Source organism: Chelon labrosus (assembly GCF_963514085.1).
Source record: "Chelon labrosus genome assembly, chromosome: 11".
NCBI classification, from domain to species: Eukaryota; Metazoa; Chordata; class Actinopteri; order Mugiliformes; family Mugilidae; genus Chelon; species Chelon labrosus.
In genome coordinates, this window is record NC_140344.1 from 11,682,475 (window position 1) to 11,826,653 (window position 144,179).

The 144,179-nt window shown below is 42.2% G+C and overlaps 8 protein-coding genes across 11 annotated transcripts; 5 read left to right on the forward strand and 3 right to left on the reverse strand.

Moving 5' to 3' along the window:
* Nucleotides 1-628: 628 nt before the first annotated feature.
* On the forward strand, nucleotides 629-30,450 carry LOC311495842 (A-type voltage-gated potassium channel KCND2-like; the record flags this gene model as incomplete). Its single annotated transcript, XM_084555472.1, has 6 exons — nucleotides 629-1,740; nucleotides 25,851-26,013; nucleotides 26,458-26,556; nucleotides 27,522-27,620; nucleotides 28,598-28,818; nucleotides 30,273-30,450. 6 exons carry the CDS (start codon nucleotides 629-631, stop codon nucleotides 30,445-30,447), a joined length of 1,869 nt encoding a protein of 622 aa, XP_084411598.1. The 3' UTR covers nucleotides 30,448-30,450.
* A 1,929-nt stretch (nucleotides 30,451-32,379) lies between these two features.
* On the reverse strand, nucleotides 32,380-34,196 carry LOC311496188 (uncharacterized protein; the record flags this gene model as incomplete). Its single annotated transcript, XM_084555950.1, has 2 exons — nucleotides 32,380-32,547; nucleotides 32,697-34,196. The coding sequence occupies 2 exons, from the start codon at nucleotides 34,194-34,196 to the stop codon at nucleotides 32,380-32,382; spliced, it is 1,668 nt and encodes a 555-aa protein (XP_084412076.1).
* Nucleotides 34,197-34,745: 549 nt separating this feature from the next.
* Nucleotides 34,746-39,440, reverse strand: LOC311495375 (parapinopsin-like). Of its 2 annotated transcripts, XR_014699324.1 has the most exons (5): nucleotides 38,761-39,440; nucleotides 38,051-38,379; nucleotides 37,642-37,887; nucleotides 37,238-37,546; nucleotides 34,746-35,799 (listed from the first exon to the last, which is right to left on the reverse strand). XR_014699324.1 is itself a non-coding variant. In XM_084554797.1 (4 exons), exons 1-4 carry the CDS (start codon nucleotides 39,212-39,214, stop codon nucleotides 37,391-37,393), a joined length of 1,185 nt encoding a protein of 394 aa, XP_084410923.1. In that variant the 5' UTR covers nucleotides 39,215-39,440; the 3' UTR covers nucleotides 34,746-37,390. The 2 variants fall into 2 exon arrangements, 1 of the variants encoding a protein (XP_084410923.1); XM_084554797.1 differs by having other exon boundaries at nucleotides 34,746-37,546.
* Nucleotides 39,441-39,585: 145 nt separating this feature from the next.
* nt5dc3 (5'-nucleotidase domain containing 3) lies at nucleotides 39,586-48,973 on the reverse strand. Its single transcript, XM_084554796.1, has 14 exons — nucleotides 48,461-48,973; nucleotides 47,217-47,389; nucleotides 47,039-47,113; nucleotides 46,896-46,951; nucleotides 46,641-46,731; nucleotides 46,412-46,549; nucleotides 45,564-45,624; nucleotides 45,283-45,385; nucleotides 44,599-44,700; nucleotides 44,331-44,412; nucleotides 44,155-44,241; nucleotides 40,934-41,074; nucleotides 40,770-40,834; nucleotides 39,586-40,671 (listed from the first exon to the last, which is right to left on the reverse strand). The coding sequence occupies exons 1-14, from the start codon at nucleotides 48,735-48,737 to the stop codon at nucleotides 40,410-40,412; spliced, it is 1,713 nt and encodes a 570-aa protein (XP_084410922.1). The 5' UTR covers nucleotides 48,738-48,973; the 3' UTR covers nucleotides 39,586-40,409.
* A 2,944-nt stretch (nucleotides 48,974-51,917) lies between these two features.
* hsp90b1 (heat shock protein 90, beta (grp94), member 1) lies at nucleotides 51,918-57,556 on the forward strand. Its single transcript, XM_084555676.1, has 18 exons — nucleotides 51,918-52,076; nucleotides 52,600-52,702; nucleotides 53,029-53,170; nucleotides 53,278-53,394; nucleotides 53,506-53,837; nucleotides 53,992-54,103; nucleotides 54,231-54,359; nucleotides 54,464-54,580; nucleotides 54,663-54,800; nucleotides 54,915-54,992; nucleotides 55,102-55,167; nucleotides 55,426-55,695; nucleotides 55,801-56,046; nucleotides 56,166-56,302; nucleotides 56,395-56,473; nucleotides 56,660-56,815; nucleotides 57,074-57,169; nucleotides 57,279-57,556. Exons 1-18 carry the CDS (start codon nucleotides 52,028-52,030, stop codon nucleotides 57,303-57,305), a joined length of 2,394 nt encoding a protein of 797 aa, XP_084411802.1. The 5' UTR covers nucleotides 51,918-52,027; the 3' UTR covers nucleotides 57,306-57,556.
* Nucleotides 57,557-61,773: 4,217 nt separating this feature from the next.
* Nucleotides 61,774-68,904, forward strand: prkar2b (protein kinase cAMP-dependent type II regulatory subunit beta). Its single transcript, XM_084555049.1, has 11 exons — nucleotides 61,774-62,053; nucleotides 63,129-63,164; nucleotides 64,563-64,615; nucleotides 64,785-64,868; nucleotides 65,019-65,125; nucleotides 65,736-65,889; nucleotides 67,380-67,481; nucleotides 67,573-67,647; nucleotides 67,746-67,814; nucleotides 67,908-68,043; nucleotides 68,170-68,904. Exons 1-11 carry the CDS (start codon nucleotides 61,789-61,791, stop codon nucleotides 68,301-68,303), a joined length of 1,215 nt encoding a protein of 404 aa, XP_084411175.1. The 5' UTR covers nucleotides 61,774-61,788; the 3' UTR covers nucleotides 68,304-68,904.
* Nucleotides 68,905-70,707: 1,803 nt separating this feature from the next.
* Nucleotides 70,708-81,459, forward strand: hbp1 (HMG-box transcription factor 1). 3 transcript variants are annotated; one of them, XM_084554514.1, is made up of 11 exons: nucleotides 70,708-70,768; nucleotides 72,055-72,214; nucleotides 72,308-72,485; nucleotides 72,890-73,010; nucleotides 73,134-73,248; nucleotides 74,470-74,588; nucleotides 74,838-74,994; nucleotides 75,266-75,410; nucleotides 76,605-76,892; nucleotides 78,932-79,073; nucleotides 79,199-81,459. In XM_084554514.1, exons 2-11 carry the CDS (start codon nucleotides 72,142-72,144, stop codon nucleotides 79,214-79,216), a joined length of 1,356 nt encoding a protein of 451 aa, XP_084410640.1. In that variant the 5' UTR covers nucleotides 70,708-70,768; nucleotides 72,055-72,141; the 3' UTR covers nucleotides 79,217-81,459. The 3 variants fall into 3 exon arrangements, with proteins under 3 accessions (XP_084410640.1, XP_084410642.1, XP_084410641.1); XM_084554516.1 differs by lacking the exon at nucleotides 70,708-70,768 and adding an exon at nucleotides 71,311-71,331; XM_084554515.1 differs by lacking the exon at nucleotides 70,708-70,768 and having other exon boundaries at nucleotides 71,867-72,214.
* Nucleotides 81,460-138,247: 56,788 nt separating this feature from the next.
* Nucleotides 138,248-139,593, forward strand: LOC311495243 (G-protein coupled receptor 22-like; the record flags this gene model as incomplete). Its single annotated transcript, XM_084554633.1, has 1 exon — nucleotides 138,248-139,593. The coding sequence occupies one exon, from the start codon at nucleotides 138,248-138,250 to the stop codon at nucleotides 139,562-139,564; it is 1,317 nt and encodes a 438-aa protein (XP_084410759.1). The 3' UTR covers nucleotides 139,565-139,593.
* Nucleotides 139,594-144,179: the final 4,586 nt, after the last annotated feature.

Here is a 144,179-nt window from a genome sequence, read left to right on the forward strand (position 1 = left end):
TGCAACGGGAGCAAAAACCAATGCATATGAGCTTTGCGGACGGACAGGGGAGAGAAAGAGAAAGCATCGCGCTTGGACAAATGGCCACTCACTGCTGAGAAACTGCCGCTCGAATTGTTTAACTTGTTGATGCAACGTTATTGTAGTGTTTTCCTCCATCGCCTGGCTGCAGTGACAAATAGATGGGTGGCGGAATCGCAAGTATTCTCTTCCGAGGATTGGTATTTTATTGAACTCGCCGTGGATGCAGTTTAAAGAGCAACCTTCCCTAAGGTGGGTGTTTTTATTTTACTTGGATTTTCACTGAGAGTAGAAAACACATTCCTGGTTATTGATGGGTGACATTTCTAAACCCAATTTATATTCTGCCGCAAAGTAGGCTTTCATAACTGAACAGTTACACTGAAGATAAAGCCGGAGAGTGATACTATCACTATTGCTATGCGCAATGTCAGTAGAAGTAAATGAGCTTGTGCGTTTTCTTATCATATTCCGTTGAGCAGAGGTGCCTCGAGAGCCTTTAACCATCAGTGTCCCTATCTGGTGTTCTTCCTGCAGATGCAATTCATCTCTGAGCCATAGCACTGTGATAACCGGAGCAGGGTCGTATTAAACACTATAGGTCAGCATGGCAGCAGGTGTAGCGGCATGGCTTCCCTTCGCCCGAGCGGCGGCCATAGGATGGATGCCCGTGGCGAGCACCCCGATGCCCATCCCTCCCCAAGACAAGAGGAAAGCCCAGGACGGTCTCATCATCCTCAACGTCAGTGGCACCAAGTTTCAGACGTGGCGAACCACTTTGGAGAGGTACCCGGACACTTTGCTGGGGAGCACGGAGAGAGACTTCTTTTTCCACGAGGAGACGAACGAGTACTTTTTCGACCGCGACCCTGACATCTTCAGGCACATCCTCAATTTCTACCGCACGGGGAAACTACACTATCCGCGTCAAGAGTGCATATCGGCGTACGACGAGGAGCTGGCTTTCTTTGGCATAATCCCTGAGATCATCGGGGACTGCTGCTACGAGGAGTACAAAGACCGGAGGCGCGAAAATGCGGAGAGGCTCCAAGACGACGAGGAGATGGACATGAGCAATGACGTCACGCCGGTGAACCTGACGTACCGGGAGTACCTGTGGCGGGCTTTTGAAAACCCCCACACCAGCACCTTAGCTCTGGTCTTCTACTATGTCACTGGATTCTTCATCGCCATATCAGTGATGGCCAACGTGGTGGAGACGGTCCCCTGTGGGACTTTGCCCAACAGGTCAAAGGAGCTTTCCTGTGGGGACCGTTACGCACTGGCCTTCTTTTGTTTGGACACTGCGTGTGTCATGATATTCACTGTCGAGTATCTCCTCCGACTGATCGCAGCGCCGAGCCGGTACAAGTTCATGAAAAGCGTGATGAGCGTCATTGACGTGGTCGCCATCATGCCTTACTACATCGGCCTGGTCATGACCGACAACGACCAGGTGAGCGGCGCCTTCGTCACGCTGAGGGTCTTCCGGGTGTTTCGGATTTTCAAGTTCTCCCGGCACTCCGCTGGGCTGCGCATCCTGGGCTACACCTTGAAGAGCTGCGCCTCCGAGCTGGGCTTCCTTCTCTTCTCCCTCACCATGGCCATCATTATCTTTGCCACGGTCATGTTTTATGCAGAGAAAGGCTCCACAGCCAGCAAGTTCACCAGTATCCCCGCAGCGTTTTGGTACACCATTGTCACCATGACAACACTGGGGTAGGTGGCTGCACAAGTCTATAAAATCCTAAAAACCCTTTTAACATCCCATAAATCACAGCCTCGGCTAGGCTGGTGCCTCAGAGAAGCGTCCACATTTATACTCTATTTTTTAATTACAATAACACCACACATTAATGAGTTACCGAGGAGCAGGTACAATAAGCTTGTAAATTCTAATTTGCACAATTTGTTTGGCCACTGTTTAAACTAATTGCGGCGTGGCCACAGGTGCGCATTTATTAAACGGCCTCGAGCTCTGCTCAGCCAATCAGAGGCCAGGAATGATCCGCTTCACAGGAGCCTCTGTGCGCAATTTACCGCCGTGCGAAGAGCGTCACAAGCACCCCCTTACCACGTTGAAGGTTAGCCATTGCCATTGTCTGTTTTTCAAGGATCATTATTGGATGAGCTGGTTTCGAGAGGTTGCCGCAATGACAATGCCGAGGTCTGAAAAAAATATAAATAAAAATAAACAAAAAAACCAGGAGAGCTCTTATAACCAAACAAGGGGAGGCTCATAACTGGCCAACATCCCGCATACCGCATTTGCAGGCCAACCTGAGGCAAGTGCAGTGATTCAATTAAAGGCAAAGTAGTTTACAAAATGTATGGGCTACACACTCACACACACACACACGCTCACCCACACACACCTTTCCTATCCCTGCACCGCCAGCCCTCTCCCTCATTCATCCTCCCTCAGCTCCTGTCTCTTCCTGTCATCGAGGTACTGTAAATATTTGAATGCTAATTTCATGCCCGTGAACAACGCCTGCCGTACTGTGTGCTGATGTAGCATAAAATAATTAAACACCGTTAAGACGATTACATCAAATTAATTCGTATTGATGAGCTCACTCAACCGCTCAGCTTCTTTGTGTGGGTTATTATTATAGTTATTATTACCATTATTCACTCCAGCGCAGCCCTCTGGTACGATCTGCTTTCCAAGGTGCAGGAAACTTTTGTCCGTGAGACGGTCTGGGTGCCATTTGGTTTTTTATCTCTTCAAATAAATCAGCAGAATGCGGAGTTTATGGAGTTGTATCGCAGTGGGGAATCATAATCAGACCAGATATAATCAGGAAAAAAAAAAATAATAATTATAATTTAAAAAAAAATATACACTGGTTGCTTCTTTGCTCACTGCTGCACCGTGAGGTTGAGCACATCCACTCAGGCAGTGCTAGTCCTCACGTCCTCTTCACTGATGACACAGAAATGAGGTCTTGTTGAAATAATGCCGTGTTTTAATTTCATAATATCACAGATCAAACACTGCAAAACAAATTGCCACGGGCTGTGTGTGCTTGTGTGTGTGCCTCTGCCTGCCTGTGTGTATCTGCAAGTGTGTGGGAGCCAATAGAAAATATGTGCAGTGTGTGTGTGTGTATGCGCTTGGGATGCATCAGGCGCTGTGAATATAAAGTTTAATTGTGTTATTTTCTGCATTATGTTTGGTTTAGCTCATAGAGGGATCTTCAAAATGCAGACAAGCTGATCCTTCTTTTTTTTTTTTTGTTCTGTTCTCACATCTGCATTGATGCAGCCTCTCAGCACCTTGGGTATGCATGCAGCCTGCAGGCAACATATGTTTTTATCATTACTGTTGTAATTATTATCCTTTAAAATATCGACTGCTAACTTCTCTCTCTCTCTCTATCTGCTCTCATCCTGCGGGTGACAGTGAGTTAGTGGGTTTCCTTTCTTCCTAATGGCGTACAAAGCTTCCCCTGCACTCATTCAATACCAGTCGAACTACCACTCACCCACAAAACGACCAATGAAAGCATAATTAGCAATAAGCACGATCTGGTGATTGAAGCTGCCATCTCAGACTCAATACTACATAGCCCATGCTTTCCATTTAGATTCAAAGCCCAGATGAAAGATGAGTTGTGTAAGAGGGTACATTATTTATCTTTGGGGAGCAACAACGATATTGCTGCATTCAGCTTGGAGTCCCCTTTGTGTTGCTCAAGATGGATTTAACAAAAAGATGTTTTGCGGCGCAAGAACAAAACTGAAATGTCCTTGGTAATGGGGACATCTCTGTCACTCCATTGTGAAGCATGACAGCCTGGCTGACAGATTTGCAACCTGAACTGAAGCCTTACGGTGGCGCAGAATGCTGCATAGTGGACCACCGGTGGAGAGGCTGAATACCCATCACTGAAAGACAAAGTCGTCCCTTTCTCGTGATCCGTCATTGTCTCGAGGTGGGCTTTTAAAAAACACATCTCTTACAAGCCCGTGGAGCTGGATCACGGTTGTCGTTGTCTACCGATACACTGGAGTGAAGAAAATATCTGTTGTACTCTCCTCCAGTAACCTCCAAGTGCTTATCTGATCAGGGGAAATGAGCTATTGTGATGGTTTGTTTCAGAACCCAGCATGCAGGAAAATTGATCCATGTCTAACAAACCGTTATTTAGACAGATGCGAATGGGTTGTCTTTTCATTCGGTGGCAAATAAGCTCTTTAAAGACTAGCAGGGGTGCTCCTGGCTAGAGCCTCCATTTGAGGCCTTTGAAAGCATTTGATTTCATTCTGGTAGTCAATGATGCTTTATGCCTGCATGCTATCATGATGCCTTTCCACTACATATATTTTCAATTTCCCTGACTCACACCCTGTGGAAGTAAAGACAGTGGCGTGCATTCTCTCCCCTGCTGATGGCCCATTGATTGTGCTTAAGCAGACGTGCAGACATTGGGAGAGCAGGGGCTCCTGTTCAGAGGCACTTGGCAGGCAGCCTGAGTGAAAGGGAAGGGTGCCTGGAGACCAGCGGAGAATCAATAGCACTGTGCAGCTGCGTGTCATGCCTCTGTGTGTCTACTGCTCTGTGCCACCAAACACAGGACAAGACCCACTTATCCCTCCTTATTTATTGAGCCTAATCTCTGTGGCTGCTTTCGGATACCCAACAAAAAAGGAATCTGCCTCCATCTGAATGTTCCTTCCGAGAACCTGAAGAATTCGACGGCCGTATAAAATGGGAGATTTATATCTGTGTGATTGTGCTTCGTAGTATCTTTGAAAACTGTACTAAAGTCAGAGGGTATAATAATGTGAGTTGTGTGTTTTATATTGTCTACTTAAGGAAGCAATAGAATCCAATTTAAAGATAGCACTGCACTTTATTAGGCTGGAATCAGATGTTGCAGTGTTTTCGTGCTCTTATTTTCTCTAGATGATCCGCATGGTCAGGGTGAATTAGCTGCAGAGGGACTTTTTGGTGCTTCAGATCTTTTAAGTGATTTAAGGTGTAATGGAGTGCACTGCTGAGAGCAGCTGTGAAAACGGTGGAAGTCAAGCGCAACCCACAAGGGAAGAGGAGCGGGGAGGACAGGGTTTAGTCTGGCAGAGAGACACACACGTTCCCCTGGACACAGACAGATATTACCTTTGATAGACATGATAGGCCTCAGCCCTTTTCCAGCACTCCTTCCCCATCTCAACATCCATTTGGAAAGTATCTGGAGATAACGCAGAGAGGAGCGATCAATCTAATTACTGATTTGTTGTGACGTTTACGCTACGTGAATTGTCCTATGGTGCAGCCAACACACCTGCACATTGTGGTCTCTCAACAGATGCAGAATTTATCACCATGCCGTTTGTCTGTGCTGCAGCCCCACCCACCAAATACTACTGGAAAGGCCTGACAAGTCAGACCTATAAACCTCTCAGGGTAGGATTTATAAGACAGAGGAAGCAAGGTTAACAGACATGAGGGTCACTGTAGGGCCCATAAACCAGCAGAAGTATAACCATTATCATGCTTGCCAGTTTTGACACCTCAGCGCCGTGGCAAGCAAAGCCCACAATGCGAAGTATTAACTTCATGCTTTAGTGTGGTGCAGAGCAAAGCTTTTTGAAGTCCAAACCCTTCCCTGCATGTCAAATGTAATTGAAATGTACAGGGACAATCTGGAGGGGCTTTATCTGCGCGCGAGAGATAACAAATGCATCCTTGATGATATAGTACTCATGTGGTTGGATAAGTTGCCGTGCCCCTGGCAGGCAATGCAGAGAATCTTCACTCTTTTTTTTTTTTCTTTTTTTTTTCCGTCTGAGCACGACAGTCAGCGAGAACATTTGGTGTGTTTCATTATGTAGTGCAACGGGTGTAATTTTTTTTTGTGTTCAGTAGAATACATTAAGACCACTTGGCGCTGTGTATGTTACGCAAATTATGAAAATCAGCAATCCATTATGAGCGATGTGATGTGATGCATTACTGTGTAAAACAGAAGTGGGTAATGTGAGACGTGTAGGCTGCCATTAGCTCGTAGGCTCCCACTGCCCCTCCAGGTGCTTTATTGGGGAGGAGAGGTGATGCTAATAAGAGGCTGGTATAATGGTCCTGAAGTGACAGGTGACTTAATGAGAGGAACCTGGCGCTGAAGTGTGTTCTGTACGAGCTCCTTTCTGCCCATGGAAACGGCTGCGAAATGGAGGAGTGCGAGCGAGGCGCAGTAACAGGCAGCCTTCTTCAAAGGAGATTAAGATCATTGTGAAAGACGGAATCTGTAAAAAAAAAAAAAAAAAAAAAAGAACGAGCGAGATCCAATGTTTTTCTGCTGAATTGAAAATACGCAAGCCCCTGCATGTTCTTCATCCTCTTTGTTTGCTGAAACTGTTTCACGCTGGCAGTCAGAGCTCTAAAGGGGGGTTGTGGAGGTGTGAGATGAATGATTGATTAACATTTTACAGGCATTCGTGTGTTACAGATTTATTACGTCATATTCCTGTACTTTTATAGGTAATAAGTTTTAATAATGTTCAAAGATTTTTACGTAGCAGCTTAAATTAAATTGAAAAGATATTTTATGTGTATTTACTAAAAAATGCAATGTGAGAAAGAATATTTGTGGTCAGTCATCCCTGAACTGAAAAACAGATTATGGCCAGCTGGTAGGTTGATGTGAGGTTACTGTTTATGTGAACTGACTCTAAAAGCAGGCATGCATCACTGCGGATGGTCAAATTGATAAATAATCTATATGGCAAGGACAAAATGGCTGTCCTCCCATTTGATTCGATTTCTTTGACAACCCGTCTTCGAGGCCACACCAATAACACTCATTCCACACGGGGGATTTTCCTTAATTCACTTTGAATGTGCCGCATTAGGCAGGGAACTAGACTAGCATGTCCTGCACGTGGGCCTCGGGTAACGCAGTGTGCGGATATAAAATATGGCATCAGTGTTTTCCCCACTGCTCAGCATTTTTTATCTTCTTCCTTTGTATTGCAAGCAACGTCGAAGATTAATGGAATTTTCCGGAACAAGATTAAAGTTAGTGCGAATGAATGCAGCATCACTGCATTAGGAAATAAGGAGATATGTGAGAAAACACATCACCTCGATTTCATTGTTGTTAGAAAGCATTTGCTCTGCCTGACTCCACTTCCATCCAATCTAACAGCCCAGAAACTCTGACCTAGCGCGAATGAATGAATGAATGAAATGAGGAAATATTGCACATTCTGTGACTGTGTCCTATCTCGAATGTTGATGTGTTGTAAAAGATATAAGATGTAAAGTGTATGCCACAAGATCAGTGGATCAAATAGTGTGCAAGTGATAAACCCAAGCCCAACAGCTATCTCCTCCTCTAGTGCTGCATGGCTTATTTACATACTCAGCATTAACATACAGATGGAAATGGCTTGTCTGGTCATGGATATTGGTATGCAGACACACATTATGCCTCCTCATCACTTTGTAGAAATGTACAACAGTATTGTCTAAATGGGTTCTCTTTTGGTTTAGTCCTCCAGTTTACACCGTGCTTAGCATTAGATTAATTCAGTTATCATGTCAGAATCAATGTTCCACAAAAAAAGATGTATTCAAAAGACGCACTAAAGGTATGCAGCACCACACAATTTGGTTTTACTCCGACACAGTTTATGATACCGGGACCCGAATCACCGATATCAAGACCTTTCATTACGAACGTGGTGAAATCCAAAGAGGTAATGTGAAAAGTAGCAGGGGGCCACGGGATGATTTATGAGGTGAATATATTTCTGAATATCGTTTCATCATTACGGACATGACGCGTTTCTTTTTGCTACGTTTTCCTTAAAACCTTGGCTGCGCGCGTGTTCTGACGCAAGAGGTTTTAATGATAAATAACAGAAATAAAATGCGCATTCTCTGAACTAATGATGCGTGCACACAGCAGCAGCAGCAAAAAGCAAAGAGCACCTGCATTAGAGAGACTATTCCATTTTCTCTTTGTATTGACCCCACGGGTGCACCCAAAACTAAACATAGTGTCAGTAGTATCAGTCCATTAGGTATCATTTTTCTGTGTCACTTAAAGGGGACCTATTAGACTTTTATCATGCAACGTTATGTTCTACTTTGAGCTGACGTCATCTCGACACAGATTTCTTTGTATGGTAATCTGGACACCTACAAAGTCAGACCATATTCTTCTTATGAAATGTGTCTGACAAAACTGTCTAATTGAGTTCTATTATAGGCATTTAATGTACTCATACAAATAACCTCTGTTACTGCAGGCATCACAACACAAAGGTAATAGGCGTGTTGCTGCAGATGTTCAAGCTATCCACTGTCATATTTCAGATCGGACTTAAACATATATGGATGGAAACTTGAGAAATTGCCCTTCCCAAAAGAAAATGAGAAAGTATGTTATTCTGTAGGTTTATAGTTTGCCAGTGTTACGCATCTCTGAATTCCTATAATAACTGATGTCCATCATCCAAAGGCAAAGTTTTCCACAAAGTCTGGCAATCAGAAGAATGTGGACCTTAATGGCCCGACGTAGCCAGACTCAACACACCACTGGTATTTCATTATGTGGTATGTTTCAAACGATACATAGAAAAAAGTACCTCTGCACCCAACTCAACAGTACTACAACCAATCAGAATCATTTTGTTGTAAACAAATTCAGCTCCACGGCGCTCAGATAACACGCGTCACTACGTCACTGTTACTCTTCTGTCCGTCACCGCGTACATCTCCTCCAAACGATTTGATTGTCTCTGCAATAAGCAGTTCCCAATGGAGCAGCTTCCAGACGTACTGCCGGGACATCCAGCTGGCTTCCGGGCTAGGGCTTTTAGGGAGGGCGGCCTTAAAGAGACAGGAGCTGCTTGTTTCAGACAGTGGATGAACCAGCGGCCTGTGTAAAGGGTCAGTGTGAGATTTAAGGATTATTTTAAAACCGTAGTAGAGTTATAATCGGCCCCTTTAAGTGTTGTCATATTGGTCAGTGTGTTTCTTAATTTTGATTGGGTCCTGTTTATTTGACAGAAGTCTTTCCTTCACTTTCTTGTGCTTTGCATTTTGTCTCTGTGTCTAGTTCTCATATGTTTTTATACGAAGCTAAGCCAACTTGCTCCCCGGTTGTATCAGTCTTCTCATCTCATCCCAAGAATAAGGACAACACCTGCCGTTTCAGCAACAACAAAGTGAGCTAGTACATGACTGTCATCATGTAAAAAAAAAAAAAAAAACTGCAACAAGAATTACGTTTTTTACCTAAAGCACACTGCTGCCTTAATATTATCTAAGTACGCATTTGAACAAAAAATCTTGGATCTTTTCCTATACCCAATCAAGTAGTTCCTGTCCCTTAAACTGACCAAACCTTAATTGATGTTAATTGTATTGTAACATCACACCATGAAGCAGATACACTTGAAGACACACTTAGCAAATACACTCAAATAACGTTTATATCGTTCTTGAGCTCATGGACAAATTAGTTTTTGTCTCATCTACATTTTCAAAAACAAACAAGCATATTTTATCAAACTGCTGCAGTACTCCTTTAAACTGAAGTGCACTGAGAACTCACGGGCACAATGCCGCCCTCAGTATTATGAAGTGTTTTTCTAATACTCCATGTTGCGTACTTGTGTCCTTTTATCAGAGCAAATTCCACAACATTTGTGCTTTTTCGCACAAACCATTTTTTTACAAGTTCAAGAACAGCCTCTAAAGGTTTCTTTGGAGAAAAACAGTGACTACCACTCAGTTGTTTAAAATTTCATGTTTCACTGTAAGGTCGGCAAACTAATTATCTGCTTGGTACTGTGTTGAAACACGAAAGGAATTAATTGATATGAGCCACATTAGCATCGTGAAAAAAGGATGCAAGTCAATGGCCTTGCACTTATTACTTATGTGGCTAATCAGCATACAAAGTACAACCTGGGTTTGCTTTCACAGTGAACATTTTTAATGTTTGCCATAGCTATGTGAACATTACACTGCTCCCCACACTGGCATGTACAGTAATCAGTGCCGGTCGAGAGAGAAGCAGTTGTTCTTTTATTTTTAGATGCCACTGTCACTATGGCAAAAATTGAACTAGCATTCATTATCCCGCATCTCCTGAACAGAAGCAGCCTTGCCCCCTCCTTGACCTCAAAATCCAGCTTTGCAGCACAGATGTAGGATGATAACGTTGCGCGGAAGGCGGTGATAGTCCCACCCATCACTGTGAGGAGTTTGGAATGGGAGTGTTGCGCCGATTATTTCTCTCAGGCGCATGGGACAGCATAGCAAACACAATATCTTGAGATGGTGCCAGCTTTCATAATGCCAGAGTGTGAGTATCCCTCCCCCTGACATTTGTCTCTTTATCAAAAACACCCCTCAGCCAACAAGCCAACATCTGTGATCAGCAGAGATTCAGAGATTACAGCTAACAGCAATCGTCAGTCTGCTGTGTGAACGAAACAGAAACAAAAGAATTCAAAGGCTGATGTAACTTTCGCCTCTCTGCCACCTCATTTAAAGAGTGATGGGGCTTTATCAGGGTTTTAAAAAGAAAGCTATGCAGATTTTAAAGCCTCTCAGCAAAAACATTAACCCGGGTGAAATGAGAGAAATCCATTACCCTGACAGTCACACCAGTTTTTAAAGTACCTACTCCTAAATGCTGTGTAGCATACATTCATTTTGGAGACAGGCTTTCATCGCATGACAGTCGGTTATGTTCACACCGGTTACTGTCTTGTTCCCTTGCGAAAGCGCTGAAATCAATACGGACTTTCATGTTCTGGAGACGAACACGAGGCATAGCTCGTCGTCGGTTTCAGAGAGAACAATGAAACTTTGATGCCAGCACATTAATTGAAACTTTGTTTACAGCCGTTCATAATACCTGAACACGAGCAGATTCATGAATATTGATTCACATCGTTTGTTTGCTAAAGCCCTTGTTTCACTGTTCACGAACCATCAGAGGAATCTTGAGCCAGTTGCAGCGCCAGGATGCAAAAAAAACGGAAGAATGATCAATACCGATCGCACTTGAATGAAATCCACCAGTGTTTCAATTGTGGCTCTGAACCGAGCTGCCCATACTTGCCACTGTTAACCCAGTTTCATTGTTGAGACTTTGCCACGGGCTCCGTAGATTATTAGTTTCTGTATGCTGTATGAATGATAAGAGGCTATGTCCCATTTCAGTTTAGGCATAAAGAGCTTCCTCCTGTCTGCCTGGCAGGGAGGTCCTGCTGAGATGAGGGATGTCAGCCTGTCACCCTGACGCATGGCAGCTGTTTCCTGCCTGCCCCAGCTACTATAAATAGCTAAATATATCACCTAATGTAGGCCATTTGGTCAAACAGAAACTAAACAGGGCATGTGCTTCAGGGCTATATTTTTCTCTTTCACTTCAAACTATTTTCTCGTGTACAGGAGTGTACAGCCACGGCCTGAGTGTTTCCTTCTTCTTTAACTGTCTCACATGGATTGATGACATATTAAGCGGTGATCCTATGGTGCCATCATTTCATGTCAAGTTCAGACTTCAGCTATCAACTTCAGCTGATTTCAATCAATCCAGTGCAAGTGTAAGACTCCTTAAAGATAAATAATATAAATTCTATTTAGCATTTAATAAAGTCAAAACCTATCTGCCAGCTTCTATCTAACAGTTTATATTAAGCAAATGCACCATATATTGGTGGTGGACACTAGGTAAATTATATATTACACTCTGTATTCCACTATAATAGCTCTAACAGCTTGTGAAAATTGTATTATTTGTCAGTCGCTGTGTGTGTCAGAAAGTTGATAGTTCCTCTTATCAAATTTTTAACCACACATCACAGTGCGATGCAATTAAAAGACTGCATCCGATGGTCTTGCCGCAGTGTTAAATCAACTCTTTACTGCCACACTCTCGAGAATTGAGCACTGAATCTTCACAAAGGGAAACCGCGATGATGGTTTTACTGTGGCCACCCACTGTAAATTAAGAATCATTACATGACAGGTGGAAGGCAGCACATATCAGCGTCTTTCTCTTGTCTGTATTTTTCTACACAATTTACTATCCGCCTGTGATAAACTACAGTATTTTCTGCCGGATTTATGCATACACATCTAGCAGCAGTCAGTCAGTTAGTCAGTAAACCACTACGGCAAAATATCGCTACTATGGATGGATCACCATGAATCTTTATGCGGATATTTGTGCTACCCAGGGGATGATGTGTAATACGTTTGATGGCTGTCTAATTTAAATTTAATCAACATATCAGAGTGGCTGTAGACTGTCCATATCTTTGTATTTGTGCAGTGAAATGACTCTGAATGATGTTTTTTTTTTTTTTTTTTTTTAAATATAACCACACAGCTAGTATTAAATGTTGAGAGCTCTTATTCCATTTCTTATATCACACTGACTGACTCTTACATTTGATTTCACTATCACAGACTGTTTTGACTTAACTGCTAAAACACATTGCATTAGGGAAGTGTGTTCCTCTGTGTTTTTCTCAGGCTATCATGCTGATTAATTCACATTTTACTGAAGCATTAATCATTCTGCTGAGCTTTATTCAAAGTACGCATGCAGGACGCTGGTGTTCCCCTTCTAATGTGTCACCTCTGACACCCACCATGGTGCCTGCAGGGGCACTGTGGCAGGTCAGGATATTGTGCTGTGACCATGTTGTAGCTTTCCAGTGTATGAGACACTTGCATACAGCATATCTCATGTAACCGGACTAAAATACAATATCACGGTACTTTAGTGTTTCCACTGTAGGCTGCTTTCAGGAGGACATTATTTGGCAACTATCATTTGGATTTGTCTAACATTGCATAAAATATAGATAGATTAAATCACTCAGGAGTTTATGAAATAGATTGAAACTGCTTTCAGATAAATGCATCAATGATAAGAAAAAAAATCCACCATTACTCTGAGGAATTACAGTGGGTCTCACTTCCTGACCGAATTCATGCAAGCCATAGTTGTCAAAATGTCAAGATAAAATAAGCAAAAAAAAACCCAAAAAAACTTCAGCTATATTTTCATAGGTGCAGTTAAATTAATCTTTTCAAAGTACATATGCAAGTATAAAATACACGCCCCAGGGGGTGATCTAGGCTTACAACTAACAAGGTCACACCAGGTAAGCACATTAAAGTTGAAAGTTGAAAAAAAAAAACACGATGACAAATCCTAATCCTGTCTCGTCAGTGGCTGACACACCACACTGAATCAAACTAAAGGACTTAGAAGTGGCAACCATTTCAGAGCTTAATTTTAGAGGGAATGGATGATAGCTACTGTAGATTGCTCATCTTGGTGTTAGTGCGGCGCAAGTTCAGCTCCCATCTAGAGGATTTCCTAGCTGCATGTCTCACTGCAGGTGTCCTACACAGGAGTATCTCAACTGCTTAAGGATTTTATTTCCATGCGGGGATTTTCTCTTCGTTTTTTTTTTTTTTGGGAGGGGTATTAAAGGAAAACCGTAAACGGCTGATTATTATTTGTATTTTTCCTCTTAGCCAATTGTCCATAATCCCTGTGGAGGAGCTTAAGAGTTAGATTTCTGGCATACACGGGAATATTCTCACACAATGCCCACAGACGAACGGATGCGTCTCGTTGTGACTGAGGCCAAAAGACAACGACAAGCAAGTGAAGAAGAAAGCCACCTTGACAGTTCACATTAATAAGGCCAGACACTGCAATCAATTTCAGATGCAGCTTGGTCTCATTTACTTGCACATACAGACTCAATCTTACATGCATGGAAACACACGTAGCATTTGTATTCCTCGTGTATCTTCTGGTAGCAGATGTACTGATGTTAGATGCTCAGGGTCTTGCTGTCCTCTGGAGGTCGCAGGGGAAACATGCCTGAGCATGAGCCAACATCAACCTCTCTAATGTGACATTCAGTTACCTCTAAAGGTGAAGTGGTCTCGTTCGCCTCCGAACATCAATTTTGCATGGACTTTCCTCCAGTTTGCTTTTCCCCCCACGATTTTGTGTACACATGTCTGTGACAGAAAACAAGCTGCGCTGCCGTTGTTCCAACTCCCATCGTCTTTTCTATGAAATGGCATCCATCAAAGTTAATGGGCTGTAATCATCACCACAAATACACTGTCACACGTCCCACTGCTCGCTCCTGAGTATTCAACTCCCAGTCAATGGGATGTAAAGAGTGACAAGCGTGAGGAACACAATTTGCCATATCATTAACAGCTCCAAGTTAGACTTGGGAAAGAATCCAGAAAGTTTGCCATTTTTCAGAGTTTGATTCTGTTTGCTCAACATCTTTGGGGACTGCAGGGGAGAAACATCTATTAGATGAGCATGTGACATACAGTCAATACTACTGACGCTGTGTTTCGGGCACCCATCAACGTTGTCATCTTGTGAAATAATTCTTATTAAAGTATGTCAGTCTCCACAGGCAGATCTGCTGTGTGGTAGATAGATTAATTTCCCAAGCAGCCGATTCTGCCAGCTTCAAATCAGAGTTAAGCGTATGCTGTATATCTACTTATCTCCAGGCTGTATGCTGCTGGACTTCTGATTATGCATCACACAGGTGCACACCCAGACACAAAAACACACACACACACAGCCTACTCTTTCAGTCCCTGGCATGGCAGAGCTCCAAGAAGAGTGTCCCTGATGCATTTGTGTGTTTGATAGGATGTTTTAGCTGTAGCATCCCCAGAAGACAATTTGTAGACCTCAACAGATGGAGAAGCCCAATTAGAAAGCGGGCAAATGAATGGGAAAAATGGGAGATGAATGTTCCAACTCTGTCTGCCTCCCCCAGGACAGACGGCTAATCCTACAGTGAAAGTACAAAACCAACATTACATGTTTTAGAGGGGAAACATTTAACAAAGACAGGAATGAAGGCTAAAAAGGAGGGCAGCTGTGATTTGATGTCTAAACACCGCACAGTCAAAGAAGAACGACTGAATCCGATACAGTTCGCTCACATCACATCTACAGTATGTATAAATATCTCCTTCTGTTGTCTGATTCTTCAAGGGCAGACGTCCCACAAAGCAATTGCCTTGCCATCAGCCAAGACCAAAAAAAGGAGAAGAAATGAAAAAGTGCTTAAATATAGCAACCCCTGTGGGACAGTGGAAAGAAGGGCGTGCTGTGGTGTGATTAAAATGAATAACCTTCATTCAGTCACGATTGTTAACGGTACATTTGAATGCGGCGTCAGTGGTGGGGGCCAAAGCTGTGCCTTTACTCCGCCTGTCCTCAGAGTTTAAACCTCATTATTCATCAGGAGGCATGTCCTCCGCAGTGACATGGATGCTGAAGTTATAAATAATGGGAGTTGTGTCATTAAGTACACGGTGGCCCAGGGTCAGTATAATTCAGGCTTTTGCCCCCCTGCTGTGAAAGAAGACATAGCAATAAAGTCATTGATGACTGATACACTGTGTGGATGCAAGTCCAATTTCCACTGGTAAAATGACCTTTTGGTTTTTCTGCTGTTGTTGTTCTGAGTTATTATTTCCCGTGTCATTTTTTGATTTGACAGGAGGAATCTGGCGGAGTGAAATGGGAAAGGTAATGATGTCCCCACGCTCACAAAGTAGCACGGTGCAGGTGGGGTGATGGTCGCGGCTAGTGGTTCTGCTCTGCCCCAGGGGCCAGTCAGCAGCTGTTAGCGACGATGCAGCACTTCCCAACACTTCCCCACAGGTTCTCGCTGGTTCCTGATCCTCGCTGCTATCTGGGCTCGCTGCTGTCGCCAGTTTGGCTGCCGTCCACACTCTCTGTGCGAGCGCTCGGTACATTTTTACGCTTCGCGGCCCTTTCACAGTCTCATCACAACCTTTTCTATACCCCTCAGCTTCACTGTGAGATTTTGAAGTGTCCCTTTGAACGTGGGGCTGTTTTATTTATTTTTTTAAACGACTGGAAATCGTACCTTGATGTTTGTTTCAAAGGCACCCTCTGAGGAATTAAAAATACTTCACTGGTGTGACAAATATTCTGAGGCCATTTCTGTATTGAGTTCAGCACACACAGCATCAACCATCCTGATTGTGTAGCTTTGTATGTACAGGAAGCAAACCTGAATATGAGGGACTGCAGCTGTTTGGTGCAAAAAGCTGATATAGACAATTTAAATTTGCAGCTCAAACAGAATCTAGAAGTTTTCTGGTGATGAGCATGAAAATAGTCGGACCTTTCCCCCCATGTTCTATTATCCTGAGACTTTCCTTTCAAAGTTTTGATTTAAAAATACTGTTTTGTAACATTAACCTTCCCCATATACTTCCCTCTTTTAGGCTTTATATGGGGCCATTATTGTAGCAAAACTATCTGCAAATGTGTATTTCAATCAGTGTGTGTGTAACTGGATTTGCAAATGTGTAAAAAAAATCCGTGTGTGTAACCAGATTTGCAAATGTGTAAAAAAAATCCGTGTGTGTAACCAGATTTGCAAATGTGTAAAAAAAATCCGTGTGTGTGTAACTGGATTTGCAAATGTGTAAAAAACATCTGTGTCTATAACTAGATTTGCAAATGTGTAAAAAAAATCCGCAAATGCGTACATCGATCTGTATGCGTAGATAAATCTGTGAATGTGTGATCTGTAAATATCTGGCCTCTCCATTGGATGTGTTCTTACACGTGACTTTTGCTACACTTCTGCCGTGGCAGATCCGCAAATGCACGCAGCGATTTGCAAATGCGTGTGGAGATTTGTCTGTGTGCCTCCGTAGCTATACAGCTACATACCACCAGTGGTCGCTAGGCTAGCACCCAATGATATTAGCTCCCGTCTGTCTGGGCTGGCTGGTACCACAGACTGTATGGCTGGGCGTGCTGTAACTACATAACAGGGCTCTCATGCATTAAAATAAGTTCATCCTCCTGGGCTTCCACTTCCAGCTCTTCTTTGACGTGTGCACGCATTTACGGCGCTACTATTTCACCTGGCGACTAGAAATAATATTCTGTCCCATCGATTTGCTGATAGGTCGCTGATTCAAGTAGAGGAGTCTGCTTTCGCCTCATCCATTCGTAGATTACTCATTTTAAACAGTCTATGTTAATAATGTGCGGCGAATTTTATCACTTCTCAGCGTGGCGTGTGAGCGTGTGAACTTATTGAATGTGTGTGTCTCATTCGAGAGCCCTGTTATGTAGTTACAGCACGCCATCCAGCCTCCATTGCATCGGGTTCGGGACCACTGTTCGTCCCAGCCATACAGTCTGTGGTACCAGCCAGCCCAGATAGCCGGTAGCTAATATCATTGGGTGCTAGCCTAGCGCCCACTGGTGGTATGTAGCTGTATAGCTACGGAGGCACACAGACAAATCTCCACACGCATTTGCAAATCGCTGCGTGCATTTGCGGATCTGCCGCGGCAGAAGTGTAGCAAAAGTCACGTGTAAGAACACATCCAATGGAGAGGCCAGATATTTACAGATCACACATTTACAGGTTTATCTACACATACAGATCGATGTACGCATTTGCGGATTTTTTTTACACATTTGCAAATCTAGTTATAGACACAGATGTTTTTTACACATTTGCAAATCCAGTTACACACGCACAGATTTTTTTTACACATTTGCAAATCTGGTTACACACACGGATTTTTTTTACACATTTGCAAATCCAGTTACACACACACGGATTGAAATACACATTTGCAGATAGTTTTGCCACAATAATGGCCCCATAGCTTTAGGCTGCTTGTTTTTAGTTCTCATGAAGATGGATCAGTTGACATGCTAGATTGGTATGTGTTCATCAAAACATTGCAGATTTCAGCATCTCCAATGCTGTGCCATTCTTTGTCGCCTGTTATTGGGAATTAAGAAACCTTTGGGTTTTGAAAAATTGGTCCAGACTTCTGCCACAGCTCTGCTAAATGGTGATGGGCATTTTCAATTATTTTTTGACATTTAAATTTAATAGTTTAAACAGTTGATTTATTAATCGGCTGCTCCATTTCATTTTCATATGGTTGGGAGACGGACAGATTATCAAAACTGATTACAGTTGATTTACGGCTCCAAAAATGCTTCTTGATAGGATTTCTCCAGGACCCCTCCCCCGGCCGGTAAATTTCTGGTTCTTATGAAACTCGTTATGAATCTGAGGCCTCCAACTTGATAACACAGATGACACTACTGTGACGTAATCACAGATTACATTCAGTAAATCCCCTCAAGATTCACACGAGGCAACTATTTTATAAACTGCATCCTCACGATGAATCTGATCTTCAACTGTCAAGTGCCACTTTAGTAAGAAAACACTCAACATGCTAATTGATACTGAAAATAATAGCTGAATGGCAAATTGGCTGCTAACCAAAAGTGGAAGTCTTAATTTAAAAACCATGAGGATATTTCTTCACCGAGAGCACAAATTACCGTGTCCAAAATCTGACACTTTAGTCGGCCATTTAAAAAGCAGATTTTTAGATACTGTAGCTCGTGAATGCACGCGCTGCAGACTCGCAGTTAAGGGGCCATTTGGTGGAGGAAGCTGATATCCAGCGGCTGCTCTGTGTGGAATCGCACATCAAAGTTAATCTTGCACCGTCTGCTCTGGCGCCGCGGAGCACTAATCTGCTGTCAGTGTGATGAGGCTCCTGGACCAGTTCCCCTTTCCAACACAGAGGCACTAATCCACAAGACCTTTCACGTTTTTTTCTCTTCTCTATCACCTGATCGGACAACAAAGGTCACCGGGGTCGCTTTGAAATTACATCTGGTCAATACTAGCTGAGCATCAGCACCGGTTCTTCCATACATAAGGCCAGTTTGATGCATTCTGCAGCATCCTGATTGTGCTTTGTCAACTACTTTTTTTCCAGAAAAGGGAACAAAACAACCAACGCTATTACTAAAGCTAGCTAGCTAATTGCGCTGATAATAATTTATGATGTGTAAAATTCTGAGTTTTCACCTTAAACCTTGTTTCATGCCTTTACATTCCAGAGGTGGGGCAACGTGCTCCCCTGCTCGATCAAAGCTTTCTGTGTTCAAGAAAATGCCACCGCTCTCTCGCCTTCATGTCGATTAACCTATGATGAATACAGAATGAGTTCATTAGCATAATCGCTTGAGTGTCTGATGATTTCATTTTTATTATCACGTTTTCTTATAATCCATAGCTATGGCGCCCCTTCGTGCCTCCAACCCCTCTTTCATGTTCCTTTGCCCACCCCATTCAGCCACGAAGCAGTGTAATTGTATTATCAAAGCATTACACTAACACTGTGGGAATGTATTTTTAGCCTCTGGCCTTCTGAAGTAATGTAAGCAGGATGGGCAGAAATCTAAACATGGAATGACAAATGAGACTCTGAGCAACACTTGAATCTGCTTACCTTGGTTTCATCGCGGCCTGTCTGATTGAAGGTTTGCATCCACCAGAGCTCCTTCTGACCCAAACTATTATTTTAACATTTGCGTGTTTGTAGGGTTACTATATTATGGGTCCATGCCGACACTCAACCCTCGTAAAACCTCTATTAATGCAGAACAGCCATTCACCTAGTAATTAAAAGAAAGTGCCACGAGGGATTGGTTGCAATCATGACGATGAGTAGGTGAAGTAAAGATGAGTTGGCACTTAATAGCAGTGGAATAGGGGTGCCTTTTTTTTTTTTTTGCATAGGACAGCAGTTGTTTCTCAAGTGTCAGCAGGTGTAGACTGAGCGACTGGTGAGGAGCAGAAGAAAAGGAAAATGTCAAAGCGGGGCTGTGCTAGCACTGCATGATAATAGAAAAGGAGGAGGAAAAAGAAAGAGAATGAAGCGTTTCATCTCCAACTTATAGTTAGAGGCAGGCAGGTCCAGGCAGAGGAAGGGTGACTCAAAGTCAGGAACGGAAGAGCGGTAGAGAGGAAAGCTTTTTATCATCCCTGACTCTTAAGAAGATCTCCCAAATGAGAGAGGGCGTGCATGCTAATGTCAAAGCCGCGGTGATAACTAGCCGCCTAGTTTGGCGGGGTGAGGGTTAAGCTGGGATTTGGAGGGCTGAGGGAATACATGTTTGATATGTGAGCGAGAGCGAGCTGAGGTGCCTTTGCCAGAACTATACGTGAGGGATTATTCTATATGATTTATCTGTGTCGGCATGGCTAAAAGAGAGGAATCTTGCTGGTCTGTATTGGCTCTGTGTAGCTCCTGAGACTCCTGGGTGAACGTTCAGCAGCAGGATCAAAGCTACATTGACATTGCTGCCACAAAGTCTTCAATTACAGCGGGCTGGCATGTAGGCACGCTTTCTGTTTCCGTGAACTTCACATGGCAACCTTGAGCTCCACCCATCGCCTTTCACAATCCTGCAGAGGCTGGATCTCAGCTGGAATGTGGAAAGCATAAAGAAGAAAAAAAAAGATCTCACACATCTGCGCCACGCTTCATTTTACTGCAACATCCAGTCAGAACAATGTAGTCTGTGCGTGTGTGTGCGCTTTAGTCCTTAGAGTCGGCAACGTTCACCTATCTCAAAGTTGTCCTTCCCTGTAGCTATTGTTCACAGCTACTCATACTCTGGCGCTGTGTTTTTCCTACCACACGCGTTACACGAGGCAGTGCGGTCCTCTGGCTCCCCCCTATCTCCGCTTTTCCATCTCCCCATTATGTTGTGTAGTTCTGCCAGCATCCCCTTCTCTCCCTTATCACCTGCAGAGAAAATCTAGCGGGTTAATCCCAGCGCCTGTGGGATTCCCCTCTCTATAATGATGTATATCTGAAGGATAGCATCAGAGCAGAGTCCTATCAGCCCACACACTCTTAATCCCATCAGTCTTTGGTGTCCAAACCCAAGAGAGGCAACAATTTGGATGTTGTGCTCCCAGCCCGTAGCCAGAGATGCAGTGCAGAACATCAGCAATGATACTTAGGGATCATGTTGGAGATCATGTTCATTTATTGTGTTTCAGCTTCTTGAACGCTTGTAGTATATCATCCTGCCTTGCACACACTGCAGCCGTGCCACTGCACTGAAAATTTCACCTTGCAAGCCCCTGGTGATGCTTCCAGTCTATCTGGCATTCCAAAGATTTTTTATTTGTACTTTTTCGCAGTGTGTTCTTGGTGGAGATAGATAAATACAGAATGTGCTCAATATTTTAACAGGCTGACCAAGACACAAGTACGCTTGATTCATTAATAATATAAACATAAATTACACCGGAGAGCTTTCCTTCATTCCATTACTTTTATTTGCCCATGCTTACCTGTAAATGCAGCATCCTATTTTACATTTCTCTTCTCTTACTCTATGGTCAGATTTACCGCACAAAAAACGGCCGTCACGTAGCCTTTTTTTTGTGTGTGTGTCCCTGTTTTTACGAACTACTACTATTTTTTACGAGGTCTCTTAATGTGACATAACCGCCCTCACGACCTCTCCTGTACTTCTCCATAAATCTTGTGGTCTTCGTAAACCCAATTCCAGATAATTTATATCTTCTTGTCACTCATGTTAGTGTGCCTTTATGACATGCAGACAGTACAATCCATTTTCTTCAAATTCTGAATTCATAGTTCATAGCATGATGGAGTTCAGGGGGAAAATTACATTTTTTTTTGGTACATCTATTATTTAACTGTCAGCAGGGATGAATATTGTGCTCTTTCAGCCTTGTGGAGAAGGTACAGAGAACCGTATTGTTGTGCGGCTTTGCTCCATTTGCTCCTTGTCATGACTTGTAAAATATGGAGCCTTTCTCGGCTGGTCAGAGCAATATTTGGCAGAGTGTATGTTACAGTACGTCCTCAGGAAAAAAAAAAAAATAATTCAACATTATGTCCACTCTGAAACCCTTTGATCCTCTGCAGCAGCTTTACATTTCACATCACGCCCGCAGGAGATGTCATCCCTTTAAGGGTATCTAATACTTCCCGACCTTGCCACCATCCCGTCGTCCCTGCACAATTCTAATGCCTCTTCCTGTCATTATCAACTTTTGATTGGTACAGTCAGTGACAGTATCAGAGTTCCAGAGCAGGAGACAGGGTTTGGTCTCACAGGTTTGGAGGGCCTGTCCGTGCAGCAGAAGCCATTGAACTGTGAAACTAAGCTAGTGAATTACCTCAGGAAGCACTGATAGGGGAGTCGGCGTGCAATGGGATGTTTGGTGAAGGTCAAATAGAAAATCACAGAATCATTAAAGACGCAGAGGACACGCAAGGCAGACTGCACGTAAGGAATTTGCTCATATTTTTCTGAAAAAATATCAATGTCATATCGAATTATTAATAGTCGACCTATATATTCTTGATAAGTGCTCTTACAAATGAATGTCTTGTTTGAATAGGTTCGCTGTGACCTAACAATGACTGCAATACAAGACAAATGCTGACGCAAAGTTAAATCAGTCTCATGGAAGAAGGTGAGCCTGAAATTAATTTGAGATTCAGATCATCAGATTGCAGTCCTCTCGGTAATTATTGCCATGAAACAACATGCATAGATGGTGCACGAGATAGGACAGCGTGCTTAATTCATTTTCATTCTAATCAGCTGATGAATCTAAATGGTTAATGTATTAATCAAATTTGTTTCATTCCACTGCCTCTCAGTGAAATATTAAAGTGAAGCAGATCAAAGAGTGGTTTGATGAAAGAGAGGTTTAATGTTCTCACCGTGAAGGATTTAATGGGATGTCACCTCACAGTCGGGCAGCTTCAGTATCTTCATCATAGGATTTTTCTCCGTTTGAACACCTTGACCTTGATCACTTGTCAATGGAATCGAACACTGTGAGGGCTTTTCGATGTTAGCCATTCCCTTTGCTTTTATTAACGCGCTTTACCACAGGCTCTTCTGCAGGAGCTAGTTTCACGGTCAAACGCAGGAAATGGAAGCTACGAGTACCATGACAGAGGTGAAGGTGGATGATTGGATTTTAATGCTGTTGACAAAGGCCCCTGAGCTGCAAGATCTGCCACAATCCTTCTTAGATCCTAATTGTCAGCAATGCTAAGCTTTGGCAACTGGAGTGTGAGTTGGTGGGACAGAGGGACTTACCTTAGCCCACTGAGCACAGACATTTTTAAGTGTCTCCTTTCTCCTACCAACCACCTGAAAAGATTTCATTTTGTTTGATTTTACACAAAAGAACCTGCGCCATCTCTGAGTAGAGAAATAAACAAATGACGTGTCTGTAAAGTCATCCAGATATCCTTTTTTTCTCACTTCCCACTAACCAGATGGCAGTCAGATTTCAGACACAGGGTTCTGGAAGACAATCAAGGAACAAGATTGCTTTTTTAGGAAGGGGGATTGGTTTAACTAGATGTCAAATTAAAGGCCTGTTCACACAAACACAAACGAGCGAATGTTGCTCGTGACCGCCCCCGTGTGTGTTTGTTCCTGTGTGTCCAGGATGTCCATGTTTTTGGGTGTCGGCGCTCGCTGTGAGGCGATGAGGTCATGTACAGAAATCTGTCTCAGAGCCCTCCTGATGGAATACCTCACCGCCTTTAGGGTCAACCGCACAAACTCTGCCACGCAGGTTGATACAGGGACTCATGAATGTTTGATTGGCCTATTATCCAAGCCAGGCGGGCACATTCATCCACCCGGTTCTGGAATTCAAATATTCCTTTTAGTCTGACATTTCCCCTACACCATCTGAGGCAAACCCCAGGATTTGCTCTCTCATCGCGCCGGGTTTCATCTGCAATGCTGTCATCTCACCGCAGGACAGTTCGATAGACTGCGCCGTTTTTAAGACGGGGTAAAAGTGCGAGCACAGTATGGTTTCAGGTGGGTGGAACTGGGGAATTGATACTCAGTCATTCCGACGTACCTCTTCCTCCTCTGCAGTGAGGATAAGGATCTGGTCATCCATCTTCGTGTCTCACCCATGTCAGCTTGGGGTAGCGAACGTGGGTACCTGGTAGTCGGAGACAACAAGAACAAAGCAGGAACATTACTTTAATCTGTCGCTGCTGTTAATTCCTACCTCTGCCGTCATCCAGGAGGCAGAGCTTTGTGTATCTCAGCTTCCCCCTTATGAACAATCCATCACTGTTAGTGCCTCTCTCCAGAGTGTGCTAGCTCTCCTTTCTTTTTTCACCTATTCACTACTACGGTTTGCTTACAAGAGGCGACACCAGCAGAAACTGCAATACATTGCACTGCACAACTGATGTGGCGCCCTCTTGCCATTCCCCTCCAGCTCATTGGAATATAACATATGTGAGCCATCACATTCATATGAGGGAGTGCTCCCCCGCATTTCTATATGGATCTCTTAATAGGCTTTAAGCAGTACATCCAGAATCCATAAATGACACTTGCCGTCAGTCTCTGTCTGTGATTACACAGGAAAACGACTTGACCTGTAATGAACTGTAAAACTAATGACATCTGTGTGAGATTAGTCAACTTGAAAGCAAACTGTTGTAACATGAAGTCCCATCAAGCGTGATATTAAAATGTCCACTTGTACATCTTTCCACCCAAGCTCGGTAAAATCCCAGGCTGTTGGGCCCAACGTGTTGGAAACCTGAAGCTAATGAGTCAAGCAGACGGCTGTGGACATTAGACAACTTCATTTATGAAATAGTCAACCTCCCGTGTAGCGATACATTCACATTACCCTGCCTCACTTGAGAGACGCACTGCTGTCACAGCCGCTGAGCACTGCTGATGTCCCTTCCTACCTGCATTCATCTTGCTCTCTGGAGGTAATGGTCTTCTCAGGTCATTTGCGCATTAGGGTCTCGATCATTCAACTCACCCACCGGCAAACCTGTGAACCGCCGGTCCTCCGCAGTACGTGGAGGGATGTTTAGACAAGACAAGGAAAACACACATGCCCCGGATCCTTCGTCTTTAACTGGTTTTAAATCCTCAGCAGAAGGATATTTGTGGATACGGAGTGCATGTTCAAATGATTGGTGTGAAGAATTTGCAGGTTTTGTGCTTGCTTTAATTAATTGCCTTGGAGAAATCAATCACTTTCCCTGTAATTATGTGACGATGATGTTGAATGATAATCACACCTCTGTGCGGCAACAGAATATCACTGTTTTTATTCAAAACATTCGGCACAGCAAGTGTCGGCTGTAAAGAAGTGACGTCAGGATGACAGTTTGATTTTAGCTTCATCTTGACTTCTGACATGTCTGACTTTCTAATAGAAGACGGGTACATTAATCTGACGGGGGACAATTCACTTCTATCCAATTTAAAAATTGGATAGATTTAAAAAATGACATACTATTACTTGTGCTTAGGTATACCAACCGATTAATGTTGTGCATGATTTTCGAAGAGCAGTTTGTCTCATTCTTTATTCAACGCCCCATTTTGATGAGGGAAGAAGAACAAAACACAGTAGTGGCTGCCGCTGAGGCCCACAGACTTAAACGATCTCCCCAGGGTTTCGGCCCCACACTGTTCCCTTTTGCTTTTACTCGATGTGATACTTCTCCCTGTATCTTTCACAAGCTGTTTTGGCTAGCAGAGGTCACAGAGGATGTGTAGCGCATTTGGTCACGACGTGAAAGCATTAGCCGGTGCCAGCAGGTGTGTAATTATATATGAAACAGGTTTAGAGAGAGGAACATCACGATGTCATGTAGAAAGTAGGCCAAGAAGAAAGGACTTCAGAGAAGTCCTATTTATTCCTCACGCACTTCAAATGTGTGACTTCTCATCTGAAGTTGTGACACATTCCAAGGTCATTGTAACTAATTCAAGACTACTAAAAATAACATTAAAGACACAAAAACTAAAACAAGCCTCGTAGGCAGAGGTTTTCGGAGGAATATATTGCCTCACTGCTCACTGTTTTCTGTCTTTCAGGTACGGTGACATGGTGCCAAAAACAATCGTGGGGAAGGTGTTTGGGTCCATATGCTCTCTGAGCGGGGTGCTGGTCATCGCCTTGCCTGTCCCTGTCATAGTGTCAAACTTCAGCCGTATCTACCACCAAAGCCAGCGGGCAGAGAAACGACGAGCGCAGAGGGTACTGATTCTCCCCGTTCCTATTTCTCTATCTCTCCTTATTGTGCTTCTATCTGCCCTTTTTTTCTCTGTCCCTGTCTTATCCGCACGTAACAGAATGACAGGGCAAACACTATCTTCCAGAATATTAATCTTTTATTGTGCTTCTGTGTATGTGTGTATTGGGTGGGCTGAACTTGCTTGAGTATATCTCAGTGGGAGAGAGAAATAAGAGAGGGAATAACAATGACTGAACAAATGATCTTCAGAGTATTGTGTCAGCAGCTTTTCAATAGCAATATGTGCATTTCTTCCCAAAAGTGTTTACTAAGGCAGAATTTCCTAATCGTAGATTTAAGCATAACCTCTCCCTGCTAAATAGTGCATCTGCCAGAGGGAGACAGAGCCAATTAGTCTGACAGACAAAACGTCAAAGGCTAAAACAGAGGTCTGTTTGTTCAAACAGAAAACTCGCCTTGCTAGAATCCGTGCTGTGAAGATTCGAGGCACTAATGCCTATATGCGCTACAAACAAAATGGGCTCCTGATCGACTCACTGGAGGAGGTAAAGGGGCCAAGCAGCAGCTTGGAACTGACTGACCGGGGCCACGTTGACTTGCATGCTGCTCTGCTCGGGGGCCATGCCACCACACACACGGGATGTTGGGTGGGGGTGGGCTTCTCATCCCACAACACAGGGGCTGCTGTCATTCCAGTGCTTCAATGTGATCGTCCTCTCTCTTACATCAATCACACCTCTCAGCTGCAGCATTGACATGCTTCGTCGACACTCTCTCTCTGTCCATACAGCAGGGGGGCCAGGCAGGCACACTTGCCTTCTGGTGGAGTACAGCCATTACAGTCACACTGACTCATGACCAAGCTCTGCATGTTTGTCCAACAGGGTTTGGAGGGGAGGGAGGGAACCAAAGGCTTACTGGACAGTAGGTCGCCTATGGAGGCTGTCTGCTCAGCCTGCATCTCCTCTAAACTCTGTTTTTGATCTGCTGGGTGTTTTGTTTTATGTGTTATTTCTAGAGCATCCAGGTTGTAGTGCAGACTAATACAACATACCTTCCATCCCAGAGCAGTGCAGAGCTTCATCAACTGTGTGTCAAGTGTGTAGTGTTGTTACGTCTGGAATCTGTGCTGTGTTTTGGTACAATCTGTTCGATCTGTGTCTAGGTGTGCCACTGCTGTTGCACTGTAATGAGCTCAGTTTGAATTGGACGTTTCTGGTCCTTCTCACCAAATCAGTGAAAGAATGGCAAGACCAGTCCTATCAGTGAAACATGTTGTAATCAGCCACTGTCTCTATGCACAGCCAAAACACCACCATCTCACTAGGTCCAGTAGATTGGCTGCCGTGCTACAGATCAGCATTTCAACTCTCAAGTGCTTTGCGTACTCTCCACTACATCAACCGAGCTACTAGCTGTTGCCTGAGACTATTTCCGTGCCGAGTCTGAACCTGCTCATCTACACTGCTGCTTTTCTTTTCTTTTCTTTCCCAACCCTGTGTCTTCCAAGGCCTCCAAGGAGGCAGGAAAAGCCCTGGTGGCGAAGGCCGCCAGCCCTCCTTTTGAGAGCCAACATCATCATCTGCTGCACTGCCTGGAGAAGACCACGGTAAGAAGAAATAAAAAAAAAAAAAAAAAAAATCCCTTAAGATTTAAAGTGTGTTTAGTAGAAAACAATCATTCTGGCTTCTTTAATTTTTATTCTCTTGATAACAAACTTTACACTGCTTAAAATAGCTTTCTGTTAAAAAAAGAAGTTCCTTTTATGTGAAATTGCATCACTCCCGCAGTTCCTTCTGTTCTGTATATTTAGTAGTGCCAACCTGTTACAGTGAGATGCAAATAGAAACAGAGCGAGGTTTTTTTATTTTTTTTCATCCATGCTCAAACAGTAGAATCTATTTTATATGCAGCGCGGGTTAAAAATAGCTATTAATGGAGTTGGGGAAACGATGAGGGCCCTCGCCAGCAACATGCTAAAGATAACATGACTCTGCCAGCCACTAACATTGCTTCATTTTACACTATCCATAATTTAGAGATGTACGAGCTGCTTTAATGTTTGGCTGGAACATGGGTTATACAGTCGCTGCTCTAACCCCTGTATAGGAAAATATAGGCAGCCAGGAAATCTGTGTATCTCCTCATATATGATCCTCCTCCCAGTGAAAGGCTTGTTCCTTGTCTGAGAGAATCTCCATGAAGGCTTCGCACATTCAGATGCAGACCTCCCTCGTTGTGGCAGTTAGAGATTAGCTCCTGCACAGTGTCACTCTGCCACCTGCTGGCAGGCCCTGAAATGCACTTGTGGCCTGACCTTCAAGTCATACTCATCTGTCACAGGGATAACAGTTGTGAATGTTTTCACAGATGGCACTTAATATGGGCATCTGGGCCAATATATTCCTATTCCCTTGATGGTTCATTTTTCAATTATTAAACATTTTTTGCTGTGGATTCTGTTCAGTCTGTTTAGCCCTTAATGTGAACCATCTTTACTCATTAGTTAGTAGAACCAATCACATGATGTAACCGAGTGATTCATAAGCAACGCTGAATCCAAATTGCCGCCACTCTCCTCCCCAGAATCACGAGTTTGTGGACGAGCAGACGTTTCAGGCCAACTGCATGGAGATCTCGGTGATGAACAAGTCGGGCTCCCGGACCTCCTCCCTGTCCTCGTCTCCGCACGGCCTCGGTTCGTGCTGCTCTCGCCGCCACAGGAAGAAGAGCAGCTTCAGCCTGCCCAGCACAAACAACCAGGAGCTCAGCACCATACAGATAAGAGAGCGGCCAGTGGCCAACAGGTAGTCTCCTTGACTTTCTGTTTTGCTTCTTTGAGCAATCATTAAACGCACATCTACACATGCAAATAGCTGGTCCTAACAGATAAGATAAGATAAACGCTGCAAAATTAAGAGATTGATTGCTTTGCAGTACACTGTATCACCTCATGTGCAGATAACTTTGGGTAAAGGATATCCGTTTTCCGGCATTTAAAGCATTTAAAAATAATACACTGCCTGGCCAAAAAAAAGAGTCGCCACCTGGTTTTAACTAAGCAAATAGGCACGAGCCTCCTGTTGGATAATTCCCAGGATAAGAAGGGTAAGAAGAGAGGCAGATGAAGTGATGCACCCATCATGCCTAGTGCCTACTATACAAGCCTGTGGGGGCAGTGCTATGATCTGGGGTTGCTGCAGTTGCTCAGGTCTAGGTTCAGCAACATTATGTGCCCAAAGAATGAGGTCAGCTGACTACCTGAATATACTGAATGACCAGGTTATTCCATCAATGGATTTTTTTCTGCCCTGGTGACATATTCCTAGATGACAATGCCAGGATTCATCTGTGAAATTGTGAAAGAGTGGTTCAGGGAGCATGAGACATCATTTTCACACATGGATTGGCCACCACAGAGTCCAGACCTTAACCCCACTGAGAATCTTTGGGATGTGCTGGAGAAGGCTTTGCGCAGTGGTCAGACTCTCCCATCATCAAGAGTTATGTGAGGTGTCGCATTGTTCCTAAAAGTAATAATGACTTCATACAAATGGGTAGAGGCACAGACTTTCAGGTGCGTTGAAATGTTCTAGTGACAAGTATCTTTATAATCCTTCTTCCTGACACTGTGTTCTTGTCACCCGGTATAATACCCACTGTTTTTTTTTGCATCTACTTTCAACCTAATGTTTCTCACAAAACGTGTTAAGTGGATTATCCTTAATAAAAGTTTGTTTTTTTTTCAAATTAAAAATGGCAGCAGAATTGAACGCGTGGGCAAGTCAAGTCACTTGACACTTCTAGGTTGAGGAAATGCGATATTTCATGAATTGGGTGAAATGCAGTCGAATAATCTTGCCATGAAATTGTTAATACGAGGATGAGAAGAGCAGATTCTTTTTCAGGAGCGTGCCTGCCATCACGTGTGATAACGTTCATTTCATGTGTGAAACTCAATCTCACTTCTTTCAGGGTATGTTTAAACACATGTCTGGATCTAAGATTCAGTGCATTCAGTACAGATGCTCATACTCAGTCCTTCCATTCATTGTGTCCATGAACTCTGGCTCTCATTTTAAGATGAAATATGCTTAATGATCAGCACGAGCCAAAGCTCCTTTACAAATTCACCTAGCACAAAGAGCGAGTATTTCTTTTATAAGAACGTTTGAAAGAACTCTGTGTGATATAGGCCTTCCAATTTACATTTACAACGCCAGACCTCTCACCTTTTTTCATTTTGTGTTCCATCTCGCAGCCGCTCCAGCCTGAACGCCAAACTCAATGAGACTATGCCCTTGAAGTGTGATGACCCTTACATCACTCCCTCCATGGTCAGCCTCTCCGCCCCGGTGGTGACCTCATCAGACGGGGACGGCTCCACCACCACAGCATACTCTCAGAGCAACATTGTCCGAGTATCTGCCTTGTAGATGTCATGCCTATCTGATCAGCTAACTGGTCTCGAGAAGCACCAGATGCTGAGGAGAGGGACCACCGAGCATCAACCTGCCATAATCTAGTGGGATTATAAAATTAGCAGAGGTCGGGGGTTTTTGAAGTAGTGATCTCATCTGATGTCAAACTCTGCATGGTATTAAAATGACGTGGACCGCTGCCTTGGAAATGAAAGCGAACCAGCAGATCTTGCTTCATTAAGCACAGCAGAGCGAGGAAGTGTGGGGAATGCGTGGTCATCATCGTTGCCTAAAAATACTGAGAAAAAAAACTTTATTTTTGAATATGTAATGTAGTTGTATTTGTTGTCTCTGATTCAGAGGAGGAAAGGCAAAAGTTTAACGGTCATTCTCGATGGCCTCTTATGACAAAGCACACATATTCATTACCGGAAGGCCATCTTTGTGAATATTAAACTCTTACTTACACAATAGAGACATTCTCTCACCACCCTGTTGCACCGATTGTTTTGAAACCCCCTCAGCTAAATGGTTTCTAATGTTTCCCGCACTGTTGTAAATTTAAAAGACATACATCCGCTGGAATGGATAGCTGTTGTGAATATTCATTGACTGACTCATTAACTGGTTGGTGTCATCGCTTGATGAGTAAAATATACTACGCATCCCGACATGTTTGTGAAATGTGCAAGTGAAAGTCAAAATGACAAAATCTGTGTTAGTTTACATATTTGACATTCTGATATGGATCTGTGTGAAAGCCACTGTTGTTAGTTTAACAAATGATATTAAGAACTATACAGGGTATATATTAGTTAGGTCACAAGGTAGAGACATAAGTGAGTGTCCTCGGCAACACTTGACTAATACTAACCCTAACGTGGACACATAGTGTTGAACTGGAAAACCATATGAAAGAGTGTTGCGCATTAATCCCATTGACTTCCTCATAAATTATAAAACACAAAACCGAGACTTGGTAGATTTCACTGTGTTAACGGGCCATTTTGTACATTTTTCATATTGTAAATATCTCGGTTAGGACTTTATGAACTGCATTTGAAGCTGGCTCCTCTTCTTTCTAGATTTAGTTGACAGTTGTTGGCCTACTGTTTTTGTCTGTTTACTGGTTGAATTAAGGATTTGCATGCTGTCATTGCCGAATTCTGTTTTATTAAAGTATGTCTCTGCTTCTTGTTGGTTTGTCAGTAAAAATGAGATTGGTGGAGGTAAACACGACGAGGCTGGTATGTTATGATGTAAATTCTGCAACACTTTGCTTTTAATGAAATGCGAATCTTGTCATGGACTACATGTGTAAAAGGGGGTAAGGAAGAGGGACAAATAATCACACATTGTGCATTTAGTGCAGTGGATAGAATAAATACTGTAGCTCTACTCAAACATCCATTAAATGACCCATGTCTTTTTTTTTCTTTTTCTTTTACGAGAACTCAATTAGGTGGCTTTCATAATGCTTTTCCTGATTACACAAAGAACAGCACTTATAACAGGATGAGATAATAATTAGGTGTTGCTGGAGGACATGTGAGGACCTGACTGGCCCAGCGGTGCGTCCTGGCTGCGAGGTCTCCGGAGACTGCCATGCGGGCCTCAGTGATCGTTTGACGGAGAGCTCAGCGGCGTGCCCCTGCTGAGCTGATTGCGTTGGTCTCGGCCGCATCTCACAGCATGCGTCGCCTCTGCTCTGCAGTGTTTAGTAACTGCTGAGAAGTCAGCCTGCATAAAATCTAAGATAACGCAGCAGCACATAAAATAATGGGCTCCCTTAAACGCTCCAAAATACTTTGACAACTGCAGTTTAATGCAGTTCATATTTGGACAAAGACTAGACAAATGTTATTCATTTAAATTTGCGGCTACGCGATGAATAGAAATGTGCTCATTTCTGTCTAATGTCACTCAAACGGTAGATAGGTGATCTGCTCATTCCTTGCTGAATGTGGATTTAAGACTGTTTTTCAAACGATTAAACTCTGTCCGAAACTGAGGGTTCACTGCAGCGTATATGATTGGGTCACTCAGCGATGTGATGCAGGCAATAGACACCGACAGGATCTCCACGTCCTGAATGATCAGTATCTGAAAAAATAACTGAGAATTTAATAAGTGTTAGAAATGCTTAAGTGGGCTGTAGAACAGGGGTCCACGAGTGGTCACTTGACATTCAAGAAAAGGTCATCGGTTTTCTTTGTAAATCTTGACATCTTTATAATTTTATAATTCCCGGTGCTGTGACTTACCTGTGCGTTCTTTCTTTTGTTAACGGGAAGGTTCAGCAGGATGGTTGTGATCAGCGGCAGCCAGAATAAAAGGAAGGTTATGATTATGTAGCCAGCACGCTTGGCCAGTTGACTTTCTTTCTTTTTGCTTGCTCTCTCCCTGCTCGCTTTTGAAGGCATCATGCAAACCGCACCTTCTACGGCCACATGCTGGTTTGTAGCTTCTGCTTCGGGGGCATTGCTTGAGACCGGAGTTAATGAAGGCTCTTGACCCGGTGTAGAAACTGCCAGCGTGTCTCCTCCATTGCTGTTGTCAGCTTGCTTCTGTTCAGTCTGTAATACGGAATTTGAATCAGGATTTTCGGCCTGTGTAGATGAGGAAACATGGGGAGTGACCTCTTTTGTTGCTTTGTCGGTGTTCAGTTCTTCTTTGGGCTGCTTTTCTGCATTGGAATTGCTTGACGCTGTCTGAATCTTTGAGGTTGAGCTCTTAACAATAGCGTCTCTGTTTGAAGCACCAGGGCTGGACTGAACAGTTTTTACAGGTTTCTCCTCAGTGTGTACTGCAAAAGGGTGAGGTTGCTCTGTTTGCACGTCACTTATCTCCATTGTATTTTTAAATTCTTTATTATTCCCTGAATCGTCAGAGACACATGGTGGAGGTTTAGCTAAGATCTTCACAGGAGTCGAATGATTCTTCAGGGATGAATTTGGTTCAGAAGGTTTCTGAGCAGCGGTTTCACTCAAGGTTTGGTTATGCTCTGATTTTTCATGTTCCAAAACCGTGGTTGGTTCTTTCTTTTGCTTGTCTTCTGTTGTGTCGTTTTTAGGAACAGGAAAAGTACCTTTATCAAATATTTTGCGGTTGTGTGATCTCACGTGGGAAAATATGCGAGCATAGAATCCAATGATGACGCTGAAGCAAGCCGCCCACAGCGGGAACAGCATGTAAAGTCCAAAGCTGTCATAGGTAGCTAAGGTTTCTCGCTGTAGTCCCTGGCATCTCACGTACACCGGTGAGTCCCTCAGAAATATCAGACAAAAAACAGCCACTGCAAAAGCCAAGGTCCATGTGACAGGAATCAGCACGGTAATCCGTCTTTTACGTTGAGTAGCTTTGAAAGGTTGTACGATGGCCTGGTATCTCTCTGCGCTTATGCATGCCAATGTTGACAACTGGACACAGCAGCTGAAAGCAAAGAAGGCCAATTGCGTCTCGCAGATCAAGTTGTCCCCGCGTCCTCTTCGATACGCAGCCACAGTGATGGTTAACAGAAGGGGGCAGTCGATCACGCATCGCAGAAAGTCTATAACAGCCAGGTTCACCACCAGAGCATTGTTGGAGGTTTGCAGCGACTTTTGGCGATACACTGCCAGTATGACAAAAGTATTTGCTGCCATTCCCACGGCAGAAGTGATTAACAGAATCAAACTGTTAATCACTACAAAGGTGATGTCAGTGTACTCCTTCCAAATGGTGTTGTTCCCAGACTCCCATGCAGGTGCAGGCTCGCTTTTCATCTCCAGGTTCAAAGAGTTCACTTTGGCATCTTCATTCTAACCACACTGACCCAACATACATCAAGCCTGCGTCTCTTGTCAATGTGTGGCCCCACTGAATGAATAATATTTAATGGGCAAAGCTGGAGCTTGGACAAGTTACGCCAAAGTATCCGCCCTTTTCATTATCACTCCTCAGCACCAGTGGGTCACCTGGGACTCCTCACTGTTAAGATTCATTAAAAACGCTGCAGTGTATTCACAGCAGAGACGACTTGGGAAAAAAAAGGACGGCTTGTAATTGAATAGCAGTTACATCACTTTCGCCTCAATCCTGATATACAACTTTGAAAAGCCAAGCTGGGCTTTAAATCCAAAATGCAATAAAGATGATGGTACGGCGCTGTGATGCCCAGCATACTGTAGGAATATGTGTCAATGAACAGCTGTCCGTTTCATTTAATGCAGCACCTCACAAAGGTTAAAAGCTTTGCATTAAGCATGCCAGATGGATGACTTGGGAGTTCTTGAATTGGCTCAGGAAATAAAGGGAGCAATGCTGCAGGATTATAGCATGACACTGTGTAATCCCGTTTGGAGATAAAGTGTGAAATGCTCTTTGCTTCAAATGTGTAAGCCCATGGACTATGCCAAATCTGGGATTAGATCAACACAATGCATTTCGCTCCTGACCATCCCACATATTAAACTGATCAAAAGTGTCTCACTATTACACGGATAAAAAAAAAAAAAAACAGGGAGTTCTGGAAGAGAGACTGGAGACGAGCGCAGCCGCTGAACGGGCGCAGCAACATCGGGACGGGACGAGATAATAAGCAGCTTGAAAATACGAGACAAAAGTTAAAAGCACTTTATTTAGAGGCAGTGTCCCATTTACAATATTTACATCGACTGTGCCAAACAGGTGGGAGGGGAGAGAATGAGCGAAGAAACAACCTACTTTTTACGAACAAACCCAAACCAAAAAGGGGCTAAAAAGATATCACAAACGAAGCACCAAACACACCCGCTACAGAAATGGAAATCATTTATTTGTGCACATGGGAAGATCAAATGTGTGTCTTAAAAGCAGATTTAGCAAACACTGTACCATTCAGTACAATACTTCAAAGAGGATATGAACTTTCTCTGGCTACTTCATTAGGTACACAGGTTAAAATGAAAATACATCCCAATATAACAGTCCTGCACTAAATTTTATCACCATGAAGTTTATGGTAACCGAGATCTGTTGTTTCAACTGTCTTTTCATTTTGTTCTACTGCATTGTATTACACCGACACATGTCTGTGGGCTATCCTAAATAACAGAAACACCTTTGTGTTTAATTCAATCCAGTTTAGCAGCACCACAAACTACATCCAATTATCACCCTTCTTACATGTTTCAATAAAAACTGAACGTTATAACAAACATGAAAGGGGGATTTAGCACAGGACTGTAAAATCAGGATGCATACGTTTTTCACTTGTGTTACCCAGTGAAGTGGCCGGGCGAGTGCATGTGGATCTTACTCATGCAAGGGACTGGATGGCTGGATTTCAGTCTCACCATTAAGAGACTGATCTGCCGTTCACAGAGGGGAAGGACCAGCTGATCACACCTGGAGAGTTAGACATGACACATAATAAGGACGTCAGACTCGTCGTCTTAAATTCATTATCCCAACTGTAAGCAGCAATTCAGCAGTAAAAATTCTCCCCTGGCTTTTTTTTTTTACTCCATCTTTATTCAGCGACGCATGTTAATCTCCCCGACTCACTGCGGGCCCAGACACGTGCCGTGTGAGACGTGACGTCCTGCCTTTGAATCAGGAGCAGAAACGTTGTTATTATGTTATCCTTCTTCTGACCTGTCTAAAGCTCCCTGTCTATAGAGATGAAAAATACAAAGTAATACAAATGAAAAACTGCCAGACCACAGAGCCGACTAACCAAGAAAAATGAAAGTCTTTTACTGCCTGGCTGGTTCCCCATTGTTAAAACATGCACAAGGTGAGCCGTGCTGCTGGCCTGCTTAACAAGTGCGCCCAAATTTCTAATGTTTTCCTAATGTGATTTTGAGGGTAGCGGGGAACATATTTGCGCATATTATGTTGACATTGCTGTTTCCCTGCAACCAAAAAAATAATTGTACTGACTGCATTGTGTATTCACAGTGGTGCTTAAGAGAGAAATTACAGCTCTATGCGGTGCAGCAATGTTTTGTGCAGCCCTTGTCTGGGATGTGTGAGAGCAGGGAGAAGGCAGGACGTACTGCATAATCCACAACAAATAAAATTATTCGGCCTAGCTGTCAGGACTGATTGGAAGATGGAGCTTTCTACTGTGGACTTTAATTCTATTTTTGCATAATAATAACATCACATAGGAAGGTGGTGCTGTGCAGTATTTCATCCATAAAATCAGAGCTCTAGTTCACAGAAAGAAAAAGGCCTTGAAATATAAAAAGGACTGCACAGTGTATAAATCAATATTTCATTACCCACCACCTCGAATTTTTTAAATATCTAACTTTGTTAAAAGAGAAAATAGCTTCCCGCATAACCCAAAACAGGGCCACTGCATTTAATTTATGAACAAAAAGTCTGGGGCGAAAACCTTCTCGTCCTCACAGTCTCTCTCTCTTTTTCTCTCTCCGATGTTTGAATTGCTTTGTGTAAAACGCATACAAATGGGAAATTGCAAATGGAAACTACACGTCTTACGAAACACTCTCTTCAGTCAGTATTTTATCTCTTTTCAATGGCTCCTTTCTTTTTTTTTTTTTGCTAGTTTCCTACATTCATACACTCCTGCAAACATCACTTTGAAGAAGGCAACTGATCTAGAACAAGTCACATGAAACCGCCTCATTGAATTCTCTCAACGCATGAATGCCGACTACAAGTACACTCTTGGAATATAATGTGATCCAATTAATACAAACGAGCCTCAAATGGAAATCCAAAACAAAAAGTGAACAAAATAAGCAGTTCTTCAACCGTGTTTTGTAGCATTGCATTAGTGCATCTTCTACAGTTTCCCTGTTATTTTGTTCACCTTCTGAATATCAGCTATCAGTCTCTGAGCCGATCACTGGGCGGCAGTGAAGACCTCTGTAAAGGACACAAGCTTGTAGTTGTTCAGGTCTGTGTCCTTCATGAAGCACCAGTGAGCACTGACAGCCAACGGCAGCTTCTATGTTTGTCATAGTCACAGAGGCAACACCTTGCTGTGCATGTTGATGTTCCTGCTGAAGGAAGACAGCCGGCCGCTCCTGCTCAAGGAGCGCATGGGGATGCTCACACTCGTGGGTCCATGGGGAATGTAGCGGCCGCACGACAGCGCCTCCAAAGCACAATCACGGAACTGGCGGAACATAAAAATCAGGAATCGTATGAGGAATGCTTTGCCACCTGTCTATTTTCAAAACCATCTCAAAAGTAGACACTTCAGCCGCTCACCTGCTTGTTGGAAAGGAAGTAGATGATGGGGTTGTAGACAGGGCTGGTCTTGGCGAAGTACATGGGCATGGTGGCAACCAGTGGAGGGATGTACAGCTCCGGATCCACAACTACCACTACTGACAATACAGTGTAGGGCAGCCAGCAAACAAAAAATGCAATAATCATGGCCAGGACCATGCTGATGGCGTGATCATTCTCCTTCTGGCTGGAGCGCCCGCCTTGCAGTTCCACACTCCTGTTCAGCTAGTGGAAAGCAAATATAACCCACATTAAAATGTAATGTTTGAGTATGTATGTGGAAGACTACAACCAGATATGCACAGAGATATGAATTTTACATATTCAGATGGCATAAAAGGGTAATAAATATGCATTATGAAGCCATTACGAGCCATTACGAGCGCACCTTATCCATGGATGTCAGCACTTTGGAGTAGCAGTAGATGATGATTGCGACAGGGAGAATAAAGCAGAGGAGCGTGTAGAGGATTAGGTAGCTGTAGTTGCTCCACGATCTCTCTTCCCAAGCCAGAGAACATGAAGTCTGGACGCCCTCAGGCCCGTAAGAGCTCCAGCCAAATAACGGCGTAACGGCCCAGAACAAGCAGAAGATCCAGACAAAGAGCAGCCCGACGATGCTTCTCCGCATGCTCAGCTTTAAACCAGCTTTTGGCTTGCACACCATATTGTAGCGCTCATAGGCAAGAAGAGTAAGAGTGCAGAGAGACACCAGACCTGGGAGAGAAATGGAAAAAGATATTTTAACTGACGTAAAAAGATGTTTTCTTAGTTTTCTGCTGCAAACCAGATATAATTGGTTTAATTGTCATGGAGAACATCTCATATATCTGTAGAACTAGTGAGCAAGCTCTATTCACTGCTGAAAAGAAAGTGCAGTAATAAACAGTAACTGATTTATTAATGCAGTTTCAGCAAAGACGCTTTATCAAATAAAACACCCAGAACATAGACATTTGACGAAGCTACAGTTCATCATTATGAGATAGACTGAAGGAAGAGCAAGTCTGCTCATGGTCATTTTGTTTACGATGTCTGACTATGACAGAACTCCAGACACAGAGAAGACACAAACTCCCCTCTCACAACCAAACTTACCAAAGTAATTGACGGAAAATCCTTGAAACACACAGGCGGTACGGCCGATAAAGAAGGAGCCTTGGTAGTTTGTGATGGTGACAACCAGGGAGCCGCACAGGCCGATCATGAGGTCAGACACGGCGAGGCTGAGGATGAAAATGTTCATAGGGTGGAGGAGAGACGGATTCCTCACCATCACCGCTATGACGAGACCATTGTTAAAAACTGACAAGACTGTGTTGATGAACATGAGGAAAGACAGTATACTGTAGCCCACCCGAGGGAAGATGGTGGGAGCTACAGTTACCAGCTCAGCGTGGACGGACAGAGGAGGAGAGCCGGAGCTCCACAGCGTGCCGTTGCTGCCCATGGTTCCCAAATGATCCAGCTCTGAGGAAGCAACTGTGAAGCCAGAGACTGAACCCGCGGACACTGTGCTCAGCTCAGCAGCCTGCATCACAGATTTTATCATTTCTGATCCCTGTTCTTATTTTGCAAGATCCCAGATCGTGCACCTGTCTGACAGAGAAAGCCCCAAATGCAATATGGGAAATTGGTTGGTAACAGGATTTGGGAGGATTAACCACAATAAACCCACTGCTATAATTATAATTGGAAAGTTGAGTGGTTATTAACAAGGGATCAGTTAGTGCTCAGAATTATTATTTTTCAAATTATGAAACCTTTTGCTGGTTATATAGCAACACATTTTTTCCCATTATGATTAAATCTAATTACAACAATTGTCATACCACATCATGCTGCTATAAGTCAATGACATGAGCACTGTGCTAGGATCAGGCCGTTTCTAGTTTAATAAATAATGAAACAAAACATAAAAAATACACATTATTTTTTTTTTTAAACTACAGAAACACAAAGAATGAGGTCTTGGTTGTGGCCACGGTTATTTTCCCTTTTACAAATCCATTAAAAACTAAATCTTACTGTACGTGTCAGATATATCCTCAACAAGATATCGCTCCAGTAAGTGTGAAAACATTTCACCCAGTTTCTGCAAAAAGAAAAGTGTCAAACCCAAGAATGCCGCCTCTTTCACAGATCAAATAGCGACATTCATGCTAAACATAGCGACTACGCTCTATTTTTTCCTGAGAAATATTAGCATTTCTCATCTGCTGAAATGAGACATACAGCCTGCATTGTACAGCTAAAACTATTAAAGACAAAGAACATCAAAGTGCTATGCGTGTCACACCGTGCAGCACATAATGACATTTGCTGGCAAATTTTGAAAAAGCCTGATTACCATAAATTATATCGGTCTATCACTTAAAAAAAAGAAAAAAAAATACACATTGTGAACAAGAGATTAAGGCAACAGAGTCTGTAATGTAAATGTAAATTCCCACTGCACCAACAGATGCCTTGGACAAAAAGGCAAAGATAATCTGTGTACAATTCCTACCACAGAAATACATGATAAACTTGATGCATGGCTGCCCCCTGTTGATTGCACTGTGCATCCATCTTCTCTCTCTCTCACACACTTTGGCGTTAAAAGTACTTGATTAGTTTAAAGCGTAGCAAACATCAAAATTTTACATGATCGTCACCGGTCGGTATATATATAATTTAAACGTGTGGCATGCATCTTCTAAAAACATGAAAAACTACATAAATGCCGTGTCTTACATAAAAGCTAATCAGACTCTGCTCTGGTCTTGTGGCGTTTTAGTGGGGACGCTCAAGTCGGCGGGACTGTGATCAAGCCAGAAGGGGGACTCGTGCTGCAGGGGAGTGCGGCGAGGGAAAAATGTGTGCTGGAGGTCGTAGTTGAGCAGGCAGCTGATGGAGGCCATGTAGATGTCGGCAAAGCGTGAGAGTCGGCGTGAGAAGTAGGTGGGGTTGTGGTACGTCCGGAAGAGACTCCCGAACTGACCATTGAAGATGTCCTTTGTCTGTGGCCTGAGAGTAAACACGAGTCATCGATTGTAGTCAGTTCGCTACAAGCTGAACAAATGTAATTCACAAATTCTCATTGATAAAGGAACCCTCTCCATTACCTCATGGCTTCTCTTTCTCTGATCCACTCATCGACTACAGCTTGAGATTCTGGATCCCTGTGAACCTGTTTGTGAGCAGCGTTTAAAAATGAAGCACATGAATGTCATGGGGAAACAATGCAGCACAGCAAGACTAACACAAACGTTTGACACAGTCCCCTGACCTGCATCTGTTCGATGAGTCCAGTCAGCGCCTGTAACCACATCATCATGTGCGCGTACTGTTGTGTGTTCATGATCTTGATCTCCTTCCTTAGTTCGGGGATGATGGCACCCGTCCTCCAGCCATGTTTCAGCGTTAGATCCTGTTTGACAAAAAATCTTAAGATTTATGTCGAACCCAAATGAGCGTGTACAGGGCAATTTGTCGATGATTTAGGAAGGTGCTCATTTGGCTGGAGGTGTGAGTCACGGATCTATACGCAGGAAATAAATAATTAAGCACAAGGGAAGACAAACGTTGCACTGGCTTTATAAGCTTATAACGATGGTGCAGGCCTTTTTTGTTTTAAATGAACGTCTGTTACAATCAAGCCCTCCCCAAACAAACTCATACAATTAATCTAACTCGCTAAGCCGAACACTTTTATATCTGGTGCTGCTGTTGCAGCGGTACTGATGCATCTTACATCAACCAACAATGACTGGCTTGCCAGACCTAAAGAGGAGAACAAAAGTAGCAATGGAGACAGAGCAGTCTATGTAACAAAATGGAGTATGGCAAAGAAACAAGAGATACAAAATGTAAACAAAGGATCCATGAATGTATTGTTTTTGGCAATGCTTCGGGAAAAAAGGAAACAGCATTCAGTGGAAGGATCATAGAAGGTGACTCTACTAGATTGTTGACATACACTATATTACCAAAAGTATTCGCTCACCCATTCAAATGATCAGAATCAGGTGTTCTAATCACTTGGCCTGGCCCCAGGTGTATAAATTCAAGCACTCAGGCATGCAGACTGTGAAACAAGACATTTGTGAAAGAATGGGCCGCTCTCAGGAGCTCAGTGAATTCCAGCGTGGAACTGTCATAGGATGCCACTTGTGCAACAAATCCAGTCGTGAAATTTCCTCGCTCCTAAATATTCCACAGTCAACTGTCAGCTCTATTATAACAAAATGGAAGCGTTTGGGAAAAACAGCAACTCAGCCACGAAGTGGTAGGCCACGTAAAGTGACGGAGAGGGGTCAGCGGATGCTGAAGCGCATAGTGCAAAGAGGTCGCCGACTTTCTGCACAGTCAATTGCTACAGAGCTACAAACTTCATGTGACCTTCAGATTAGCCCAAGTACAGTACGCAGAGAGCTTCATGGAATGGGTTTCCATGGCCGAGCAGCTGCAGCCAAGCCACACATCACCAAGTGCAATGCAAGGCGTCGGATGCAATGGTGTAAAGCACGCCGCCACTGGCCTCTAGAGCAGTGGAGACGCGTTCTCTGGAGTGATGAATCACGCTTTTCCATCTGGCAATCTGATGGACGAGTCTGGGTTTGGAGGTTGCCAGGAGAACGGTACATTTCAGATTGCATTGTGCCAACTGTGAAATTTGGTGGAGGAGGAATTATGGTATGGGGTTGTTTTTCAGGAGCTGGGCTTGGCCCCTTAGTTCCAGTGAAAGGAACATTGAATGCTTCAGGATACCAAAACATTTTGGACAATTCCATGCTCCCAACCTTGTGGGAACAGTTTGGAGCGGGCCCCTTCCTCTTCCAACATGACTGTGCACCAGTGCACAAAGCAAGGTCCATAAAGACGTGGATGACAGAGTCTGGTGTGGATGAACTTGACTGGCCTGCACAGAGTCCTGACCTGAACCCGATAGAACACCTTTGGGATGAATTAGAGCGGAGACTGAGAGCCAGGCCTTCTCGACCAACATCAGTGTGTGACCTCACCAATGCGCTTTTGGAAGAATGGTCAAAAATTCCTATAAACACTCTCCTCAACCTTGTGGACAGTCTTCCCAGAAGAGTTGAAGCTGTAATAGCTGCAAAAGGTGGACCGACATCATATTGAATTCTATGAGTTAGGAATGGGATGGCACTTCAGTTCATAGAATGAGTAAAGGCAGGTGAGCGAATACTTTTGGTAATATAGTGTACGTCATACGCGTATGTCAACAGTTATTGTGTAACGACTCTTACTGAGGGAGATAAAAGTTCTACGGCTTTAAAGTACTCACAGCATGGAAACACTATCATTTAAGATGACACAGTTATGCTACGGTTTCATAGTCATAGTTATGACTGTCTGTTACCAATACTGTAGTAAACACAGCACGCCACACAACAGGGCCACACTAGATCTGTATAATCACAGCACTCCTACCTACTCAGAGACATTTCACAGTATTCACAACCCGATACAGAATGAATGTCGTAAAAATGAGACAAAAGAATTTGGATTGAAGTCTTTCACATATCTGGATGCAGCTGTTATAGTTAAAGGTATGCATCTAAAGCCTCAGTAAAGACAGACCTGTCAGATGACCAGTACAAAAAGCAACAGTTGAAACAGGAGAGTGTCTGTCCTATCAAAGTCAACCTGAACGAGACAACTGAAAAACCATCCAGGAGAGTGAGAACAGGCTTTGGACCTTGCGTAATTGAATCATTTCATTAGTAACTCCGAGATGGTTCTGCTCTGTGACCACTTGCAGTAATGATCTCGTTCTACAGCCAGACAGTCCGACAGCGAGCTGCAGTTGGTGTGAAACACAAACGCCAAGATCCATCTCTCTGAATAAGCGAGACAACATAATTGACTCCTGGCTGTCTGCCATCGACAAGGCATCAAGCCAAAGATGTAAATTCTATCTCATCACTTTACACCTGATCAAGTGCATATATATGCATATAAAAAGTCTTTGTGAAGCAGTTAAAAAAAAAAACAATGCTTGTTAGTTTGTTTACTGCAGATGAGTGACAGCAGCTGGCCAGTTGCTGGGTTACAGGTATAAGTGAGGTGCATGGTACTGCAGTATTGTTGCAGATGTGCTAGGTGTGATATATCAGGAGACACCAATTAAAATGTCTGTAAGATGAAGCCAAAGCAGTGCTTCAGTAACCGGGCTTTAATGCAAAAGTATTACCTTCTTAACCAGTCATTTACCATTATACTACCTCAGGCATCAGCTCAGTGTCTTACTATGTGCATCGTCTAACAGAACAGTGAGACTTACACTGCTATTAAGATTAACTGAGTCAGATTTGCCCTTTAAGTTCAGAGGGAACACATTTATCTCAACTCGCATCTTAAATGGAGCACGGTAAGAGCAGGGTTCTGCTCTTTACTCGTATTCATAACATCATATTTTTTCATACAGTGCTTTGTGCACTTATAAGGACTCCCATGTTGTAAATGTGTTTGAATGCTGCTTACTGCCAAGTCGCTGTAGATGTGGTCTCCAAAGTAGAGCACTTTAGATCCTCTCCAGCCGGTCAGCCTGAGAAACTCATACAGGTTTCCCTGGAGATGGAAAACATGAATTAAAAACTAAATCAACCATGTGTTTCCAGAGATCATTCATTAGACGCTGAAACGCCTCGTCACAGCACCTGTTTGTAGATCTGTCCTTTTTCCAGCTTGTGAATTCTGTCCCAGAGCAGCCCACCTCTGTCTGTCACTCGCCTGAAAGGTCTAGCACAGAATATAGACACAGAAATTATGTATAATACTGGCAGCACCTGAAGGGACTTACAGTAAACCTATGCACATTGTTATACAAGGGCTGCTGCTGGAATTTTATGTGCTCATGTGACCTCTAGTGGGAATAACAAGGCATTACATGAACACACTAAGAGCTGCATACACAAACATACTCACTTTCTCCTGTCGTTGAAGAAACTGGGTTTGTCAGCTTGAACGATGACAATATCAAACAGGTCTCTCCAGTCTTTTCCAACAATGTAGTTCATTCCTCGGTCCCTGCGGAAGACTTGGAATATTATTCTACTTTGCCAGCAACCTCTTGAAGCTCATTATGAGGGTACAATAACACTTGAGATGAGGGCAGAGCTACACAACAGCGGCGACGACCTTTATATCATAGAACTATGCTATGCATATATGGAAGCTCAGTGATCAACCTGGCTGTTGCATTCTGGGTAGAGATCAATGTCTGCAAATTGAAACCGGCAAGCTTTCCCTGTAACATTTTGTTTAATAAATAAGGAACTTGCAACATTGCACGGATAAAAACTTCAGTACTTGCACATTTTAGTGTGTATACACTCCCTTCTTGTCATTGCCATGACTCACAAACTGTTAAACTCAGGACATCATATCAGTGTTTTTGGGTTGAATACACCTTTGCACAGTCATTTCAGGAAAACAACCCTCACTTCAACAGGCAATAAAGTACAAATACAAGCCTGTTTAATACGTGTTTGCCTATCCATAAAAGTAAGGCCATTAAACAGCGGTGACAATTAAATGTTGGTGCATCGCACGTGGCCTTTTTAATTATTCGTGCCAACAAATGCGTGCATTCTGTTTGCTCACACTTACACAAAATCAAAAGGGCTATTGGTAATGAGGAACATTTTTTTCCCATGCTCTGACAGCTTCTTCAGCACCGCGTGGCTCTGCTCACCGTAGCAGATATATTTCCCTGGAAAGAGAACAAGAGAAAGACAGAAGGTGTATGGGTGGGTGGTGCTGCTTTTTATTTGTATAGCAAAACCTCATTACGCCTGAATTATGTTTTTATTTCCTGGCAGCGACACAGACGTGGTCGTATAATTTCCTTCGTTAGCCCAAACAAAGCAATATCAATCAAAGAAGATTACCAATATCTGCCTCCACTTCTCGGTACATAATGCCCTTGACGTGAACATCTCTAATAGCTTCCTGTGAAGAGGAAAAATAAACAGCCCTTAGCCAGGAAGTCATGACTCCAGTGACACAATGTTAACATTCATCTCCAACAGCAACTTTGCTCTGTATATAAACAGTTGACTTGGAAGCACAGAGGAAGTGTGTCTCTGAATACAAATTAAATATGAAGAAAGCAGGCCCTGGAGTTTAGTCTCTCTGGTGACACACTGAGAGAGCTTTTAAAAGCAGTGATTGAGTGAAAAGGCAAACTTGGCAAGATCATAACACACAAAGAATATTTGATGTACAGTAAAGTCAAAGGGAAATAAAGTTTCAAAATGGAAGGGTCAATGCTGAATAATTAAAAAAAAAAACATTAAGGGGAATGTCCTTGAAAAGATATGAGGCACTGGTGGAACAGAGAGTGTGAGGCCTTTTTAAGACAGCAATTTGTTAAAAACACTACAGCGTCACGGAGGACCGGCGTGACAGCTGGCCTCACAGGGAGAACACAGCGCTGATTTCTCGCCCCTCGCTCTGTGAAGTAGAGAAGCCACCAGAGAACAGGCGCACATGGCTGGAGGCGAGCTAACTCGACTAAAATTAGACGCTGCTCTTCTGAGCTAAAGATGGCACTGAGCGGCTGGAGTGTCACAGCACACCACAAACATGTAAATACATTCATCCACACGTGGACTGATTTTATGTATTTACACACACTGGCCCTTGGTAGATGCAACCTGGGAAAAGGGAGGGAGCTGCTGCTGCATCACGATATCCCAAAACACTGATCAAACAAGGCAGAATGATAAAGGTTCACCTTAACGTCTTTGTAGAGATGGACTGGCTCATAGTCGATGTTGTGCTGCATGAAGAAGTCATTGACACATGACAGGAGCGTCATCTCAGGCAGGGAGAATATGTCCATGAACTGTTTCATGGCGTGGCCGTGAGAACTCTGCAGGACAGGGATTATCATCATTATATACTGCATATATTTCAGTTTTTACATCCTAGCAACTGTGATAAGAGAAATATGGGTTCATCACCTTGCCATAGAAGTCACTCATGATCTCTAGAGGTACGTGAGAGCCTTCATACATGGCAATTACTTCCTCGTCAGAAACTGGATGAAGACCCCTGAATCAGAAATAGGAATCACTGCAAACTCTTAGAATTTATAATGCTTCACTTGTAGCACGTGCAGCCTAATAAATGTGGTGTTAAACAAGATCGGACTGTTTTACATGTCTCAACAGTGTTTCCCACAAATCTGATATGAAAGTAACACAGCACACACACACCTATATACAGTTCCCAACTGGATATAGTGGAAAGCATCTATCTTCATCAGCAGTGCCTAAAGGAAATCATTACAAATAATCCACACAGTGCAGCTTATACGAAATATGTACAAGAGTGGTGGGACAAGAGAAGAACTTCTCACCTTCTGGACGTCATAGTGAAGCCCCCTTACAGCAAAATTTGGAATATACTCATACTTTCGCAGACCCTCTGGATACTAACAAGAAGAAAATCAAAAACCGGTTTGAGATCGTCATTGACGTCAAAAAGCATTACATCTAATGCACGTCAAAACGACCTCAATGAAAGCTAATGCGTACCCGGTGGTTAGTGATGAGGATGTCCCGAGCTATGTTGAAGATTAGGGTGTGGAGGTGGCTGGAGTAGAACGCCAGGGTGTAGTCATAGTCAAAGCCGTAGATCTCTATGTCTCGCAGGCTCATCTCGTTGTTGGCAAAAATGGTGTCTGGGTCCACAGACTCGGTGGAAATGACTGGGATCAAATGTGAGTGAGAAGAGAGAAAAAACAGCTGAGGTTAATCTGCTGTTTCCTTTAATTCAGAAATATTACATGTTGCTGTGATAGAAACGCTTAGGAGAGAAGAACATCTGAAAACAAGTTTATTAAAATCGACGGAGAAGTGGTTTTCGGTGCATGAACAGAGCAACTTACACCATTATGAATACATGAATGGCAAACTTCTGAATGTAGGTTTTCTCATAGTATGCCGATATTCATACATACAGGAGAAGCCAACAAGTGCTCTATTTTCTATTTTATGTTTCTGTCAGTATTAATCACATTACTATTAGTATTAGTAAACTACTACTTATACTCTGAAATCACAAGTCCTTAAGCAACACTAGTGCCAGAAACCTTGTGAATTAGGTTTCTGGTTTAAGACACTGCCATGAATTTCAATTCAAGCACTCATTTAGGAGTGGACAGAACAATAGGAACACCTCGGTACAGAACAGATCCATCTATTCTCTGACACGTTGTCAACACATGCGGGATGCAGTAGGCCTCCCTTAAAGATTACAACTCTGTTATTCCATTCACTTGCATTCATAATTTACAAATCTGTGTGTTGTGTTACTCCTGTTTTTTAATTTTTTATTTTTTTTTTCAGAAATATCTGTGGACGACCAAGCTCATTCAAGATGGTGGCTTTCATTTTAAGGTCAAAAAAGAAATCAAAAGTCAAAATTACACATGTACATTCAGTATGCATATACATATATGACAGTACATAAGCTCTGGCACATTGTATATTCACGTATGTTTTATATTCTGTTGTTATTATCCAATTTTGATCTTATTTTTATACACGTCTTTGGAAGTACAGGTTTTGTAAATGTCCCTCCAGTTTAGCAACACTACAGGTACAACATGTTGTTGTACATGTAGGCTGGGTTTATTGTGTAAAAGGTTGTTAATGTGCGGCTGTAGAAATAGCTGGTGCATTAGTCACAACCATTCACAACAAGGTTATAAAGCAGTGTTATCCGCAGAGCTGTATCTTGATGAACGAATGTTGTTTTTGTTTAACAATGCTCATACCTTCTGTCTGCCTCTTGGTCTCATTGTAAACAGACCACAGCCTCTCTGTCATGTCCTGACCGACATAGGAGCTGCTACAAAGTGATGCTGCGTAGTTTTTGGCTGCGGGCTGGCGGGACAGGAGTTGACCGACTTCACGGGTTACCGCACTGAAATTCCGTTTCCACAAGCGAGACCTGCATGGTCGGTGGCGTAAACCCTGTAAGAGGTTACAGAAAACATTCGTCCTCTGCAGACAGTCCGTGTGTCTCAGAAGAGACAACGACAAGGGCGCCATGGCTCTGTTCAACGCGTGGCGGACCGTGTGGAGGTCGCAGTGGGCTGTCAGGCGACTGCATGCGGGTTACAGGCGACTCTGTAAATACCGAAACTGTCTCTGTGCGGTGGCTCCTGCGTCACTTCCGTGTTTGGTGAGGTCCCAGCCAATCAGCGAATCAGAAGCCGATGCGTCTGGGGCGCATTCGCTCCCTGTTGCCCCTGCACCAGCTGGGATAGGTTACCGGATACATGTATTAAATATGCATAAACTAGATAAAGACCTGCTGTTACACAGAGAAACTGCAACAATCAGGCCAACAGGGTTTTAATTTCTTCAAGTTTTAAGATTGATAATAACTATAATAATAATAATCTTTATTTCTATAGCACTTTTCAAATCAACATAAAAGAGTGTTTAACAAATGTGCAATATAATAGATAAATGGATAAAATGATTCACACACAAAGCAAAAATAAATTAAATGTTAAGAATGCCTCAACCCTTTAGGACATTTACAACATGATTTAATAATTTGATTAATCACCATTGGTAAGATAAAATAACTGCAAGAGTTTGACCGACCACATGAAGAACTTTTACTTTGTCATTCCTAACCTCTCAGGTAATGTCCTGTGTAAGGAGAGCCAGTGTCTCCACCATCTGCAGAGAGTGAAGTCCTTTGCGGCATGCAGGACAAATACTCAGAACATTCCATGACACTGAAACTGTCAAACATCCTGAACAAGTCCTCTTAATCCCTGTATGAGACTGTTGGGACTTTATAGCTCCTTCAGCCAGAGACTGCTGCACCAAGAAGGAGCTCTACCAGAAGTGTTTTGTCTTTGTCCCTACAGCAGCCAGACTCTTTAACCTCAGCATTTTTTGGCAGTTTGCTGAATTTCCTCCACGCCGAAAGTACTACAAACACCCTCTGGACAATAGATTGTGAAACTCAGGGAATCATTCTGAACAATACTATTTGTAATTTTCTCCTTTCACAAGTACAATACATATATCCCAGGTGTTCTACATGCTCACTGTGTCATTTTTGTGCAATATTTGTTGTCTTAAGAGCAATACTCCCATTGGAGTTGTCATTATTCAACTTTTTTTTTGTTTTAACTTAACTCTCCTTGTTACCACTTGCTTTATCTCGGTACAGCAGCTGTAAATATGCCGTGTACCATTATTATACAGTATTTATTCATTCATTCATCTTCTGTAACCGCTTATTCCTATTAAGGGTCGCAGGGTCTGCTGGAGCCTATCCCAGCTGTCATCGGGCGAGAGGCAGGGTACACCCTGGACAGGTTGCCAGTCTATTGCAGGGCTAACACAGAGAGACAGACAACCATTCACACTCACACTCACACCTACGGCCAATTTAGAATCCACTGTGCCGCCCTATATTCGCCTTAGTAAAATGTGTTGTGGGTTTGAAGAAGGTTTACGCAAACAGCAACCCAGCAATGGGACACTGCTCATAATGAGATTTCATAATTTTGACTTTTGACTAAATTTGACATTACTCTGATTTATTATCTCATTTGTGACTCTTTAAACTGTATGATAGTTGTGGATTTGGATGTTGTATCTCATATTTTCTATTTGTCTTGACGTTGTCATTTCCAGTCTATTTGTTCCATCCACTTTTCCTGATAGACTGATTTCTAGTTTTGGAAATTAATAATAATAATAATAATAATCAATTTTATTTGTATTGCACTTTACATTTAAAGCAATCTCAAAGTGCTACAGGGCAAACAGTTTAAAAATAATGTAAGTTAAATAATCCAGGGTCAAAAATTTAAAATTAAGGTTAAAAAATAAAAATAGAAGAAAGAAAAAAATACAATTTAGTTGTAGGCTTTTTTAAAAAGATATGTTTTTAAGTCCTTTTTAAAAGTATCTGTAGTCTGTGGGGCCCTCAGGTGGTCAGGGAGGGCGTTCCACAGCCTGGGGGCAGCAGAAGCAAAGGCCCTATCACCCATGCTGCAGAGCTTGGTTCTGGGGGTTTGAAGGGTGTTTGAGGTTGCAGACCGGGTGCATGAGGAAGTGTGGGGGGTAAGGAGTTCCTGTAGGTAAAGGGGGGCATGTCCATGAATGCACTGGTGAGTGAGGAGGGAGACCTTGTACTCAATCCTGAGTGGGACAGGGAGCCAGTGAAGGGATTTCAGAATGGGGGTGATGTGGTCATGCTTGCGTACCCTCATCAGGATCCTGGCAGCGCTGTTCTGAATGTACTGGAGTCTCTGGATGCTCTTGCCAGAGATCCCAATGAGGAGTGCATTACAGTAGTCCAGCCTGGAGGAGACAAAGACATGGACGAGCTTCTCTGCATCACCTTGTTCAGTCAAACTTAATATAACTTTAAATATTTTATGTATTTTCCTACAACGCGCAATTTAATTATATTAATGGTAGCCCACACCCAACAATGACTTCCATTTGACACCTGTAGTCTGATCCTATTCCCACACAGCCAGGCACACACCCACAACACAAGTTCAACAAACAGCAGAATAATATGCACATTTGTATGACAACCTTAAGTTCTACTCATTCACCAGTTTGTGATTTCCAGTATAATACGGCGTCACTTGTCTTAAACTGATCACATAGTGTGTTTCTGAAATAATAAATTGTTTGCTATCATGTGCACAATCTGATTTACTGAATACTGCCACCTTGTGGGCAAGGACTGGCAGTGCACATAAGAGCTGAGTATGCTTCACATATTGTGATGAATCCGCGGCTTTAAAAGAGTGTTGCTGATAGTCAAAATAACATACACATACACAAATAAACATTTACTGGTTTAGTATAACATAGACCGAAATAGACTCAGATATATCGGCAGTAGAGCTACGAGCACACAGCGTCAGTCATCTTTAATCCTTCAAACGCCGTTGTGTCACATCGTAGTAGAATTGCATAAGATGATTAAACTTTAACTGAGCGCGTGTACAGAGATTTTTTTCCTTCTCAAACGAAAAGTAAATTTTAGGAAGTGATGTGCTGATCATTCACTGTTGGCCAATGATGTCCGGCCACGATTTTCTGGTATTGACTTATGTTGAAGAATCTGATTGGACGGCATGTACAGAAGGCTCCGCTGTGATTGGTCGGTGGTTGTGCGTGGTGCGTAGCCATTGGTCGGTTGTCACGGGTTTAATAAGGTGGGCTCTTTTGGTGGGAGAGGTAGCTTGTCAGTCTCCCCTGTAAAGCCAGTGCTGCATGCGCTGCTCTCTCCCGGCTTTTGTCTCAGCAGCTGAAGACTCACAGCGTCACTCAAGCGGTATCTCAAAATGAAACGACTTTGGCTAATAGGTCTGCTTTTCGCACTTTTTGCCTTTGGTGAGTAGCGCGAAGATTTCCTCTCTCTGTCTCACTTTTAATTTTCCCAACATTTTAGCTAACGTTAGCCAGTGAGCTAGAGTTAGCTTATATGCTTCTCGCCTGCTCATTCATGACCAAAGCCTTCATAGATCTGCAGCTTCCTGGCGTCATTTTGTTCATTTGTTAATCACAGGCCTGGGTGGTTAGTTTGCATTCATCTTAAGTCTTAAAGCAACGTTAGTATACGTTATTCTACATTGCCTTTCCAGAAGTTTCTCTTAGGAACACCACCTATGTCGAAATCTGTCTAATGTTAGCTAACATCCCCAAGAAAAGGGTTGCTATTCCATAGATGCATGTCCAAATGCTAAATTAAAACCACAAACCTAAAGTATCACCTTACTTACGTGGCGTTTTTGATCAGGTATCGAGTCCAAATGAAATGATGTGAAGTAGTAAAGATTTTCTGACTTATACCAGCAGTAGTTGGTAAATTATTTATTAATTTATATATGTATTACAACTTTTTGTCACCTGACAGCTGCTGTAAAGGCAGAGGATGAACTTGACGTGGACGGGACAGTGGAGGATGACTTGGGTAAAAGCAGGGATGGCTCCAAAACAGACGACGAGGTTGTGCAGAGGTGGGTGTTACTTTAAATACCGATTTTAGATTAAGCCGATTTTGTGAATTGTAATTGCTGTATTAGGGAAGGTCGAATTAACCTTAAGTTAACAACAGAAGGTCATCACGACCAAGCTTGTGCACACAAATGCTCAGGGCGAACCCTGGGACCGTAGTGAGGGCAGAGCTCCGCAGCCTTTTCTGCACATCTCTCATTAAGAGAAGAGTCTTGTTTGTCTTTCAGGGTTTCCCTAGAGGGGAGAACAGATTTTTGTGTTGTTTGGCAACAGCTGTGGTTTTCTGTTGTACACTCCCTTGATCTCACCTATTTGCATCTGTCTGCAGAGAGGAGGAGGCTATTCAGCTGGATGGTTTGAATGCAGCTCAGATAAAGGAAATCAGGGAAAAGTCTGAAAAACATGCCTTTCAGGCTGAAGTCAACCGTATGATGAAGCTGATTATCAACTCCCTCTACAAGAACAAGGAGGTGAGCAGCAATAAACCTTAAATGCAGTCAGAAGTAAATCGCAATAATTTCTGTAGATGTACTTGCCTGACTTGCAGTCCTTCTCATAATCTGGTTATCTGTTTCAGATCTTCCTCAGGGAGCTCATTTCCAATGCCTCAGATGCTCTGGATAAGATCCGCTTGATGTCTCTGACCAATGAGAATGCAATGGCTGCCAATGAAGAGCTGACCATCAAAATTAAAGTACGCACGCAAAATGTGTACATTTATTTTACTATCAGTTTTTTTTTGGTAGTGCAAACGGCTGTTGTCAATATCTCTTTGGTAATATAACTGTTCTCTGTCCATCCCCAGTCTGACAAGGAAAAGAACATGCTCCACATCACTGACACTGGTATTGGAATGACCAAAGAGGAGCTGGTTAAGAACTTGGGCACCATCGCCAAGTCTGGCACCAGTGAGTTTCTCAGCAAGATGACAGACATGCAGTCTGAGGGACAGTCCACCTCTGAGCTGATTGGACAGTTTGGTGTGGGTTTCTACTCTGCTTTCCTCGTTGCCGACAAGGTCATTGTGACATCCAAGCACAATAATGGCACCCAGCACATCTGGGAGTCTGACTCCAATCAGTTCTCCGTCATCGAGGACCCCCGCGGGGACACACTGGGAAGAGGAACCACCATCACGTGGGTTTCTTTACATGCTACAAGTTATTTATATCAAGAGCAACAGCTGTTAAAGCTCTCAGGGACTAACAATCCACAGATCATTGTTTGTGCTCTCAAATGTATAACGCTGACTTTAAAATTAAATTCCCTCATTTTTTTATCTGACTAACAGACTGGTCCTGAAGGAGGAGGCCTCAGACTACCTGGAGCTGGAGACGATCAAGAACCTTGTCAGGAAATACTCTCAGTTCATCAACTTCCCCATCTACGTCTGGGCCAGCAAGGTGATTATTTAACACTTCTTTCTATGCATACATTGACTCAGACCTCATCCCCATGCAGTTGCATTCTGAAATGGACAAATACGTAAATGAACAAATGGTTACGTCACCTATTTCTCAACATGCAAAGACTGAGACGGTTGAAGAGCCCATCGAGGAAGATGCTGAGGCAGCAGAGGAAGCAGAGAAGGAAACTGCTGAAGAGGAGGCTGAGGTGGAGGAGGAGGAGGAGGACAAAGACAAGCCAAAGACAAAGAAGGTAGGTTGATAACAGTATTGGACAGTAATGCAGTATTTGAATCCATACTAGAATTTATTTATTTTTTTGACAGTTTTTGAAAACATGATCCGTGTGTGTTGTAGGTTGAGAAGACCGTGTGGGACTGGGAACTGATGAACGATATCAAGCCCATCTGGCAGAGACCGGCTAAGGAGGTTGAGGAGGATGAGTACAAAGCTTTCTACAAGACCTTCTCAAAGGTAGGCATGCGAAGATTGGAGCGTCGTCAGTGTACAACGTGTTTGTTTTTCTAAATTCCAACTGTGTTTCCGTCTTAAACAGGACAGCGACGATCCTCTGGCTCATATCCACTTCACAGCCGAGGGCGAGGTTACCTTCAAGTCCATCCTGTTTGTGCCCACTGCAGCTCCTCGTGGCCTGTTTGACGAGTATGGCTCCAAGAAGAACGATTACATCAAGGTGTGTTCCTTGAGGAGAATTTTGTATCTGTTTTGAAGGATAAGAGAAAAAGTTCTTTTGGAATTTTGATAATAAAATATGCATCTTTCTTTAATAAATGCCTTTCTTTCACAGCTGTTTGTCAGGAGAGTTTTCATCACAGACGACTTCAACGACATGATGCCCAAGTACCTGAACTTCGTCAAGGGAGTGGTGAGTCATTTTGAACGCTGGTTGAAATATGTCCATCTGCCAGTGTGAACTGCATGCCCTGTGTTTTAATATCAACTGCACTGTGATTAACAAACATTTGTTTTTCTAGGTTGACTCTGATGATCTTCCTCTAAATGTCTCCAGAGAGACTCTGCAGCAGCACAAACTGCTCAAGGTGAGCTTGGCATTCATCACAAATACTACACAACATTAGAACAGTGACTTTATTTTTAGATTTCACTTGCAGTGGTTTAACGTTTCTCGTCGTTTCTTGAATGAACCACGGTCTGGTCTTTTCTGTCGTACCTGAAGCCTTTTTTTTTTATTATTATTATTTTTAATTCTTCATTTCACATAAAATTCACAAAATCAAGGTTGTGAGGAATAAGGAAATATGACAAAACAAATCTCATCCTGTCTTGTCCCTGTTCAGGTTATCCGCAAGAAGCTGGTCCGTAAGACTCTGGACATGATCAAGAAGATTGCAGAGGAACAGTACAACGAAAAGTTCTGGAAGGAGTTTGGAACCAACATCAAGCTGGGAGTCATTGAGGATCACTCCAACAGGACCCGTCTGGCCAAGCTGCTGCGCTTCCAGACCTCCAACAGTGAAACTGTCCTGGCCAGCCTGGAGCAGTATGTGGAGCGCATGAAGGAGAAGCAGGACAAGATCTACTTCATGGCTGGTACCAGCAGGAAGGAGGTGAGTGAATGTATTGTTCGTCCGTGTGAGATGCTCAGCTATGTGTAGTGAGGTGTCAGACGAGGCATACTGAAACTGATCATCTGTATTATTCTCCATCTACAGGCGGAGTCATCTCCCTTTGTAGAGAGGCTGCTGAAGAAGGGCTATGAGGTGATCTACCTGACGGAGCCTGTGGATGAGTACTGCATCCAAGCACTGCCTGAGTTTGACGGAAAGCGCTTCCAGAATGTTGCAAAGGAAGGCATCAAGTTTGATGAGGGCGAGAAGGCCAAGGAGAAGAGGGAGGCACTGGAGAAGGAGTATGAACCTCTCACCACTTGGCTGAAGGACAAGGCCCTGAAGGACAAGGTAGAGAGATGTTGTAATAATCATGGCATAGGAAATAAATACCAGCTGCAGAATCAGTGGCTTCTGTCTTTTCCATCACTCAGATGATTTAATAAAATGCTGTGTCTATTTTTCAACAGATCGAGAAGGCCGTCCTCTCTCAGCGGCTAACCAACTCACCTTGCGCTCTGGTTGCCAGTCAGTACGGCTGGTCAGGAAACATGGAGAGGATCATGAAGGCACAGGCTTACCAGACAGGAAAAGACATTTCCACAAAGTGAGTAATAATCATGTGCAGCTACATGTCTTGAGTATTACTTCTTATAACAAATAATAAACTTGGACCAATTCACCTCTTCTCTTCCTCAGTTATTATGCCAGCCAGAAGAAAACACTAGAAATCAACCCCAAACATCCTCTTATCAAGCAGATGCTGAGCAAAGTCAATGTAAGTCTGACCACTGTCACTTGTAGTGTATCTGTTCTCTTTTAATGCTCCCATATATGTAACTTAAACGTAAGTAATGTAGAACATTTGAGTTTTAATAAATCAAATGTAGTTTGAACGGAAAAAAAACGACTTTTAGACCAGCCAGAGCACAGACCCTAACGGTTTCTTTCCTCTCATCATCAGGATGATGCTGAAGACCAGACTGCGTCAGATCTGGCCGTGGTTCTGTTTGAGACGGCCACTCTGCGCTCAGGCTACCAGCTGGCTGACACAAAGGCCTATGGAGACAGGATAGAGCGCATGCTCCGACTCAGCATGAATGTACCCCTGGAAGAAGAGGCAAGTCAATTCCAGATGTCAGATACTGTACTGCTTTGCAAAATTTGCATAGCAAATATTTTCGGTTTCAGTCTTCTTGTGTCGTGTCGGCTCATAGCTCCTCCTCCACCATCTGTGAACTCAGTCCTATTGTGATTAGTATGATTTCACTCTGGAAATAGTTCCACTTTCCTTATTTTTCTTTTGCAGTGTTTTCTGTCATTGTGACCATTTTCAGCATCATCTCAGTGACGGCTAATAATCATGTGACTGTTCTAGGTTGAAGAAGAACCAGAGGAGGAGCCAGAGGAACCAGCAGAGGATGACTCTGAAGATAAAGAGGAGGAGATTGTAGATGAGGATGATGATGAAACGGTAAGAACAATTTACATATTGTAGATGCAAAAGAACGAATACAGTTGCTGGGGTATATGCTCTTCCTGCTTCATAACCTTTTTTTTTTTTTTTTTTTTTCCCCTCGCAGACACAAACAGACAAGGACGAACTGTGAAGCACTGAATGGGAGAGCGTGTAACAATGGAGCTGGAAACCGGACTGATATCTTTTTCCAGCGACACCGTGTTCAACGTTGTCATGGGTAGGGGTCCCTGGGTTGGGTTTTTTAAGGCGAGCTTTGTTTGTTTGGTTTTTTTTTTTTATTACATTCCTCATGACTGTAAATTTGTTAATATTTAACTGACCTGTTTATGGAAAGATGCGATCCTGTCTATTGATCAAATAAATGTTTCCTGGAAAAACAACATAAAATTGTGTCTGGTGTTTAGGAACCGATCAGCCGTAACATTGAGACGAGTGACAGGATAAGTGAACAACATTGACCATCTTGTGACAATTCAGTGTTCTGCTGGGAAACCTTTGGACCTGGTATTCATGTGAATGTTACTCAGACATGTACCACCCACCTAGACCAGACCAGGCACCCCCATGACACTCCTTGAAGGCAGCAGCCATCCCCAGCAGGATGCAGTCTGACACAGACACACACACAAAAATGGTTTAGGAACAACTTAAAAAAAACAGCACAAGGTGTTGACCTGGCCTCCAGATTCACTAAATCCCAAACTAATCAAGTATCTGTGGGATGATCCACAGAGGCCCCTCCCCTCAACCCATAGGACCCAAAGGCCCCCACTAACAACATTCTGTTTCCGGACACCCTCAGAAGGACCGTGTCCATGATCTGATGAGTCACAACTGTTTTGGAGGCACAAGGGAGACCTACAGAATATTAGGAAGGTGGTTATTATGTTATGCCTGATCGGTATATAAGGAATAAACAACATATTCTATGATGGTTGACATCCACTTGATGAACTAAATGAAAGCTTTACTTTGACAGGCAAAGACCTGTTGCATGCGCAGTGAAACTGGCTCGTTGCCAGCTGTTGGACACTAACAATACAATCCAATCAACACTTTGGCAACATAAAAAAACAAGGCGAACAAATCTCTTAAATCCACGTGCTCAGATTACAGAAGACATTTGTGCTGTGTCGGTCTAACTGACTCCTATTTTAGGGAGTTTTGTTTTCTTTTATCAGCGTCGACTAAATCTAAAGATAATATTGAGAAATTTAGATGGCTCATTTGTTGTATAGGGAAATAAGAAACCTCGAATCAGTATACATCTGTGTGTCTTCTAACTCCTCAAGCCACACAAAATCATAAATAAGTATCATGTGGTCCTAATTACATTATTAGTTGTAGCCACTCTGGTCCATAATTCTATAGACTTCAGCCTTGCCATCTCCCGCTGTAACTTCTATGTGGCTGATATTTATCCATGGTGCCATGCTACTAGTGGCCGTCATCATGGCCTGGACCAGTGTTGTATGTGTCTCTGAATCTGACTTCTACGTGTCTAGTATACAGTAAGCCATCGCTGAGCTTGTTGCAGTTTAGCGATCCATTTTTTCATTTATTCAAAGCGAGCAAAATCAATCCTGTTTTCAGTGGGGAGGCAGCTGATCCAGGTAAGAGTCACTCGGATATTGACAGCATTGTTGGATTCTGTGGTGTTACTTTTGTCACTGTGATATGTCAGTCACAAGGGATGAATACTACTGTACATTAGACGATCCACCCACAAAGCTGTCTCACCCCAAAGAACACAAACCGTAGTAGCCCAGCTCCAACCTGTCATTTAGTAGGAGAGCAGGCACTGATCACAGACCAGAGGAGAAGGAAAGGGATGGGGCTACAAATCTGTCTTTGTAGTAGAATGCCCATTCATGGATATATCTTCAACAGAATGTGATCATGTGTAATTAATTTTTTATTTTTTAGAGCTGTTGTTGTCGACATGTAACTGTCATGGTGCATGGCTGACATTTGTTATCTGCAACGCCTCTGTGTGGTTTGGTTAACAACTGTGACATCTGATAAGAGCAAATTATAAAGCCTTATCTCGCTGTCTATTGTGATAAGCAGAAATGTGAAAGGCAGACTTCAAAAAATCAGGCTTATCATGATTTACAAATAATTCTTGCTTCTATAAAACCTAAGAATGTGACAATGCATTTTTATACCATGAGATCAAAAAGAATAACATTTCCTTAGCCGCCCTGCAGTGATCTTGAGCTTTGAGCTAACCTCATTTTTTGTCCCCGGAAGCTCTCATGGTGCACATTTCCTCCATCACACTGTGATAAGTTTGCAACACACTGATCCGTTACTTAATGGATGAGCTGACTGAACAGCAGAATGATTAATCACACTTGGAACATGTAGAGAAACCACATTGTGGTGTAAGGCCATGTCCAGTAGGTGGCACTATTAGCCACATCTAGAAAATTAGAGTTTTGACTTTTAACAAGGCCAAGGTTTAAAGGGGGGCAAACTCGGGTTAAATCAGCAGCATTATAATTTACTATAGATGGTAAGCAGATATTTGAGTTTGCAACATAATAAAACAGTCTTTACGGCTTATTTAAGGCTGACAATGATCTTATTTACCTTGAAATCACCCTATGTTTACACAGTATCTAAATCTGCAAATAAATCCGTGTAGAAATGAGGGAAAATGCGTGCAGCATTAAAATGTTTAAAGAGGAAGGATTTAAAGTTCTCATGATGGAGGGAAAAAAAGTGTTTCCTTCTCTTAACACATGTCTGCCTCTTCCTCCTGTTTTTAGTGGTACCACATTACATTTTCACACTTTAGTTCCTTTAAGGACATCAGCCGAGGCCAGTTCCTGCTTGCAGTGCACTGCTCAGTTCTGCATTTCATGGTGTTCGGGGCCTTATCGCAACCTTACAACAATTCATATATTCTTTGCATTTTGACGTGGAATATTTCCGCAGCTGCAAGCTCCATTGGTCTGTTGAGAGCCAGGAAGCAGAAACAATCATCAGGATCTACGGTTCAGAGAGCAGAGGGCCGATGCAGATGACTCTTACAGCAGATACCACGTTGGGGTTGTACTGTACACGCCCAAATAAGATCCCCTTGGTGCACTGTTCACGGTTGTCTTGGGTGGCTAGTTGAAAAGCTAGGCAGCAGCTAAACAGCTGCAGCAGCTGCAGCAGGAGCAGGTCCTCTCCATCGACGTGCGCCCATATGTTCCCCGGAGTGAGAAAGTGTTGCGCCTGGCTTCTTAATAAAGGGTGACAGATATGGGCCACAGCGGGGGGAGGGGTCTCACAGCGAGGGCCACAGAGGACTGATAACCGTGGCAGATAATAGCTGTGCTCCTTTAGCAAGAGGTGTCTCCTCAAGTGATTCCCTCCGCTGCCCACCTTGACTTTCAAGCTCAACATGACAATTTGACATGACACACACTCACATGAGCTGCAACAGCATGTCCTGACCAAAAAAACACTGACCTCAGACCTAGAGACTTTTTCTCAGGAGTAAATGCTAACGTAAGCTCCTCTGATAGGTCCACTGAAGCACAGAGATACAGACAACGTGTGCCAAAGACATCTTGAATCAATTAAGAGCCCAGTTAGAGAAAGTTAGTGGTCATTTTAAAAAACCCAAGTAAACAGCGTTCTCATGCAAAGAGATGACCGCAGATGGAAGTCTGCATACTGTCAGGGTTTAGTTTCAGACCAAGACTATTATATATATTTTTTTTCTCCTCGTACAAACTGAACGTGTTTCATCTTGTAATGAAACTTTGTGACATACAGTATCTGCTTGAGAGTCACAATGTTCTCAAAGGTCCCTTGAGATTAAAACAAGCAGCAGATTTATTAATTACTCTCCCTCTGGAGCAAGAAGTGGGCTCCAGTCTCTCGTCTATTAAAGACACATTCTGTAATGAAGCTGGTAATGAATGCAAGATTTTTTTTAATTATTATTATTTTTTACTCATCATTATGTACAAGTTGTTTAATTTTTATTTTCTAATTTACTAGATTATATATCCTATATTTAAGTGATAAATTATTTTTATTTTTCCATATTATTATCTGCTGTTTTTCTTGGATTTATCTTAATTATTATTTTGTGCTATTTTAAAGCAAGCCTGCGCAAAAACAACACCGACAACCTTCCGCTAGACAAGAGACATGAGATGGACTTCAGATATTTGATGTCTCTCAGTGAAAATCGATGTCTGACTGGTAGAGCCTACCACAGGGCTTCTCTTTCCCATCATTTGTATTTTGCGACTGACTGCAGTTTCTGCGCCGCTGCCGCTGCTCATACGCAATCCCTGGATAGGTGGTTGCCATGGATTCCTGGGTCACATGCGTGGGTTTCCTATAGCCAGAAGCAGCAGAAGATGCTCGGACCAAAAATCCAGAGCCATTTTCATTCAAGAAAAAGAGAGGATCCGCTGTGGATGGCTTGCTGACTGGGTGGCCTGACTACACCCGTCTGCTAATTTTGGCTTCTTTTTTTTTTTCTCCCCACGCACGCACACCCGCACACCTACAAACCCACCGAACCTCGGCTTTGTGCGCTTTTGATCACCTCTAATTCGCAGCAAACCGGTTTTGTCCACATTCATAGACTGATAACAGGAATGAGTATAGAAATTCCTGAAGGACTGACGGAGCTGTTACAGAGCTTTACCGTGGAAGTGTTAAGGAATCAGCCCAGGGATTTGCTCGAGTTTGCGTTACAGTACTTCACCCAGCTGAAGGACAGCGAGACCAAAGAGGCCGCGTTTGGCAATGACCAAAATTCGGCCCCGAGACCTGGAAAAGCGGTCAATTTCATTGACGAAGCCATGCAGATCGATTCGGAAAACGGAGAGGAGGACGACGACGATGACGAGGAATTCATAGGTGGGCCGGTAGATTTACTACTGTATATGTCATGGGTGTGCAGTCTGTGCGCTAATGTGGATGGGGCGAATGTATTTATTTTCAGTAATGTTCATGCATGGCTTCTGGTCTCTGGGAGAGAACACACTGGGCGCAGGGATGCTCCGCCACCTTGCATCCACCTCGGCTCTGTCATTTGCCATATATGGTCACGGAGGCTGAAAGATGCTCCGTGAACCGTGTTCCGCTTTTCATCTATGAGCGCACGTTTCTGTGATAAGGACGGCGTTAAAGGGCAGCGGCTGCAGAACCGAGGCACCGCGTTTGCTGGTTTGTTCTCTCCGTAGAAGCCCTGCAGCTCTGGATCATTTGAATATTTCCCCTGTTGCAGGTGCGCGGGGCCTGGTGGGCCTGTGCACCCTGATCAGCTACTGTAGCACAAATATGACAAAGCAGATGGAGGTGGAACACTGAAGCCATCGCCATGTGATGCAAGCAATAGGCCACACGCAACACGACCGTGGTTTAGCGTTTCCTAAATCATGTCCGACACAGTGGCATGCAAAGGGGTGCAGCAAGAAGCAGCAAGGCAGAGCTCTGACACAGCATCCCAATGAGTGGTGGGGTCTGCAAGACTGTCTGCAATGGTTACATAAGGACAACCATGATCAGCTGTTAAACTAACTAAACTAAACTAACATGCATTTGTTGTTTCACACGCCTCCTGTGTTAAGGATATTTCACTGAGCTCCAACACTCGCTGGCAGGCTATTAATGGACGAGACCTCCTGTCTAATGTATATTTCATACCGACCTATTGTGTAGGAGCTTGGCACTTTTTGCAGCGTTTTACATTTGAATTTTTTCCTCTCATTTAAATGTGATTCAAAGACCCAAATCCACTTCAAAGCAGCTGTCCTTATTCAGGTCGTCCCTGGATGAATATGGATCCCTAATGAGCTCACTCCACATGTACCACTGTAGATGTAGAAACACAGGAGCCCTCCTTGTAATAACTGCCATATACATGTACTTTATGATGAAATCTAACTTGTAGTATGTATTTTTTTTAATAATTTTTTCTTATGCTCTGCAGCACCGGTGATAAACAGATTCATCAGGAGAGCATCGGGTGAGTTCCCATTTGCCGCCTGTAAAAGTTGGCTCCTAAAAGTCTGTCGTATCACAGGGAAAACTCTGGACAGCGTCAGCGCAGGAAACATAAAAATCTTCTTTGACACGCGAGCACCGAGGCTGCGTCACATTTGCTCCAGTACAAGTGATATCTGAGTTTTGTTTTGTTTTTTTTCCCATCTGTCTTTTGTCACTGTCGTCGATGCTTTATAATAGGCTTAATTTACTGGAGCTTGTGAAGACACTTTGTCTTGAACCTGGGTTGATAATGTCAGTGAGTGACGTGGGTGGGAGGATCAGGACAAGAGGCTCTACTAATAATCAGCTCTCTCTCATAATATAATAGTGAGATTGCAGCTTCACAAGAGTAACTTTGCTTTTATCACGTCAGGAAATAAGCATCATAGGAGACTACAGTGACAAAGAAATAAAGAAATTTTAGTTTATGAGCAAGTTACTAAATAAAAGTGTATCACTACTGCTACACCTTCCTGTTAGAATGTAGTACGGAAATGGATTATGAGTGCCAACCACAATCCTCCCGGATCCCCACACTTAAGACAAGAAAAGTATTTTTATATTGAATGATTTATAGCATGAAGTGGTGCTGAATCATTCCTGGAATTTGGCTTTTTCTGTCTGGGATTTGGCCAGTCCTGTGGCTCACCTGGAAAACAAACATTCTTTTTAGAGGTTGTGTAAGGTTTGCTTAAAGTTCAGTTTTTATACATGCAAATCTATTCATCTATCGTTTAATGCGCACATCATCAGTGGTGGAAAAAGTCCTCAGATCTTCCTTTATCCAAGTATGAACGCATTCACTAAACATCCCGAAAACATCTGTTTTCAGGTGTTATACTACAGGGTTATTATTACAGCATGTAAATACAGCAGCTGGCTGAGAGCTGGTTTCACTAGGTTTATATGATGTGGCTTAAATGTCTGTTTAAGAAATCACTGGATTCCTGTATCTTTAGATAAATGTAGTGAAGTGAAAAGTACGATATCTCTCTCTGAAATAAAATGGAGTCACTTAAGTAAGTACCTTAGGATTATACTTAAGCACTTAAGTACAGTTCTTTGTCACTTTACACCAGCGCACATGGCAGACGGGCGCATTGGAGAATAAAATCATGGGAAGGAAGATGATGGGCAACACGTGCACCCGTCGCCACAGAGATTACTGAATAAAGCATAGATTTCATAGACCTTAAGACAGCCGTGAATCCTTCATTATAACTGACATCATTGTACAACATGCTGCAGTCAAAGACGATTCAAGTTACAGCTTTGGCCTTTACAGTCACTAATTCAGTGTAGAAGAAGTAGAAAATATCGGCTGGACGAAACAAGCGCCTTTCTGAATCTCATTCACTTGTTGCTCTCTTTCGTGCAGTGTGTGCTGAAGCGTTCAATCCTGATGAAGACGATGAGGATAAAGAGCCAAGGGTAAACTGTGTCCCATGCTGCAGTTATCTCATTATCATTACCAGTTGAATTTTACATGTTACAGTATGGACTGTAGCTCTGAGTCTGGATAAAATGGTAACCTATACAACTTCTGTATGTACTGTACGTGTCAGCCACCATGAGGCCATTTCACTGTTTCATCTCGCAGGTCACCCACCCGAAAACCGATGAGCAGAGACAGAGACTACAGGAAGCATGTAGGGACATTCTTCTGTTCAAGAATCTGGATCCAGTGAGTACATTATTCCGTTAGCTCTCCTCTGGTTTGAGACCATGCTCAGTGCGCTAGGCTTGATTGGTGCTAGGCTAAGTCGCAGAAAGAGAACCCAGAGTGGATTGAGCATGATCGTTTCAAGTGTTGTGATGTTTCTCCCGATCACAGGAAGAGATGTCTCAGGTGCTGGATGCCATATTTGAGAAGTTCTGCACAGAAGGGGAGCACATCATTGATCAAGATGATGATGGGGACAACTTCTATGTTATTGAAAGGTCGTTTTTCATGTCGCTCTCCTAACATTCCTCATTCTTTTTTAATCGTTGTTATATAAGAAACGTTAGATGTGAATATGTTTATTAGCCTGGAAGCCAGCCTGACATCTCCACCCACAATTTTCTGTGGCAGGATGTTGGCCTGGACTTGCTCCGTTGGGAACTGATAATGGTCCAACAAAGCTCTGCAGGGCCAAACTGATCGCTTGCACAGGCTTTATGTGGTGATGGACAGAATAGTAACAATGACGTAGTCATACATGCCATCTGAGCGCTGTCGAGCTGAATTTGTTTACAACACAATGGCTCTGATCGGTTGTTGGACTATCCAGTTGCACGCAGGGATATGTTTTATCTCTGTCGGTTGAAACGTGGCCCATGATGAAATCCTAATGGCTTGTTACCAGACTCATATTCTCATAAGAACTGAGCCTGGCTACGCCTGGCTACATATTTGTAAAAGAATCCTTAAAATTCAAGGTTATCTTGCTGACTAAAGATTTCAGGAGACGTTAATATGTCGTCTTTTATTGCTCAATCTCAGGGCTACTACATTTGCTACATTTGCTCTGATGTTTATCCCCTTGTCGTATTTTTTTTTTTCATTCAGTGGGACGTTTAACATATTCGTGAAGGTTGACGGCATGGAGAAGCTGGTAGGCTGCTATGACAACAGAGGCAGCTTTGGAGAGCTGGCGTTGATGTACAACACCCCCAGGGCGGCCACAATAATCGCCACCTCGCCTGGAGCCCTTTGGTGCCTAGTGAGTAAACCATTACATCTTCCTGCAACAGCACAGTTGGCTCCTTACTCAGGTTTTTATAACACGCTGTGCTGTCAGTTGTCACAATTTAAATAAACAACCAGGTTGACTGCGGCAGTGTTGCTACCTGCTGCCACAGAGTGAGAGCAGGATGTCCAACTGAGATAACATAGCTACTTTATAAAACCCAGTGGATTCAGGAAAATCTGAGAGAGCACTAATCGTGCCTCTGGTAATGAGTTTACATAATCATTAATGCTTATATCAAGGTCAGTGAATATGCAAACTGAATATGAAAGAAATACATATTTATGAATGTTACTATAGGCCTATTAAGACAGCTTTCATTGCTCATTGATAAGCCTTGGCTAAGACTAAACTAATCTGCTTTCCCAAAACTTGCTCAAGAACAAAGCCGTTCATCAAAATGTACAAAATACTGGCACCACCTTAAAGCTGACATACGGTCTTTGTAAAGTGAAATTCCTCTCGCATGCTATTTTGTTCAAACAAAAACTGTTTTATAAATTGTGGCGGGAACAGCTGTTGTAGGACTTCAGTTGCTACTTGTCTCTTCCTGTGAAGCAGCTTGTTTATTAATGACTCGGTGAGGGTCGTGTCCTTAAAGTGTGGGAAACAGCTTCGTTATGTCATCTCTGCGCGGACCGGGCAGGTTGCTGCTGCTCCCCTGTTGACCTGAACACTTGTAGTGCGTGTTTGAGCCTCGGAACAAGCGGGAAGCCCTGTTCCACCGAGGGTCGGCTTAGGTCGGGGAGGGGCAGTGCCGCCTAATGGCCTTTGAGCAAACAGTCAGAGCTTCACTTAGACTTTGATTGGGGCCTGCAAATAAATTTGTACAGACTTAACTTTGTGGCACTGTGGTAAGATAATAAATCTGCATGACATTGAGTCCAGGATCCTCATTCTATTGACCACTTTAAGATTAGAGCCGTGTCTGCTTGGTTTGGTTTGTTTGCTTGGTTTCACAGCTAGAGGGCGCCCTCTGCAGCTGCATATGTTCCCTGCAGTACAATATGTAACAGTCTACCACTGCACGTCTGCATGTCTAAAATACTGCCTGGCCCAATATCTGTCTTTAGACTTTATATCCTTCCAAACTTATCCGATACAGCAGAGAGATTTATAAAATAGTGTTTCATATGAGTTATTGTTCATTGAACAGGCACCAGAATAGTCTGAAACTATAGGGAAAATGAACAAGTCACGATGATACCAGACTTTATGAGCAACCTCGTTTGCTAATCAGTCATGTATATTATTATTATTACTACTCTGTTTGTATGTATATGCCCCCAGGTTCAAAATCAGCCATCAGACTTGCTGTTTGACATTTTACAGGAAGAGAAGAGAGATGGCAAAAATGTCATCTTTACATATATATGCAGACATAAGAACTCAGGGGAATACGGCGTGTCTTCAAACATAAATGCAAACGTTTTTCCCCCCTTTCATTTCTTCCTGCGCTTCAGGATCGTCTGACATTCAGGAGGATCATAGTGAAGAACAACGCCAAGAAGAGGAAGCTGTACGAGGCATTCATTGAAACGCTACCACTGCTTACATCTTTAGAGGTCGAGATCAGCCTTGTCCTCCAACGTTAAGAAAGTGCACCGTGCATTTACTAGCCGAACCGTTGTCAACCTTGTGTCCTTTCATCCGCAGCTGTCAGAGAGAATGAAAGTAGTAGACGTGCTTTCCACCAGGGTGTACAACGATTCACAGCAGATTATTGCTCAGGTGATGAATCTCATTATACTCTTTATCTGTTTTTGTTTTGCTTTTTTCCACTCGTCTTTTACAAACATTTAAAGTTACTTTATGGCTTTGCATTGCAGGGTGATTTAGCAGATTGCTTCTACATTGTTGAGTCTGGCCAAGTCAGAATCACCATGAAAAGAAGCAGGGTATTTTTACACGATCTTTTCATTCTTAACTTCTTATTAAAAAGTACTCTGGTCTTCTGTGCTGTCTTATAACGTGCCTTCCTTTCTTGCCAGTCAAAAAAAGACCAGGAGGAAGAGGAGGTGGATATCGCCACATGCACTAGGGGCCAGTATTTTGGGGAGTTGGCTCTTGTCACAAACAAGCCGAGAGCTGCATCTGCCTATGCTGTGGGGAATGTCAAATGCTTGGGTATGCAAATTTATGTTCACTGTGTCTAACATTTTCTAGCAAATCACGTATTATTTTACATACAGTATCTCTGTCTGATTCCCCTCAAGTTATGTGTGCTTCTGCTAATTTGAATTTTTTTCTCAGTGATGGGCATTCAAGCCTTTGAGAGGCTGCTTGGCCCGTGCATGGACATCATGAAGAGAAACATTGCTAACTATGAGGAGCAGCTGGTGACCCTGTTTGGAAGTAGCCCTGAGATTGAGCAACAAAATGCATGAGACGACTCCAATGGACCATGAACGGGCGGAAAGAAAAAAAAAAATAATAAAGGCGCGTATGGATGTTTTCCCCAATACCACTTACAACATGGCTTTTCTTACAAGAAATGTGAACACCCACTACACTACAACATTCGAGTGTCAAATAAATAAAACAGACTAGATTCGCTTAAGGTTTGTTTTAGATGAGTTTTCCACAGAGAGTTCTGACTAAAGGAAGCCAAAGCAGAGTTGCTTAAAGCTTGTTTAAATTACATTTCTCACAACTCTCACCTTAAAAAATGTAAGTGTACATTTTACTTGTCAGTGTCAGATGCATTATTTGTTTGTATATTAAACACTTAACGGGACAGTTCACAAAATCGGTTATATACATGGTGTTCCTCTGGCTTGTAGTGATATTTACTCATCTGGATTGTTGTGGAGACAGTTGTTGCTTTTTGTCAAGATATCAGTCATAGAAATTTCAGCCTTCTCTAAAATAAATAATGGAATTAGATGTCACTCGGCTTGTGGTGTGCTCAAAGCAATACAGAAATACAGTTGAAAAAAACAAAACAAGAGTAATTTCACTTTCCGTAAATCATGACACGGGTACTCAAGAAAATCTTCAGACCTGGTTGAGAGCAATTTCATGTTGGAACTATTTTCTGTGTAACTACACCTGCCAACCATACCAATGCGCAGAAGGAAGGATGAAAGCTATTGCTGCGATTAGCCAAGGGTTGCCTCTCTTCATGGGCAGGTGTTTGCTTCTTTGTGCCTAGTGGTGGTATAGTCCAATAGACAGAAAGTAGTTCCGTGACAAAACTCCTCACAACAATTTTCTTGAATAATTGGGTCTTGACTTCCGTGAAGAGACAGTAGTAATGACTTTTTCCAATTTTTTGGTGCCTTGAGCACCGCATCCCAAGCACCATGTAATTCCATTATATTTAAGAAAAGACAGAAATCCCTACGCCTGATGTCTTCGCAATTCTGCCGCCCAAATCAAAACACTCTCGATGGATGAAATGCACTACATGCAGAGGTGTGAACTGTCCCTTCACCTTCTCTCCACTGTGTTATAGCTACACCTACAGTATAATATTGTTTGTAAATTTCTAAACATTATTCGTTTAAATTAAGATGCCAAAGCTAATTTCTTACTGGATAATTGTGAGCGGATTAGTCAGATTCTCTTGTCGCAGTGGGAGGTGCGCAAGTACAGGAGCCCCAACATGAGGAAGGACAAACAGCTTTTAAAGGACATTAATTTGAATAACATCTCCCGCATTTTGATTACAACAGAATGTCGACTTGGCAGGACCTTAACATTTTTACAAAAATGCTTTTCTGTTTATCGTAAGATTGAATCCCCTTGAATACATACTCATAAACTGTATATCATTGTTGGTAAGTGTTTGTGGCAGTTAGCCTAATACTATGCTTTTACATGAAAGCAAACGTCAGAGAGACGGCTGATAGTTTTGTAAGAATATACAACACTGTACAATTTTAAAACTATTTACTGTTATTATATAGGCCCACTTTTAACTTAATCATTCGCCCTGCTAGACCGTAGTCATTTTTGGCAATGTCTTGAGACAGTTGATTTTTTTCCGTGTTTTAACGTAAAATTTAAGTCTATTGTTTTTGTGTAGGTGAAACATACATTATTAAGATATACATTATTGCTGTCTACCTCTGCCAACAACTTATACTGTTTCCTGCCCAACAGGAATCTAAAGTGGGTCCTCTCTCTTCTTCTCTCTCTTTTTCTCTCTCCATTTTTAAACGACTGAAGTCTTTGTGTATTTTGTCCGCAGCTTAAATTGTTTAAAACTGGGTAAACATTTAAATGTGCTGATTTTATTTCCCCCTGTTAGTACTGCTAACTTTTGAAGGCAAACCCACAATACTGGCTAAAAGTACTGTATGTTTCACTTTTCATGTCAATAAAGAACATTTTATATTTGTGTGTCTCACAATTATTTGTTACAGTGAAGAAAAGGAACACTGTCAAAGCATTTTTTTCATTCATTGTTCAGTCACTCCTGCTTCATTCATTCATTCATTCATTCATTCATTCATTTTCTAACAGTCATTCATTTGTTCGTTTACTAGATCTCGTAACGTTGAAACAATGATTTCATTCCAAGTGAGAGAAATGTGCCTAAAAACTGTGTTCTTGTACTTCTTGCTGTAGTTGCAACATTGCAGATAAAAAAAAAATAACCATGTATTGTTCCTGTTATTGCCAATCAGCTGTTACTGGGTAGTAACAGGCACATACTTTCATCCAATGATATGATGAACAACAAACTAGGCCACGCCCATCTTATTTTCCTCAACTGTCTGGGCCAATAGGTTTTGCGTATTCTTGTTATCGATGTTCTTATGAACCAATGGGAGGCCTTCTCTGGAAACACTCATTCCCACCCCTCGAGTGAATGCCTCAGAGTTTCTTGATGGCGACAGGTCTGGTAAGTGGGAAGTTGACTACTTTTTTCGAATTAAAAAAAAAGTCCAAACTGGATTTTGACTACGTCGTTTTGTGGTTTGTGTATTTGCAATCCCAACGCGGTGTTTTAGCTAGGTTGTCACGCGCTTATTTGATGTCGATTGACAGGTTGAGGTCGACTGTGGGTTTTTTTTTTTTTTTTTTTTTCCGCTGTGGCGCTTGTTGTTTTGGTGATAACAAACCTACTCGACAGCAGGGTTGTGCACCTGAAGAAATCTTAAAATGTATAATGAAAGCTGCTTTGAATTTTGTGAAACTGTCGCTTAAAAGCTGCCGGAGGTTTTCGTGTCATTCATTTTAAAAGGAGTAGAGAGGTTGCGTCATGCCTCAACTTGTTGACATTCTTTTGTTTACAGTGTTAGACCCGACAGCCTCTGGGTTTGAGCCGAGGACACGGCTGCTGCTTTTGAGGAGTGGGGAAAGACTAGGCCTGTCTTTTAGTCCGTCTTTGCGAACGAAATGATACTTTTAAAGCGCCTTATCAACGATGTGTTGCCACTGTATCCGCTTTTACACAGCCTAACGGTTTGTTTTTTGATCGTGCATCTACCGTTGATCGGTTGACAGAACGCAAATGACCGTTAGTTCTTCCCTATAACGTGATTTAATTAGTATTTACAGCTACTTTTAAATCTGCAACGGGTTTTCTTCCGTTATATGTCGCACAAAGACATCATAATTTTAATTAATTCGTACAATATTAGATTAAGAGGGTGACATTTATGCAGGTTTAAAAATAATCGTGTTTTCCAGCTTCTATGTGCCACTTTTTAAGACTATTTTTTCGTATTTGTCACTTTCGCTGCGCAGTTATGAATGAATGAGCTCTGGTGCGCATGCGCCAAACCCTTTTAAGTTTATAAACAAGGCCTCCACGCAGCGAGTCACATGACTAGCTACAGAGGTGTTCTGTGTCGATTCAGAGACAAAGGGTTGCCTTAAGGCTGGCTACTTTGTAATATTGAAGCTATACGCGACATGCAATGACTACATACTGTATAGGATTTTTATTTGCCGTGATCCGACATATTATTATGTTATCTTATGTGTATTATATCGAGGTTTTCATTCCATGGATTTTTCCACACTGTCAAAATTAAACTGCAATATTATTAAAATCCAAATTTCGTTTTAGTTTTTGTTTATGGTTATTGTATATTAAATAGAAATTGCATTGTAAGTAGCACTCATCGATGGTTTGGCTTTGTGAAAGCTCCAATTTTGACCTTTGTTTTTGTCTAAATCCAGCTGATGTGTCAGATGATGACAATGGAAGCCGAGTAAGCTGAACTGTAGCCTGTTTGAAAAAAGAGGAAACAGCAGAACATTGTGAGAATGGACGAGTCTTTTGATCCGCTCAAGTGTAGCGAAGACCTGCCTTCCTCACCTGGGTGCCACATGGATTACGGTAAGTTCTTCAGTCTACAGTTAAGCTAACTGAGCTTTGTTTTTTGTTTTTTTAAATGTATTTATTATGACTATTATGGCAATCTCTCCCCAGATGACATGCCAGAGCTGCAGGAGGTGGAGGAGGACCAGAGGTCTCCGGGGTTATTTCAGGTTGGAGCGGTGTCTCACCAGGAGCTCAGCTGCTCCCCTAACACCAACTGGCTTGCTGAATTGGCCAACATTGCCACCAGTCCTCAGAGCCCCCTGCTGAAGGATGCCCCACACAAGAGGTTTGCACAAACACACAGTGACTTGAAAATCCAGCTGACACACATGTTATAACATACACTCCAGCACACCTGGGGCTATTTCACAAAGCAGGACTGGCGAGTTAGCGACACTGCTTAGAAAAATGGTTGTGAAATATCCCCAGACATTGTGTTGATTTTTAACAGTTGCATGTTTATCTCATTATGAACAGAATTTTGCTTAACTGTTTTTCTAACACTGGTTAAATAATCTTTTATTAGAGAATTGCATTAATAGGTGTATATGTTAAAAACTCTAGTAGGTGCTCTACTCTTACTCTTAGGTGCATTCACGACATGATTATCATGTCTGAAAAGTGTGTCACCACTGCAATTGTGTTTTCTTTATAAAACTACTCATATTATAACATTGTCATTACTTTCAGATCATCTCCAGTTCACATTTTTGGCAACAGTAATAGTTTACATTCCTACGCCCGGCCCCCTTTAGCCAGTAGCGCACCCAGCCCGTCCAGAGGTCACCTGAGAGAGCGTAGGCGTGTCAGGGTAAATTTTCCTATTCTTGACGGCCCTGTGGTTGTTTACTGCTAAATTCTGTGTAACATGCACTCTGAAGCTGTTTATTTTAATTGATGTCTGTGTAAGATTTTTCTTTATGACCTACAACAGGCCAGCAGTGAATCGGAGTCAGGGGTTTTCTCAATGTCCTCATCGTTTTCTGATGACGAAGACATGGCCTGGTCTCACTCCTGGCCCTCCACAGCCTGGCATTGCTTCCTAAAAGGTGCACACACCCTCATTCACACACACTTGGACCTCAATTTACTGACACATGCTGAAGAACTCGAGGAATTACTTGAAAAATAGGTGTTGAGAAATATGCCTCACAGCTTAAAGGCACAGGGTCTAGTATGAACATGTATTCCTCATCGGACAACAGTCATTCGTTAATGCTTTAAGTACTACATTATAACTTTTACATCAGTTATGTTTACACATTTACACATAAAGGTATATTTTCTAATATGGTCAATTGAGAAAAATAATTGTTATTATTTTTTTTGGTAAGTCATTACAAATCACTTTACTACACATCTATATGAAAGGCAGAATTAAAGTGTTTCTTTGGGACCAGTGTGCTTAAAAAACTAAAACAGAACTAACTAACTATAATAACTTAACAAATAAAAACACTACACAAAACTAACTAATTAAAATCTACTCACTATACAATACACTCCCTGGGTCCGTTGAGTGCAAGTTAAAAATAGTAATCCATATAAATAAAAAGTAAAGTAAAGTGCTTTATTTGTCATTATACAAGTATCATATAATGAAATTACATGGTCAGATGGGGGGATTGGTCCTGAGCCGCTGCGACCGCGCATGCCGCCACTGTGGGCCAAGCACCTAGCATGTTTTTGATGATGGGAGGAAACCGGAGTGCCCGGAGAAAACCCACACAGACACGGGGAGAACATGCAAACAGAAGGGCCCTGAGAATCGAAACCTCTCCGCCCTGGGGATTCGACCTTCTTGCTGTGAGGCACCAGCGCTACCCACTGTGCTGCAAAAGCAGATTTCAGGCCCCAGCGAGATTTGAACTCGCGACCCCTGGTTTACAAGACCAGTGCTCTAACCCCTGAGCTATGGAGCCTGAGATAATGTAAATAATGTAAATAATGTACTAGGACCCCTTAAGAGAAACCAAATCTGCTGATGTCATATGCAACAACCACTCAGACAGTTTGAATTATTTGCCCAGAAGAATATTTTTTTGTTGTTGCTTTTGCAGCCAGCACATTTTCCTATACACATAGTTTTTCTTGGACACTTGCATGTGAACGCAATGGCCCCAGGATGAGCATGACATATAAACATTTATAAAGCAGTCCTTACCTTTGGTGTCCAAACAGCAGTATTGTGTCCATTTTCTAGCATTTTCTCTGCAGTATCAACGCACATCAGCTTATTCATCACGTTACATTGTTGTGTTGATATTCAGGAACCCGCCTGCGCTTCCATCGTGGTCCTAATGTGGAGTGGCAGGAAGCTGATGAACTCAGGGATTCGGATGATGACTCAGATGATGAAACCATGATGCCATCCTCATTTTCTGTCAAGGTAAGGCAATCAATAGTGACTTACAATATATGACTTAATACACTGTCATTTCTGTAATCTGACTATGAGTAAATACTGAATGTCTGTATACAATTGCTTGGATTGGCCACAAGGTGGCAGACAGTCAACATACAGTTTTTAAGCAATGAGACCCTTGAGTTGTTTATACATCAATTCCTCCTTGGTAATGTCTTCTTCTTATGTAGATAAATACAGACTCATCTTATTGGCCTTTTGCTTCATTTACAGAGGTATGGTTCAGGTGGACTTAAGTTGGTGAGCCATGAAGAAACAGTATCTTATGGACAAGCTGTTCTTAAACTGACCTTTGACCCAGGCTCCTCAGATGAAGGCCTTCTAACAGCTGAATGCCGTCTGGATCACCCATTTTTTGTCAAAAATAAAGGTACAAGACTCTCTCAGTCCTGTTGAGCTTTACATGCCAAATATACTGTTTCAGATAGACTTCCTTGTGTTTCCTTGTTTGAGAGTCAGGGGCAGTCAATAAATACAGATTTGTTGGCAGGAGAGCAAAGCAAAATTACATCAAAACAAGATTTTGTAGCAACATGTGAAATCAGTCTTTGCCAATAGAAGCTAATAATGTTCCCGTTTATTTTGAAAGTCAAACATTTAGGATCAAATTAATCTGTGAATTACCATCTGTCCTTTTACAGGGTGGTCCTCCTTTTATCCAAGCCTTACTGTGGTGCACCACGGGATCCCTTGCTATGAGATGCAGCTGGGAGATGTGTGCCTGCCACCAAACCACCCAGATGCCATTAACTGTGATGACTCAGTCGTCTTTGACACTTTCAGAAGGTACACTCTTTATAAAAGTGTCATATTGCTTTGTGTATGAGTGAGATGACATTAGATGACTTTGCGAGTGTGAGTCATTATTAGTCATATGAGCCTAATTAGGATTTAAGAAACATGTTATTCACATCATAGGTCAACTTTAGGGGACAGCATATATTCCAGTCTGTCCACAAATTATATTAAACATCTTGTCATTTCTTTTGAACTTTAACATAAAGTACATATTTTTTACATCTTCTCTTCTTGTACAAAGTATATATTAGGGCTTGTACAGACTAGTCGACCAGTCAGTTTGACCATGACCCTTTAAGCATCATGTCAACTAGTCACTGATCATGTGACAATAACAACATATATACCTCAGAGAAGACATGTGAGGAGCCCAGTGGGTCATTGCAGCAAACTAGCAGCGGTTCATAAAGTGTGTGGAAATATTTCACAAAAGATGAAGTCATACTACTGTGACATGCAAAATATGTAAACCAGTCATGAAATACAACAGAAGTACTACTGCGATGCACACTCATCTAAAAAGGCATCCGCTAACGCTAGCAGAGGAACAGTCCAAATCCTCTCGACGGCAGTCAATTAACAACTTCACCAAACACAACAATTTGATGGTGAATTTCATTGTCTAAAGTTATTAGACCTTAAGCTGCAGTACACAGAGAGGGCTTCGGAGATATGCACTGTCCCATCTTACAACATGTCATGGAGTACTATTTAATGGTATTGATGCTGCTGAGTTGCAGCCTGTTTTTATACAGGCTATACACGTCTGTAGCACACAGTATGTAACACATGAGCTGTCTGTTCTCAGCATATGTATTCAGGTCAAGAATATACATTTCATTGTTGCAAAGCATTACTTTCTACTGTGTTTTTGTTAGTGACGTCATCAGCGACTAGTCTGTGTCAATTTATGTAACCCCTATATAGATTTCAGATTTTTAATGTTACTATTGGTTTGCAGAGAAGGGTTATACTATACAAGGGAAGTCAAATCTATCCTCTTTTTAAATAGAAGTTTAAATGAAGCAAAAATAACTGAAATCTCTACTGCATTTGTTCTACATGTAACAAATATTCAAGGGTTTATGACGTAGACATTATTTACAGGAAGAAAAATGATTGCATAGAGACTGTCGCAGATTTAAAGACACATCTCTCTCTTTCCCTTCCTGTACCCCGCAGCTACGACTTCACCCCACTAGATTCCTCAGCAGTGTACGTTCTCAGCAGCATGGCTCGTCAGCGCAGGGCCTCCCTGTCCAGTGGGGGCGCCGTCAGTCCAGACTGTGATAAACTTGAGCGTTCCTGCTCCCCACAATCCTCCAGCAGCAAATCAAACCGCAGCCACAACTCAGGGACAGCCAGTGGTGCCACGCCTACAAAATGCAAGCGGCCAATGAATGCCTTCATGCTCTTTGCCAAGAAATACAGAGTGGAGTACACGCAGATGTATCCCGGGAAGGACAACAGGTGTGGAAAAATACGATAGTGAGATAGAGTGTACACTGATAGTGATGTCTCTATCAATGTGTCATATCCTAAGGTCCAGTCAACACACACTTAGCATTGAAAGGGTACGTGATGTCAAACAGAGAGAGCGATGTTACAGGCATGGTTGTGTAATATTCTGCGTTCCCACTGTTTTCAATAATTTTAAAGGACATTTGATGTCGGGATCATTCCTGAGTAGTGTATTCAGCCATTTTCAATGAAAAGTAGCTATATAAAGCTAGAAATTTACCCTCCGACTCTTGTTGCTCAAAGTGGAGCTGGTGAAGCGTGAACCCATCACATGATAGCACAGTTGTTCTCATATCCAGTAACGAGACATAGATGTAAAATAGAATATAACGCTTCCTAGAGATGCAAATCCAGTGATATTAGTATTTCAGTATTTTCATATTTCAATAGCTCACTGTTATTCTGCAACATAAATTAAATGAAAGAATGAAAACACAATAACGCTGCACAAACAACGCATGCATCCAGCGTCGGCAGACGTGGTACCCACAGTGGGACTACTTTTTTCCCCACACAGCACTGGATATTAATCTATGGCTCTGAAATTAAGGGACAGCTTCTGACTGGAGGGCTAATCTGATTCACAGCTTCCATCTTTGTAGCTGAGAAAAACAACAATATAGTGAACGACTGTCCAAATGATGAAAAAGATGGAAAAAACTGTCCATATTTCACACAGACGCCGTCACCGTGACACGCACAGAAACAGCTCCCATTCGTCTCAGTATCAATACGTGGCAAAACAACCAAACAAGCATATCATCTTAACCAAACACATTTAGACAACTAACATCAACTTAGTCGTGAAGACAGACATTCAGCATGTGTGACTAAATCCTGACTAATTACCAATACTTCTCATTAAATGAGTGATTTAGTTAGATTTTTTTGGCTAACTGGATAGTGTTTAATAATAATTTGATCAGAACTTTTGACAATTGAATTTAATGCAATTCAGAGTACATGCAAAAGCCAACAACTGTGAGGCACCTTTGTGTCTCTTGGCTCCTTTAAATGAACCCTAAATTCAGCCACCTGGCGTTACAGAGATCTGACCGTTTGCTCTCAGCTACAAAGAACCATGAGAATGCCAAAATTACTTTCCAGGGTGAGTTTTACCATTTCTCTTATTTTCCATGTATTACAAAATAACTACAGAGGAAGAAAACTGTGAATGAACTCAACATAAAAACTATTAGGTTCTCTTTGTGATGAATGTTATTGAGCAGTTCTGGCTACAGCTGTTAAGCCCTGAGCTACATACTCAGTCCAGGACATTATACAGTATTTGAAGCTTTGTAACTTAACACTAACAGAATTCCACATGAATCTCTAAAGCCCTTAAGGCAAAGATCAAGTAACGCTATAAAATAGGGTCTCTTTTGTCATGCTTTCAGTTCTGCAGTTACACTAGTATTGTTGTGTTGAGAAATGATTCGATCAGTGGGTTTCCGGTTCGAATACCTGGATCAACTGCAAACACGTGGTAGCGAACTTGAAAGGCTCACATTCCTTTCTTGCAGTTTAAGATCAGTACACTTATCTCCAAACAGGAGCTAGACCAGTTTATTAGGACGATCCTCTTCCATTTCGTAAGACAGAAAGCCTGCTTTGTTGCATCCGGTAAATGTTGTTTTTTTTAATATTATTTTACTTTCATTTGGCTTTCCGGCTAAAGTTCTTCCATTGCAGGAATACCACCCAGCACATAAGTCTGCAAAAACCTTTAGTGCTGCTTCACTTCTTGGGCCGTTCCACTTTGTTGTTTCTTGTAGTTACCAACCCTTTTAGGAACTCAGACATCAATTCAATTTATTTGTTCTAAAGAGCTTCACTCTCAGATCTTGTAAAAATGTACGCAGTCTGTTTTTATATTCTCTGCACAAACGGGAAATGGCTAAAACTGTAATGGAAAACAAAGACAGATTCCCTCCACTCAAAAAACCTGATAAACTAAGTCTCCATCTGTCTCCAACCTTTCGCTCCAGAGCCATTAGCGTCATCCTGGGGGACAAGTGGAAGAAGATGAAGAGTGAGGAGAGGAGGATGTACACCATGGAGGCCAAGGCTTTGGCTGAGGAGCAGAAAAGACTCAATCCAGACTGCTGGAAACGTAAAAGAACCAACTCAGTAAGGACCGAAGTAGCTTTTTTTTTTAACACTGACATTACATGTGAACTGTGTGTATCTAGTTAACAGTTTCAAACGTATGTCTACTCTACTGCCTACCCCTAAATCCTGTATTCTTTCCACAGGGTTCCCAACAGACCTAGATAATCCCCCACAATCCCCAGCTGCTGGTGTTTTGTCATGGAGAGGTGCTGGACAGAGTCTGATGGACCGCTTGATGCCTCTTTGCTCTCCTGTATTCTTGAGACTCAACTGTGATGCAGAACTCACATGCTTTTATAACCCTGAAACATTATAGTGACAAACCAGAATTATGAAAACGTATACGAAACATGTATTCTAGTCACTAACAGCGCATATATTTTCTTATACCTTTAATGTCGAAGATGTCTTAGTCCCCTGAGATAAGAATGAATTGTCTCGTTTATTTTAGGTCATTTCATATTCAGTGGTGGGGGAAAGAAAAAAAAAACAACCAATAGATCCTGTGGTGCTACGCTTCAGCATGGATAGGAAGCACGTGTCTATATTAAAAAGGGGAATTTTAAATGAATTTTTCACAACTGTTCATATTGATACTTGTAAAACTCAATATATATATTGCACAGATGGGTAACCCTTTCTTACATTTTGTATTACAGTATATATTCTGCCGCTGAACTACAGCCAACAGTTTGTGATACCGCCCTGCCAAGTCTTTAGATTGCGTCTGCCCAACCACCTGGCCACATTAAGTGAAGACTTTCAGCGTGTGGTGGTGGGTTTACACTCAGTCACGTAGCACTTCAGGCCTTCACTGTAAGTGTTTATTTCTTCTGCACTTTATATAAATATGTAATCTAATCCTATACAGCCATTGTATACTGGTGGAAACGGTTTGTATAGTATCCTCATAGTTAGCCATTTGACACCAACATGGCCCAGCAGCCATGCTCTGCTTTCAGGTCGCTTTTGAATTTTAAGTGCTTTGTTCATAATGTACAGGTTTCACAGCCCCAACAACCTCTTGCACAAAAATATCCTTGTATCATATTATAAATAATTTTTTAAACTTCTCACACAAGTGTTTTTGGTTCTTTTCCATCAACTGTAACTGCCACCTGTGGGTTGTTGTGCTTAGGTTTGTGTTTCAATACACGTTGACAAGTTTTTGCCTGTTGTCTGCTTTGAATACATCAGTGTCTCGCACGAACAAGTGCGTGTCCTCGAATGTCACGACAAAACAGGGAACATTTCATCCCTAGCTTTAAGAGCTCTTGATATCCATTGATCCTATTGTCCAATCAGTAAAGCCTGATGTTTCCAGGTAACAACACAGTTGAAGTGTATTTTATTCTTCAGAGCGTCTGCTGGACACATCAAAACCATCATGCACAGATGCTAACAAAGCCTCCCAAGTAGCAATTCTACTGAAGCAGGATTGGGCTGAATGAGGACAACGGTAAAGGTTTTAATTGAATCTCATAGTCTCTGAAAGCCAGCCACTTACCCTGGAGATGAATAAGGAAGGAAATGAAAAAAGAAAAAAAAAAAACACATTATCACAAGCTTTTAACTGGAGACAGTGTTTCATAGGCAGACATGTTGTTTCATAAATTATCAAGCGATATAGATAAATGTGCAAGATTCCCTTAACTTCCCGCACTAATTGATGCTTTCACAGGCTTAAAAGAAGTTATAAAAACAACTGGCAATAGTACTCCAGTGGTTCCCAATCTGGGGTACGCGTACCCCCAGGGGTACGCTGAGTGACGTATTGGGTACGCAAAAGAGTTGATTCTGAACTCAGCCGGATTACATTTTAAAACTGAAAAAACAGATAATGGGTTGTTTTCTCATAGGGCTGGGCGATTAATTGAATTTCGATTTCGATTTCTGCTTCCCTCGATAATGAAAATAAGATAATTGTAATAAAACGATCGTTCTGCCGCACGCCATGTCTTGTGTGGTAAATGCAGCAAACCCTTCCATCTCCACCTGTGCGCTCCGCTCCGCCCCCGCCGGAAAAAACAGAAGTGTAGAAGAGGACGATAGAAGATGGCAGAAAGGCAACCTTTGGTCGGGAAGAAAGGTTTTTTTTTCACGGTAATACGGGACGCACTTTGACCCGTATTACCGTGAAAAAAAATTAAATAAAAATAAATACTGTGTAAAATGTCAATGGATTTAAGGGATAACCAGGCGATTTATATGAACATTTACAGTAAATTTATTCCCAGGCCGTCTCCTGCTCTGTGACCAATGAGATGACAGCGGAAATCCCGCTCACCTCATTGGTCGAGGTACTGTTGCTTGCGAATCTTGTATTAAAAATAAATTGTTGAAAAAAAATTCACCACGCTGGCCCTGCCAAAGTCTGGGATAGTGTTTATTTTTTATTTTTTACATATTATTTAATTAACTTTATTAATACATTTTTCTCTTATTTATTTGTATTTTTCAGTTCTGATTAAAAGAAATACCAGAGTTAAAAGTTCAATAAATGCTTGTTCTCAAATCAATGAATAATCGTCTTTAATAATTGTGATTACAATATCAATCAAAATAATTGTGATTATGATTTTTGCCATAATCAAGCAGCCCTATTTTCTCATTTTCTGATTCTCCACCTATATGAAAAATCAAAAGACTGTTTTTCATGTGAGTCAAGTATGTTAATAACTAGATTGTAGGACAACTGGCTTTGAAGCTATGTATCAGTTTGCTGCTAATGTAGCTAGCGCTAGGTCACCTAAATAAGAAAGAAACCGATTCCCTGAAATGTCTGTGATTGGTGGGCAGGTGCAAATCTCCTGATGTAATAGCTATACTTGCTAGAGTTATTTTCCCCCCAGAAACAAGCAAATCTCGTTCTTGATTGGGTCTTTAAATGCTGTCGTCAACAATTCTGACAACTTTCTGTCATTTGAGCTGTCAAGTCATCAGTCTGAGGTAAACTAGTTCGCCCGGCTAACCGCCAAAAATGGATAAATGGCTAAAACGGATAGATGGCCCTTCCAGAGAGACCTCAACTGCTACCACCAGTCAGGCTCTCAGACATTTCTTTTTCTAGCTGCTACAAGTGCATGAGAGTAGGTGGTACATGGCTGGAGGTCAAATGTCTGAAGGGGTACGGGGGCTGTGAAAAGATTGGGAACCACTGTAGCGCGCTAATCCCAATTTAAAGATGTTATTTAACTATATTAGGGCCAGAGGGCGCTATTGCTTTAGTTTTCTTCAGCCACATGTGCTGCTTTCAGCATGACATAGACGTCTTCCATCTCTTTGTAGAACATAATCTAAATATAAGGTCAACTTGAAGCTAGCGTTGATAACACAGCACATGTGGGTTAGGTAACTACAACATGCACGTGATGCAGCCGCAGAAAACGGATCAGCTTTTTATGTTATTGTAAGTTAACAAAAATAACCTCCCTCAAACGATTTATCAACTTCATGAAGTTATTTTCCAATCTATGAAAATCCCGAGGCTCCTACTTGGTTGCTGCTGCTGAGCACTGAGGGCTGAGAACCATAGCTTCACATGCCTCATGAAATAACAATGATCAACACCCTTGCAAGCCTTTCAAGCACAGGAATCTAATTATAGCATATCCGTAACAGGCCACTCCAAAATGGCTGAAGTTTAATACTTTATGGAGTTGCGGCTGACGTGCCTCCGGCTGAACAGCACTGTAAGTATAAATGGAAGACTAAAGAACGTCGTAACTGTATTCGGAAATTACAAGAATTTTTCAAAAGGTGTCACCGTTTTGTAAATTAAAACCATGTGTCACTGCCCCAGGAGTCAGATCACCCGAACTACGGAGCACAGTTGTCTAATTCACGAACATAACTGTGCACAAAGTCGAGCCATTAGATGTGTCTTCTCACATTTTACTTTTATTCGCTGCTGTTCTTTGGCTCAGTAGAGGATCTTATAAAGCAAAATCTTACCGAGATCATAAGAGGACTTATGGAGATACTAAAACAAGCAATGATTAATCTAACATGTGGGAGGTTGGATATCAAAGGAATTGAAGATTTTTAAAGCATTAGATAATTTATCATGTAATTCATGTGAGGTTGCCGAGTTCCTCACAACAAGCCCTCCAGGAAAAGCTTATTTTTGCACAAATGACTTGCATTTATTCATAAGGTCCTTTGACGGGGACAATGAGAAAGAAATGAATACTAAAAAGAACAATTAGAACGGCGAGAAGCCGAGACAGGAGTCATCACTGTTGGCCTCCTCCTAAATCAGAAGCTGCACTTTAATCAAGGCTTTCTAATTAGGGGCAATTAGCGTCGGTAATTCACTGAGAAACAGCAGATTCTTTGTGTCCTTGTATGAGCAAAGTGTGTCTGAAATTGATAAATAAGTGCCCCTTTCTTATCGACACATGACAGTCCTCTTTTTAAAACCTGTTCATGTCTTCGTTTTACTATTATTAACCACTTGAATAAACGTAGCACGCCCATTTCTCTCAGATCATTGTGTGTGATACTGTGACAATTTAGAAGAAAGGAGCTGACGCCAAGTATAAGGCAGCCGGTTAAGAAAAAAAGATAAGCAGACTTATTTTCTCTCTTCAGCAGCTCACTTCTACCGTGACAAATTTTGAAGAGAGCTGCAGACTTCTGCAGGTTCACTGGGTTGTCAGCAGTGACGAAGAGGAAGTGTGTGTCGAAGGAGAGAGAGAGAGAGAGAAAGAGAGAGAGGGAGAGACAGACAAAAAGGCTCTTTTAGACCATGGCCTGACCACTTATGTGTGAACAGTCCACATAATCCACTGTTTCTGGTGTTTGAATTCCTTGGTAGCTCATATTTGTTGTCAGTAATTGAGATAGTCGGTTTAAAATACTATTAAAGCTCAGAGAATTACTCGGAGGCCTTGGACAACAGCCAGGATTTTAAGATTGATCGGTAACAGCAGAGATGAGTTAATGTCAAGCAGATTAAACCACGGTTTGGAAGATGGAGCTTCCCTCTAATGTTTTTTTTTCCAGCCCCTATAAATACTAATGGTGAGGTTGTTTATTTCAGCAATTAAAAATCTTCTGATTAGTTTTTTTTCCTCAGTACTACATACAGTTTTTTACTTAGTTTTTCTCCATTTTCTGAGCCCATGCACCACCACAGAGCCAAATCAGTGCTTTGTTCATATGTGACGTCATCCAAAATACTAAATGTCATAAATCACACATAACTTGTGACAGCTCTGCTACTGGAATGATGGACAGCTCAGTACTCAACCTAAAAAGCATCTGTCAGTGAACCTTTGTTAAACCCACAAAGAGGCAACCAAGGAAGAGTGAATGTTATCTTGTCATTTTCTATCAGTCGAGTGGAAACTCAGTCACCCAGTCGTTTATTATCGACTGCAGGGAGAGCGAGGTGTTGTTCCTACCCGTCACAGCTGTGCGGGAGAAACCAAACACCTATCATAACGAAATCTCCGCTCACTGAGGTCAACTGAGTCGATGCGGTGGCAGATGTGTCCGATGAGTCGCGAAAGGCGAAAGACCACGATGCAGCGAGGAAGAACGGTCGGCCCTGCAAATCACCTGTTCTTCACATCACCGCCGGACTTCTCCATTCAGGTCAGGGAAACCTGAGCTGCGGACGATACAGTGGAGATGAATAAATTATGAATCAGTTTGATCGAAGTTAGTTTCTCATTCCGTCCTCATGCGGTTGAAAGAATGGACTCATTTAATGGACTCATTCAAAAAGGCTATCGCTGGCTTTCTGAAAGTGCTGACGAGAGGCTCCAAAATCTGATAGAGTATAAAGCCGCTGATCAGAAACACGGATATGGGCCTCGTGAAAAGTTTAATGTGAGTTTAACAGCTACAAAGTTTGTCCCTCGTAAATTACTGCAAATGGAACATGGCATAGAGATCTCTCTGCAATAATTGAAGGTAGCTGTTGGAACAAAGTACGGAAACATTTGAGTGGCACATCTAAGAATCCAGACCATCTGCTAATGCACTACAAATGTGTCCATAGGATGTACCTTACACCTAAAAGGGGCCATTCTATTATCTATTATTATCTCCCAACTATAAACTACATCCATTAGGTTCCCTCTGTTCCTTTATGCATAAAGTACAGGGAATGCCCAGACGTGGTTGAATACTGGAAACAAGTATCTCTAACTTTAAGTGACACACTTAGGATTACTCTCTCAGTTGTTGCTTCCACCTAATGATGATTCCCCTATAGATCTGTCCTCGCAACAGAGACGTACATTATGGGCTGGTCTCACTGCAGCCAAAACACATGTTGGCTCTGAGATGGCAAGCACCACAGTCCCTGACCTGGCAGCAATGGGCCAACACCTTTCTTGAAACAGTTGTGTTCCGTAGCCCGAACGCGTGGAGCCAAACTTAAAAACTCTGTGGGCGTGGGATTTGGCTCATAGACTGGTTAAAGAAAGACTGCAACATGATAGACCTTAAAAATATATGCGAGTGCATATGTATTTTGATTTAGTCTCTCTCTTTTCGCCAGAGGGAGACCTGGGGTGGGGGGTGCTGGTGTTTGGGTTTGAAATGTGTCACCTATAATCCAGCTGGTTCTACTTGTGGCCGTCCCTTGATTTTTTGACAAAGGCTACATCTACATGGACACTAGTACTGTGCTAATAATCAGAATCACAGCCCAGTCAGAGCAGTAGTGCCTCGTGTAGTCACCTCAGTCAGAACAGATCGGTGTCAGGGGAAAGAATTTTCAATCGGACTGAGTGGGGCGGAGTAAACCTTTGATAATTCATTTACTAGGATGACATTAGTCCCTAATAACCACGTGAAGGCTGATCCAATCGTTTCTTTCTGGGTGGATTCTTTCTACACGTTTGCCCCAACATGGACGTCAGTTTCCAGAGGGACAAACATCGCGGTTATTTAAACATGGAGTTCAAAAAGACAGACAAAGCCAGAATTGATAGTGGTGCTGAATGAAAAATTATCCAAAATGATCATACTGTGCTGAAACTGAACAGAATAACGTGAAGCTGAGACTTAGTGCAGGACCGTTATATTAAGACACATTCCCTTTCCCTTTACATTTGTTTCTAATATATCTGTAATAAGGGCACAGTGGAACAGTGGCGAGGTGGTTAGCACTGATGCCTCACAGCGAAAAGGTCACCGGTTCGAATTTTCCAGCACCCCCCCCACCCCAGGTCTCTCTCTGGCGAAAAGAGAGAGACTAAATAAAAATACATATGCACTCACACATATTTTTAAGGTCTATCATGTTGCAGTCTTTCCCTGTGTGGAGTTTGCATGTTCTCCCTGTGTCCGCGTGGGTTCTCTCCGGGTACCTCCTCCCACCGTCCAAAGACATGCTCATTAGGTTAACTGGCAATTCTAAATTGGCCGTAGGTGTGAGTGTGAGTGTGAATGGTTGTCTGTCTCTGTGTTAGCCCTGCGATGGACTGGCGACCTGTAGAGGTTGTGCCCCTGCCTCTCGCCCGATGACAGCTGGGATAGGCTCCAAGCAGACCCCCGCGACCCTTAACAGGACTAAAGCGGGTATAGAAAATGAATGAATGAATGAATATATCTGTAATAAGCTTCTGTGGCCCATCGCTTTGGCCATGGGCCCAACACACACACGTCAGCATTAACAGTGACTGAAGAGAACCACGTTAAACAACTATACTGCATCTAAAATGTAGGCGATCATACATTTAGTGAATTCTACTTTTAACACAAGGAAGTACGCTGGTATTCAAAGGCTGCTGCTCTTCTGTCTTCCTGCTTCTCCAGCCATTTTCTACAACCTGTCACACTACCGTTCCTCTTTTGTCTTCTTCTACTGCCCACATCCCTGCCCGTCTATTGCTCTCTCCCTCGCGTCTCGCAGCTCTAATTGGATGGTGTGTGAACACTGTGAAAGAGGGGAAAATCATTCCATTTTCTTGGTTCCGCAGGTTTGTCCGCAGGACAGAATAAACTCCTGCTGATAGAATTTGCACTTTGCTCTGACAGCTGAACAACAGAGCAGCCAAGAGGACAGAAATCACCTGAGAGTCTAACAAAGCTTTAGAGGAGCCGGGGACCCAACCGCTGCCTTTTATACTAATCCACGCTGATGCTCATGGTGTGGGTGCTGCCCTGGATCACACACAATAGTTGTTAATGTGTGGAACACTTTAGCTGACTGAATAGGTGGGACATAAATTTTTAATATCAGACAAATGGAAGCTGAAATTATTAGAGAAGAAGAAAGTCACTATAAAATGAATCCACAAAAACCCTGATAATCAATTAAACATTGTTTTTTATCAAGCATGGCAAAGTCAGCAAGATGAAAATGTATCACCAAAAGCATTATGATCCATCCTATGGGAACCAACAGACTTTTCCTGTAGATGCTGAGATGTTTCCCGGGAAAAGTAAAAGCTTAAGTGATTACCAAAATGATTCAGATCTCCAGCGTTTCGTGAAAATCCAGTTAATAGCTGGACAGACAACCCTCCCTGCAGCCATGCTACTAACATGACCACAATATGCTGGACGCAGCTTCTCAAATGTGATTATATGCAATTATTTACAAAAACTGATGTATGAACGGCACAGTTTATTAATAATTATTACTCCTTATTACAGCAGTATTGTAAGAAGAATTACTGTAAGAGGTGATCCCCATCAGCTCTACATTTAAATGTTTACAACTGCTATCAGATAGGTATTTGGCTCTTAGGATTGAGGAAAAAAAATGGACTGGTGCACTGTTAGAAACTGTTACTCAGTCTTAATAGAACAGAAATAAAAGAGAGGAAGTTGGGAAGCAAGTATCACTTCCAAGAAAATGGCCATAAAAAAGATACAATTAGCTTTTATTACTGCCTGTTTATTAATTGATTTTTTTTTTTTTCCGAGGAATGATACTAATGGTTCAGGCCGAGGCTGAAGCCTGTGCATGACTGAGAACAGTAAACATAATCAGCCTCATATCCTCATTTCCTGTGTGTACTATATCGAAAGATACAACTCAAGCTCTGATAACGCAATTAACGTCTCCCAGAGATCAATAACCCCAGAGCAAGCAGCTAATGAGACATTAAAACATGACAGAGAGAGAGAAAGAGAGACAGACGGAGTCTGACACCTGACTCCACTCACACCATGAAAGTGAATGGGAGCTTAATACATTTTTTTTTTTTTCTACAGGGAGTCTGGCAAAATGAGAATTCAGCAGGAAATTATTCACTGGTTGTTTACATATTTTACGAGGAATTAAAAGATAATTAGATTGTTGTCATTAAGTCACCACTACATGCTCATCTGATGTTATTGCCTTCCTCAGGAGCCTCTGTAAGTCGTCTGAGTTGTTTGCCTGAAGTGAGCTGCAGAGGTTCCAACAGACCAATAAAGACATTTGAAATTGTGCAGCCGACTAATTCATCAAAACATGACATCCACTGCAGTACTGTTAGGGGTATGACATGCTTTTATAATCATTACACAGTGAGGGCGTACTTGTTTTTGAGAGTTATACACACAACCACAGAGCTGAACTGCAGTGCTGAGAATTAACAAGGACTTGTAGTTGTAGAATTCATTCTGGTCACCAAAGGTATATATCAATGTTAAATGTTTAAACAAAAGCCCAGGAAGAGACAGACAAGGTTAACAACGTGTCCTTGTAATGCTGGTGTGACACGCCCAGGCATTAATGTTAACAGACTCCCACAGGTGCCCTTAACACGCAACTCTACACCTGTTACAATCTCTGAACATTTGCTGTTTAATTTCATTATCCTGATCCTGTCTCAATCAGGTTAAAGCAATTTACATAAGAATTAAGAAGACAATGTCAGTGATTATGACTGAGTGAGGTTGTATGCTTTTGTAGACACAGTGACTATAGGGTAGCCTTGTTAATGTACAGTATACATGTAGGTTATTTAACATCAATAAACATAAGCATGTTCACCACCTCAGTTAACTACTGCAGCATTGGCTAATATCTGGGAGGCTCATAAATTCAAGAGCTGGACAAACAAAAACACCATAAACACCTATTACATCCAAAAAGAACAAAGCGATGTATGAACTACTTTGCGTCCCATTGATCAGACGCATACATACAGTGCTTCCAAACACTGTAACCTGGCGGCCGACTTGTGCTCGACACCACGAATATGTGTGAGAATTACAGGGAGAATTAGAGGGTGCCAAGGTCGCAGAAGAAGGCAGGCGAGCACTGCTTTGGATCTGGGTGCCTTATCTTTTATTGAATCTTTGGAGACATCAATGAAAACCCATCAGGCTGCTGCTCTAAGCCTGCCAGTGGTATGGGAAAATCCTTTGTATCTGCTCCGCCCATCAAATGTATGTATTACAACCACCGCTGGCTGGCAAGATGGAGCCATTTGCAGCTTTGGATCGTAAAACAGGAGCAACTGGTTTCTTGAATTTGTGAATGAATTCTCTTTGAGACTTTGGCGTAGGAAGTGTTGGTCTTTATAGCTACATCCATACAGATATAGCAACAATAAAAGCAAGGAAATCTCTCCAGAAGCTGGATCTAGTGAATGTTTGGCATTTTTCTAACTACCATCAAGCTTTTGCTGCTTTCATGTTGCACATCTGTAATCTTGTTGCATCACTCTTCTTTAAATGGACCAACAATTTTAACTACACAAATGTCGTCTGACAGTGTAGAATAAAGAGTGCGCATGATTTGAGGATAGTGGATTGGAGCTGTAGAGATGCAGAGGGTGTGATTTAACAAAACATCAAGATGATCACCTACATTGTGCCACGGAGTCTAGCAGACGTATCACGGCACAGGCTGAATATGCCCGCCTGTTATTCTTTAGACATCTCGCTATAACAAGACAACAACATCAAGTCAAGTCTAAGCGACCGCTCAAAGATGAAATGCATCAGAGCCGGTCATGTTGAGTAAGATGTTGAAAACCTTCGCGGATAAAGTAATCATCAAGCTGTTAAGAGAAAGAGGCAGACGCATGATTGATTTACAGTAGCACGTTAATGCGGCCGCGTCCAGTCGACATCCTCTCTGTTCTCCATCTCCACTGTAATAACAGACGGAGAGGAGAGCTTTCACAGACCTCAGATATCATCACTCAAACGCCACCTCCCTCTTAAACTAACGCTCACCTTTCGATGGTATCGGCCTTCTTCATTCAAACATTAATATTTGCTATCATGGTTATTAAATATTAAATATATCACCACGGCAGTATTTCCATTTTATTACTTCACTTGTCAGTGGGCGATGGCAGCAGAGAGGAGGGGCCACCGTCATTTAAGTGTGACAAGATATGCACGTTGCATACAATGGATGGGTACATTATAACACCTGTATGATGGAAGGCGATCCAATCTAACCTAATCTCCAACCTACCATCCTCTCCTTCGACCTTGTGACTTCCAGCTGCCTCACCACCTGCTCCCTTTATCCCATCCCCTTCACACTTCTCTCATCTGTCAATCCCGATCTCTTCTCCGTCCTAACCAACCACATCGACACACCCCTAGTCTCATTTTTCCTTTCAAATCTGCCACTGTCATCCCATTTCTAGAAACACTACACACACATTGGAAGCCTCAGACGTCAAAAACTATTGACGTGGATCTCTTCTTCCTTTTCATTTCAAGACAGCTGATAGAGCCGGTTGCAACAAACTGTCTGCTCGGAGAGCCCCACCCATCTTTTTGTTCGTCCTTCCTTGGAGTGACACATGCTGCATTAAACACAGTGAGCCACCGGATCCTCCATCCCTGGCTGGCATCTTGAATGGATGTCAGGGCATCTTAAACTCCAAAGACTGAGATCATGTTCCTTCAGGAGAATGAGTCGCCTCACAGAGACCATCACCACTGATAACAACGTGGCACCGACTTAGACAGTGAGGTAACTGGAAGTGGCCTTGAATAATAAACTGTACTTGAAATAATGTCCCTTCAAATTGAAACCCTAAACCCTAGCCCGACAATTATGCTCCTCTGCTTCTGGATGTTTAACTGTCCCATTACTCAGCAACCCGTGATTGTTAATGCTGGCCATGGCTACTCTATTCTTTTTGTGGCATTTTTGTTGGAATATGTTGTAAAAACAGCGGCAAAAAAGAAATTAAGTCACAGGTGTAATCATTTGATTAAAATGGATATTTAAGTATAATTAAGTAACATTGGACAAAAATGTCAGTCATACAACTATTATCCAATCTAATTCAAAAGACTTGAAGTTACTGTAAGTGGAGACTATTCTGTTTCTTTTTGAATTTCCGTCCTATGTGCCCAAGAACCTGTAGCCCCAGGAACTATTTTCAAGGCAGATTAGTCCAAGAACCTGCTGCACTCCAGTCCAGTAGGTGGCAGTAATGTGGAGGACTACACAGCACAATATAGAATAAATATCATAGAAAGTGATGGCCATGAAGAAAAGTGACATCTAAGCAAATGGGCCCCGGGCAAGGACTTTTCGGGCGGCTAAATAATTTCTCTAGAATCTAATTTAGACCTTGGACCCTGCTACTCAGTGGAAAGGTACTGAGTGCCTCCAAAGTTTTATAGTCCCTGGGGAAAGTTGCTGGGGTGGAAACGCGGGTTAGGTGAAGGAGGTACACTGTTTTCTGAGGCTGTAAATTGTGGCATTGTTGTACTCGATTGCATTTTAGTGGTCTAACTATAGAAACCTAGACTTTTAAGTACACTATAAAATGTAATATAACCCAGCTACACAGTGAATTACTGCCTCTCGTAATGTCTGAACGCCAACAAACCAGGTTCATAAAAAGTAGCATATAATGAAGGGGTAATAGTTATTGCCAAATAACTGGTTGGGTTTCTATTAATCAACCAGCAGTAAATCAACTAAAAAATTGTTCTTATATGACAACTATATAATGTGCCTTTAACTTTAGCAATAATGTAACACAGTAGCTGGTTTGGGCAAGACAAATGCTAACTGTGAATCATCAGGTACACCCCTGAGCCTCAGCATCAATCCAGCTAGAAATGTGCTTTTATTTTCAGACTTGGAACACGAAAAGAGTTGATTTAACGTGCAGCAATGTCCTGTGAACAGCGGCGGACTAACGTGGACAGAGCTTGTCACACTGTCATTCTGTAAATCGACGACAGCTGAGACACAGTGCTGCAGATGCTGTTACCTGCAGCCCGCAGCCCACAGGCCCACAGGCCCACTGGACACAGACTGGTCTGTGACCCGATCTGACCGCGATGGATGACACCCTCAGCTCAACAAGACCACCCCAGCCTCATGAGCACATACACAAATACAGTCACAAAAAAAAATTAATAACACATAGCTAGGGGGTAAAAGGAAGGGACGGAGAAGTATGTGACAGTTATTGAGGAGAATATAGGTGAGAAAAGAGTGAAATGGGGAGAGCTGTCATGGCAACATTCTAAAAATGGCAAAACAGTTAATTACCACCTCCACCCACAGGTATGATACATGCATAATAGTGAAAGTGACAGGACACCTGCTACAAGCTAGTTATCACCTGCGGGTATTTCTGGAGCACCATGTGCCAAGAGACTAGCCTCGTTTTTAAGAGATTCAGTACATGAGGAAAATGTGAACGTGTGAGGGAAATACCTGGAGATCTGCTGCTCCGACTGTCAAAGATAACACTTGACGTGTGGTCTCTGCAGGGTTTTCCAGAGACCATTTAAAGGCTACTGGTTGTATCACTATCTGGATGGTACATGCAGGGTGACTTCAGTAAACATCAGTTACGTCAACATGTACATGATTAACTTACTGAGAAACTCAGTTTTTCAAAATAGTCTCTTTACAGCTTTAGATTTAAGTCTTCAGACTCAAAACTGTCACTATCCAGACAAACTGCAGGGTTCATCAAACACGGTAGAGAGCTCTGGGATCTTTACAACCAACCAGGATGAAAGGTGAACCGATCTGACTCTCGGAAGAGACTTAAAGCTGGAAAATGCAAACAAAGCAATTGGCAGCAGAACAATAAAAAAAAAGCCGGATCAGGCTTTCACTCTACACAATAGGCTACAGGCTCAGAGAGTACGATTTTTGCAGATATAGGCAAAGCAATCAGCCTGAATGGTTATAACATTTAAGGTACAACTACAATAAACACATTTCTGTCTTAGGGCAGCAATATGTAAGAGCGGTTCTTCATGTTCAAGTATAACATCATTACATTCAGCTCATTCTACTTCGTCGTCCCTAAAGGCTTGGACGCATTAAAACCGACATCAAAAAACAACCGGCAGTGAAGGCCGACTATGACGTCGCCTCATGTAGCCCGTGTCTGGACCAAAAAACCTGCCGAGAGATAAAAACCTTTGTACAGTGCTGTCCTTTCCAGAACCATACTGTTCAGGTGATTTACTTTGATTATTCAGATGCAGTGGAGGGCCGTCAGGGCCAGCAAAGCCTTCTCTGCTTGCCTAAACTTTGTTAAAATAACTGATTTACATTTCAATATTTTCCCATTAATCTTATTAAATTATTCCCAATAGCCTATTCTTTTCATGTTATGGCTTGTCTCTCTCAGCTGCAGTGCTTCTCTGCATTAGAGCTTTTATCCAATCGTATTTCAGCCATCGTGTTGCCGGAAATCAAAGAAATCTGCCTGGGCCTTCACAATTATATCTCTCATTCATCTCACTATGAGACAAAATGTCCTGTTTTATTGTATATCCGTATGTTGTCGATGGTTTTTATAACAGTGGGGTCACAATGATGTATTAAGAGGTGTTTTGAATAAGGTTAGAGGTCATTGAAGGCCTTGGTGGAAAATGCACAGCTCGCCACTGTTCAGATGAGACGAAGGTGTAAAATGAGAAGAGCCTTCCATGTGGGCCCTTTAAACTTTGCCATTCTTTTTACTTTTGTCATGTTCTTTTCTTGTTCTCTTGGCTGGGGTTAGAGTAATCAGAGTAATGTTCGCTCCACCACAGATTCAGCTGGATCACCTGAAAGGCCAGCGACTCGTGCCAACGGTGGGAGGCACATAGCTAAAACCAGGGTCACAGCTGCTCACCTATGGCTGACTGTTGACTTGGTGTGTCATGGCCCTTAATCTTCCTTAAGTGATCATATAGTGATACTTAATGCTATAAAAATAGATGAGAGGATTCAGGAAAGTAAACACAAGAACTGAAACGGACACAACGGGTTAGAAAGCTCAATACAGCAATTCAGTTTTAAGAGGAGACATTATCTTGAGGGGGGAGCATTTATTCATATAAATGGGCACACTCACGTCAAGGTCTTGGGTCAGAGATGGAGCATGATGAACTCTGTGACACACACTTCTGAAGATAATTGATTCAGGAATTTATATATTTATTTCAGGCCACTTCAAAATAAAGCTTTGGACTACAAAGGTCCTCCCTCGGACAAGGACAGATATGTTCCACTGTGACTTACTTTATATAACACTGTAGGTAATGTCATGGTACGAAGCATGAGAAAATTTAATCAAACTTGGTGTGTGCCACACTTTTTTTTCCCTCACTTGGATGAAGAAGCAATAGTTGAAAAAGTTGCGCCATTAAAAGCTGCAAACATATCAATGAGTTCCATTACTTTCTCTTCTCTGGTGAATTTCACATCTTATGCAAATCAGGAAGAGTGTTATGCCACAATCTGTTGAAGTGTTGCATTCTCCTTCAGCTGTCCGCAGAAGAAAATGAAAGTGTTAAGCGTCTGAAAAACTGAGCAACAGAAAGAGCTGCGACGTTTCAAAGTGGCCAGGCGTGGTCAGGTGCATTGCTGTCAAGTCCCCGCTGAACTGCTGCCCGAGTGCTGGTCGATGTTGTCGTGTCATCATTTGTCTAAAAATGAACTCATATGATTGGTCGACATCTCACCTCATCATTTGCCATGCAGTGACAAGTGTCAGGTGTAAAGTTTATACCTTCATATCACCAGCTTCCATTGAAAATAAATGACTTGCAGACAGCGGCTTTCTTTGCTACAGCATAAGAGCAGTGATGTGGCAGCAGGGTAAAAATCTTTATACAGTAGTCAATTAGTGTCTGCACCCACAGTCATTTCTACTTAGAATTAATACAGTGTTCCTCTTCGATTCTCCACAGCACAGAGAAAACAAGGTGAAAGATGACGCGCAAGGTTAACATTACTCATGGCTGTCCATACAGAATAGTACTTATGATTGCACCCACATATCATGAAGACAGATATCAAATCTCTGAAAGATTGGCCAGTTCAGACCTGTGCAGATGGAGAGTGAGAAATGAAACAGCAGAATAGCCTGTACTTGGGGAAAGAAGATCTTCGCGGCTTAGAAACTGAGCTTGGTCCACCGGCGACAGTAACTCTCTGGGGATGACAAAGACGGGAAAGTAAGAAGGATCAGAGGCAGCTGAGGAGACTGTATTGGCGCCCTTCCTTGTTATCTGATTCTTACCACTGCAGTTATCAAACAAACTGAGCCACGGTTATTTGTAGAGCAAGTGGTCAGTGATGCTGTTTTTGGGATGATGAAATCACAGTGCAGTGCTCTGCACATAAATCCTTTCAGCTTCAAGGTCCATCTTAAAACACTTGGCTTTTTCTCCCAGTTTAGAAATGATAAGAACCCTAACACGAGCTAATAACCATCATTCCCACCCAACAGATGGGGCGACGTGTCTGGACTTTCACACTTACAATATGCGATGATCAGTATAATAAGTGGCACTTCAGAAACTCTCCGGTTATACACTGTGGAGTGTTTGCTGTGCATCGGCGAGAGTGAAAAGCAAACGGCTCTCATCAGAATTGCTGAGGAAGTCTCCCCAGATGTCTGTACTTCAGTTAATCCCGATAAAGTTTAATATTGTAAAGCTAGAGGCAAAAGGAGGGCACAAAGTATGGTTCCGTCTTTGCAAGTTTAAAGCCGTGCTCGTTAATCCCTTAAGAAAAATATTCACAAATTCACCACTCTGTGTTTTCAGGAACTTTAACGTAGCTCATTTGGTTAACGGCCAAGCTAAGCAAGGTTGGGCCTAATTAGTACCTGGATGGGAAAGAGGCTGAAAACACCAAGTGAGCTATGTGCTAGTGGTTAGAGAAGCAGATTAGGGACTGTAGGGTTACTGGTTCATACCACAGACAGTATAAAGATGGACGTCGGAACAGCTCCTCAAAAGTAAAGCCAAGCAAGTAGATCTCCCCCTGGTGACTGGCTGCAGCGTAAGTTATAAGCTCCGCCCCCTCCATGTTTGTGGATGGGGCAAAACTAAAACACTAAAATACACATCAAATCATTTTTTTTCAAGCATGATTTCAGTCATATTAGGTAGTTTATATAATGTTGATGCATGTTCAAGAGTCAATTTTTTTGGATAAGTTTCGTTTTGGTTAGTTATTTGACGCTACAGAAACAGGATGTGACATAATGGCGACTACCAGTTGCCAAAAACAAGTACAGTGTATAATCCAACATTTCCTTGTAACTGGTGGTGGTAGAGCGTCAGTTTAGCCAATACAAGGAAGTGGCGACACATTGTCCATATTAATACAGTTCATACACATCCTGGGGCTAGTGGTGACTTAGATGGATTAAATGCAGAGAATCTTTGTACTAATTAAGATGATTTACATTTACAAAGGCTGAAGATCCTTTCAAACTATAACATCATCAACCCCTTATCCTTAGAGGGCCGTGGGATGCGCTGGAGTTTATCCCAGCTGATATTGGGCAAGAAGCAAGGTACAGGTCCCCACTGTATCACAAACGACTAGTTCAAAGAGGAAGCCCAGAGGACATACAAATTTCTCACAGAGCGGCCCCAGCTGGCCCTAACTTCCTTAATCTGAGAACTTTCTTAGTCTGAATGCTAACCACTGCACAATCATGCTGCCCCTCAAACAATCCACAATCGAAAAGTCCACAAAAACAGGCCCGGTAGGAAGTTTCCATAAATATAGCCATGATCGGCTCAGACGAAAGACAAAGTCTACATTCTTCTTTTTGACTCAACACTTGACATGTCACATTTTTAAGTGCAAATACTACCTTCAGATCACAGCACAAAAGTGACTTTCAGCAAAGTCACTTCTTTAGTTTATCACAACGGGTCTGTCCAGAGCAAGCAAGCGATAATAAAGCTTGACAGACAGAGCAACAGTACCTATAATAAGGAGGGCAGGCCAATACGTCTTAATGGTCAAATAGCTAGTTTGAACGCCTTAAAACACAGTCATCTTTTTTAATATTAACAAGCACAATAAATCTGAGTTGACATACCATTTACAGACAATCAAGATAAAGTGAAGCTATCCATGCAATGGATGAAATAATATGAACTAATGAGGAATTCTGTGAGTATCCCACAAAGTGACTTTGTGAATCCACCGAGGAGTCTTGGCAGCGCGACCAGAGCTGTTGTCTGCCAAATTGCCTTGTTACTGAGATTCCCAGTCACTCTGGTGGCAAGTGACACATGCTCTTGATTAGAAAAGTCTTGATTTAGAATAACTGATAAAGCACAGAAACACACAGAAACAGCTAAGCCTTCAGTCAGAGGCAGAGATGATGGATAAGGAAAATGGAACGCACAATTGGGGAGAGATGCCCATCAACAACCAACAAATGGGAAAGTTAAGGAAAGTTAAATGTTTCCCCCCCCCCCCCTACGAACAGTACATACTCTTTATCTCCTCTGTGTTATCTGGACACACACCTGCTTTAGCTCAGGGCCTGTCCTGTAGAAAAAGAATCCAACGGTGATCACAGACCTCCTGAAGTTCACCACAACATTTTTATGATTTCTTCAACTGTTACTTAATCACTGATATGAGTGAGTGTAACAGATTATGACAAGAATTTATTCACTGCAAATTTACCCAGCATTAAAAATCAGTGTCAAGAAAAAAAAAACCTGTGACTTGAGTTAAACGCTGTTTTGCTGTAGACGAGGATTTGATCTGCACAACTTGTTTTATCTCATTTGTAGACGCTCAAAACAAATTCACAGATTACTCTCTGGCAGGTTGGCACATTGCTACCCATCAAAACGTAATCTAAGAATGAATGAATACCTGCAATCATAATTACGTGTTTTGTCTCCGCATCTCAAGAAACAAATGTGCTGGAGCACTCTCGAAAATTATGAAAAACATATCACTGTCCTAGTTCTTTATGCCTGAACTGTTGAGTAGACATGCCATGTGTGAGTGTCGCTGAGTTGTTTGCTCTGCATCTTGGCTGGAACTCAGCTCAGCTGTTTGCATCTAATTATGACATGAAGAATATCAGAATCATAACAACAGTGTAAAGCAACAACAACCAAAAGAAAAATCAGCTCAGCCACCACATAAATAATAACCACAATGTAAATGTCTACGACTGCACATACATGCTGTCTTGCAGATGCAGCATCCAGAGAATGAATGTTCATTCAATACAAGTCGAGTTGCAGGTCATATGACTACTGGTTAATTCTTACAATTATTGTTATTATTACAAGGAAGGATGGCCCAGATATAGCTTAAAGTCAAATGCACTTCTCTCTACACGGTTTACAGAACAAAACATTTAACAACAGAAAAAAAAAGCAAAAGTAAAATAATTTAAATTCAGAATTCAATGGCCGTGCTCTTATTATATGTCCTAACCCGGTCCAGCAACTGTCTGTTTGAGATTTCTTGCTACAACGTTACTCTGCCCGAGAAACCTTTCAACAGCTTGTTAAAACAATTTAAGTGACGCCCTAGGCTTGCGATATTGAAGAGGAACATTTCAAAGCTCTCTTAGCCGCAGGAGTGAATGATGAATGAATACATCATTGTTCGCCCTTTTTCTAACATAATATGAATGTTAAGAGGAGAGGCATTGGCAGCTGTTGAGGTCATCTGAAAAAGGTCAGGCGAAGATTTTAAAGGGCAATGCCACCTAATTTCAAGGAAACCCGGTCTGTACTGCTGCTGCTAAATCCTCTGACAGAGCAATTATCGACTGGTTTAGAAACTTTAGACTATTGCCTGGCTAGGGCATTCAAACATCTTAAATGGCAACTGTCTCTGCAGTGTCACTGTACTACTTAACCTCATGCTTAAGGTAATTCTATAGTTTTAACACAGGTTGTTTGGACTTGGCTCACTATTGGAACTATTAGATTTGCTGCAAACTAATTTACATCCCATTGGACATGTTTGTAATGGTGAATTAATATTCTTTTCATACCCTGAGAAGCTCCAAACCAAAGCTGTGAAAGAAACCAGAAAAGAAGACAAAGTGATCATTTTCTCTCACAGTCCCAACGGAGATCACACACCAGTCATTTCTGCTACCGCAAAGCACAATACATGAGAAATCTGGATGCTACTTTGATTGACACTACACACTTCTCTTGCATAAGTTGGTAGTGCAGCATCTTGCAGCATCAGTGGAAGTAGCTAACCTGATGTGGCAGATGGTTTGTTACACAGACACATCAGAGAAGCTGCCGCTGGAAACAGTTTGGAAGGAGGGCACGCACTTTCGGAAAACGTGGCAGGTGATCATACAGCTAATTTCAACCAATCAGATCAATCCCACTGTCGTCACCACAGGCTGTCTAACCTTATACACTCCTGAAGCTGCCAGTAGTAGCTCAAACGCGCAGCTTGAAACTTGGCAAGATGGCGTCCCTCGTGATCTTGCAAATTTTGTGAGAGTCCAGCTGCCTCACGTTATAAGAAAGTAGCTAATCTAAGATGTTTTTTTTTTATTAAAAATGCAGTCCAGTGTTGCCATCAACTGCTACCATTTACCTGTGCCTACTATATATACTGCAGGCATCATTGTCTGTTGTGGCGCCTTCGCCATGCCTCCTCCCCCCACCGAGCTATATGCAGCTGATGTTATTAATGACAATTGTAGAGCAATGCATCACCACATAGTCAAGATGCGGGTGTGGGTTTATAATGGGTCACAGCAACGGTACACTGGGCCCAGAATTAATGACGACGACCGCCTCAAACCCGAGGCACAGTAGGACCATAATGCACTGTTTGCCCTATGAAAAATAAGGTATGGAGAAGCTGGCTCCAAGTAGACCTGGGTCTTAGCGGACTAACGCGCTGTGCATCCTGGAGAAATGAAATCTCATTGGGAAGGTTGGGGACTGTAATGTATTTACATTACTGCAGATGGCAGCTTTATAGCTCTGAGCCCAAAGATATATAGATATCATTAAGTGCCCCCATAGCCCTGATTAGGTGAAAAGAGTTCAGGGAGTGTTCACAGAGATGCAGAAATGGCTGGGGTTAGTCTGCAGTGTCACACTCTCAAACGTGGACCACTCTAACTGTTACCAGAAGAAAGGGAACATTATTTAGTTTGGCATAAACAGCTCAGCAGAAAAATGAAAGATATCTTATAAGCGTTTATGGCTGTACAAGTGGATCCGTGCAGATAATGGCATGTGTTGAGATGAATGGAGCGCACTTTGTAAACTATGCCCTTTTCCACAGCGATAACAAATTATCCACAGAATACCATCATTTTACACTTTGACAAGAAAGGAAAATAATTTAGAGTACGGGAGACAGGAACAAAGACTAATATCCAAAAAACTGCTCTGGCAGTGGCCGGTTCTGACAGCAGATCTGTTTTCACATCTGCAATTTTGAAAAAACATTGTCTAAAATAGCCGGTCCCAGTACGTTCTCTGTGACGGTTCTCAGTATGTACAAAACAAAAAAACTGAAACAAGGACTAACTGGACTAGGGTTTCTTGAAGGCGTTTCACCACTCATCCAAGCAGGTTCTTCAGCTCTGTGGGGAGTTAAGGTTTTGCATGAGTGGAGTCTGCTATCAAACCACATTCTCCTTTAATGGGAGGAATCTTTTTTGATCCTCTTTTACTTCCCTGGTGAACGGTCCTGGGGAACGACCAGTCCCAGTACATTAGCCTACTGTAATCTGGCACAATGAATCACTGTACAGGACTCCCATGGACGAAGGTGTACAGTATGTATTTAACCTGTCTATATATAGTGTACAGCATTGAGCAAAAGGTTTTGGCACCAAATTAAAATTAGAATGCTTTAAATAGCACAATTAACACCTTTGACTACTAACTAACTACATGCATGGAGCAGTAAGTAAATATAATCAGTATTTGTTTTGACCAACCTTTGTCTTTCAAAGAGATCCACATCCTAGCTAGACTTGCACACAGTCTTTCAAGGTACATGATGACAGGCAGATTATTACAAGCATCAAGGATAGCTTCTTCTGTGGTTTTAGTTTGTCTCAAACAAAGAATATCTAGGTTGACAGTTATTTTGGTTGCAGGGAAAGATCTAGATATAGATGAGCTAAATTGGTCACAGTGTACTCTACTTTGTAGCATTATCGGCCGAAATATTTTTTATTTAATAATATTTATTTATAACTCTAGACTCGGAGGCGACCAGTGGGTAGCTGCCCAAAATGATGGAAGATCCTAACACAAACAATTTAGGCTACCGATTTTAGATGACATTATAGATATTAGCTGTAAACACCACTTCCCACAGTTTATGGACTATTTGGTCACTGGTTTTAAGAAAACTCTGCCATGCCGTCAACTTTTTTGACAAGGTACCGTTTAGTTTGGAGTCGACATGGTGTGTAAAATGTTCAGTAAATGTTAAATGTTAAACGGAACGTTCTCCATCACGCTGGATGAGTTTAAAGTTGTGAAAACTGGGGTGTGTTCAAAAAAGTCTATCCCTCTCGCAGCCGTTCTTATCTGACCAATGACATTTGGTTGGATGACAGCATGTCAACACACTCCACTAGCCAGTCGACTGAGGGACTGCAGCTGTATACTCAGTGTCTTCTGTGTGTCTTCATGTAATCCTGAACTGACTCTATAATGTAGACGTACATACGCTTGTATTGTATTCATTCATCTTCTGTAACCTCTTGTCCTGTGAAGGGTCGCTCGGAGCTGGAGCCTATCCCAGCTGTCATCGGGCGAGAGGCGGGGTACACCCTGGACAGGTCGGGATACATCTACATTATAGAGTCAGTCTATCACAGGGCTTTGATTGTATTTAATTCTGTATTTTTTCTTATAGTTATTTAATGTTTTATTTTATCTCTTGTGTGCACTTTCCTTTAGACTATATGCTGCTGCAACACTGCAATTCCCCCCACTGTGGTATAAATAAAGGATTATCATATCTCATTTTATTCTTGTCTATGCAGACAGTTCTTTTTTACTATGTCTGTATTTTTAGGTTGCTGTCATGCTGCTTGTTGGGATATATCATCGTGGAAAAATACAGCCGGATAAAACAAGGAGCGCATTTCTTCAGGGCAAGTAATAGGTGTCTGAAGGTGGCAAAAAGGGAGGTTGCTCAACAGCCACTACAAGTTCTATAAACTGGAACTGTTATATAAAGACACAAGAAGAGCAAAGACAGGTGGCAGACTTGATTCCCAGGCCACATATAACACAATTAAAGCTACATCAAGCACAAAAGCATCACTTTTCTGCATCAAACACAGACCCCGCTGTGGGGTCCAGGTGCTGGGAAAGGCTGCAAGTCAAAGAAGCCACGCTGAGAATCAATAACAGGTCCCGCTCCCAAAAAAATTTCATTCACTAATAGCTGACCCATGTGACACTTCAACCTGCTTGTATTTTTAGCTCCACTCAGACGTTCTTACATTCACAAGGCATCCGCTTATTTCTCACTACTTATATGATATCCCTGAGGATACCCGGTTTACCCCAGCAATGTTAATACATAAAACATGTACATTTAATTAAATTTGCAACAAAAGCAGAAAAGAAAAACACACGCAATAAGGGAAAGTAAAGGATATTGTATTCAAAAAGCCTCATGGGTAAAGAAACTGGAAAAAAAAAAGAAGATATTTAAAGTCAGAGAAGAGCAAAAAGACATTTTTTTTTTTCCAATTTTGAATCTGTGGTGCATAACTTCACAGAGTTGTTTAGATAGGGGCTGTCATCCATTTCCAGAAAGCAGTGAAGCAGAGGACAACATAAAAAAAGAGGCCACTACAAAGACTATTCAGACAGGCAGTCAAACACATGAACAGGCAGAAGCTTAAGGTTTTCATGAAAAATAATACTTTCTAAAACTTGTGTTTTGTCTTAACTGTAGACTAAATAATGCCTCAATGAAGCGAGTCTTTTTAATCAATGGCCATCGTCTTAGTTTGGTCAACTGGAATGAGTAACAACCAATGACACGTTTTCAGCATATAAATGAACCTGCATATCTTTATAGTTATTAACTGTTTATTATGCATTGCTATAAAATTAGTTCAAATGACTGCGGCACTGGAAGGCTTAAGACAAAAATATGGAAATTTATGGTAACTCATGGAAATGATCGAGTTTAACATATGGTTACGTCTCAAGCCAGCTGACAAACTGTTTCGACTAACAATGTCTATAAATCTCACAAAACGGACACAAGCCAGCAGCAGCATTATGCAGATATAAAATATGCTATCAGAGGTGGGGGGTGTAAACAGATTAATGTGGGTTGACAACTGAATGCGTAAAAGTGATTTACATGTGGCTCAACACTGGACTCCTGCATAATAAACTTACTGATTCACTATATACAGGGAGTACATGATACTTGAGGTCACCAGTGGGCGGGGCTTGTATTATAATGTCAGATCTTTATCATTTTAACTTCCAAAAGAAAGGTGGATTTATTTTAGTTATATTGATTACACATCAGAGTTTGTGAGGAGTCAACTCAAAACTGTCTATGTATAATGGCGACCTCAGAAGTGATGTGTGCGAGGTTAACAAGATGTGCATATATTTGTATACATTTGATGGAAAACTCCTGAAGCTGAGATTTGAACTGTTTGCAGTGACGTCTACAGCAAAGAATGTGGAGTTACATGATAGTAGTTAGTTGTGGACGTCATAGGAGTCCTTGTCCCTCACCCTAGTCCTTGTTCACATGTCCAACTGTCACCTTAAATCATCTACATGGACATGGACATAGACATGGCCAGGGCAAGGTGACATTTAGCTGGTGTGCCTGTGGGATACATAAAATGATATCTTACTTTACGATGATCTTACTATTAAAGTCAGTACAAAGAAAACATATAATACTTTTTCCTCAGAACTCTGTCTGAAACTGCAGGTTCCAGGTTATAGGCTTAGCATTTTCTGGAGCTGGAACCACTGCAATATTTAACTGTAACTGTCAGCGTGCAGCAATAAGAGCTTTTTTTCTTTGTGTTTATGGTAAAAAGGCCACATCCTTCCCACGAAAGAGGTGGCCCATGATGTTTTACTGGACACAAAATTAGTTCAGAGGATATAAAAAGTCTACACACGCTTGTTAAAATGCCAAGATTGTGGGATGTAAAAACATGAGACCAAGATTAATCACTCGCAGAACTTTGTTGAAGCACCCTTTGATTTTATTACAGCTCTTGGGCAGGAGTCTATCAGCATAGCACATTTTGACTTGGCGGTATCTGCCCACTCTTCACTGCAAAAACGCTCCAAATCTGTCAGATTGCGAGGGCATCCCCTGTGAACAGACCTCTTCAGATTTGGCTAGGCCATTCCAGTGCTATAATGTTCTTCTGCTGAAGCCATTCTTTTGTTGATTTGCATGTATGCTTTGGGTCATTGTTGTGCTGAAAGTTGAAGTTCCTCTAGCAGAAGCCTGAAGGTTTTGTGTCAACATTGACTGGTATTTGAATCTCTTCATAAGTCCCTCCACCTTGACTAAGGCCCGAGTTCCAGCTGAAGAAAAACAGCCCCAAAGCATGATGTTGCCACCACCATGCTTCACTGTGTTCTTTTGGTGATGTGCAGTGTTGCATTTGCGCCAAACACACCTTTTGGAATTACGGCCAAAAACTTTGACCATGGCTTTTTTTTTTTTTTATCATGTGTCAGACCATATCACATTTTCCCACATGCTTTTGAGGAGACTTTCTGCAAAATGTAGCCAGGCTTGGATGTTTTCCTTTGTGAATAAAAAAATTCCATCTTACCCCCTCTACCACATAGTCCAGACATATGAAGAATACAGGAGATATTGTCACATGTACAACACAGCCAGTACTTGCCAGAAATTCCTGCATCTTCTTTAATGTTGCTGTAGGCCTCTTGGCTGCCTCCTTGACCAGTTTTCCTCTTGTCTTTTCATCAATTTTGGAGGGATGTCCAGGTCTTGGTAATGTCACTGTTGCGTTATATTTTCTCCAGTTGATAATGACTGTCTTCAATGTGTATCCATGGTGTATCTAATGCCTTGGAAATACTTGAGTACTATTCTCCTGGCTGATACCCCTGAGATCCCTCTGATGCTTTGGAAGCTCTCTGAGGACCATGACATTTGCTCTAAGATGTGACTAAGAAAATGTCAGGAATCCTACAAGAACAGCTGAACTTTATTTGGGGTTAATCAGAGGCACTTTAAATAATGGCATGTGTGTACAGATTTGTAACATGAGTTAGAATGGGAACCATGGGTTAAGGGGAGGGGCCTCTGTAGACCAGGATTGTTCCAGTGCATCCCACAGATACTTGATCAGTTTGGGATCTAGTGAATCTGGAGGCCAGGTCAACAACTTGTGCTGTTTATCATGTGTTTTTGAGTTGTTCCTAAACCTTTTTTGTGTGTGTGCCTGTGTCAGGCTGCATCCTGCTGGGGATGGCTGCTGCCATCAAGGAGTGTCATTGCTATGGGGTGGGGGTGCCTGGTCTGGTCTAGGTGGGTGGTACATGTCTAAGTAACATCCACATGGATGCCAGGTCTAAAAGTTTCCCAGCAGAACACTGAATTGTCACAAGATGATCAATGTTATTTACTTCTCCTGTCAGTGGTTTTAATGTTGTGGTTGATCGGGCTATCATTACTCATAGTTTAACTGGTTTAACGAATAATTTAATCATCACTGTTAAGTAATAACAATATCAGACATACACTGAAGTATAAGGATTATGTTAAATAACATAATCACTTTAGATGGGCATCACTTTTGTTCTTTTGTCAAAGAACTGTTGTCAGTAAACTGGGTATGACAGTCTACAGTCTGTGATGCTGACTGTTTCTAAATTACTTCCAACATGTCTTTAAAGTGTCTATACTGCAAATATTTGTTAATTGCTGGCATCCACAGGATATACCAATATAAATATATCTGTAATAATTTAATATTAGCATATGTAATTAGCTGATTCATTAATCCACGTTTGAAAATGATTTGAGGTGATCTCCATCTTATGTGTTAAACCTATAGAATTACTGCACATATTAGTTAATTAGTCATTATAAAACATAAAACGCACATATATCATTTAGATCAAACACCCTGAGGCACATCAGGTAAGCAGGAGACGATCAGCAGTACCTCTCTGGCGCATAGTGGAAAAAAGTTATTACTGCCAGGTTCGGCTCGATACGTGACCTGAGGCAGGAGCAGAAATAACTACCCAAACAAGCTGTGTGTGCAGACATTTCCTGAGCCCACTGGAGAAGGAACACAAGGACGACGACAAGTACTGGAGGGTAAATGCAGGAATCGATCGGTACAGTGGCAGCTGTGATGATCTCAGCTCTATGGATCAAAAAGGCAATCTTTAACAGCTCCGACACTACTGGCATTTAAAAAAAGCCCTTCTTCAGACACCGGTGCTGAGAGATGCTCACACTCATTGTGTACCGAACCACAAAGACATAAAATCAATTTTCAAACGTACAAATAATTTGTGGATGTAAATTTCTCTTGTCAATGTTCTTTCAAACCACAGGTAAGACTTGGCTCGACAGGGATGCTGTCAAAGTTTGAATTCGTTTGGGCTGTAATTTATGAAATAGATTTTTCTATTTATTCAGTACAGACTAATTCAATAATAGCAAAACATGGCAGTTCTTTGCTTCTATGAAACATATGACACTACAATCACAAGAAATGTTCTAGTATTCTTGCTTACACATGCTTAAGTACTTCATATAGATTCATAGCCACTAAATTTGAGGTCTTAACAAAACCTGTCCTCATTTAAACCAGAAAAACAATGCATCCAGGCTGTTGCTGCTCACACTCAGATCTGTGTCACATGTGAGGGAAAATAACGTAAAATGGGCCACCGCTGTCTGCAGTGCGAACCGAGCGGGCGCTGCTCGGAGACGCACAGAACCAAAGTTAAGTTTGTGACGGTGTTCGCTGTTAGGATAGCGCTCATATTTCAAGTTGCAACGCAGCACAGTACCAGAAATGTCAAAAGTTGCACCGTCAGGCCAGGAGCTCTTCCATGTGCTGGAGTGCCTTGCTCTGCATACCAGTAGCCCTGCAGTGCCTGCTGTCACTACTCCAAATAAAACCCCAAAAGGCTTTAGCAGCGTAGCACAACATAAAGGATTTAAATACGTGATGAGTTTTGAAGTCAGCTTGAAATCAGGTCCTTGTACAACCTTGCCACATGAAAGCAACGCTTTTTACTTCTCCTGTACTTTCAAGTAGCAGCACACATCGGAAATGTGAATGAAAAGCGACGTAGAAAACTCATTTGAGTATATTTGTAACGTATTCAGCTTTAGAATGAGTGTTATGAAGAGCAAACGTGGCTGAAAACAGATAAACGGGCACAACGCAACAAACTATATAGACACACAAAGTGTTTCCTCAAGTACACAGTGGACCTAAAACAGTTTGGAAAACATCTGTTTGATGTGCATCCAGACTGAAGTGTCTGTGAAGTATCTATTCAGTAATCTGAGAGGCAGCGGGGCATCTGTACAGGGGCACAGCAGACTCCTCCAGGAGCACAGGGAGAATGCTAATGCTGTTAGGATCACCTCTGTCCCTCTCTCCTCTCTGAAACATACAAGGGCAACGCTGCATTAATCATGGATTCACATCCCTCCTCCTTCTCTCTCTCTCTCACCTCCCTCCAAACGTACACACTCAGCCACCTTTGTGCCTTTCTGTTTCCCTATCTCACAATCACACACACACCCTCCTTTCCATCATGTGCAACATCATTAAAGAGCCCAGTTTAACACGGACAGTAAAATGCAAATGTCACTTAACCTGAAAAGCATGAGATATCTGAATCTGTGTTAATTAGACTGCCCACTACTAATGAATGAACTAATGTCCCTGAGCCACACAGGGAAAAGCAGCATAATTCACATGCACATAATCTAACACATCTCTCGAACAACACCCACTCCAAATATGCACAAGTACGTACACTTGCACACCTACACACACGCACACATACACACACACACACAATCCAATACAGCGCTCCCATTTTCTGCTCCACCGCTTTGAGCAAAATGAGTGGGGAATAGATACAGAAGCATTCAGTTGTATCTGTGAATTCCGTTTCAAAAGCCATCTCAAGAGAAATAAAATTATCAAGAGCACCCAGTGGTCAAACACCTGTGCAGAGAACGCTATTGTTTTCAGATATAGAAAAGCCTTTTTTCCAGAGTGGTACCGGCTCTGCAAATTAGTATCACACAATGTAAACGCTGCCAGCAGGCAGCCCAAAGGACAGACTGGTGTGAAAGGGAGGTGTCACATAAGCAATGACACTATGAGATCTTTATTTTATTCATAATTAGTAGATGTTACAGAGGGCGATAAAGAGCCCAATTTGGGCAATTAGCTGTGTTAACCCTGAAGTGACACCACGAGGACACTGTGTACAACACAGGTCTGAAAACTCAGACAAGAATGTAAATGAACCTGAATAATAGTTGGTTCTGTCCCTTGAGATACGTACAGAATAGTTAGAATAAGATCAACGCATATTTTAAAGGACCAGTGCATAGGATTGTGACATCTAGTGGTGAGGTTGCAGTTAGAAACCAACTGAATTCCTTTTCAAGCACATGAAAGAAGTGCCAAAAACACTCCCTCTGTAGATATTAAGGGCTCATTCTAAGCTAACAAACACACAATTCATACTTTCAGTTGATTACACAGTAATGAAAACACACTTGTGAAAGCTATATTCCATTTCTGCCAACAGATCCCCCTACACACTGTGCTCTACACTGTTTTATTCTCCTCAACCATCCACTGTTGCCGTAGTGGTCTCCTTAACTGCAAATATTTTGCTGCAGAGTTTGCCGCATTTAAAAAAAAAAATAAAAAAATCAAACTGTGGATGTGAAAAACTATTGGGGCATACAGCTTTCAGTAACTCTGACTTTTTCATCCTGGCAAAGATGAGAGGCGTGAACGAAACACTGAAGGAGCAGCTTCTGATTTTCGTTGATGCAGACCGTCTGTTTAAATGGTTAAATTGACAAAATTTACAAATGGCAGATCACGTCAATAAGGCCTTTTTCCATTCCATCATTCTTTGAGCAAACGTGATCTGATTTTATGCAGAGCACAGGATGAGTCAGTGAACAGCAGAGCACAGCGGAAAGAGCTGGTTGCCTCCCTAAGAAGTATATTCTGTTCTGGCTGCAGTCCCTCATCTAACAGCTCACTGTGGTGACTCCTTCTCATTACATTACTCGCAATATTTTAGTGATCCGCTGTCAAACAAATCACATAAACGATCATCGTCTTGTTCCGAGGACAAATTTTTCATCAATGATAGCAGTAAGCGCTATGCTCACTGACAATACACAGTGCGTTTCCTATGCAGTGAACACTCAACTTGTGTTTTTCCAGTTTAATGTGTTTAGTGCGAAGCTGCAGCGGCAGGAAATGTTCATTATGCAGTTGCCACAACCATATCATGGCTATCTAGCATTCTGATTTCATATCTGTTTATAGAGATTACATTAGCAGTCACTTAATGCAGCATTTCTTTTCAGAAATCTTGCCACAGACAACCATTTTGTAATAAAAACAGAAAAACTATACTCATATTCATTACTTAGGCTGTTATGTTAAAAAGTACTCTGATATTGATTTATTCTAAATGGCCAAATGAACAACAATTAACCTTTGGTTTTCTTGGGAAACTCAGGCCTCATTTTGAGCTTGTCCTATCCCCAGAAAGGTCAAAGGTAGTAGTTACACGACTATGGCTTTCCTGTATGCAGCTTTACTTTCTGTCTTAACAGCTTATGGTAGTGCTACCAGTACACCACCACACCCCTCTGCTACACAGCAGTAGCAATTCATTTCTGAAGAAAATAATTGAGTCATTAATATGTGATCAAATTTGAGCAGAGCAGACAAGGTGGTGCGTTCTCATCAGGAAGGTGTTATGGAAGCAATACATCACCTCAAACCAGTCTGTGACAAGCTACACACAAACAGAAAACAGGCAGATGTCAGATGAGCAGGATGATCAATATCCCTTTATTGCCTCGCCAGGCTGAGAGTGAGAGTCCATGTTTAGGCACTAATGCACTCCCTACTCTGATCAATACGGAGAGCTGCTCATTTGGACTAAGGTGAGAGGCGAGAGATACCACGCTTTTATTTTAGGGTTCTTACAACAGTGTGACTTCACTGAATACAGTCAGCACAACGGTATTACCACACAAATGGTCACTTTGTCTCGTGGATATTGAATAATAAAAAAAGAGTCGATGATATTAGTGATGCTGCCGTCCTTCAGCCCGGTCAAAAAAAGAAAGGCTTTTAAAGGGGCACGCACGCCGTAGATGGACTTTGAGAGTGGGTTCTAAAAAAGAGAGTACTGTGTGGGAATGATAATGGAAAGTGGAAAATGGACCGTAGGAGAGGGATATTGGAGAGAAGATTGGAGCTTTGTGAGAGGCTAGGCAGAATGCAGGGTGTAGAGATATATGTGGTGTGGAGGAATGAGGAGCTTTAAGAAAAATGGAAGAAGGACGACGAGTACTGCAACAGCAAAGGACGTTTTGACATGAAATGTACTAATATACCCCAAACATCCCACCCGTAGCAACTAAATGATCCTCATGATCAAAAATCACTTAAGTAACAAATATCATAATGCATCATTTCTAGTAGCTGAACCTTACTAGATGATGCACTGTAATACTGTATGTAACCCTGGAAGCCAACCATGTGCTTACAGAGTTGGTGTTGGAGGATGAATTTTTGATTCCTGTGACAGAAAAATGGTGTCAAACTGATGTCAGAGTTGAACAGCGTGATACAGCAGTGTGCTGGATGAAGATCAGTGGGGTGAAAACCAGAGAGAGAGACAGGATGACACTTATAGACAGAGGACATGGCTTCCTGCTGCTCACTGTGAGAGACCAGCAGCACGGTGGAGAACTGTGTCCTGCCCACATCGTTTCCGTTTAACCTCCACAAACAGGTACACTACCTGTGGAGACTCAATTAGAAAGCCATTAGCCACTGACAGATTGGGAGCTAATTGCTGCCACAGGGGAATGCAAAAATTGGAGGATTCGGTGTACAAGGACAAGAACACGCCATGAAATCCATCATCCATTAACATACTTTACAAGGACAGAAAGCTGTCTTGTGTTTCACTGAGCAGACGCTTTTAATCTGTTTTTCTGTCACGCTGATGGCATGGAGGCTAACTAAGGAAATCTAGTGTTACATCTTTTATAATCTATTATAATCAGCTATCAAATAGCAAGAAAAAAAATATGTGCAATCGATACAATGACTCCTGTTTAGCTCAGTGCTAGAAACCAGTCGACTCTGAAGCTACTGACACAACAAATAGACATCAAAGAACTACCAGCAGCAAAGGTCAGGGTGACACATTCCCTGTTTCGAAGGCAAAGTTGTTGCACTGGCACACGCGACAAAGACAGCAACCATCCGTCAGCTGGCAACCTATGTCCCGTGTCTGTGTGAAAGGAAATAAGTCTAGTAAGGAGCAGTAGTACTAGTAGGATGGCTGGCCTCTCCTGAATGAGATATCTTTCACCAAGTTGTTCCACATTGAAAAGCAGTCCAACAAGTGTCAACAGTGAAGCTAGGGCCACAGACGTTAACCGACAACCAGATCTCAAAAAATGTCGGGGATTGTCGGAGCTCCTAAAATAAAAAAATTTAAATATATGGCTAGTGAACAGATTAGAATATCTGAAGGAGTGTGTCACTGACTTTGGCATTGCATTCAACAATGCTGTCAGTTGTCTCAACGGTTCCTAAATTTTGTGTAACTCAACAGTTAGCAGTTTGGTGTGTTGTGCTGGTAGCAGGTAAACTAGCCTCAAGACTGCAGCCTAATGCAGATGAGCAGCTGCAGAGACACGGTAAGCACCACCTCAGTTTTTCTTCTTTTTTTCTAACTTGTATATATTCAGACTTCCGCTCCCTCTATTGCAGCTCTACCTCACTTTACATGCACTAGCTGTAGTAATCCCTGAGACCTGCAAACACACTTTGATATGTAAAACGTGCGACACACCTGTTTAAGAAGCGATCCCCTGCATGAATTTACAATTTCCTGATTGCTAGAATTAATAATAATAATAATAAAAAAAGGTAAGCTTACACACAACAGTCAAACTGACTGCACCAATCTGTTTTTCTCTTTCTCCATGCTGACTCTGGTCTCAGGCGCCTGCTGATAAAGAGCACCAACGTGAAACAAGTTCTTAAATTAAAAATATGTTTACATCATTATGTGGAACATAAAGCCAGAGATTAAATGTATTTGACAAAGACAGATGCAGTAAACTGGATATTTTTTAATAATAATCATGAATAAAGAATTGTTTACTGTGCATTGCTCACGGTCTCACTGATATGGTGAGGATTATAGTGTGTTCAGCAAAAATATATTAAATTCACGTCCAGTTTAAAAACAGTCAAATAAAGCTAAAGCCTCGAATTCAACAACCCAACCCACTTCTTATAACTGTGCGGGGACACTTTCTCCTATGAACTAGTCTTTTAAGGCATTAATTGCCCCAAGGCTAGAAATCACACAAACAAGCTCTGTTTCTTGTTTTGGAAAGTCAACTGCACTCTCAGTAAGTATCGGCCACAATTACAACTAAAACTCCTCAAGAGACGAATGGTTTGGATTTTTTATTAAATAGCAGCGTTGTAGTACTTGAAATCAGTGTTATTCATAACACCAGTCTGAAGCAGCGGAGGTGTTGCATCAGTTGCTACTTCACTGACCCATTTAAAATGTCGGCAGGCCTGCTTGTTGTTTATTACACATTACATAAAACTGCAGGTGTATGTGCAGCGAAGCAGTCAAAATGGGACAATGCAGAACCGTACCGCATGTGATGGACCGACCTAACTACGACCTATCCCACACTCTTAAACATGAAAACAGGATTATCAGAATTTCTTTGAATATATTACTGAAGTTGAGAGTTCAGTGAAATCAGTAACTTTAAATTTAATATGCTGTTGAGGTCGAGCAGGCTTTTAACTTCAAACAGCATGCTCCCACGACTCTGCGTTCTGCATGGGGCTCCTGATATTTTAACAGACGTCTTCCCTTCATGCTGAAGTTGTCAGGCCCCCAGCGTTTTAGACGGTGACGTCAGCAAAGGCAAGTAATCTACTAAAACTGGGTCATATTCAAATCTGTCTCTCCCCATTTAAAGTAATTGTTGCTGTGCTTTTGATGTAGTGGTCAATCTGTGTCAGCTAAACACATGAGCTATACAGTGCAGTGTATTCAGGCTCTCTAAAAGGATTTCTTCTCATGCTGGCAGTTTTGACACAAAAGAAAAAACACTTTGTGTTTTCTGAAACTCATACTCTTCGTAAAGACCTATTAGGAAGATAATGTCTTTGAGAACAAATGCACATAAGCTCAAATTAAAACATGTTTCACATTTTATCTCGAAGGTAGCAACCTCCACTTGTGGACAAAACTGAATTAACATGTATTGACTCTTATTAGACTTGCCACCATCTGGGCCTTTCTGTGTGGAGTTTGCATGTTCTCCCTGTGTCTGCGTGGGTTCTCTCCGGGTACCCCAGCTTCCTCCCACCATCCAAAGACATGCTAGTTAGGTTAATTGGTGATTCTAAATTGGCTGTAGGTGTGAATGTGAGTGTGAATGGTTGTCTGTCTCTCTGTGTTAGCCCTGTGATAGACTGGAGACCTGTCCAGGGTGTGCCCCCGCCTCTCGCCCGATGACAGCTGGGATAGGCTCCAGCAGACCCCCGCAACCCTTCACAGGAACAAGCGGTTACAGAAGGAACAAGCGGTTACCCGGAGAGAACCCACGCAGACACAGGGAGAACATGCAAACTCCACACAGAAAGGCCCAGTCGGCCCATGGATTCAAACCCTGGAAGAACCAGAAGATAAGACAGTGAATTCAGAAATGCAACAGTAGAGTCTTTCATGCACTTTTGTAGCTTTGTGCAGTTAATATTCTCAAAATCAGGCACAATAAGGAGAGTTATCCTGAGTGCTATCGGCCTCCCACCCATTTACAGGCACACAAGACGACACAGCATGAAGCCATGTGTGAGTGAGTGGGCTGTCTGCGAGGACGATCCTATATTTATACGCATTTTGTATTTTGCTTACATCCATTATTAATTGTGTTATCATGTGCTGTATCTAAAGCCTGTGCCACTGTTTAAAGCAGTAAAAAAACATACCACACATGGTATTTAAAAAGGTTAAAGTGCTGATAGTGCTTTTAATGCTGCTTCCATTCCCTTGTCTCTCTCTCAACGGCTGTCTCACTCTTACACTCTTTCTCTTTCTTCCAGAAACACTTTCCCCTCTGTCTGTGAGGAACCTAAAACAGAGCAGAATAACTAAATGATAAATTTTTTAAAGCTTTCAGTCTCTCCCCACAACTCCCATGTTTGCTCTCTTAGACTGGAATATAAAGTTAAAAAAAAATGATGGCAAATTTGCCGATTCATCCACTTCTTGGGAAGATCCACTTCACTTTGCAGTTTTCTACACTGTAAAACAATGCTGAAGACAATAAGACTATGACACAAACTGAAATCAGTAGTAAATAAAGTAAAACACTGCATGTTTTTGCAGATTATAGACACCTAGTGGTAACTGTTTACATGAATGATAGGTTGAGTGGTTTTGAATTAATAGATTAGCCTCGTCAGTAGTTTTTTACTTGTGTAATTTCTTGCCTTTTTAAAGTCTTTGAGACCATCACTTTTATAAACATAGTAATAAGAAACAATAGTGTGTCAGTACTTTAAGGCATGAAAGTGGGTCAACTTGTAAAATTTCAACATCTTTAAGTTTCTTGAAATGCTGCTCTAATGATAACCACCTGAGAAAAAGAAGACCAAAAGTTATGTCTGCTACAGAGGACACATTCATTGACCAACAAACCAACACCTCCGACTGGAGCCTAAATCAAAACTCAAACATCTACATTTTTAACTTTAACTATTGGAAAGAGACTGCGTGAGTCAGAATTACTGAGAATAGTTTGGGCTAAGTAACAAGGAATCAGACCTGTGGAAGTCTGTTGAGTCCAAACGGGAGATTTCTTGGTTCTGTGTTTTTGTGAGACACAGCGAAGGTGAACAGATGGTATCTGCCTGTGTAGTTCCCACAGTGAAGCATGGAGGAGGAGCTGTGATGGTGACAGTGTTGGCAGAATTCACGGGAGCACTTAACCAGCATGGCTACCACAATATTCCGCAGGAACACGCCATCCCATCTGGTTTGCACTTACTGGGGCGATCGTTCAATTTTCAACAGGACGACGACCCAAAACACACCTCCAGTCTACTGACAGCAGAAAGGAGCGAGCGAGGGAGAGCCGCATCGGGTGAGCTGGACCAAAATGGCCAAAGACCTGAGCTGGTCTGGGATGAGTTGGACTGTAGAGTGAGCAAAAAGCAGCCAGCAAGTGCTAAGCATATGCAGGAACTCCTTCAAGACTGTTGAATGACTCATGTATGCTGGTTGAGAGAATGCCAAGAATGCATAAAGCGGTTATCAGAGCAAAAGGTGGCTCATTTTTGCAGCCTAAATAAAATACAAATGTCATAAAATTCAAAATACAGTAAATGTAATGAGCAAAGCGATCCTATTTTAGAATGGTAATGTATGTAAAAGCTGGAGCCACCTCCAAACAAAGCAATAAAGGTCGCCCCATTTCTACGGGAGCGAGTGTAAATGTGCATGACATCACTATGTATCACTAATCACTAGTCAGCTTGTGAATGTGCATACCTAATTTGACATTGGGTTTATTGAGATTATTAGTCATGCATCCCAATTAGTTTTAATTACTAAGAACACTCGCACAAGACAGATTACAAGATTAAGTGTCAGCCCTCTCTCGTTATTATTCTTTGCACTTCCCTTTCATCTACTTCACATGAACCCACCTTCACATCAGAGAGGATCACTCTGAAGGCACAGGACAACAACAATGGTCAAGAACAGCAGTATTGTCTAACAGTGCGTGACAGAAGGAAGCAGGCTGATATATTTTTGTTTTTCTGGTCTCTACGAGCGTAACACAATTTTGCTGCAGAGTGATTAAGCACCTTCCCAAAAAGGAGCCACCGAGTTACTGATACAGATTCAATATGTTGGCCATGGACCCATCACGATGGATGGCTCCTTGCCAAAATTAATAATTAAGACATTTTTTTTTTTTCTGCAGCGTCTTTGATGCCCTTTCTAGGCTATAATTCACTCTAAGCGAGTGCTTTGTTTTGCTCAAAAAATTAATTTGACATTGTAGCAGGTGCTGAGTGATTCAGATTCCTGTCTGGAGGAGCAAATGGCACGTAACCGATTCATCTTGCAATTAGTAAATTCAGAGAAGAGCAAGGCCGTCATAAAAATCAAGAAGAGTTTAAACAGGATGATTAGTGATGATGAGTGATTTGTGACCTGAGCGGAGAGCGGCTCACTTAATGAAAGTCATTGGTCATTATGATTTCATTTCGCACGTGCCGAACACTTTATGCGAGAGGGCGGGACTTTTAATCTCGCGTCCAGTCCTCATCTTGATCACCTCTGGAGTCGCTCTCACTTCCTCTGTCCATCTGTTCTCTTTCCATCTATCCAGCTCTTTCTCTCCTTACATTGTGCTTGCAAGATGGGTTGATAGAGACATGCATTATTCATCTGTGTGTCCTTTCTGTCATTGCAGAGCTGAGCTCTGAGCAGAGGGGTGCAAAGCAGAACTACAATCAATCAACCATTGGCTGACACGCACCACAATGGGATATGCTGATTGGATGTCACAGGATAACCATGTTGTGGGCCATTCTGTACACACTGACAGAGACTGCCTGAACCCTTTCGAACCGGCAACAGTTGAAGTTCATTGGTATTCTGCTCCTCCTGATGGATACCCAAAACACCTGGTTCAAAAAAGAAGCACTGTGCACTCCACAGTGATGGCATGGATTTGGCCTAAAACAGGGAGATGTTTTGGGGTTAGCTTCTTTGCAGGGTGGGTTGGGGTTAGGTGCCTTGCTCAAGGGCACATAAGTTATGGATGTTGATGGGGGGGACCTGCTGCTTTTTCACTCCTCTCATCAGACACATTTCTTCCTGTCATTACAGGGATTCAAATCAGCAACCCCTCAGTCCAAAGCCCTCTTCTCTAACCACTGGCCGTTCTTACTTTGTCTCACGCCACATGCACCACATTAAAAACTTCACACCTATTCATGAGTTCGTGCACATCAGTGTCAACATTATTCAATATTATTTAAGTCAGATTTTGTTTTTTGTTTAGATGATTTTATACGGATTTTTTCATTTTTACCTACAAGAAGAAAAGCAGACTATCCGTACACGACCAGCACCAGAATCCCAGAGGAGCATGAGAAAATTGGAGAACGATCTGCCACTCACTGTGTCATCCTGCCACTAACAAGATAAATTTCCAATCCATTAACGTGGCTATTGTATCTCTACGAGTTATGCTAACTTTGCACTCCCCCCCATTGTTATAGAGATTTGGGAAAACGAGCGGTTGCATAAAGCAGCATTTATCAGGGTGACAAGCCAGGCAGGTGAAAATATTAAATGTTAGTTTTTAAGCTTTCGTGATGCCCCAATACACGCCGATCTTCACAGTGAAGTTGAAGTGTGCATAGTTTGCATGAGCCACAGTGCCACAACCAGAATTGTCATTTTAGAAGGAATCTACCTGTACAAGTGATTCCTGAGAGAGGCTCATTGTTACTCCATGGCTGACTTTTAGCCCCGCCCCTCACACCCCTGAATACACGCCATACATTTCAGCAGGAAGTCACGTTCATCTCCAAGCAGTAATTTAAGGCAGAGAGAAGACCGACAGGCTGACTGTCATCACAGCAGTTGATTAAAATGCTATTTCAGGATGCAGAGACGTCCGTCATTGCTCACTGAGCCATTTGCTGATATGCCGCCTCAAACACAGGCATTCCATCATTTATATACTTTGGACACTTTCTGAACAGAGGCTGCGCGGGTTAATGCTATCAGGCAGAAAACAGATCCAATTAATATTCTGCAGGATCCTTAAAAGGCCAAGTAGAGAACTCGATGAGGAAAAAACCCGTGTGCACATGTGCAAATCAAGTTGTTCAAAAAAAATGTACTAATGCCCAAATGTAATTATGAAGTGCAAACAAAGGGTTGTGGTGCCGAATTGTTCCCCCCAAACTCTCGTCTGTCGCCTATTTATCACAAAAGTCAATTTCATGGCTAATAGGTTCATTACTGTGGTCATGCTTGAAGAGGTTCTCAGATAAAACTCACTCAGGAGTTCAGAAGTAAGCCGCTCGAGAACCGGTCTTAATAAGGTCCTCTATCTATCTCTTAGCTTCGCTTTCTCATGGCAGCATTACAAGGATGTTGAACTTTGACCCTTTTCTTCATACAACTTCTGTATTTTAGACTGCTTTGACGGCTCTGTGTGGAGCAGGTCCAAACACAAGAGAAATCTCCTTGTATAGAAAAGGGCACAGATTTGCCTCAGCTGCTCTATTCACTACAGACAATTTATCTGCTGTTCTGGGGGAGAGTGTTTCAGCAAAGGTCCAGCTAGACAAGACGGGTCTGTGCTGCATACTAATGACAGTCGACTGTTTCCACCACACAGCGTTGTCATCCTGCATTCCAGCCATGTTCTCATGCTGTCACGCTGCGGTGGAGACGGAGCGCTTTATGAGGCGCTGCAGCGCGGTCTGCTCTGCTACAGCACGTGCGATGCGCCGACTTGTGTTTTGAATTGAATTCATTATTGTCATGTAGATAAGTCCGGGCCTAACGTGCGTCATGCTGTCCGCGCCGCAATATCCTGATTCAGCAGAGGCCGATGATATGAAATCCTCCCGGCACCGTTAGCTCTTGAACCTGCTTAATCCCACGTGCATGTGAAAGGTGCATTAACTCCAAGTGCTTTCCATAAAAATGATTTCACCCTTTGCTCTCTGTTCACCTGCAATTTAAACATCTTACAAACACAGTGCATTTAAATCTACACTATGTAAATGCACAACTCAGCTGGGCTTGTGTTCCTCATCAGTTCTAATCTTACACTCCAGAATAATATTCACCACAAGGATTTGGGCTAATCTTAATGAACCATGAGGGCTAAATAATCCACTCTTTTGTTCCCAATCTGATTACTTTCTGCTTGAACTTCCTGCTCTCTCTCTTTGTCATTCCCACTTCCAACCTTCAAGGGCACTGTGAAAGATTAAACAGTGTCAGCTTGGTCGTATAGGTACCTCCTGACACACAAACTAGCACAGACATATCTAATGGAGTATGTGATGTCGTGGTCACGATGAACAAATGAGCAGTGGTCCATGTGTTTTCAGGCGATTTGTCTGAGCGGGATCGGTGCTCTCGTCTAATCCACTATAACTGACCGGCCCCACCGGTCTGTATTGATCTGCAACTTAAGTGGAGGACAGAGCCTCAGAAGAGAAATAGAGTTAATATCTCGTGCTGCCACTACAAGTGAATTAAACATATTCAAACATGTAAACAGTTCAAGAGACTTCAGGATGAAAAGGTGAGTGGACAGAGTTTCAATCTATACCTTACGCATTTATCTCCATTTACCACACTGGCTGTAACGTTTGACCAGTGTGTGACGGCAAGCAAAGGCAAAATTAGGGGTCAGCGTTGTTGCAAGGCGCTCTATAAAAACAAAACCTTCTGATTTCCAATCGGGTTAACAAGAAGGGGGAAGAAATAAAGCTCTAGGAGTTTGTACTCCTTGTCAAAACAGCAATCAGCTCTATAAATAGCTCCCACAGACGGCCCTGGCCAATTATTTATGAATAATAATGGAATGACTTGCATGGAGACATGTCACAGATCAAAATAACATCATCCATCTCAGCTCTCATTGCCCAAGGGGAAGGGGTGGGGGGTGAATGGAAGGGAGGGTCTGGAGGTGGGGGTATTAAGACGTGAAGAAAAAACAAGGAGAGAGAGGCACACACAGGGAGAGAGAGAGATGCAAAACAGTAAAATCTGTTATTCTGAGTAAAGTGTGTGAGGCTCCTGCCTGAGAACGGCACGCTCACACCTAACACATCAACAGGAAGGAGAAGCTCCACGAATAGAAAGAAAACAAATATCTTTTCAGGGTTGTTTCAGGGTCACAAGAAATTCTGTGAAAATATTTCAGGATCAAATATAGTGTGCATCTCAACTTTCCTTCTTTACGTTGTAGAAAAGAAAAAAGAAGAAGAAAAAAAGACAATGTCAGAAATAATTATATCCTGAAGGAAAACAAGTGTTTGCCACAAATCCACGTGACTAAAAAGCAATGTGGAGCTTACAGGACTCATTAAAAGTGTTTTCTAATGGATGCTGCCCCTGAGTTTGATGACCTGAGCCGCTGAAGCGTATCACATTTTGGGGATTGAACGAGCTTGGCCCATCATCCGGCATTAATCAGCATCAGCGTTCGGTTCAGTGTAAATATAAAACACGGGGATACACAGGAAAGTCTGCGGCGTCCGTCCAGTGCTGCCTGATTTCCTCCGCTATTGACGAAGCACTGGAATATTAGTATGACAGCCATGAAGGGGAAGTTGGACGTTTCAAAGCATGATATGACAAGTGTAAAAATACCCATAGATGTTAAAAATACATCTAAGAAGAGAATAAAGAAATACAGTTCTAACCAGCAGCCTAACGTTGCAGCGTATGTGCTCTGGATGGATGGTACAGGCTTTGTATTCAGAAAGCATGTATGGCATAACTCTTGAATATCACATGTGTAACGGCAGAACGCAGGCACAGAAGACTTACAAATGGAACCTGCATGCAGGGATAATCTCAAGTTACCCCATCTCTACTTTGTAAATGGGGTGGAATACAGCACAGAGCACGAATAACACTACTGAATAATATGAAAGACTTTGAGATACTTCAGTCACCAGTTCAGCCAATACGGATCCAGAGGATGAAAACTCAGTGACTAAGGAATCCCTAGAAGCCCTATCCCAACTGCAGAGACCAATGTTCGGCTGCATAATACCCATCATTTACATAATTACTATACCATCTACAGTATGGTAACTGCTGAATATATGGTTCATCTTTATGTATTTTTCTTCCTTTTTACTCGCCCTCCATCCTTCCATGAGTCCTGCATGTGGAATACGCCTAAATCAGGGCAATGCCCCTCTGAGTTCTCCATGACTTTTCTGGGTCACGATGATAAGAGCCGACACCAAGTCTGTGTTTCTTTATCTACAGTTGAAAATGTCTTGCATGACATTTTAACTTCCGATGACTGTCATTTAAAAAAAAAAAAAAAAAGAAGTGCACATGTACATCTATTAAAGGTCTCTTTTCTATCAGAGGATATTTTAAAATGAAAAGAACTCTGAAAGTGACCCAAAGATATTCACGTATAACAATGCTTTTCATGGCTGCAGGTGGAATGAAGCTCTATGGAGAGAAAGCAGTGATAAAGAAGCGTGAGTAGCATGAGGAAATATCTGATTCTTAGCCAAGTTCATTGTGTTGACAACATGACTGATAAAAAAACGGTGTTCCACTGACTACCAAGAAGATGAAAAGTATTTTGATCTAATGGGATGGGCACAAGCTTGGACAATTTAATCTGGAAGAACTTGGCCTAAACTGACTGACGCACATTCTTGCTTTTAGGGATTGGAATCGCTGGGAAACTTGATCCAGTGACAATTCTTGTCTCACAATCTGATTTAGAATACATTCCCAGTTTAAAATCGAGCATTTATTCAATAAACGGAACAAGAACGGGACACTAATTTTAGACTTTCAATCCAGCTCTTCACCAAACCAGCCATCTGGGTTTTTCGTCCTTAGCTGCCAGCTATGCTAACTGGTTGATGAAGGTCACTGTCTGACTGAACAAATAGAAGAATGTGTTTTGGACTACATTTTTATTTCTTTATTGGAAAATGTATCTGGCATAATTTGGAATCGGGTGGCAGTTTTCTGCCTGTGTGAGAATAGTAATATTTAAGTATTGAATGAATCATTTTTTAAAACAGAAGTTGGTTTACATAATCTGCAGTAACCTGTGTTACAGTTGACTGAAGACCTGCAAGGGTTGGATTGTGTGTTGGTTAGGTATCTCAAGATTCTGGTAAGAGTGCAAACAATTTAACCAATCGATGGCCTGCCTTATTACACATCAACAGTTGACTAATCAATAAAAATGAATGACGCTCAGTGGAAGTTTTACCATATAATAATCTAACCATTTTTAACAAAATCAGAATTGTCTATATTATGAATTTGAAGAACAGACTAAGAAATTCAATAACTGACCCAAAATAATGACCTAATGCAAACTACGAGCCACTTATTTCTCTGCTGGAAACAAGTATTCAGCTAAAACAGAATGAGGTCAACAAATGCTGCGGTTCCAGGTTTAGTTAAAGGAGGAGGAGGAGGCTTTTTTTGCATTATTAATATATTTTTAATCAGTGTAATCATTAGCTGCAATCATCAAATAGTCATTAATCCATTTAACCTATGTTACATTACTGAGGGCAGAATAAACTGCCTCCATAATACATGACCATCCATACTGCCACAAAGTGCTTCAGATTGGCCGTTCGACGCAGGGAAAGATGACAGCACTCCTCGTTGCTGCCTACACGTAGTGTTTTCTTGTAAATGGAAAATGTACACCACCTGCTACAGTATAGCAAGCCAGCAGCATCTAAACCAGGCCCAGACACACATCTCCTGGTCTACTGAGTGTGTAGGCGGACAAACTCCTATCCACTCTGTTGCAGCCGGAACGTCTCCTTAAGTGTGTGAACTTCAGTGTTTCGCTTTCCAAGAGGCTTCCTTCTTATGTAGTGTATACCATGTAGTTATCTCTTGACAGAAAGAATAATATAAGAGTATTAGGGGGCCTAACAGCACACGTACTTGTCCAAAACTGCTCAATACAGACTTCCCCATGTTCAGTACACCTAGAGGTCCAAACAATTACCGTCAGACAGGTCTGTGTCTAGAGAGACAATGAACCACCCAAGTTGTGGAGCTCACACTGATCCCACTTTTCTACCAGAAATTGTCTGGTTGTAAAACCGATTTAGTTCTTGAACCATGGAACTGGATCAAAGAAGTTAAAAGGCATAGCAAAAAAATAAATAAAAATACAATGTGACCTCATCTGCTATTAGTTAAAAGAACAGGTGATTAGAAATGCATTTTAAAGTGCGCCCAACTCAAAGTAGAGCAGAGAACCATTCACATGAGAAGAACAGTAACAATGATGTTCTTTCAGATTCCAGCCAATTACCAGTGAAAATTTCCAAGAAGAAGAAAGCAAAATACAAGTTAAAGAGAAAACGAATATTTCTAAGGAGATCTGTATTTGACTGGAGCTAAAAGGAAGGAGTCATACAGTAAACTGCTGGGGGCGGCACAACTGACATTAGCTAGCTCATGTTTTGTAGCAGTACAATTCACATTATATAATTCACTATACACTTCATTATAAAGGTAACGTTAGCTAAGTCCCAACTACTGAATTGTGACCTCCTGCCACTGAATCTGTTCAGAAAATGTTGTAAATTCACGACTGTGTGTGAGTACACAGAAAACAAAATATGTGTATATACTGTACATTCTTTTCGTCGCATTTATGAAGCTGCACCGATGCCAGATTCTGTTTTTATAAAACTGGAATCATTGTGGAAATGGGAACAAATGCGAGAGGCCCATTTCCATTTCCGCTCCTTCAATTATCAGTAAATCAGAGTAGAAACACTCTTACGGGCTGTGGCAATTTATAGCCTCACAAGAATACCTCAATCATCATTACTGCACGCCAGAAGGAGGATTCATTATTAATCTATAGAGTTCATATTAAAAAGGAAACAAACAGAAAAATATGTTTAAAAAAAAGTTTTTAGACTTTTTGCTTCAATAGGGACATGCCCACTTTTGACAGCATGGTTACAAATCTATCTTTATATGGTGGGAGAACAGAACAAATTTAGGTTCGCAAGTACCCTAACTGTTACAGTGACAACTATGGTCTATGTGCCATGATTGAACTTTCATCAGCAAAACTGAGGAACATGAAAATGCTGAGTTACATATTGCGTTATACGCCTAATAAGCTCAACGGACCTTTGACCACTAGACACAGTAAAAACCGATGTAGAGCTAGATCACAAAGGTTCCACACAAGGGGCAGCAAAAGGATACAACATTGTGAGAAATTACTGGTGCTACAATGCAGTGTCCTTAAGAAATTGAGAAATGTTCAACAAATGTCATTATGCAAATGCAACCGTGGGATTTGATCGCACTGAAAGAAAATCAAAGACAGAGGAGGCAAAAGTACAGTTGTTACAAGCTATCTGCTGTAAAGACCAGATCTGAGAACGAGTGGGAGTGAGCGTTCCATCTCTTTTATAAATGACACCTTGTTGTAATGCAGACAGATGGCCTGATATCATCCATCCCGACCATTTTCCCCCCACCCTGTACTTTCCTCCACATGCCCAACCCTACACTGGACTGACAGGGCCCTGTTGCTTGCCATCTGCTTGCCATGTCTGCCACAAGAACATGTACTTCCTATTTGAGATCCCTCCTGTTGGGGCCACCATTGATTACTCACTCTGACGCTCCTGTCATAAAGGCAACTTATCGCTTTTCTTCTAATCACGTCAACAGTTATAATGAACCTACCTCTAGAGTAAATCAGAGCAGACCTCGACACTTAGAATTCAAAAGAAAAACAAGTTTGTGGCTCATTTCTTTCATTACTTCCCCCCAAACTACTTCATTTCATGTAGAAGTGTTTCTCAGTCTCTAGATAATGCGAAAAGAGTGTTTGAATAAAGACTAGCAGTTGTTAGTTTCGCTAATGCATCCTTATGAATTTTGTACAGAGCTGAGAAGAATCCAATCTCTACCGATCATTCAGCCAGCAAAAGAAATTTCAATCAATTTGTCAACTGAAACCAAAATCTAATCTGTCTGTTTAATGATACGAGGCTCTTTTCTACAGGGCCCACTACACAGTCTGTTTATAAACCTCCGCGCCTTCACTGAGGCTTATTACATCCAGCATTTAAAAACCCACAAGAACCTCTCAGTTCGCAGTGTTAGTTTCAGAGCTGCCATTAACTGCTCTTAGTATTTCATCATTTGCTATGGCAGTTAATTTATTATGGGGGTGGGGGTGATGATTAAACTTCAGGATAGGGTAATATAATGATATACGCCGTGATTGACACTGCACAGTGAGATTTGCTGTAAAATCCACAAAGGCCGTGAGTCTTAAGCTCGAAGAATCCACTACACTGTAGGATCAATGCGTGCTCACTTTGCTGTTTGAGTGGTAATGTTACTGTGAGCCATCTGCATTTTTCCAAGCCTCGTCTCTAGCTATGATTTTCACATTTATTATGTTGAATTTAAAAATTGGTGTCAGGATTAATCGCTCAGCCCAGCTTGCTATATTCATTCATTTAGCATTTACAAAGAGAAGCAGCCTAGTTTGGTGCTGACCAGAATAGATTAGCGACAGTGTGTTTCAAGAAAAACCCTCTGCTGGAGAACAACACGCTATATACGCTGTCAATTTTGAATTCAGAAGAACAGAATAACACATTTTATCCCCAACGGTTGTTTGAATTTTGTATAAAAATTGCCATTTCACCCAGAACCATTTCACACCGTACCAATTCCAACCAATTTCCAGGTCACCCTGCTTGGATGTCTGCCTCGATAAAGTACGATCAATTCACATTCTGTAGAGATGAGTAAGAGCCTGAGAGCATCAGCTTCCTCCACGCCGACAGCAAGACTAATTCACAGAGGAGGCAAACATCTCTTAATGGAAAATGATCGCAAAATAACTGAACACCGCAGAGAGATCTGAATAATATTCCTGGTTCTTCTTACTTTTGAATGTAATAAGGCACAATTTCCTGTGACACGACCGGAAAAAAAAGTGTTTGATCGCAGACTACGATTAAACCCACAAAACAGGATGTACATGTTAAAGCCTAGTGGATGAGTCACTGTGTCACCAGCAAGGATGCGCCGACGATATAGAAATATTTTGTGTGACGCTCTAATAGCAGCAAGTGCAGTTTTTCAATAATGTTCAGTTTCAGCGTGTGCAATATGTGGCTTGAAGAGAGAAGTGCTGATGGTATTGAACAGCCCTGCATCCCTTTGACCCCGTGCCAGACAACTAAGGGCAACAGCCCGGTATGCCCACATGCAGGGCCCATACCCTACTGCTGCCACCCACGCAGACTGTCGCACTCCCGAGGAACAGTCATCCCAATGACGCATGGGAGTAAAGACTGAACTGCACCTGGTGTCACTGATGCTCAAAATTTTTTTTAAAAAAGCAGACCACTTAATATAATAATTATGTATATGACAAGATAAAACCTTCATTTCACAATGTCAAAGGTTTATGACCGACTAGATCAAAACAAGAACTCAATTTACTTCTAACATCCTCTTTACAGTATACAGTGCTGCATTTAACTCTAATTAAATATTCCTGATATCTATTTGGGATAAGTAGGAATCGGAAAAAAAGTGTCCTTACATCTCATATTGTGGGTTAGACGTTATGCTGATATCAAGAATTTTCTTTTATATGACTGACAACCGTAAGCATCAGTTTAATTCAGCTATTACCGTGCACTCAGGAGAGGAGACACCATCCAGCCAATTGCAGGAGTACAGAGGTGCTGTGTGGATACTGACTTGGCTGGGAGGTGCTGTGAAGATCCCTGACTGGTGTGACAGACACGGAGACAAAGGTGCTGATCTTTGTGCCACAGCTGCTGGAGGCAGACCTTAATGAAGAGGTAGCAGCTGAGGAAGATAGGCTCATCTTGGCTGTCAGAGCCGAGGCAGTAGGCCATTAGTGGTGAGCCGCCAACAGGAGAGGCCTCGCTGACAAGGCGCGACTGGGGACAGGCACAAGACGAAAGCTAGCACCGGGCTAATTATCGTTAGGTGTGAGCACGAAAAGTGAGAAGGAGAGAGAAGCATGCAAAGGCTTAAGACAGGGTGAAGAAGAAATGGGCAATTTGAGGGTGGAAGCAACGGCAAAAGATTTGTGCCATGCTGTCTGTGTCTACAAGGTGTAATATTGGAACCTTTCCCTGCAGGCGTTAGATTTCATTTAAAGTAGGACAGTTGTCAAGAGCCAAATAAATCACTCTACAAGGAAGCTTCTCTCGAGTGAAAAGAAAATAACAGGAATCCCCTAGTTGGCTTTTTTCACTTTTAGAGAAGAGTGGAGTTTCCTTAAAAAGTAGAAATCTCTATGTCTTGACCACCTGTGTCATGTAAATTTACAATGCACGATACTTTGTGTGCATTCGCGCGTGAGCATGCATTTCACTTTATGTGTACGTGCACAACGGAGGGTGACTCCTGTTCACAGGCCCATCTATTTGAGGCTAATCCCTCCATCCCCCTAAAGACTACAACTCAAAAGATATACAGAAGAGGAAAAACAAGCAGCAACCACAAGGCCAAAGTGTTCCAACCACAGACCCCTCTTTACATTAACCTGAGGACTGATCAGTGCATATACTGTATGCAGAGCTCCCTCCTCAGAGTAATAGCCAAATTGTCAGTCGAAATGAAACTCACTCGACTGGAAGGAAGCCAACATATATATATTTTTTTTTTTGCAACTGCCTGGTACTATTGGTATAATCACTGGATTTTTATTTATTTTTCAAATCATGGTTAGCTAGGTGCGCCTGTCCCATTCTCTGGAAGACAATAACCGATTTCTTTTAGATGACAACAGTAAACTTCACAGTTAGTTCTATTTTCAACTTACTAATGATGAGGCAATTGAACATTGAACCAATTACTTGAAAGAAATGCCACACACACTGCATAATGGCAAACTACCCTATGAGCAGAGAATAAAATGGCAGCAAATGTCACTGTGCTCCATTAAGAGGTCCTTGGTCTGTGTTACCATGGCCTTCAAAGCCTAATGGCCTATGTAGTCTTTGGCAGGTCATTTTCTTTCAAGGAGGGAATTCCCTTCTGTCTGTTGGGTCTCTGGTGGCTGCTGAGCACAGGGATAAGGCTTTGTATTGGTAGACAGTCAGTAACGAAAGCAAAAGGGACAGACAGGATTAGGCCACTGACAGCATGGCGGTCCGACAGCATGGCAGTCTCAGCTCCTAATAACACACCCGGAGAGACACAAACATATGTGAACACAGCCTCTGGGGTACAAATGTCCTTTGCACAAAGCCTGCATGAAAAATAATCAAATTTTCCTGATATGCACTCAAGACACAGGCAATTCAAAATGAATAAAATAAATAAATCTGCCGACCCAGTTTCCCTCAAGAAAGTCAAAGACAACTAATTGGTTAAAAAGTTCTTAAACTAGTTGTTCATGTAGAACGGTTGTTTAATACAGCACAATTCCAGTAACGTGAACTCTCAGGGGTAGCAGCATGGCCAGATGAAATCAGATGACAAACGCTGAGTGCTCCGATGGCTGAATGCCTGTTGGGAGGAGTCCGAATGTGTGCATCTGCGTGTTTATCTGCAGAGTGTGTGTGGTTTTCTTGTACGTGCTTCCACAAGGATTCGGCCTTCCACTGCACTCGTACCGCCCTGCGTGTGAGCGGGGTCCCCCATGCACTGGCTTGCGTTCCCACGCCTCGGCGGACACTCTTTGACTTTTCTAACGTAAACAGATGTTGCACGACGACAGGAAGTGGCTGACTTCTGAGGGGCTGATGGAAAAGAAGCTGTTCATCTCTGTGACAGAGAGCAGCGAGGAGGTCACTGTGCAGCAGGAAACAGCAAACAATCTCTCCCAGGCGCGAGTATTTGGGGGACGGGGGACTGAATACACCGCACAGAATATATATCCAGTAACCACTGTCAGCGTTAAACATGTGACCACCGCTGGTGCAACTTGACGGCTCTGACCTGCAATACCATCTGGACTATCAATCACAGGCAGGGTAGAGAGGTCATATTTAAGCAAAGCAGAGGGAAGGACGAAAGGATGAAGTATGACAGAGAGGGGGACACTTTAATCGAGGACTGGGTAAATGTAGAGCTAGAACAATAAAACAAGGTAAACCATAGCAGCAAAAATATTCACGCAAATAATGGCGCATGTGCAAAACGCGCTTTATTAGAGCTTTCCATTCAGCACCACCACACAAACCAAAAACAGTGCAATTAAATCAACATAGGATTTTATGATGAGGAAAATCCCTTGTGCAAAAGGTTTAGAAAAAGTAGATTGTCAGGATCAGGTGGTAGGGCAAGTCAGATTATGATTTAAGTTGTGGATACTCTTGTTCTGACAATTACACAAACAAACTACGCCTTTATAGGATATTAAGATATGACTGAAGACAACAGACACATAAACAAGCTCATATATAAATACTATAGCAACGTTATGATGGTACCAGACAACACAGCACTTTCCAACAGACAAGGCAGACACGGATCTGGACTAATCAAAGGAAAAACAATCGGCCAAGCTTGTGTTTGTTTCAGAAACAGTCCCAGATGCCCGGTCGGTTTCCTTCCACAATAACACATGCTCCACGGAAGAAAACAAGCTGCCATGCCCAATGCTCATTTTTGCTCGTAACGCCCCATGTCTGTCAGGTCACGCCGCTATCAAGTAGACATTACTTGATAGGCTGCAACTGCATTAGGAAACGTCACATGCGGCTGTCAAATCTGAGCAATCGCATTATGATAATAAATTATGTCTGCTAATTATAGATAATTACCATGACAGAATTTTGCATGTTTTATCTGTTGCTTAGAAGCAGATAATTGTGGATTAGATTTGCACTGTCAACACGGTGAAATGGTTATTTGACGATCGTGTAGTTGAATTGTGAGAGGGAGAAAACTAATTTTGCCTTGCCAACATCTTGTCGCCAGAGGAATACAAAAAAAATAAAGATGTCACCTGTTATTTCTGTGCAATATTTGCTCTTTACAAATATTTATACAATCAATTTATGCCCCAAATGCCATCTTCAAATGGAGCTAGTAATGGACCTGTAAGGGGAAGGAAAACATATTGACATGTCCTCTAGGACTGATGCTGAATTTTATCTTCAGCTCCTACTCATCTCATTTCAAGGAGTGCTTTACATATGAGGTGGTACTTCTCCTCTTATTGTTTATATCGGGCACTTTCCTGTACTATCAGCTCAGCATAAATCCAACAGGTTACAGCATCACAGAGGCTAAGGCAAACTGTTCTATGGTCAAACACCAGGCAAAAACCACAGGACCCTGAGAGAGAACTTGTGAAGCGGGTATTACACTACAGAACTGGATATGCATACTGGCTGATAATAAGCATTTATGTATTTACACCTTGCACAGATGTGTCACACCAGTGTGTAAATGTATATCACTGCTCAGCCACTGTGTGCATATGAACCAAACACTGGCAGCAACACCTTTTCGCAAACGTAGCAATTATAACTGAATTTATGGTTCTTTTTCCAACTTCTCCCGGTGTGTCACTATGGGAAATCGCCTCGGGCGGGATGTAGAATACTTCATAGAAACTACTTATTTGTACAAATGTTCTAGACAAGTTAGAAACTACACAGATTGAAAGAGTAACTAGGTAATCATGAGAGGAAAACGCTTTTTAATGAACAACGAAATGTGTTAATAGTTCTTCAGATGTACTATGTTAATGAGATGGTGAATCTGCAAACAAACAGAACATAAATATTGGAATTAATACTCTTACATCAATTCTTGTCCAATGCTGTATAAAACTGCGGTGAACTTGTGATGTCATTTTAGATATACCGGATAGGACGCTTTCGCTCGTCTCACGGCTCATCAGAGATCCCTCCTAACTACTCTGAGCAGAAATACGAGCCACGGAATGGCCTTCAAGGTAGAGAATAGAAACAATTTCCCGGTCAATGAAGAACCGAGGAGCGAGGAAGGATCAGATGAGAAACCGAGAATGTAACCTAGGTGTGAAAAGGATTTCTTACAAAACAAACGAAACCAGCGACAGTTCGGAAGACATAATTTGTCGTCCTTTTTTTTTTTCTATATGACTACCCATGTCCACACGAGGGTGGAGCAGAAGCTCCTCGGGGTGTGTGAAAAGGGCACTTTTAATAGTTCAGGTGACAGCAGACCAGCCTCTCCATGAATGCTAGGTCAGTTCAATTCTGGGGCACAGTGATACCAAATAGAGGTACGTAATGCCTGCTGCAGGAAGGAGATAAAAGTCGGTGCGCTGGGGCATCCGGCCCTGATGTGACCATCCCACCATAGCATGATTGCCATGCAAAGTGTATACTTGTAATAAGACAGTGTAATGAACAATTTTCAAGTAAGTCTGCTGAGGTATAGGTCACATGTTTTGTAGGAATCTCATGTTCTTTCAGGGCCTGTGCCTGGGAGCTAGACAGATAACCCTAACCCTGACCCTAGCTGAAAGGAGTGAACAATGTGACCTCCACTAGATAAGAAATAGAAAACAGATCTACTGTGTGTATTCTTTGCTCATTTGCCACTCTCGACGCTTGGTGCTTTGTCTGTGCTGTGAGCCCACCTGCAGATGTTGAATTCTAGTGTTCTACTTCCTTCATTTCCAGAAGAGATTTCCACCACAACAGCCTCTGGCACATCTGCATCTTCTTTAAAGTGACGGGTTCAAGGCCCTCCCCTCAGACACAGCACACATACAGTGGCAGAGGAAGGTGCGATTTGCACATCTGAATACTGACAGGAAAATCCAGCATATCCATGGATGTGTACAGGCCCTCAGAGTGAAAGAGGAGAAAAGGGTGTTAATATCAGACACTTGATTCTGGGGACAGAGAGAAATAGCTGGATGAAATTTTAATGGAAATGAAATATTAACGCCATACTTCTATTAAACTCTAAAATTTTGGAAATGCAGTGTTTTTGCGGCAGCATGTTTGGCACTCTTTAAAGCGCTGGGACGGCTGGTCTCCCCAAATGTCCGCATTCCACTCTCTTCAGGATACTTCTGATGAAACGTCGAATTGGGGGGTAGAGCCGCATCTATGCGCTGTGTGATTATAGTGAGACATGCAGTGGCTTATAGAAGACCAAAGGACCTGCATGCACAGGTCACACACACACATTTTATCTTAACACATGTTCCAAGCTCCGTATCATGCCATGTGAAGATCTAGTGAGACTCGTTGATGACCGGCTTACAATGTATATGCTTGTCTTAATCCTTCAATAATTGGTGGTTGCTGCGTGTCAAGTGGAAGGGAAGCATGTATCTCTGTATGATCAGCGGTACCTAATCCCTTGATTACACGCACTGTAATGAAGGTTTTCTCTTGACCCCCTCCCACTTGTTCTACATTAAAAGGGTTGACACTGGTACGGTCTCAGGGAATGGATTCCAACAAGACACATTATAGGGTCAGTATAGGTACTACTGACATAATAAATTGTTAGCGTTCATCCACTAATATTATAGTACCTGGTATAATCTAAATAATCTGTAAAATATTTCTTTAATTAATTAAGGGTACAAAACATTTTTTCACATTAAGAAAGTTTGCATTTTCACATCAAGAATAAATTATTATGGTCGTAATTTATTTTCCATTAATCAAGTATCTGACAAAGGTTCAAATTAAAAATCTCTTCTAGACCTTTGATCTTAACGTTGAGGACGTCTTAAAGCTAGCAGAAACACGTGCCTGACAAAGTGCTATCACCAAAAAAAGAACAAAACTTAAAGTTCAATCATCAGGGACTTTATCAGGAGCACCCCACTAATACCGGGTTAGGCCTTGCTTCGCTCTCAAGACAGCCTCAAATGTTCAATGTTGGAAACATTCCTTTGAGATTCTGGTACATGTTGGTATGGCTGAATCACATGCACGCTCCATTCGAGCTGATCGCAAAGGCGGTCTACCGAGTTCAGATCTGATGACAGTGGGGGATCAAGAGACCAATATCAATATCATATCGAGGGACCAGTTGAGGTAACTTTATCCTTCATGAGCTGTGGGGAGCAGCCTTTGAAAGAGGCCAGCAACACAGACAGACATGTTAGAACTGACCGATATGACTGGTGTTGGTATTAAGGGCCCAAAAGCCCAAAGTGAGTCAAGACAACATTCACCAAACCATTACACCACCACCACCACCACCAGCCAGGACTATTGACACAAGGAAGGTTAGGTTCAAAGTCATTCAGAAATCCATTAAATGTCAAGGTTTTAAGTTTTTCCATCTACATAACCTATAAAGACTGCTATATATAGAAGAATTACTTAAAACCTGTCCATCTGGCACCAACGATTACACTGCAGAGTTTTTAACTGAAGCTCCTGACCTATATCTGCATAAGTTTATCCATTGCACGGCTCCCGCATGATTGGCCTAGCGGATAATTGCATGAGAAAGCAGGTTCACAGCCCTTCTTAATAAAGTGCTTAGTGGGTGTATTTTCTGTTTTCTTTAATCTTTAGTTTCAGGTTGTCATGCCAGAGTGACAGTTGCTGTCATCTTCTTTACTGCAGGCAGGCACCAGGATGCCCTCTGGCAATAATTGCACCTGACAAATGAGCCTTGACAAAAGAATAGAGTGTGGTCAACCTCTTACGGATCTGACAGGGCAACTTAATTGAAACTATCAATCAGAGCCGCTATACCCTATCTCTTCTTTTCTGATTTCATTCTTTCCTGCATAATCCATTGCTCGCACTCACAGTGCATGGAATTTATCGCCTCTCTGTCAGTCTGCCTGTCTCTCATGCTCACTTGCACATGCACATGAAGACCTACGCATGTGCGCAAAATCAATACAAAAAATATTGCTCCTCTCTGCTGGCTCTCCATCCTCATCAGTTGCCCCTGGCGCACAAACACATTACATGTTCATTACGTTGTGACAAAGCTAATTAATACATCATCCCAGCCTCTATTGCTTTTTTCCTCAACAGTCTGCCTATCTGTGTCTGGAGCAGGTTTTTCTCTTCAGCGCAGTGACATCTAAAGTCCCTGTGCAAAAGCGTAGTAGAAGCTTTTTTTTTTTCTTTTTCAAATCACTACAGCCTCACACGGGATGTTAGAGCCGCTGACAGAGAGCAGAGGAGAAAGTCAGAACAAAAGGAAATACCTCCCCTCACTGGACGGGAAAGGGTTAAGCCTATTACAGAAGACCAATCAGGAATGGGGGAGCACTGCAAACCTCCGCAGTGAGAGAGAGAGAGAGGGAACGAGTGAGTGAGGGAGAAGGAGGAGAGCAGAGCGGGAGATAGAGAGATACCAAGAGTGTGATGGTTTGCACTCCTATCCAGACAGTTAGGCACGGAGGCAGCGCAACAGAGAGTTGGTTGGATGAGGAGTATTCACACAACAGTCTACATGGGTGGATAACAGGAAAGGGGGGACAAAGGGGGGAAAAAAGAAGAATCCAACCAGCATCCCTCACAGGACTAATCTTTGTGGACTTGTTCTTCTTCACGTCTGGCGCTAAGGAAGGAACGAGCATATGTCTGCTGTGTGGCCCTTGTGTGTTCATCTGTTCGTACGTTGGATTACTGCTGGAGGAGGCACGAGACAAACCCGCAGTTTGAATCAGTCGACCTAGATTGTTGCAGAGGTGGAAGGAGAGGGGACACTGTGGTGAACAAGCCAGCTCCGGAGCATCTGTGTTTACTCTGCATGGTGAGCTCTGCTGTGTTTTGATGGGGCACTCTATACTTATTGGTTTGATTTACAGCACTAAGCCGGGGAGAGCCTTTACGGCAGCAAAGAAAACACAATGTCAAACATCTCTGTTACAAGGAATGCAGCGGATTGAACATTTGCTGAATAATTGAAGTTACAATGAATTGTTAAGAGAAACACATGGTTAAGGTTTGAGTGAATTGGTAACTCATTAAGACGCACTCAGTCTTTAACTTTTACTCTAAAATGCTGCTGCTGTAAACATCAAACTCTAACAGCCTTTTGGTCATTTGTTTACGCGTGAAGACGTCTGCATGTTCAGCACGGAGCACATCTGTGTCTTACTGTTGCACACACACAAACGTCAGTCTACGGTACAAGAAACTTAAAATGAGCCGCGAATCGTGAGCTTGAAACATCGCTAAAAAAAAAAAAAAACGCATAATCCTGCCTGATACGGACGCGTTGGTACGATTGTTCGTTTCTGCTGACACGGTGTCATAACAAAGTAAAGGCACCTCTTACTGAAACAACCTTGGAGAGCGACCGACATGTTCCTCTAAAGAGATTACATGGATCACATATAGTGGCACACAGGGAGGCATCCATGTCCTTATGACAAGTTCCCTCAGAGATCACAGTGAATTAAAGCAAGTCTGTCCTGTCGCTAACATTTTAGAGTCATTTCATCAGCGCTGGGGCTTTGCAAGGAATTGTAATTCACACTAACAATTCCCTGTATTCATTTATGCATTACAGAATAAAAATAGAGAAATGTCATTAAAGCTACTCTTCAATCTGAAAACAGGAGGGTGAGATGTAAATACCACTTGCTTTTGTGCAAGCCCTTTATTAATGCAACTGTTATGTTAATGCAATAGCAAAGATGTAAAGAGCATCAGGCACTGCACAGGAACACGATAAGACATCAGAGGCTTGTTGCTATGTTAATGAGAATTTCCTTGTTGCCTCTCTGCTGAGGATATGTTTATTTTCACGAACGCATCCCCCACACTTCCCTCTCCTACTCCTTCTACTCTCACCCCATCTCGCTCCCTCTCTCATCTATTACTCTATCCTTTCGCTCTCTCCTCAGGTCACTGTGAATGAACGATGTGGGACTAAAGGGCATCGAGATGATGCTGTACACGGCTCCTTCGTCCTAAAGCCTAATTATTGCCTGGGATCTCTTTGCAAATGAAAACAGTGCTCTATCTGATGAACTGGCTTATAATAAGGACCTCCTCCTGCATTGCTGACTAAACCCCCCCTCCCCTCCCCTCCCCACACATATAAGTACTGGTGATCACAAATGTCACAGTGATCACATATGTCATGGTGATTGGACACACATACACTCCAATAATCTGCTCCAGTCACGCCATCTCCAGTGATTTAGGGTTCAGCATGTCAAGGGACAAACTGGAGACCTGTGCTCGATTTACAAGTCAATGGCAGCTGGAGCCAGGCGTACAGAGACTGATGAGAAAGGTGGAAAGTGAAGGCCTATTCCATTAGTGCCCCCGGGGGAGACATGGGCCTGAACGCTGCCCGGACGCACTGACCTCTCCCTAACACATTCTGGACATTACTATGGTGTACACCGGGGAATCTGCGACTGACTGATCGACAATTCTGCCTCTTGGAGTACAAGCTAATGGATATAACTCATTTTTCATATTTTAAGATCTGACCACTTTCTTCTCACCTTGAACCAAGAAGGTAAAAGCAAGGGTTTGGATTGTGCTATGAGCAGTACATTCCAGCGCTGCACAGGGGGAAGAGTCTCTGTTTCTTTGTTTTCTCGGTTGGCTGTGTCTCTCCTGCCTGGGAATATCATGAGATTATAAACAGGAGGTGGATCCAACATCTTATCCCTATTCCACTCATCGATAAGTGCTTGCCAAAGCAAAGGAGATCTGAGGAAAAACGATCTATAAAGGACATTAGCGTATATTCCCTAACATCCCCTGGGTACAGGTGACTAATTCCTTAGCTTTCTTGCCACTGAGGTCAGGAAGAAAAATCTGGCAGCTCATAGACAGTCTCTGGCAAGACAGACAGGTGCTTTTCTGGCTGACAGCCTCTCTGGGAGGGACCAGCAGTGAAAGGAAAAGCCTCGCTCCGGGGCTCTGCTGGAGCGGAAACACTTTTCCACTGGCTATGTTTGGATGGGATGCTCGTCTCTGTGGATCTAACATGGACTCTATGGCCTGATTACACAGCCCTGGTATTCAGATAGTGCTGGAGGGAAAGGTAAATATTACAAATAAAACATATGTTTTTCTCCAAGTCATCGAGAACAAAATTCAGATCAGTTCAGCAGGTGTGCACAGAGGGTTTTAATAATGCAGGTGTGGATAGATGGTTTTAATATTGCAGGTGCAACTCCTTTATTACAATTAATTGTAGAATGTGCATGTATTAGATATGTCTCCACTAAGCAACACTTCTGACATTATTTCTAACAGCTTTTGGTGCATTCATTAGTCATTTAATTATTTATGCAGTCTCTAAATCAACATCTACTCATTTAAGTGCATCTCAGAGTTGGAAGTCTGCTATTGACAATCCAAACATGACTTTTGGCAGAATGTTCTTGTTTGTTATGAACGGCAATGACTAAAATGCTGTCAGAAATAATGCGTTTATTTACCAAAGAGTGTGCCAAGTATTATTGCCTGCATCTCTCTTGTAAAATGAATCCCATCCAGGGTTCACGTTCATTATCTATACCGTAAATGTCAATACATTACGTCATCTTTGGTGTTTAGCAGACCCAAAGCCACAAAATATTAAGCCATTATGTCTATAACCGTTTCTGTTATGTATCACAGCAGTGTGGATGTGGAACGGTCTGATAGGAGGTTGATAGAAGCTGATTGAGGCAATATAGTAATTAGTTAGTCATGCCATGCACATAACGAGACAATCTAATCTTCAGGGCATGGTGGGAAAACTCTTTGATCATTATTTAAGTGAGCTCTCATTTAAAGTCAAAACCTGTCTTATCAATTCATAACTGGTAGCATTACATGACAATATCTCTCACATGTATGTTAACTGCAACTTCTCAGAGGTGCACAATCGCAGACATCTTTGACTCTTCATAAATTACCTGTCTCTCTCTCTCTTTGTCTCTCGTCCCCACACGCAGGATAATGCATATCCTTCCCTGCCCAGAAAAAGAAGCCACCATGAGCAACGTCACGGTCACCGACAACACTGAACCCATCAGCCGCACCATGAGTCCTGCAAGCCCCAGCCCATATCCCTATCCTGTTAGTTTTCAGGTCTCCCTGACAGGCTTCCTCATGCTAGAAATCCTGCTGGGCCTGAGCTCTAACCTCACCGTGCTTGCCCTCTACTGTATGAAGTCGAACCTCATTAGTTCTGTCAGTAACATCGTCACTATGAACCTCCACGTGTTGGATGTGCTAATTTGCGTGTGCTGTATCCCCTTAACCATTGTGGTGGTGCTGCTCTCCCTGGAAGGAGACACTGCCCTCGTCTGCTGCTTCCATGAAGCCTGTGTCTCTTTCGCCAGCGTTGCCACTGCTGCTAATGTGCTTGCCATCACCCTCGATCGTTACGACATCTCTGTCAAACCAGCCAACCGAGTGCTGACCATGGGCCGGGCCCTGGCCCTCCTGGCTATCATTTGGGTGCTATCCTTCGTTAGTTTCCTCGTACCCTTTATAGAGGTGGGCTTCTTTGCCCAAGGCCATGCCGATCTGAACCAGACAGTGGTAGAGAATGTGGTCCACGTTAACGAGTACTACACTGAACTTGGCCTCTATTACCACCTGCTTGCTCAGATTCCTATTTTCTTCTTTACTGCCGTTGTCATGCTCATCACCTACTCAAAGATCCTACAGGCACTCAACATTCGCATTGGCACACGTTTCCACGCTTCACAGAAGAAGAAGGCTCGCAGAAAAAAGTGTCCATCCATGACGGCCATGACAACGCAGCAAGAGGCTACCGATGGATCCCAGAGCAGCGGCAGCCGCAATCCCACGCTGGGTATGCGTACCTCTGTCTCCGTCATCATCGCCCTGCGCAGGGCCGTTAAGCGCCACAGAGAAAGGCGAGAGCGCCAAAAGAGGGTTTTCAGGATGTCTCTCCTGATTGTATCAACCTTCCTGCTGTGCTGGACGCCCATCACGGTACTCAACACAGTCATCCTCAGTGTGGGCCCGAGTGATCTAATGGTCAAGCTGAGACTGGGCTTCCTGGTCATGGCGTACGGGACGACTATCTTTCACCCTTTACTCTATGCCTTCACTAGGCAGAAGTTCCAGAAGGTCTTGAAAAGCAAGATGAAGAAGCGCGTGGTATCAATAATTGAGGCAGATCCTACCCCTAACAATGCTGTTATTCACAACTCCTGGATCGATCCAAAGAGGAACAAAAAGGTGACATTTGAGGACAAAGAGGCTCAATTGAAATGTCTATCTTCCGAGGATGTGGCGTGAGGGAACTCATTATCTTTAGAGAATATAGTCAATACAGTCAACGCAGCTAACACTGGCATCAGGTCAGGACAAAAAAGGGAAAATGTTAATCCAAAGCAGTATTGTAAATAACATGTGCAATAGAACGTACAAAAACGAGAGGTGGATAATTTATTACTATTTATTGAGAACAAAAGTAGGTTTCATAGATATATCATATACTGTACTGTAGATATTGCATGGCTTTTTGTATCGTAACAACATACAGTACATTGTGTACATATACAGTAAATACATGTACAGGGTAGGGTAAACAAGGTATATAAATAGAGAGAGAGAGAGAGAAGTAGAAATTGTTATGTAAATGTATATTTATAATAAATTTTGTGTTTACTCACCTGATGCAGCAAACAGCGTCCTATTCTCCCGTCCCCTGAGTAAAGTGTTTGTGATTCAGCTGTGAGATTACTCCCATTCATCACTGTGCCACTTGCTCTGACACCAGACCCCGCAATCCCCCGTCACCGCTGACCTTACTGCTCGGGAGCTCCGTGAGGAAAGGGCCCCCACATTGAAATGAGGCTATAGGTATGAAGACACAGCAAAGACTGACAGGTCAAACGTTTGAGCGATGGGGATGGGAAGTAGTGGATGTTATGTTGCTATGGCTAAAAAGCAGCGAGAGCACTGTTCACAAACACGGCATTCGGAGTTCAGGAAGAGCGCTCGCATTCCTTAGCAACAACAGGACACCATGGTTCTCATCGCCTCATTTGACATAAACCAGATGTAATCAAAACCTGGTCTGTTTCATTTTAGCAGGCACCTCTTTGAGCCAAACGGGAAATCTACAGTTGCCTTATTTTGCTGTGACGAATTAAGTGCGACAATATGGTGGCGCGCAGACTGCAACGGTAAAAGAACATACTGAACAGATTGTGTTCATTTTCAGACAGAACACAATACACAGAGAATAATACAAAAGTTATTTGACAAAGCTATGAGGGAATGGTTGTATTATAAAAGTTACATTAGCTTAACAATGGTGTTCTCCAAATAAGCTACTTGTTAACTTAAATAGAGGACTACTGCAAAAATAAAAGATTCTCTGTTAATATTTATACACTATATAACAAATGAGGGTGTTGTTCCCTGCCTGTGTGTGACTACCAGTAGTGTGTGCCGTCCATTGTTTGTCAAGATCTGCCGCTGTTAGATTACAATGCAGCCAGTATTGTATTTCTGGCTCAACTTATCTCATTAACAAGTTTGCCCTATTTAAGTAGGAATAATTTATTCATAATGCTGCAAAAGAATTTCAGTAGCACGAATTTGCAAGAGGAGGGAAAAAAAAGATGAGCTTAATGCTCTCAGTCTGTGATGTAGGAGCAAATCGAAGCTCAGTTATAATATTTATTAGCAAATAAAGGACGTGACCTCAGCCATGCACTTTGTTCAGTCAGGGTCAGTGATTATATTCTATCTATCATGTTGATATCCACAGTGAATTTCCATGCATATAAAAAAGTACTGCATATATTATGTGTGTGCGTGTGTGTTCCGTAATGACCCTAACACATACGCCTTTGTCATCTCGGGTACAGCAGAAATTTGGAAAGCCCTTTAGATCCCGAGAACGCAGGGCTGTTAGGTGGACGAGTGATTACACAAGCGCTGTCAAACGCTCCTCTGGCTGCCGGCGTCTGGTTTGTAGCACAACAGCGAGAGGTGATATGGGAATATTGATGCAGGCGAGGTTCTTTATGGCCCTGTTGTAAACAGGCAGTGTGGATGTCACGGTGTCTTGAGGGCACATCTGTGATTGAGAGTGGAGATGGGATCACGGCCAGCAACAGATTAGCTGACAGGGGGAGTGAAATGACCTATAAGATGACACGTTAAGCTAGAGGACACATTCAAAACAAATATGCACGTAAGTATGCATTTTAGAAGGTAAACTTCAAGGGTGGGTATCAAAATACAAAATACCGTATAGCTTTATATTTGCAACTGCTATGACAACGATTCATAACTACAGTAATCTATTCCTGGCGAACATATAAATCAAGCTGCAACTCAAATGTCAGGTACTATTCCAAACTTCATCAGTGATACTGAAAAAATCATTTTTATTGATTTATGTCTAAAATTACCTCTCCAAGACCAATACAATTTATGCTAACCAGATGTTCCATGCTGAAGTGGGCAAAACAAACAAGCCAGGGCTTCCAAGCTCCACCAACATACACTAAAATTACTAAATAATAGATATGTAAATGTTTTTAAACACAGCATCGTTTTCATTCAGTTATTTTCTATTTGTCACTGTGCAGACCAAGCAGCAATGCTACAAAGGATTCCTGATCTCGCACTGCCAGATGGCGTTTCTAACCTTGATCCAACCTATAAAAGTGGCACAGATTCAGACTTGGGGAGAGATGTGCGCAATATATCAAGTTCCTTTGATTCATTTCTACATTTTATTTTTATTTTGAAATCAATATACGCGCTCCCTCAGCAGTAAAAACCAGCACCAGCAGTGAGAAAGTTCTCTGGGCTCGTGACAGTAATGTAAGCTGTCACACCGTTTTTCGCAAATGTGAGTTTGTCAGACAACACATCTGAACGATGGCAGCAGCAAAGAAGAAGGCGATCATATTACTCCAGTGACACTGAAATGATTCGATTCTGAAAACTGATCCTGCCCGCTTGTTTTTGTTTTCTCACTCGTTTATTCCAATTCCAGCTGTTTCTTGTTTCTTTATAATTCTGGTTAGCGGCTTGTTAAACTCGTGTTACAAGTCTCAACATTGGTAAGTTAACGCAGCCGACAAAGAAATTCTCAAAGTTGAGAACACACGTCCAACTTGTATGATGAGGTCTAATTACCTAACACAGCCACTTCCACCACAGTGCAGTAGCAGATGAAGCCTTTTTTGATTAAAAGCAACTCACCAAGTATTAAAGTAGGAGCTGCGATAAGAGACGCTGAAATTCCCTAAATGCTAACAATGCATTTTATGCTTCAGTGCTTCCATTTTTATCTCTTTTAGCATAGGACGCACTGGACCGTTCTTTATGAGAAGAAAGGAGATAATCCTGTCGCTTAATTCCTTGCAACAGCAACATTCAAAGCGACACAAAGCCTCTACAAAAACTAATGACCAACAAGCAGTGCAGATCATAATGAGTTTCCATCTTTTCCATAACTTGTTATGTTTATATGTTAGGAGGTTTCAATAATATGTCACAAGCAGAGACAAAGTATGAACACAAAGCCCTTTGTACTGGAGCCTTTTGTATTTGGGAAAGTGCTCTGTAAATAAAAAGGATTGCTATTATTATCATCGTCATGTTATTATGATCAAACTGAAGTTAACATAGCGTGATCTATGCTCTGTTTGCATTAGTTATGCCCTCATTAAAACAATTCATTTTACTTCACTCGCATATGCTGATATGTTTGCTTTAGTGAAGCCAATAATCTAATGAAGGAGGTAGTATTTGTGACCAGATTGTTATATGGCCTGCATGGTAAGAGTACACGTGGTTAAGTACACTATAGTTTCCCCAAAGCAGACACAAGTCAACAACGTCTACTGGTGCATAATTAGAAAACCTAATGCACAATACACAATAAATACTGTACATTACTCCCAATAATTACCTTCCTACACAGTAAGTTTGTGGACTATGGACTATGAGATATGAATAAGGAAATACTGTATTAACACAGTAACACTCTTTAGGATATTGCACGCAACTACCAACACTCTTTACAATCAGTCAGCATAACTATAACAACAGTGGAGAAGAGGGTCCTCCACTGAAGTATTTCATCTTGTCTAAAACTAAAACATGAAATGAAATTTATTTATTTATTTATTTTTTAAATGATATTGTCCACCAGTCAAGTAAATGCATGGTCTCATGCTTTTGAAATGTTTAAAATCATTCTCTCAGACTGCTTTTTTGATCTCATCATCTACGACACACCTCATAAAATGCTATGAACCGGTTTTCAGTCTTCATAAACGTCTGCCTGTTAAATCGTGATAAACTGATTCTGAAAGACTGACTATGAGCCAACAGACACGTGCTAGCCTCACAACATTTAGGCTACAATCAAGCCGTAGTGATCCTGGTTAATGGGGAAAGGTGCATAGTGGTAATAAAGATTTCTGACTCATGTTTGGCTATCAGACAGGAGCAAACACTGAAACTTAAACTGAATTATCTACACAGTAGGCTGCCACTACACCTGTAACCTTAGATGACCTTCACAAACAAGAAATAGGCCAATATACTGCAAAAGACAACAGCAGGGGTCCTGATGCTTTACTGGGAAGCTTTTTAGAATCACTTGACCCTGGTTCTTTCATTTCTCTCCTGTAGTCCACATTAAGGCTGCTATTTTCTGCTGTCCCCATCACATACATTAAGTCATTCCAGCTCCCGTTCAATGGCTCCCTCTCTTAGACAGCCATTCCCAATTCAGATGCCATCTCTTCAGGGCTCCTCTCTATCCAGCCACAGACACAGAATAAAAGCCCAGGAAATCACATTACTCTGTCCGTATGGAGCCTCTATTGCATTAGGTCAGCGAACACTCAACTGTAATTCTGCTACTGTAGAG

What these genes read in the sequence shown, in the direction of transcription:
- LOC311495375 (XM_084554797.1), bottom strand. Translation starts at nt 39,214, where the DNA reads ATGATAAAATCTGTGATGCAGGCTGCTGAGCTGAGCACAGTGTCCGCG. An exon ending in ATTTTCCGTCAATTACTTTG is followed by an intron (nt 38,380 to 38,760) that starts GTAAGTTTGGTT and finishes TTTCTCTCCCAG; the next exon opens with GTCTGGTGTCTCTCTGCACT. An exon ending in TGCTGACATCCATGGATAAG is followed by an intron (nt 37,888 to 38,050) that starts GTGCGCTCGTAA and finishes GCTTTCCACTAG; the next exon opens with CTGAACAGGAGTGTGGAACT.
- nt5dc3 (XM_084554796.1), bottom strand. Translation starts at nt 48,737, where the DNA reads ATGGCGCCCTTGTCGTTGTCTCTTCTGAGACACACGGACTGTCTGCAG. An exon ending in AGAAGTGGAGGCAGATATTG is followed by an intron (nt 45,386 to 45,563) that starts GTAATCTTCTTT and finishes TTCTCTTTCCAG; the next exon opens with GGAAATATATCTGCTACGGT. An exon ending in GACTCATCGAACAGATGCAG is followed by an intron (nt 40,835 to 40,933) that starts GTCAGGGGACTG and finishes GCTCACAAACAG; the next exon opens with GTTCACAGGGATCCAGAATC.
- hsp90b1 (XM_084555676.1), top strand. Translation starts at nt 52,028, where the DNA reads ATGAAACGACTTTGGCTAATAGGTCTGCTTTTCGCACTTTTTGCCTTT. An exon ending in CCCTCTACAAGAACAAGGAG is followed by an intron (nt 53,171 to 53,277) that starts GTGAGCAGCAAT and finishes TATCTGTTTCAG; the next exon opens with ATCTTCCTCAGGGAGCTCAT. An exon ending in TGAACTTCGTCAAGGGAGTG is followed by an intron (nt 54,993 to 55,101) that starts GTGAGTCATTTT and finishes TTGTTTTTCTAG; the next exon opens with GTTGACTCTGATGATCTTCC.
- prkar2b (XM_084555049.1), top strand. Translation starts at nt 61,789, where the DNA reads ATGAGTATAGAAATTCCTGAAGGACTGACGGAGCTGTTACAGAGCTTT. An exon ending in ATTCATCAGGAGAGCATCGG is followed by an intron (nt 63,165 to 64,562) that starts GTGAGTTCCCAT and finishes TCTTTCGTGCAG; the next exon opens with TGTGTGCTGAAGCGTTCAAT. An exon ending in AACTTCTATGTTATTGAAAG is followed by an intron (nt 65,126 to 65,735) that starts GTCGTTTTTCAT and finishes TTTTTCATTCAG; the next exon opens with TGGGACGTTTAACATATTCG.
- hbp1 (XM_084554514.1), top strand. Translation starts at nt 72,142, where the DNA reads ATGGACGAGTCTTTTGATCCGCTCAAGTGTAGCGAAGACCTGCCTTCC. An exon ending in GAGAGCGTAGGCGTGTCAGG is followed by an intron (nt 73,011 to 73,133) that starts GTAAATTTTCCT and finishes GACCTACAACAG; the next exon opens with GCCAGCAGTGAATCGGAGTC. An exon ending in GTCTTTGACACTTTCAGAAG is followed by an intron (nt 75,411 to 76,604) that starts GTACACTCTTTA and finishes TGTACCCCGCAG; the next exon opens with CTACGACTTCACCCCACTAG.